General features: G+C 38.3%; 1 long non-coding RNA gene across 2 annotated transcripts; it reads left to right on the plus strand.

The window, feature by feature from the left end:
• The first annotated feature begins 51,492 nt into the window (after positions 1-51,492).
• Positions 51,493-113,351, plus strand: LOC310643185. Of its 2 annotated transcripts, none has more exons than XR_014493031.1 (4): positions 51,493-51,786; positions 107,102-107,325; positions 107,587-107,710; positions 111,629-113,351. It is a non-coding gene; the product is annotated as an uncharacterized lncRNA (long non-coding RNA). The 2 variants fall into 2 exon arrangements; XR_014493032.1 differs by lacking the exon at positions 51,493-51,786 and adding an exon at positions 99,318-99,528.
• The last annotated feature ends 25,470 nt before the right edge of the window (positions 113,352-138,821 follow it).

Here is a 138,821-nt window from a genome sequence, read left to right on the forward strand (position 1 = left end):
ACAATGTGCCATGATGATACTTACTTAGGTATTTGATTCTACCCCTGCAATAGTCAAAGTGATAACAAAAGGTAAAACCCCAATTAGTAACAACTGAAAAACACTATTCACTTATAGATACATTGATAATCAAACTTGTGGAAATCAAAACAATGTGCCTATGACTGAATTTTGCCTATTTAATTGTTTATCTCCTATTCACCTAATATTGAATATCTAGTATTTTAATATATATAAAATATATATATTGAAGATGGTCAAGTAACTAGGTCCTATGTTATATAGGGCTTTACAATGCCTTGGTAAGGCCACACTTGAGATACTGCATCCAGTTTTGGTCACCACTATGTTAAAAAAGATGTTTAGACTCTAGAAAGAGTGCAGAGAAGAGCAACAAAGATGATTAGAGGTCTGCAGGCTAAAACATATGAGGAACGGTTGCTGGAATTGGGTATGTCTAGTTTAATGAAGAGAAGGATGAGGGGAGACATGATAGCAGTGTTCCAATATCTCAGGGGTTGCCACAAGGAAGAGAGAGTCAAGCTATTCTCAAAAGCGCCTGAAGGCAGGACAAGAAGCAATGGATGGAAACTAGTCAAGGAGAGAAGCAACCTAGAACTAAGGAGAAACTTCCTGACAGTTAGAACAACTAACCAGTGGAACAACCTGCCTCCAGAAGCGGTGAATGCTCCGACACTGGAAGTTTTTAAGAAGAGAATGGCCAGCCATTTGTCTGAAATGTTATAGGGTTTCCTGACTGAACAGAGGGGTTGGACTAGATGACCTCCAAGGTCCCTTCCATTTATTATTATTATTATTATTATTATTATTATTATTATTATTATTATTATTATTATTATCATCATCATCATCATCATCATCATCATCATCATCATTATTATTACAGCAACCAGTATCTTGAGTCACATTCAGAAGCAATTGGTGACCAGTGCAAGCTTGAAAAACAGAGGTGTTACCTGGATACACTGAAGCATGCACATCATGGCATTCTGGAACAGTTGAAGCTATTGGGTGGTCTTCATTAACAGTCCTACGAATAGTGCATAATGAGTTGACCAGAACATGAGTGATTATTTGAAAGGTTCCCTAATTTAGAAGAGGATGTAATAGGCACACTAAATGAAACTGGACAAAAGCCTTCTTGGCTACAGTTACCACCTGTCCATAGAGTAAGAGGTGATCCAGAAAGAACCCCTCTCCCCAGGTTCCCAACATTCAACATCAAAGTTGGAATATTCCCTGATATTGATTGTACAAACACTCACAGAAACTTGATAGTGAAATCAAATCCACACAGCTCCAGGTACTGGGACAGAACCTCAACAGCTTCACTTGTGTGACTCAGGGTCAAAAGATATAATTGATTGCTGTATACTGATGATACTGTACTCCAAACTAGTAAATGACATCACCTAGTTGTTTCATGTAGGGTTTGAAAAGCAGGGGAGATAGAACCCTGTGGCATCTCACAAGGGAAAGATCTAGAGGATGATCTCTCCCCACTATAAATACCAACGAATTAGTCATTGCTAGTTACACTTACATATCAGAGAAGTGTGTCATGGGTTCTGCTTTCCAAGCTTTATCAATAAGCATTATAATAATGGAAGACCTAGATTGACTTGGGATGTGTCTACTATTCAGAGTATTTCCACTTTCCATTTAATTATCTTCTCTCGTCTCATATAACAAATGGACCTTAGGATAAACCTATATGGTGTTATATGTGGCAAGGTATAACTTTTTGTTGTGGATATCCCAACCTCCCAGATTCTTATGGATGTCATAAGAATCCACATTCTGCTATTTTCTTGCAGTCACCTTTATAGGCGACTTCTCTTAAATATAACTTAGAATTTGCAATTAGTAGAGAAACAGAAATACTTCTCATACCATAAAATGGAAAGGATGTGTAATGATGATGATGATGATGATGATGTAAGGGACCTTGGAGATCATATAATCCAACCCTCATGGAGGAAACAATCAGGGAACAGGGTAGAGTGTTTCTCTGTTGTGATATAACAACTTGGAATTGCCTTTCCCATGAAGGCCAGGCTGCCAACACCATAGCCGGTAGTGAAGGGACTTTTAACTCTACATCCAGGACTTACCAACTGCAGATTGGCCACATTCTATTATCATTTATCAGAATGAGATAATAGTCTGGTTTTATCTGACTTAAATGGCTTAAGTATTAATTAAGTATCAAGTATCAAACTTAAGTGAAGGACCTACAGTTCTAGATAATTATTCACTTTTTCAAGATGTACAGGCTCAAAAACCTTTTATGAAACATCACATGATGTTACCCCTTTAACTTTAGATTTTGACCATCTGGCTTCGAACTCAGAATAAAAACCAATTTACTTCATTCACAAAATATTTAGCCATATGATCACACTTTATACTAATTGATTCTTCTGCCAACATTTTTCAGATACAAATGACAGAAAAACAATTCTATTTCTCTACTTATCACTATGCTGTAATTCAGACTTAAGCTTCAGCCCATATCTGGTCAAACTACCTTCTTATTTTCCAAGTCTTCAAAAAAATCAGGATTGGGAAGATGTAGAACATCTCAGGAATAATTTTGTTAAGGAATGTCTTAGTTCCAGAGGATAAAAAGATGCTCTAGAACTGCTTTTCAGATCTGGAAAATCTTAAACTTTAGTCAGATAACCAGAAGCTTTTTGGAACCACTAGTGTAGACTAGCTTAATTGGGTCTCCTTTCTTGGCATTTTAAGGATCTAATTAACCCCATAAAAAGAAGGGAGTGAAAGGCCATTGCAAGGGATTAAATATTGCTCAGAACTAGATTATGTTTTATCTTCTGTGAGATAAAGCCAGTTCTAAAATACAATCCTCTGGTAGCCATGACAGCAATGAACTCTCAAGATGATTCTGTATTCAAAGAGGATAGCTTAAAATTACCCAGTATAAACAGTGTCGGCACTTCATAATTCTCCCTGCAATAAGAAAGTAGTTTAGTAGTTTAGTTTAGTTAAGTAGTTTAGTTAACAACATGCAGCTGGGAATATTGTATAATAGAAACAACATCAGCTTGTGTCTATGGCCTATTCTCATTAACCTGGCATGACATTTGATAACCATCAGAAGAGTGCTTCTCATATTGGCTAGGGTTTCCCAGTCTACTGTAACTATAACACATTTCCTGACCTATGGCATCTGTATATAACTTCCTGCTGACCAGTCTTGGTTATGATGCCAATCACATTTTCTATCCTGAAGTTCAAATAGATTTTTTTAAAAAAAATAATGTTCTTTTCTGCACTAATTTTACTACTACTTTTTAGTTTCCATATGTAGAATCACAAATGTACAGATCCTTACAATGTTCACCAATTATACCAGCTGATCTTATTGCATGGGAGTTGGTAGAGGTTGTGAACTTCCACTCACATCATTCCATCCAATGTAGACAATGGCAAAGAAAGCCAGAGCTGAAGAAAAAATAAATCAGGGTTGTGAATGAGACCCAAGGTTTAAGTACTTAAAAAACGGTGGCATAGGCATATGCTGTTGAAGTGGAATCTCTCATGAACAGCTTGCTGCAGTTATAATTTTAATGAATATTGAAAGCTTAAGTGCCATCGTTTCCCATATCACTTTTTTCTGTCAAATGATTTATTGACCACTTATACATGATATATTTTCCTGTCATGGATAGCACACTATATATTTGTTTTCATGAATAATGGGCACCATTTTAATTGATAGTTTCAGACAGAGGAATAGATTTATTTCTACAAAGAATAAAATGGCTCACGATATATAGTGGATATAAATTATTTCACCACTTATTCTGGTTTTCCTTTTACAACTCAAAATGCTGCTAAAGTCTTAACAAAAATCAATCAAACAACTCTAATACATTGCTATCCAGACATTTCTGTGAAGCACACAAAAACAATTTTTTTCCATAATGCTTTCAAAATGTGTGTTAAATGATCTTGCCAAGAGCCTTTGCTGAGCTGACGAACTTCTGATGGATCTCTCTGTGAAGTAGCCGTGTTCTGTTGCTTTTAGTTTATTTGTCTTTCCATGACATCCTACCTGCCTACTTCTCTAAGATTCATTTATTATAGAAGTATGTGCAAGTTACAGTCTTATCATTAAAGTACACAGGCATTTCATCTCTCAAGAAATAAATTTAAAATTCATTCATTGTCCTGATAACTTCATATCAATACTATTGTTTGTATACACCTAAGGAAGGAAATTCTTGATGCTTTTTCTAGTTATGGAAGAAGATAAGTGATAAAAGTGAATTATTCTTAGCTCAGGGCTCAGAATGAATTTTGTGACTTTTAAGTGTATCTTTTAAAAGTATTATGAATTTTATAAGAATGTATTTCTTTTCCCATTTGAATTGAAAATCTACTACTCTAGCTATGAGGCACAGATATTAAAGTTCAGAATTTTTTTTAGTCTTTTCATGTTATTCTGGAGAAATATAATCCAATCTGATGCTATGTTCTATACAAAACAAAAATAATGGAATGTTATATTCTTGTAGACTACTTCCTTGCATAGTAATAATGCAAATGGCTGTGCCTTCTTCCTCCACACCAGTCCCTGTTATTAGCATGGTTAGGTCTATTTCCTGAATTCTTATAGAGTCTTTTATTTTGCTTTTGTTTTGGTATAGCTGCATATCAGAAACCCAGGGAAATGCAAATCCTTAACGATTGCCTCAAATAAGAATGGAAAGGTTCAATCTATATGCTTCAGCTTTCATAAATGAAAATTCTCTTTCAAATTTTCCTGTTTCATCACATAACCTAGTTTTTGATACACAGCTGCAATTAAAATTAAAGCTGGAGGAGAACTTATGGTTTGTTTGGCAACCTTTTAAAATTATAATGAGCATTTTACTCTACTGCCAGGTGTGCCATCTAAACATTGTGTGATGTTACCCTGTTGTCATCTACCAGTTATAACTTCATTGCTACTGGAAAACTACATTGACCAATAAAATAATTTGAAATCACTTGGAAGCTTCAAATTGATTCAGAGTAATTTTGAATTTCAGGAAATTCATATTTCTTTGACAATACAGTGGTTCTGATATTTGTATCACCAATATGTCATCTAAGGTGTAATGTTGGGGGAGGAAGGGTATTTTATAGAAATGCCAGGAGAGAACCAATTACCTCTGGCTGTGCTGAAAAAAGGATGTATACTTTCACTACAGTGTGAAAGAACAAGCAGTTGATAATGGGGCATTTTGTGGTGACTTTCCACAATGTGATAGTAAGATAGAATTTATGTTCCATGTAGACCAGAAGAAAATACAACTTGCTAGAAGATTCATTTTCCAATTTACTTATGGACTCACTGAGACCATTTTTTCTTACCTAGGAAACTTCATGGATTCTCCAGGAGGTGCCCTAGGTAGGAAAAATTGGTTTCAGTGAGTCCATAAGTAAATTGGAAAATGAATCTTCTAGCAAGTTGTATTTTATTTCAAACTATTACTTGAATCTCTTAACTTTATAAATACTCAATTTTGCCCAGTGTTTTGTGACTAGGAAATGACTGTCTTCACAAATGCTGGCTGCTACATAGCTAAAAATTTAGATCAGGAAGCAGGTAGTACACTATGGGCAAGGATGAATGCTTTCTGGCAACATATGCAATAACCATTTTTCTTTTACCAGATGATAAAAGCCTCTACCAAATGACTCCAGTGACTTGATTTTTGATGGAATGTTGAATCCCATATTCAAAGAAGGTGGATAATATGAAGTTATTTCCACAAAGGAAGTAGAGAAGTTGTTCAGTGAAATATTTGGCATCCCAATTCCAAATGTAGCAGAATATAGCCATAGTTGCTTACCATTTGTCTTGTCCACCACTCAGTATTTACAAGGAAGTGGATACTAACAGGACAAGTTACACCTATTGCAATTCCTTGGAATCTAAACAAATAGAGCAGGAAATATTCCTGAAAATATATTTTCCACTCTTGGACTACCCTAATCAGAATCTGTATACTGGATGCTGATGGCAATAATGATGATTATCATCATAATTGTCATTTCATTGCCATTATTTGTGTCACCTTTTATGCATAAATTCAGACCTGATGATGCTTTTCTGACTATTCAGGCTTTGGGCAGCTGTCGACATCTTAAACTTATTAATTTGATTAATCAAATTTTATGTTATCTAAAAGTGATTCCTCACAGCCAGTGGATCCAGCAGCTGAGTCTGAGGAATCAGATGAGGAGGAGGGGACTGAAGTGACATTAGAGTCAGAGGAAGGCTCTGAGTTGCTCTAAGACTTACAGTCAGATGAAGAGCCTGGCCTCTCTACTCACACTCAGGGAGTGTGCTGGGAGCCTGAGTTGGACAGTGATGAAGAACAGTTGGGACGAATCCAGGATGCATGAAAGCACAGGCAAGAGAAGCAAGTAGGACAGAGGAATGCAATAGAGTGGCTCCAAAGGCAAAGAAGAAGGCATTAGGAAGCCCACCTTGGCTGAATTAAAAAAGGGAAGGTATCAGAGGTGCTGGTTGCTGAAGGCAACCATTCATGTTGAGGATCAAGTTTCTGGAGACTGTATTTGTTTGCCTTGGACATTGACTCAGGTCTGTGAGAATAAAAGGGGTTGGTCTTTTCTTGTGGTTCCTGCCTGTTTCTTGGAACAGGGGTTTCTCCTTGTAAGCATAACAAGGACTCAAATAGGCTGAGAAAGAACGAAAATATCATAGCTGCTACTGCTATCCATCCAGGTTTTTTTAGCAGTATGGAACTACTAGCACATCTTGCTGGGTCAAAGATTTTTTTTGAACTCTGTTTGCTTGAGGTTTCAATCTGAGCACTGGGTTATAGAGATATAAAACTGAACCTTATTACACCAATGTTTACTGCTTATCAGAGTTATAAGGGTTTATAAACTCTCACTCCTGCTAGTTTACCCTATAGGAAGAGAAGACAAGAGAAGAGAGTCATGAAGATGCATCATGTCTCCCTAAACATTAGTTCATGATTGTTGTAAGAGTTAGGCATATGATTAAGCATCAATATCTCCAAATGAGTATTGCATTAAAATACCAAAGTTGTAAACAGGGTTGGGGGAATGGGACCCATATTACAGTACAAAAGCTGCTTACCTTTTAAAAGTAACACCTCTGTGTTTGTGTCTCCAACTTGAGCTGTTTGGTTATCTATCTCTTTGGCCACTTGTCTGGCACCTCTCGACTCTGAATGGCATTTTCGGTGACTGCTCCTCCTGCCAGTTTTGTTCACTTCTGCAGAAATATAAGAACACCTAGAATAAGGTTGCTTAAATAAAAAATAAAAGTGTTCTCAACAGGGAAATCATATGTGTTTGTGTGTGTGTGTGTGTGTGTGCATGAGTGTGTGTGTGTGTGTCAGAATAATCATAAAATCACAAGACTACATATGATTTACTTTGGCCATGCCATGCATGTAAATTCATTGGAGAAGTCAAAGATGCTAAGAATGATTAGTGGATCAAGAAGAAGGGGTAAGCAAAGAACATGCTGGCTTGATACCATCAAAACTGATACAAAAATGAATATCCAAGAACTGAAAGATGCTATGCCTGATGGGGTAGCATGGAGAGCACTTGCCTATAAAGTCGCCAAGAGTTAGACATAGCTGAATGATTGTATCATATTGTGATACAAGTCTCTGTGGTGTACTTTAAAAATGAATAATCAAATCTTGATTCAAAACTTATTAAATCAAAATCTTTTACCTAAATTTCAAAGCATAAAGAAACATATGATACCTTGACATTTTGAATTTTCAGAATGAATTGGAGTAGGGTAAAATCTTACTGATGTAGTACAGGTGTCTTCAGAGATTGAGATAGCACTCCCTTTCCTAGGCCTTTACCTTAGCCTGATGTAATACACTGCCTTCAGCAGTCCTAATTAAAAGAGAAAAACGATACCATGCCCCTTAGGGCTATGTCCTTATGACTTGGGGCATGTAGAAACAAGTAGACATGTTCTTCTATACTGGTAGTTTCACACAGCACCCCAAAATGTTCTAATTGCCCACTTCTGGCTAATAAAAGAGGATATAAGGACCAGCAATGCAAGCAATTCTGATAGTAATCCTGAAATAACATGTAAGATTGCCAGGTTCTCTGCAGTGACATACAAAATTAGATAAAGAATTGAACTTGTTTGAGCAAAGAATGGTTCAGCTTCAGCATTATCCACTGGTCATTTTTTTAAAAATCTCAACTAATTATTGTACATTCCTCAGATTGTTCAGAATATCTATAATTCTAGATTTTTAGTTAGTTTTAACTAATAAGAATTATGCATTTTAGGATATTTTAATGTTCCTTTTTATTTATTATTGAATATTCTGGATATTAAAAAAACTATTTTCTTCCCTTTTTATTCTACTAGTTAATGACAGCATTAAAGTTATTCGATTTGACTGTCTTTCCTGCTCCACTTCAATTTTCCCTAATGCTAGCCCTAATATTCTTTCTTCTAATCCACTTTTCCTCAGAAAATCCTAAACCATACTCATCACTGATACAGAGTGATAAATGACCTTCAGAAATTTTCTCTTTTCTGAGGCTATTCCAGAAGATAGGTTTGAAAATATGGTATATTTATCCCAGAAAATAGTTTTGAAAATATAGTATATTTATAAGACACATTCATTCATTCATTCATTCATTCATTCATTCATTCATTCATTCATTCATTCATTCTGTCTCTGTGTTGGTGTTACATGATTTAAAGGTTCATTAATAAGAGCTCTTCATAGTTATAAATTGACAGTCTTTTTCATTGCAAATGATCTTACTTGGCACAAAAGCTATATGTCATTGTTAGGCTTCTGAAATGCTTCTTCTGAATAATAAAGAAATGCAATAACTCACATTTCTGTACCCTTGTCAAAAATATACATGGTTTAGTCTGATTAGATTTTAAATTTCAATGCCACAAGTAATAATGTAGAATATTGCCACTAAAACTAACAAACAGAAGTAATATTTGAACAATTCCAATGCATTGACCCAGACATTACAGCAATGTTGACTTGCTATAATATTAGGCATACTGTAAATTGTTTGATATTGAATGTAAATAATGTTGGTTCATATTCAAGAAAACTTTCTTGTCACCTTTGCATTTATTTACAGGTCATAGTACATCTATTTCCACTCATACAGTTTGAAGTGCAGTTCTATCATTTTCCATAAGTCATTTTTGAAACCTGTTTCATTTACTCAACAATACTAGATAGGTTTGTCTCTCTGAACACTGTCTCTTGTATTAGATACTTGATAGCAACTGATGAAAAGGGTATATAATCTATATTACACATTCTATAATGCCTTAAAACAGACAATTCGTATGAGTATCACAATTAATGAAAGATTTTCTGTCTTCAAATTCATCGTTTCTTTTTATATTAGCAAGTAGATTGAGACTGAGAAAGTCAATTGCTGATAATGGCTTTTTCTTCTAAAACATGATCTTTTCTTTTTCTTTTCTCTTTTCTCAGTGGATTCCTATCACAATCAAATTTTCCATTCTGCTTCTATGTCTTGTGATTTTGCGAAGTTGTGTCATTATGTTGACTTTTTCTATCAATTTCAGCTATGATATCCACATAAATGCAGCTCAGGATTGTACTAGGGAAATGGTTGTCTTGGTATATTCAAAACATTTCTGCTCCTTTCCGTTGTTCCCTATCATGCCAAACTTTCTTTCTTGCAGAAAAGTTAACTAGTTAACATTATTTTCATTATCATTACCCAATCATAACTACATATTTGAACACAACTTTGAGGATTAAAAAAAATAGAGAAACACTATAAAGCATCTATTAAAGGCTATATAAAATTACTTTAATAGAAAGATATATTCTTTGATCTTTTTTAATGAAATGAACATAAAAGCTTTGGCTTTCAAAGGCTAAAGAAATGCAATGAAGTAGAAGACATTGACATGTATGTGCTATTTCAAGTGGAAAAGTAAAGGTTTCTTTCATAGAAACTAGTCTTCAGTTTATTGAAGTATATTCCCCTTTTCTCTGTCTCTTCAAAATAAACTGAATCCTATTTTTTTAAAATAAAGCCAGAATGATCATTCTGCACAAGCTATGCAGTTTTCTAAGACATTCCAAATTAACTGAGCATAAATCATCATCATCATAATCATGTTCTGTAATGCAAAAAAAAATTCTAAGAAGAAAATGAAAATATTAATCGGATATGTATGGATATGACACGCTAGTCCCATTCGTTAGCAGTTCTTACTAATATGCATAATGCTTCACAGGCAAAGGCAACAGAAAGCAGCTTCACATTTTCTTTCTAAATGCTGATAGATTTCTCCTGATCTTGTTATTGAATTTTAGCAGAAAGTGTCACTGAAAACAGTGGTTCAGTTTTCAATTATGTTGAGATTGAAGAGAGAGAGAAAGAGAGAGAGAGAGAGAGAGAGAGAGAGAGAGGTTCTTTTCCCTCCAAAAATGTTAATTGCACTTTGGAGTAATCAAACAATAAACATACTTAGAATAAAATATTTTTTGTTTAAAACAGCTACAGATTCATCAATATTGTTATTAGGCTTTTTAAATCAAAATTGAGCTGGAAGGGACCTTGGAGGTCTTCTAGTCCAGCCCCCTGCTCAAGCAGGAGATACTATACCATTTCAGACAAGTGGCTGTCCAGTCTCTTCTTAAAAACCTCCAATGATGAAACATCCACAACGTCTGAAGGCAATGGTTAATTAATCACTGGTAAATTGTCCTCACTGTTAGGAACTTTCTCCTTAATTCTAGGTTGCTTCTCTCGATTAGTTTCCATCCATTGCTTTTCTTCATATGTTTTAGTCTCCAGGCCTTTAATCACCTTAGTTGTTCTTTGCACTTTTTCCAAAGTCTCAACATCTTTTTTTGTAATGTGATGATCAAAACTGGATGCAGTATTCTAGGTGTGGCCTTCTAAGGCTTTATAAAGTGGTACTAATACTTCACATGATTCTATGTTTCTGTTTATACAACCAAGCATTGTGTTAGCTTTTTTTGATTGCTGCTGCACACTGCTGGCTTATATTTAACTGATTGTTCACTAGGACTCCAAGATCCCCCTCACAGTTACTGTTTTTGAGCTAGGTTTTGCCTAATCTGTACTTGTACCTGTGACTTTTCCTGCCCAGATGTAAAACCTTGCTTTTTTCCACATTAAATATTTTGTTGGATAGGGCCCATTGTTATTGTTATTAGGCTTTTCAAAATAAAATACTGAGACAGAGGACTTCTTTCCTTTTATTCTTCAAACTGAAATATACAGTATAGGTATTTCTTAAAAACAACTACCGGTACTACAATAATAAACAATAGTTGATCCAACAATGGACCAATAAGACAATAAGCTTTCCTCATCTCATGTTTTCCCAACCTTCTCTGAACATGCCTCCTTTTGTTCCCAAAAATCAAAGAAAAATATTGCAATTGTGATAGGTGATTACTAGATACAGTAAAAGATACTATTCTCTATTTTTATAAATATTTTTAGTAATTAATCTTAAAGCTTTTATTACAACAAAACAACTTCTAATTATTTTGATACATTTTTCAAAGCTGCTGTTAATATACTCATTAATGTTATTCATTATAGAGTCAACATATTAAATATTATGCAATGTTCATCTATTAGGTACACCAAATCTCTATCTTTATAATTTATTAAATTATTATGATATATTTATCTTTCACTGTACAACAGTTCATTTGTTGGAAATACTATAAATTCTCAGACATCCAGGTCATAGTTATCCCAAAGATGATCTTTTTCATGAGGCAACTGGACTTTTTTGTTTTTCTTTAAAGATGTTTCACTTGACATCCAAGAAGCTTCTTCAGCTCTGACTGAATGGTGGGGAATGGGAAGATTTATACTTCTTGCAGACAGCTGGTCATTTGCATTTTTTTGGTAAGTCTTTAGTGCTACCTAAAGGCTTATCTGTGTCTTCATGGTCACCTGAGTAGTGCAAATGTGTGTGGAGCCTTCTTGGAACTGTTGAAAGGACTGTATTGTAACCTGGAGATAAATGATGTCATATCCCTCCCCCTCTGTTGAAAAAGGGCTGTTCAATTTTGACATAGATGGCCTCTTTGACCCCTCTTTCAAACCAGAGGTCCTGTCAGGCCCCGGGAAAGATTCCCGGGGTGCTGCCATTCAGTTGGGAGGGGGAAGGCTTTGCTCTCTCGAGAGGAGTGAAGTTGTGGGCTCTGGGATGTGTTTCCTCTGCTTTGTCCTTTCAAACTTTGATGTATCACTTTGAGTGTGCAAGGGGAGAGGGAAATGTGCCGGGGGCAATCTGCCTCATCTCTATTTCTCTGGGAAGAAGATGCAATGCATGGAAGTAGCACTTTATTGCTCTTTCACCTTCCAATTCCCATAACAACTTCACACTTGTGGATTGGCTGGAAATGGACTGGGGAATTGGGCACTTGGGAAGGGTTTGAAGATTGAGGTTTTAATATAATGGTTCACATGGGAAATATTCAGATCTTGCATTGCCTTTCTGCTTTCACTCTCTCTCAATAAAAGTTCCTGTTGAAACAATTCCAGTTTCAAGAGTTCTGTTTTTTTGGGAGCAGTAGCTGAGGCAGGACCTTACAGGTACTCTCTGTCCAAAATGTGGACTTTGCTGTCTTTGAAACAGTGGCCTTTGTGCAAAGTCGCGTGGTCGCACAGAGAGACGGACACTTGAGCTGGGTAGTATTTCTTTTATTCAGATCAGGAATGAATCTGGGACAAAGGGGTTTACCTGGTGTTTCTTATACCTGCCCAGGTGAATGATGGCCAATAGAATTGAACCTGGGCTTCCTGCCAGTGCATGTGGCCAATAGGTTTAAACCCTGGCTTCCCGCCAGAGCTGACCATGCCGGGGGTTGTCAAACTTGCTCCGTCCGGCTTTTCCCGCCTCAGCGGTTATCGCCTGGAGCTGTCCAGCCCCCTGCTGCGCTGGCATTTCCTGTGTATGCTAGCAGCATACACTACACCCCTTCCCCCATAGTGAGGATTTTCCTCTGTCATACCATCTCCAACTATATACACATATTTACAAAACATGGTTACAATGGATACACTTGTTGATCTGTTGCCCCCTTATGAACGTACATAGTCAGCGAGGTAGCTTGGCGCTTTGTGTGGCCTACTTGACCTTCTTGGTACATGTTCTTCCGGAGGTATGGTGTCGTGGCTATTCATTCCTTCCTGAAGCTCCTGTTGAGGAAGGTTGCTGTGTGTCTGTGTGTGTGATTTGCTGATTCCTGGTGACTGCCTGGTTTCTCTATCAGACTCCTGCCTGTACAGGGGTTGCCATTGCTCCCGCCCAACCATCCTCCTTGGTGAATGTGTTTGTTTTGGCTTTTGTGTTGGATCTTCCTCCTCACCCCCCAGTGTGTCCTCTGCCACCCTTTCAGGAGTCCTTTTCCTCAGTTGATCCAGATGCCTTTTCCACAGGAGTCCCCCTTCCACCCTTACTCTGTAGGAAAGGGGCCCTGTTTGCTCTATAATTTTCCCTGGCACCCATGGATAACCCGTACTGTAGTTCCTGGCCCAAATGAGGTCCCCTGAGGTAAAATGTGTCTTGATGTTGGGGTTCCCCGTGTCTGCGGCTACTCTGTCTGGATGGAGCCTGTCTAAAGTTGTAATGAGGCGTCTCCCCCATCTGAGTTCCGCTGGGCTTTTGCCTGTGGCAGTGCAAGGTGTTGCGTGTTGGTGAAGGAGGAATGTGGCTAGTCTTTGCTTCCAATCTCCCTGTATTATGCGCTTGAGTGCATCTTTTGTTGTTCTCACGAATCGTTCTGCCAATCAATTACTGGCAGGGTGGAATGGGGCCGAGGTGATGTGTCTAATCCCCAAGGTCCTCAGGAACACCTGGAAATCCGAGGAAGTAAATTGCGTTCCATTATCTGACACGATTACATCAGGCAACCCATGTGTGGCAAATATCCCCCTCAATGCTTGGATGGTCCCTGCTGATGTCATGCTGCTTACAGGTACCACCTCAAGCCATTTTGAATGACTATCCACAACTACCAGAAATGTGTGACCTTGGAATGGGCCAGCGTAGTCTATGTGCACCCTGGACCAGGGTGAGTGTGTTTCCTCCCACTTATGGACTGGTGCATGTGGTTGTTCTGGCCGTGTCCTCTGGCATGTGTAACACCCCGCTACCTGTGCTTCTATCTCCTTGTCCAACCCTGGCCACCACAGGTAACTCCTTGCTAGAGCCTTCATTCTTACTATCCCTGGGTGTCCTTCATGTAGTGATTGGAGAACTCTTTCCCTGAGCCTTGTGGGAATTATGACTCTGTTTCCCCACAAAAGGCACCCTTTGTGTGTGGACAGTTCAAACCTTCTTGAGAAGTAAGCAGTGAACTCTTGCCCTGGTGATTTGTCTTGCCACCCACTACTCACCCACGAATGAACCCTGCTCAGAACCTTGTCTTTTGGTGTCTCTGTGGCTATGTCCTTCGCGTTGAGGGGGCATTCTGGCAGTTCTTGGATTGCCAGGATTTGGGCAGCCGGTGCTGGGTCCGGCTCCCTGTCCATTAGGGGCAGTCTGCTGAGACCATCAGCATGCCCCATCTCCTTCCCTGGTCTGTGTATCAATTTACAAGAATATGCAGAGAGAAATATTGACCATCTTAGCATTCTAGGTGACAAAATCTGTGGTGTTTGTTTCTCTGTTGTGAATAGTCCTAATAAAGGTTTATGGTCTGTGAAGATTATGAAATCTCTGCCATACAGGTAATCATGAAATTTCTTTACTCCAGCAACCACTGCCAGTGCCTCCTTGTCTATCTGGGTGTAGTTACGCTCTGCAGCTGACAGGGTTCTGGAGTAGTAGGCGATGGGAGCCTGAGTTCCATCCTCCTTGAGATGGCTGAGCACTGCTCCAATCCCATAAGGGGATGCATCGCACGCAAGACAGATTGGCTGATCTTCCCTGAAATGGGTGACAGTGGCATCGCTTGCTAACATGTTTTTTAGTGTTTGGAATGCCTTTGCATGTTTGTCAGTCCATTCCCAAGGCGCTTGCTTGTCAAGTAGCCTATGTAGGGGTTCTGCAATTGAGGCTTTGTGAGGCAGGAATGTGTGGTAGAAATTGAGGAGTCCCAAGAACGCCGGCAATTCAGGCTTGTTTTTGGGAGCAGGGGCTTCTTGGATTGCCCTCACCTTTGATGCAGATGGGTGGATGCCTTGAGCATCTATCCTGAACCCCAGGAATTCTGTCTCTGGGACCCCAATCCTGCACTTCTCCCTTTTGAGTTTGAGACCTGCCCCCCTGAACCTCTCAAGGATCATCCTTAAACGGGTCGCCAGCACGTCCGGGGAGCTGGCTGTGATCAGGACGTCATCAAAATAAGGGCAAACCCCTGGTATTCCCTTAAGCATCCTTTCCATCACCTCCTGAAATATCCCCGGCGCTACGCTAACCCCAAACTCCAACCAGTCTACCCGGAACGCTCCCTTGTGAGTGATGATCGTCTGTGCTATAGCAGCCTCTGGGTCTACCGGCAATTGCTGATAAGCTTGGGCGAGGTCCAATTTAGCGAACACCGACCCACCTTGTAGGGACGCTAAGATGCTGCTGACTGCAGGGACCGGATAGGAATGGGCACTTAAAGCTCGGTTTATAGTCCCTTTATAATCAGCGCAGATATGAATTTCCCCATTTGCTTTAATTGGTGTTACGATGGGAGTTTCCCAATCCGCTCCATCAACTGGTGTTAACACCCCCTGGTCTACCAGCTTATCCAATTCCCGCTCTATCTTTTGCTTTAACGCGAATGGAACACGCCTCGCCTTCATCCTTATGGGTTGTACCTGGGGATCTAGTCTAAATGAGATTGGGGGACCCGTGTACTTTCCCAACTGCCCATCGAACACCTCCGCGAATTCCTCACAGACTGCTTCTAGGGACAAATGGCTCCATGTCTGATTAATCCCTGTGATTTTGATGCCCAAGGCGTTAAACCACCCTAACCCCACAAGGCTAGTCCGCTGGCCCTCGATGACCAACACACTTAATTTACCCTTGAATCCCTTGTACTGCACCCACAACAACACCTCCCCCCGGATTTTGATCGGTGAATTTTGAAAGTCAGAGAGGGTCAGTCTGGATGTCCTCAAGGGAACCCGTTGGCCGCTCCGCTTGCAAATGTCTAAAAACGTTCTGGCGGAGATGATGGATACGGCTGACCCTGAGTTCAGCTCCATCAAGCAGGGGACCCCTTGCAGCCTCACCCTCAGTTTTATTTTTCGGGCTAGCGCCGCAGGAGCCCCTGTTTTGAAAACGCCCGGCCGTCCCGACGTGTGACTCACAGTCAGACCCAGCGACCGCTTCCCAGTACCTGTGGCATACTGGAACTCGGCTTCCACCTCGTGTAGGCTGTCCCGCTGCTTGCTTCTGCAGACCGCCGCGATGTGCCCCGTTTTTCCGCACGACTGACACTTCGCCGACTTGAAACGGCAGGTAGACCGGGGATGCTGTCCTCCGCAGCTTGCACAGCGGGTAGACCGGGAGCCGCTCGCACCGCAGCCGGAGCACGGGGTAGACCGGGGCTGTCCGTAGCCGCTGTTCAGGGTAGACCGGGAGTTGCAGCCGCATTGCTGGGTAGACTGAGGGCGATTCGGGCTGTGGCCATGAGGCTGAGTAGACCGGGGTCCGCTCGCTCCGCATCTGCACTCCTGGTCTCTCTCACCTGCCGTGGCTGGTCTCGGTTCTTTTCTGTTGTCTCAGTTGGGGTTGAAGGATCGCTGAGGTCGGTTGATGGCATCCACCTCCAGCTCTGCCCCGTCTGCGTCGGTGCCTCTTCTCACCTGGTGGATGGATCCACCTTCCCTCGTCTCGGGCTCCTCGGCTGCATCCCAGGCTAGGAGTTCGTCTTGGACATCCCTCAGGGTCAGTTTCTGCTTAGCAAAAAGTTTCTGGCGCAGCTTCCTGTCCCTCACCCCACAAATGAGCCGATCCCACAGCCTAATTTCTAGATTTTCGAAATTGCAGAGGCGAGCTGCCAGCCTCAGAGCTGCCATATACTGTTTGGCAGACTCACCTGGTCGCTGATCCCGTTTTTCAAAACGATACCGCCAGGTGATCTCGGACGTCTCGGGCTTGAAATGTTCAGACAGCTTCGCCAGCAATTCATTGTAGCCGACGGAGTGGATGTCATCGGGTGCACAGAGACCGACCGCCAGCTGGTAGGTTTCTGTGCCGCAGCTGCAGAGCAGTACCGCCACTCTCTGCTGGTCTTCCTTCACCCCGTTCGCCCTCAGGTAGCATTCTATCTGCCCCACGAAGGCTTCCCACTCCTCGGGGCGGCCGCTATTGAAAAGGGGATACTGACCCAGTTGTGTCATCTCGTCGTCTCGGTTGTCCTGCGTCTGGATCCGGGGCTGCCGATTGGATTCCGTCCGCGGCTAGCGTTGTCCAATGCAGGATCCCATCCTCGTCGCCAGTGCAAAGTCTCGTGGTCGCACAGAGAGACGGACACTTGAGCTGGGTAGTATTTCTTTTATTCGGATCAGGAATGAATCTGGGACAAAGGGGTTTACCTGGTGTTTCTTATACCTGCCCAGGTGAATGATGGCCAATAGAATTGAACCTGGGCTTCCCGCCAGTGCATGTGGCCAATAGGTTTAAACCCTGGCTTCCTGCCAGAGCTGACCATGCCGGGGGTTGTCAAACTTGCTCCGTCCGGCTTTTCCCGCCTCAGCGGTTATCGCCTGGAGCTGTCCAGCCCCCTGCTGCGCTGGCATTTCCTGTGTATGCTAGCAGCATACACCACACTTTGTCTTTTAAATGCAAATGGATTGCTGAATCTTGTCCCTATGGGTTTGCTCATCTATAGTATGTTGTGCCATATGTTTATGAAGTGGTTGTTTTGTTTCCCCAATGTACAGATATGCATTGTGCTGCATATGCTACATATTTCAGTTTGTGTCTGAGTGTTTTATCCTTGGAGTCAACAAGCTTCTGCCTTAATGTTTTCTTGGGTTTGAAGTGTGCACATATGTTGTGTACATTATCATACACACACACACACACACACACACACACGAAGATTTTGGAATGGTATTAACAACCTAAAATAGTTGTTATAACTTTTATAAGGAATGCTTAGAAAATACTAAATGAAATATTCAAGCATAAAGGGAGGTGTAAAATAAGGAATAAGAATGGTTTTTATTACCTATCAAAATTGAGAACTCTGTCTGTCCAACAGTAGCAATTTATAGTAATGGAGCAGATTACATATGATGAAGATCTGCCTTAATCCAGAATGAATGTTGATTAAAATAAAGTTCTGAAAGGATGAATGCAGTAAGAATTATTGCAGTGGTAAATTTGCTGGGGGAAATTGAATTTTGTATCTTAATAATTAGAGGCTACAACTAGATATTTATTAAAGATTCAGTAGTCTGCTGAGCCTTACAGTCCATTAAGTGTATTTCTCAGGACAATTAATTCCTGTGGCTTTGCCCCGGAATATAAAATAAACTTCTTCAACTCAAGTATTTTTAAGTTTCCTCTTTCTCTAGAGCAAATATGAAATATTTGTAATAAATTATATTTGAAGCGTGTTACTGTTTTCTGAAATAGTATAGTATAGTATAGTATAGTATAGTATAGTATAGTATAGTATAGTATAGTATAGTAATAATCTGTTAACTTAATCATCCCATCTCTTTTAATATAAAAAATAAACGTAGGTAAATTATCATATTGAATTTAGCATCTTTACTCACAAGAATGCCCCTTAGATCCTTATAAATGACATCAGTATTCTTAAAAATTAAAATGGTGACTGGATTTAGATAATTATATTGTTAGTTCACTTCCACAGAACAACCCATATATAGTTTCGACGAAATCCCATCCGTCATCATCAGGCCGGAGTGTTCCTCCTGCTGCTTCCAGGAGCAATGCGTGGTCTGGCTGTTCCTTTCCTTCCAACTGCCGGTGGGGCTGTGTTCTGACTGGGTGGAGGCGTGGCTGCTTTCTGATTGGGTGGGGGTGTCCTCCGACTAGGAGGAGGCGTGGTTGTCTTCTGATTGAGTGGAGGTGTGGCTGTCTTCTGATTGGGTGGATGCGTGGTTGTCTTCTGATTGGTTGGAGGCGTGGCTGTCTTCTGATTGGGTGGGGTGTGTTCTGAATGGGTGGGGTTTTTTGTTGTATTGTAATATCCTGAGTGTTGTGATTTGGTGTCCTGAGGAGTGGGCTGTGTAGTGGCCTCCAGAGCTTTGGTTTGGCTCCGAGTTCGAGGACCTGCTATGTATCTCTGGTATGGGTCAGTCAGGTTCGTGTGTGCGTTCTTCTGCTTGGGTGATGGCACTTTTGCTTGACTTGTTCTGTCTTCTGTGTGGGAGAGTTTTTGTTCTGGGTGTGGATGAGTCTTGCTGGGGCTGGTGGCATTTGGGGTTGTTTGTTGGTTTTTTTAAATCCTTGTTTGCTGAAATTCGTTTCTCTATCAATGCTGGTTTCCAAATGGCATGTAGGCGGGAGGTGTCGTCTCGCTTGTTCATACTGTCTGGGTGTTTTTCTATTTCAATGGCTTCTCTGATTATTCTGCTATTGAGATGTTCTATTTTGGCGATTGTTTTTGTACCTTCAAAATTGATGTTGTGTCCCGTAGTGTTTATGTGTTGTACTAGTGAAGATGTGTGATCTTTCTTCTGTACTGAGTTTTTATGTTCTTCTACACGTACCTCTATTCTTCTGTTAGTCTGTCCGATGTATGTTGCTGGACAGGAGGCGCATGGGATTTGGTATATGCCCTGGTTTTCCAGTTCTATTTTGTCTTTGGGATTTCTCAGGATGGTTGATATCTTTCTGTCAGTGTTAAATGCGGTTTTAATGTTATGTTTGCGTAGTACTTTACTGATTTTGTCGGTTGTTCCTTTTATGTAGGGCAAGATGGCTCGTCCATTGTTCTGTTCTTCTTCTTGGATGTTTTTCTGTTTCGGAGTCCCCTGCTGAATCATATTGGTGATTTTGTTTTGTTTTTTGGAACTTGTTTGCTGTCAATATGTCTGTTAGCGTGTGTAGTTCTGTTTGTATATGTGTTTCATCTGCAAGGCGTCTGATTCTTGTTATTAGTGTTTTGGCTACTGAATTTATTTGTGCTGGGTGATGATGTGATTGCGCATTGAGGTAACGGTTGGTGTGTGTTTTCTTTCAGTAGACTGTGTGTCCTAGGATGCCGTTCTGTTTTTTGTATATAAGTACATCCAGGAAAGGTAACTGGTTGTTTGTTTCAATCTCCATGGTGAATTTTATTTTGGGATGTAGGCTGTTCAGGTGTGTAAGGAAGTTTTCTAGCTCCTTTCTTCCGTGGGGCCAGATCACGAAGGTGTCATCCACATATCTGAGCCACAGTTTTGGTTTGTTTGTAGTCTTTTCCAGAGCGTTAGTTTCAAATTCTTCCATGAAAAGGTTGGCGATAACTGGTGATAGAGGGGATCCCATTGGTGCGCCTTCTATTTGTTTGTATCTCTGGCCTCTGTGTATGAAGTATGTGTTTGATAAGCAGTGTTCTGCTAGTTCTATAATATGGTTTGGTGGTTGGTATTTGTGTTGTACTAGTGAAGATCACACATCTTCACTAGTACAACACATAAACACTATGGGACACAACATCAATTTTGAAGGTACAAAAACAATCACCAAAATAGAACATCTCAATAGCAGAATAATCAGAGAAGCCATTGAAATAGAAAAACACCCAGACAGTATGAACAAGCGAGACGACACCTCCCGCCTACATGCCATTTGGAAACCAGCATTGATAGAGAAACAAATTTCAGCAAACAAGGATTTAAAAAACCAACAAACAACCCCAAATGCCACCAGCCCCAGCAAGACTCATCCACACCCAGAACAAAAACTCTCCCACACAGAAGACAGAACAAGTCAAGCAAAAGTGCCATCACCCAAGCAGAAGAACGCACACACGAACCTGACTGACCCATACCAGAGATACATAGCAGGTCCTCGAACTCGGAGCCAAACCAAAGCTCTGGAGGCCACTACACAGCCCACTCCTCAGGACACCAAATCACAACACTCAGGATATTACAATACAACAAAAAACCCCACCCATTCAGAACACACCCCACCCAATCAGAAGACAGCCACGCCTCCAACCAATCAGAAGACAACCACGCATCCACCCAATCAGAAGACAGCCATGCCTCCACTCAATCAGAAGACAACCACGCCTCCTCCCAGTCGGAGGACACCCCCACCCAATCAGAAAGCAGCCACGCCTACACCCAGTCAGAACACAGCCCCACCGGCAGTTGGAAGGAAAGGAACAGCCAGACCACGCATTGCTCCTGGAAGCAGCAGGAGGAACACTCCGGCCTGATGATGACGGATGGGATTTCGTCGAAATGTCGCCACAACTTTCTGAAGATGAAAGGAACGCGGGAAGAAACCCGAGACTCTAGATCTACACATACAGACACCCGCGAAACAAAGATATATATATATATATATATATATATATATATATATATATATATATATATATATATATATATATATATATATATATATATATAAATCTGATGCATCTGGCCAAATAAAGATAATGGTCTTTGCAGTATAGCAGAACATGTGTAACCTTGCTTATAGCTTACTGCACTAAATTAAATTCACAGCATTAATTTGAAGAGTTTCTGCCTGACATTTAAATGCATAGTATAATTCCATAGTTGTCATTTTTAATTGGTTAGTCCAGATCACCTGAATGCATTGTGAATGTTCAGAAAAAGAAGTCAAAATAATTCATCAGAACCAGTGCTTTGGGAGATGAATGCATATTTTGGAAGAACCTCTTTATCCACTGTAGTTATCCATGTTTAATTATATTGAAGATCTTAGTAATTTAAAAGCACTTTTATAGCAACAAGGCTGCTATAAACTAAACAATATAAGCAATTGCAGAATGAATATGCAAAAAACTTACAGTATTTTTGTACAATGATTTACATTATGCTTGAGGCAATGAAATGGTAAGATTCACAAATATCATAAATTCGTTACAAATGTGTATATATGTATATGTGTATATATATAAATATTTAAAGCAAGAATGAAATTAGAATGGGACTTTGTGCATATTTTATTAGCTTTCATTAAACAGAAGCTTTAATAAGTACATTAAGTAAATAAGTAAAAATATAGATTTTTTATGATCAACAGCATATAAGTTTCTTGATATACAATGATACATCAATATATAACAGTAGAAATAATGGATGGAAATTCAATTTATTTGAAATTAACATGATACTAAGGATACACTATAATCTTTTATTTAGTTTGGATAATGATTTCAGTAGCAGATGGTTGGAAGTTTCAAGTTAATTGGACACAGTAGGAAGAATAAAATTACTTTAGTTTGACTTTAGTATGCTTTTCACTAGCTCTTAAATGCAGCATAAAATGAATGACTAAATAAGAAATTGGAATTTCTGATGTGAGTGAATTAAAACTACATTATTTGACTACATTACATGCCAAGGGTGGAGCTGCTTACTTGTATATGGTTAGGGAGCAAACATATCACTATCTGAGCTAATAGTGGTAGAAAATAAAGAATCTAGGCAGTCAGCAAATGATTACTTGCCTCTAGATTAATAACATTGTTTCCATTGTCAGTAGCAAGTTTGGGTAAATACTGGTAAATTTTACAGCATCATGAAAAGAGTTGACTGCATTTATATAATATTAGAAATGAGTTGTCTATTTGGGTTATATAAATAGTTGACACACTAAGTCAATTTTATAAAAGTTAGACACTTTGTTATCTCATATTGATTTGAATTTGTCAAAATTAAATCAAACTTTTCAATGAAATAAACTTGATCTATACATTCATTTTCAAATGAACAGTCAAGACATTCAAATCAACAATTCAAATCAAATCAATTTTAGATAGTACAGTACCTAAAATTTAGATAGGATTAGTCTGATTTTCAAACCAAAATAATTATCCACTCCCCATTCCCAAATATCCAAGAACTAATGGTTCATTCAGAAGCAAAGTTGGAAGGGAATTTTCTGATGAATGTATGAACGTGAGAAATGGATTCAGCATTCAGATAAAAGTTTGGGATAATCTTGACTATATGGATTAAAATGCTTAAGCTAATTGTATTACAATTTTCCTTTCCATTATTCTGAGGGGGAACATTAAATATGTTCTTCAGAGTTTGTGATTGATTTAAAAGAACCCAGTGAAGGAAGCAGCTAAGCACTATTGGGGAAAAATATATGTAAAACACAACAGCTCTCCTGATATTTGGATTCTAAATAATAGCTGAATTAATAGATTAATTTCATGGCAGGATTAATTTGTTTCCTATATTACATGACTGGGATATTAAATTTCATCATTGTGAAGTTCAGACTAATTAGTGTTATCTTTATTTCAGTTACAACTTTTATCAAGTTTTGATGACGGTTTTTTGCTGGAACTTTTCACTTTGATATGGCCCAAGGGCTAATCAATAAAGTTGTTGTTATTTCAGTTACAAACTACTTCCTCAATTCTAAATGAAACCATACACTAAACTGAAAAAGCTGTGTCTAGAATTTCCCTCCAAAATTATTGAAAACTGTCCAAAAAAGTTGAAGAAGCCAGATATTACTAATTAAAGATCAATTCTACCCAAAATCTGATATGGTGGAACCTTGTATACACTCAAGAAATGACTTGAGATTTCAAAGGTAACAAAGGCTTGGATGCATTCTAAGAAACATAGAAATTTAGATTGGATAATTTCAAGGGATTTTGAGAATGTGTAAAGTCAAACTGGGGGTCATAAAGCTAATTACTATGGGTTTTACACAATGTTATAGTAATAAATACATAATTACTGTTGCCCCAAAATGCAAGCTTTTGAAGATCTGTAGCTATAGTTGAGTATGAAAAGCATGGAAAATACAGGTAGTCCTTGACTTACAACCTAGTTGGGCCCAAAATTTATGTTGTTAAGTGAGTGTTGCTCTATTTTATGACTTCTTGACACAGTTGTTAAGTGAATCATTGTAGTTGTTAAGTTAATAACTTGGTTGTTAAGTGAATGTGGCTTCCCCATTGACTTTGTCAGAAGGTCACAAAAGTTCAGATGATCCTGGGATACTGGAACTGTCATAAGTATGAACCCGTTGCCAAGGATCTAAATTTTGATCACATGTCCATGTGGATGGTGAAATAGTCATAAGTATGAAAAATGGTCATGTCACTTTTTCAGTACCGTTGTAACTTTGAACAGTACTTAATGAACTGTTGTAAGTTGAGGACTACCTGTAATTTCCCACAGCAATTGTTATGTGTCAAACCAAATAAAACTGTTAAAAGATCAGAATACTATAAAACATTTATAGACATTTTGGTATTGTATGAATAAATGCTGTAGCAAAGAAATCTCTGAGGGGGCTAAAGCTCTTTTTTGCAGCAACAATTTCCAATATAACTTTAACACTGCCCCACTTCTCTCTTATATCAGACCTACTTAATCAATTCTTATTTTATTCAGGAGATATAGAGGATTAATATCTCCTTCAAAATTCTAGGCATAGCTTTTGTTGAAATTGTTCTGGTAATAGAAAAGCCCTTCTGGCGATATTTATCTACATAACACGTGCAATGTGTTAGCTGGAAGAATACTTTTTAAAGGGATCTAGCTACTTGTTTGAGTTATATAAGTTGTTTCAGTTTTAACCAAAATCCTTTCTTGTTTTTCTACTGTATTTCTATTGACATTATTTTGAAAGTTTTACTAGAAAAAAACTTATTTTTATTTATGCTTTCTAGGTATGAGCAGATTTGTTAAATGCTGTCTTTCTTATAATCTGAGAAACTTTAAATTAATATCTGACTATTCTTGGATCAAGCTATTTTTAAAAAAGGCACATTTTCATATTTCCCCTCATATCCTGTATCTTCAAATACATGCCATTTCCTAATATGCACATTTTTCCAAGCACTTTTTGATAATATAAAATGCTTTTGCACGATACTTTCAGCAACATGTACATTTTTCAGTCAGTTCCCCAGTATACATCTTTTGCATTGTTCTGTAAAAAAAAGGATAATCAAATTGGTAAATGTTGATTTACCAATAGTTTTATATGATGCTAAATTGGTGAGTTCTTAAAATGCAAATCAATCACATTTCTCATCCAGTTTTAAGATTCAGTTTCAGGTATCATGTTCTGCTCACTGTATCTTAAAAATTAAAACAAGTTACTATTAAATAACCACTAATAACATTAATCTGAAATAATTTTGAAATGGATATAACACTGAAGGTATTGTAATCAACTATGCAATATATAAACTGCAGATAAAATAATTAATATAAAAACAATTATATGAAAAGCAAGAGAGTAATTCAAATACAAAATCAGAAGCAATTATGATAGCCATATACTATGAGAAAACATTAAAGGCTAAATGCTAGTTTGATATTAAAAAAAATAATAATCTAAAAAGCCTGTATCTATGTTTAGTAATGAAGTTTCATAATCAAGCACAGGTCCCTGAAGATCTCACCTGGCATATTTATCCATAGGTGTTTCCAGGAGTTTAAGTCTAAGTCTAAGAATTAAGTAAAAATGTGTTCTGGATTCCATAGTAGGCAATTATTCAGGTGCTTAAATTATTCCTTTTTAAATTAACCTGCTTATGATGTAAGCATATACACACTTTTTAGTATACTTTTCTTTAAGAAAGAATGAATTATTTTATTAGTTTAGCATGGTTCCTATTGATTAGTAATTCAGGCAATGTTTTAATCTTGTTTCCTTGTCTGATACATGTATTAGATTAGTAAAACTTTCCACATTCCCAACCATGATGAGTGAGGAGATCCATATTAACAAAAAAGCATCAGGTTCATAATGTGGTTTTGCTTGTAGTGAATAATTGGTCACCACTTCTAATGAAGTTACACACAATTTCAAAAACTAATCCACAAGCCTTGTCTTCTGTCATAATCTAATAAGGCATCCTGGTGTGATGGGATAACACATCCACTAGATGATATTAACTTTCTGAACTAGCATTCTAATCAGATTAATGATTTACCTGGAATGAAAGTGTGGTCTTATACTTCCACTAAAACTTTAAATTTTGTTTCTAGTTCAATAAAATATTTTACCAATCTTTAATTTACAAATGGAAGCTAATTGCTACCCTGTAGTTGACCTGGAGTAATTTTTATTATGCACTTACTGAAATTTTCTTAAGGTAGAAAAGGAGGCTAATGAACAGCATACTAACTGCTATACATCCTGGCAAATAGCATAAATCTACAAACTGCTCAACAAATCGAGTATCACATCGAGATACTTTGGTGTTGGACCGTGCTGCAATTCCCATGCCACTTAACATCCAACTCTTCCCTTGTATATTGATTTTTGACATGGAAAGCATGTACTTGGGTCTCGTCCGAATTCTTCAAGTGCTACTATATGTTTTCCAGCTACCTCATAAAAATCATCAAAATATATTTCTATAAGAGCCAACATTTATACTTGTTTGAACAACTATGTCTATTAATATGTGTAAATATCTATAGTAACTAAAGGAATGAATATATAGGATTAAAAACAATTTTATAACTCAAAAGTAGTTTTTGTAGCTAAACTCATAGAAGCTAACTAAAACAATATGCTCTCTTAAAAGAATTGCTTTCCAGAGAATATTAAAGAAACTTAACTTTTCTAAACTCATATAAAAAGAAAAAGTGCTTCTTCATCATGTGTTAGTATTTAATAAGTGTGTCCATAATTTTGCTTGATAATCCAAACAATATAAATTTTAAAGACAATTCCTAAAGGGACAAAAATAGGATGCTGTTTCCAAAAGTAGTGACATGTTGATTGCTTAAAGATTATTGCTCCAATGCATAAAATAATCTAATAACTGAAAACTCTATTCAAATAACAAATCATTAGACAAATAGTATCATATCAAAGTAAATTAACTGCATTACTCTCTAGAATTATTTAGCTTTTGTGCTTTGATCACAGCTGAATTGGGTCATCAACTAATTAAAATAATAATAATAATAATAATAATAATAATAATAATAATAATAATAATAATAATAATAATAATAATAATAATAATAATAATAATATGTAAAGGAGTATCTGTTCTTTTTTATTCCTGGAATATACTTTAAGATGTAAGATCATAATATATCAGATAAAAAAGCCTAACTAGTCCACTATTACTGTTATTTAAATTGATAAAGACTACTTAGCTGAACTAACCAACTGAATTTTCTGAAAGACAATAAATTTTTGCCAAGATTCTTTGGACATTTTGGTATATTTTTGTGTAAGATTACTACTTTTTTCTTCTGAAAAATTCTGATAGCAATTTAAGTACAAGACCATATTAAAAGCAATTAGTATATTCTCTGAAGTCCGATATGTTTTTAAAAATAGCTTTCTATTTATATTGTAAAATGAAATAATTTAATACAAACATCATGTGATCAAATCTTAGGAGATCACAAAAAACATAAAATTAACATTAATTTTAAATCTGAACTCATCTCCTCAAAATTATCTGCCTCTAATTATTCCATTAACTTGTATTTTTATTTATTTATATGTATTTATAATCTGAATTTCAAAGCTGCTTATTCATTTATACCTCTGTGGCAGTGGTGGGATTCAAATATGTGAACAACTGTCTGTGTAGATGATGCTTCCAGAAGTCCATTTTGGGCCTGGGTAACAAAAAATTAGCTACCGGTTCTGCTGAAATGGTGCAAACTGGCTGAATCCCACCACTGCTCTGGGGTGCTTGGGCAGAATTAAAAATAAGAACAATAATAAAGGAATATAACATCGATGTTAGGTTGAACAGACACTAATTACTATAGCCTGAAATAGCATATTTGTATATCACTGTATATATAACATTGGCGATATGTTGGTGAAAAGAGTCAAATCTTTAAGTCCTTGTTAAAGGATGCTGTAGTGATATAGATCTTGGAATTCTGTTTCAAAGGACAGTGTGTGACAGAAAAGGCATATGTCCAATATCCCATAATTAATATTAATAGATGAGACCAAACCTGTTAGATCTTATAGGAGGAACAGAAACAATTGAAGAAAGGTAATCCTACACTTATCATATTGTTTGCAATGTAGGGCTTTATAATGATAACCGGCATCTTGAAATACATCAATAAGCCCATTCATAATTAGTGTATCTGATTCTGGAACACCTGTAACTTCCTAATGATCTTCAAGGACAATCCCTTGTAATGCAATAATCCACAAATGTGGATAAATGAGTAAACTGAGTGACAATAAGAAATCCTTCCTGATTAAGCAAATGATACAACTGGCACATAGGACAGAGTGGAGGATTTCCTGACCACAACTGTCATCTGCTGTTCTAGCAGGAGCAGCAAGTCTAAATAACCCCACAATTGTGCACAATTTCCATATGAGTAAATTAAAATTTCTCAGAACCTATAGTTATTGTAGGGCTGAGTTTAGACTGAACAAATCTGCCATAAAGCTGTAAAACTGTGACTGGATCTTGATAGCATCATTTGGTCAGTCAGGAGTTTGAAAACTACAACTGGATAACATCACTTTAGTTATGATGTTTGGCTTCATTCTTTTTAATGACCTTTACCCATTATGTACAGTAGATGTTAAATAAAAGCAATGAGGATATAAAGCACTATCTTTTTTATTTTTTAAAAAATGTTACTGATAGTGTCAGATGAAAATATTATATCTCTAGGGAGATTCTGTGATATTAACATGCTTTTTGAAGTTTAATGAACATCACATTGATCTGGAAAGAAGTAATTTAATTTTTAAAAAAGGACCGTTGTATGGCAAGTAACTTTCTTGTGAATCTAGCGATTTACCAGAGTAAGCTGCAAGTTCAGTTGGCACATATTTTTCTATAATTCCAAAATAATTTCCCCAGGCAACAATTTATGTTGCTTGGTTAAGATGCAACATGAATGATTAAGAGGTGACAAAGACTAACAAGACAACATGGTTTCTCATTGGGGACTTATATGATCATGTATTATGTGAAAGCCTATTTAAAGGCAAAGCTGCTCAAGAAAATTGGGTGGAAATCAATGAAGGGAAGCTCATTAATTTAAAATCTGAATTAACTATTAATTCATATGGCATTGCTCTTCAAAGCCAGAAGAGCAAAATGCTGTCTTGTTAATGAATAGTGCTAAAATGATCAGATTTAAAGCTGGCTTCCTTTGTGCACAACAAAAATAATTTAAATTGCTGTTAACCACAGATGGTTGCATTACTTTGTTGATAATTGTATCCTCTCAACTTGTTTCTAGTATTTTACTTCACATTATCAATACAGTCTGAGAATTTATAACTATGCTATTTAGGATAGTCTATGCCAATGATGGCGAACCTTTTAGAGACCAAGTGCCCAAACTGTGACCCAAAACCCACTTATGTATTGTTGGGTGCCAGGTCGGCATGGCCCATTGGGTGGGTGTGGCCAATTGGGTGGGCATGGCCCATTAGGTGGGTGTGGCTGCAGTGGTAATGGCAGACTGGGTGGGACTAAAAAGTTCAATCAATTAATTCCAACTTTGCGAGATCTTTTTTTCCCCGTGAGAAGTTGAAATTGATTGATTGATTGAACCTTTTTTTTGCACACGGTGGCGGAGGCCTAAAGGGAAAAGGTTTTATAAAAGCCAGCTGAAGGCTAGGACTGGGGCGATGGAGAGCATGCCCACAGAGAGGGCTCTGTGTACCACTTGTGGCACGCGTCCCATAGGTTCGGCACCATGGACTTAGAGTTAGGGTTATGTCACCATGAACTTGGAGAGCAAAATGGACATCACCAACAAACTCAGAGTGCTTGGGTATGGTTAGGAGGGCACTTACTTTTCTAGGTTGCCCTATCTATGTTTCCTGGTAAAACACATGGGAAAATCCCATTGGAGGAAGATTCCACTTAGGATTAGGATTAGGTCACCATGAACTCATAGAACAAAATGGACATAGCCATTTTTTTTTGCACATGGTGGCGGAGGCCAAAAGTGAAAAGGTTTTATAAAACCCAGTTGAAATCCTAGGACTGGGGCAGTGGCGCGCATGCCAACAGAGAGGGCTTTGTGTGTCACCTGTGGCACGCATGCCATAGGTTCACCACCACAGGTCTATACAGTAGATTATTTTCTTTACAAATTGTAATATTATTTAGCATTATTTATTATTTACACTTGTTCTAAGGCAATTGAAAGCAATGTAAAATGGGTCCAGTAGATTATAAAATGAATCCAATACGTCTACTGAAATAGCTTCTTCCAGAGCAATTCTAGAATAGATTTTTTCCAGAGCAATTCTAATTCCTTCTGCTAGAAAGTGCCTCTTCTACCTTCAGTATCTTTCCAAATTTGGACGACTGCCTTTCTGGTTTGGAGAATACAGAAGGAAGAAAATATTAATCTTGGATAGTTCGGCATCTTCTAGGTCTGGATAAGTAGAAGTTCCCAATACTTTAGATTTTTTTTTCTGTGAGCAGTTCAGCATCTTCTAGGTCTGGAGCAACTTTATGCAGAAACAACAATGGGGTTACATAGAGTTGTACTGTCTTTCAGTTAGTACAAAATTAAGTTTTGTAGAAAAAAAAAGGCAGTCAGCGTATTGACTATAATTGAAATCTTTGAATATATTACACCACAATTATATTGTCATGTAGGGCCAGATAGGGCTACCTACATCCCAGTAGGAATTAAACTGTAATGTAAACACTTTTGGTGGCAAATGTAATTAAAATGACACATACAAGATACACTATGAAAGATAGAGAAATATTTCTCCCTCCAACAGGAAGTCATATAAAATTGCCTGTATAAGGGCATAACATAATACAATATTTGTATTTTTCTCATCTGAGAATTGAAAGAAAAATGAACTGTTTATTCCATTCTGCTAGTGCTTCCACCACTGTAAATATTCTTCCTTGCAAATGCTGAGCACCAAATCCTGGATGCACCTACCACTAATATTCACAGGGCTTTTTTCCCTCATAGAACGCTCAAAACGGTGTTCTGGAAACTTTTTTTGCAAAAAAAAACAACAACCCAACAACAACCAGCTCCCTTATTGGTTTTCCTAAGCCTATTGCAGGGTTAGCAATCTTGGCTCTTTTTTATGACTCGTGGACTTCAACTCCCAGAAATCCTGAGCCAGCCATGCTGAGGGGAAAGGGAGAGGTTTCCAAGCTGAGCCAAGCTGGCTCAGGAATTCTGGGAGTTGAAGTCCTTGAGTCATAAAAGAGCCTGCACTAGAGGAGGACATTAAAATTATTTACAGGATTACTTCTTCAGGAACTAAACTTTTAGAATCTAAAACAGCTAATTCAGAAAAGCCAACAGGAAAGAACCTCACATTTTTCATCTGCTTCTGTCTTTTGGAAGGTAAAATTACATAACAAAATGATCTATTTCTTATGTTAACATCTCTGTAATGAAAAGGTAACAGGAAAGAAATGAGAAACATTTTTCTCAATGTAATATGTCTAATTTAGCTGATTCTAGGAAAAAAATAGTATCTTTTGTACAGTCTTGAAAACTATTTTGAATCAAACAATTCTTAAGAATGAAATATTCTTAATTTGGACTTTACTTTTACTGTTTGGACTGTTGTGTGTTTTGAAAAATAGATTATTTAGAATCTAGTTATGTTGCACTTCAGTCTTTAAATAATTAACCTAGTATATACATAACAATATATGATGTTTTCCCTGGTGAGCTTAACATTTATTAAAAAGGCTAAAATAATTTCTGGGGGTATTATCTGTATAGTAAAATTTTGGACAAGCAGTGATCATGTTACATATGTGCATAAGCGTAGTCAGTAGCATATGCCTTTTTAAAAATATCAAACATGCAAGGAAACAAAAATAAGTCCAAAATATCTGTATTACATCCAGAAATGCCAACTTTGCAACCAATATTTCTCATCCATAACTATGGCACCCTAAGGATACCTGCATACATGCAAATGTTTCTCTGGGATCAGTAACACAACAGGGATTGCTTTTTCCTTCCAGTAACAGTTTATTGCATTTGGCATTTGGCAATTGTACTAAAAAAATCTCATTCATTTAATTTGAAATCAAGTGAAAAATTGATTTAAATTATTTTATTAAAATAAATTAATGACAATTCTTTTATAAAAAGTTGCCTCAAACAAAATGAGTTTGACATGCCTGCTCTAGATAGTTGAATGCTCCAGAATAAATTCTAGACCAGGCATGTACATGCAGCCTACCAAGCACCCTTGGATAGAGCACACACTTTTTTTTTAAAAAAAAGTAATAAAATCACCACCACTGCCCTGAAAGTCATGTTGCCTAGTGCCTCCATGGCTTACCATGACCACAAGCTCCAACACTGTAGATGCTCCTCTAGTCACCAAATCATTGATTAGCCTAGCAGCATTCCTTTGCAGACCACAAAGATTTTTAATTTATCAGTGTGGGCCTTTCCTTTGTACAAGATAATAATAATAATAATAATAATAATAATAATAATAATAATAATAATAATAATAATAATAATAATAATAATAATAATAATAATAATAATAATAATAATAATAATAATAAGAAGAAGAAGAAGAAGAAGAAGAAGAAGAAGAAGAAGAAGAAGAAGAAGAAGAAGAAGAAGAAGAAGAAGAAGAAGAAGAAGAAGAAGTTGTTGGAAGGGATCTTGGAGGTCATCTAGTCCAAACCCCTGCTCAGGCAGGAAACCCTATACCATTTCAGACAAATGGCTGGCCAGTCTCTTCTTAAAAACGTCCAGTGTTGGAGCATTCACCACTTCTGGAGGCAGGTTGTTCCACTGGTTAGTTGTTCTAACTGTCAGGAAATTTCTCCTTAGTTCTAGGTTGCTTCTCTCCTTGACTAGTTTCCATCCGTTGCTTCTTGTCCTGCTTTCAGGTGCTTTGGAGAATAGCTTGACTCCCTCTTCTTTGTGGCAGCCCCTGAGATATTGGAACACTGCTATCATGTCACTCCTTACCCTTCTCTTCATTAAACTACACATACCCAATTCCAGCAACCGTTCCCTATATGTTTTAGCCTCCAGTCCCCCAATCATCTTTGTTGCTCTTCTCTGTACTGTTTCTAGAGTCTCGACATCTTTTTTACATCGTGGTGACCAAAACTGGATGCAGTATTCCAAGTATGGCCTTACCAAGGCCTTGTAAAGTGATATTAATACTTCACATGATCTTGATTCTATCCCTCTGTTAATGCAGCCTAGCACTGTGTTGGCTTTTTTGGCAGCTGCAGCACACTGCTGGCTCATATTTAAGTGATTGTCCACTAGGACTCCGAGATCTCTTTCACAGTTACTATTATTGAGCAAGGTACCACCTATACTATTCCTGTGCATTTGATTTTTCCTGCCTAAATGTAGAACCTTACTTTTTTCACAATTGAATTTCATTTTGTTAGATAGTGCCCAGTGTTCGAGTCTGTCCAGATCCTCCTGTATCTTAAGCCTATCTTCTGGACTATTGGCTATTCCTGCCAGCTTGGTGTTGTCTGCAAATTTGATGAGTTCCCCATCTATCCCCTCATCCAAATCGTTGATGAAGATGTTGAAGAGCTGCACAGATCTCTTCTAGATTTTCCTCTTGCCTTTCCGAGTTAACTCCTTGGTCTGTCATTGAGCAAGAATGGACTTTGTAGGGAAGCATATTATCATTTGATGTATATTTAACATATGTTATACCTTTATTTAGCAATTATATAATATTTGTATACAATCCACATGGCGAGGTTTGGGGAAACTTACAACAGAAAAATATATTTTTAAAATCATAAGATTAAAACATCGCCTGGCCCACACCACCTCCGCTGCCTGCATTGCGCAGCCCCACCATATAGAGTGGGCTCTGCTGCTCCCACAGCACCAGCCGCGCCAGCTCCAGCCCCAGGGATGGGAGCCTGCCACCAACACCCTTCACACCTGTGACTGCAGCAGCACTGCCCCCCACCCCCCGCCTCCTGCACCCACCAAGATGAGAGTTCTGGCACCTTTTTTTTTTAGAAAAAAAAACACTGAATATTCAGTATATAGTAATCTAAAATATGAAGTCCAAGGAATCACATCTTGCTGCCCACATCTAGCAATTCCCAATAAGGTAAAATTTGGTAATTCAGTGCTTCTGGTGGCCAGTGTAACTGCAAATCATTGGGAAAATGATGGTGGCACAGGAAAATTCTCATGTATTCCTTGGCTACTTTAGAATTAAAGAACTGCAGCACTATCCAGTTCTTCTTAAATTATATTCTGTTTATGTTGGGAACTTGCAGGAAAAATGTGTAAGAATTATTTGCCCAGTGTGACTGTGTAACATCACAAAGTATGAAGGAAAGGAGAGTCACAATCTTTAGGAGAAATATCATTTGACACTCTGCAAACTCAATGAAGTTAGTAGGCTATATTTGACCAATGGGATAGAATTTTCTCACTATTCTGGATAGCAGGGCAGAACAAAAAAATAAGATGAAATTTCATTTTCATTATACCCTATGCAGTTCTCTGTTCCTTCTTTTTATGAAGAATGCACATGTGCAGTCTATGGTTTAGTTAGCAAATTGGGTGGCAAATATTTGCAAGCCTTTCAATAGATGACTGTAGCCTTATAGCCATGGTATTTTCTGGTCTTCACTTTCAATTTTCTTTACTCAAAAATAAATTCTAAATTGGTTCGTACAATTGAATATTTTAATCTTTTAAAATCCAGGGCTTGGTTATTAAACCAATGAGCTCTATTTGCATTCTCCCCCTGAAAGATAGAGGTGAGATATAAATTATTGCATGACAGGAAGGCAAAATGTATTACTAAAAAAAAGGATTTTGGCAAAGTAATTTTTAGGTAAATTTTGCACTTCATCTGAGTTGCCTGGTCTAGGATGGATTAAATTTATGTCCAGCAATCTGAAAAGTTTATTAGTACTCCCAAACATATATGAACATAATGGCTATTTTTAGTGGAAAGAGCCATATTGCCATGAACCATGATCCACAAATCATAATTAATGTCTTTTTTATACTATTAACTAAGAAAAGCAAGCATTTCTTCAGATGTGCTTGTAAATTTGTAAATTTATCCGCTACAGACCTACTCATTTCTATTATTAATTGTTAATTTGATATTAGTGATGTTGCAGTCAATGAAAGAAATGGTTTTTTTAATGTCTATTAAATCTATGTAAAGAAATCTATACATGTGACAACTAGTATATAGTGAAAATCAAATAGCCAGATTATTACCTTCTAAATGGAAAAAACAACAACATTAAAAGCTTCTTGTCATGAAATCAGATTTCCCAGAGGTTTTTTAAAAGTAGCTTGAATATTAAATTAAAATGGGATTTAAATTTATTAATTGAGTATGTAGTTCTACATACCGATGGGCCTAAAGAGACAGTTTGTAATGACTGCATTGCTATAGGGACAGACTGGATGTGAAGAAAAGCTTAGCATGATTGCTCGCTTTCTCTCTGTTTCGCAAACAAATCCTACTGCATATAAGAAATTTATTCCTCTTGACTAAATATGCTTAAGAGTGATGTTGTAATTGCTGATTTGTAATTCTCCTCTAAATTTGTTAATTTCAAATTTATAATACATAAGTATAACTAGATTGTTTAATCCGCATACAGTAATATACATTGGAAAAGACATGAAGAAATAACTGAGAGCTTTAAAAAAGTACAACTGAGAAAACATTCTTTAATTTAGAGCTGCATTTATCCAAAAAACCTGATTAGGTATAATTCCCCTTATTAAAATATTCTAACAGAGCATTCTGCTGACACTTAATTACTTGCATTATTAATTTAGCCAATCCAATTATTTTACTTTAATATTGTTTCTCCTGTTGAGCTATAAGGTAAAGGGAAGAGACAGATAACAACTTTGACAATTCCTCTGTTCAGTCTTGTTTACTTATTGAGCAATATAAAAATAATTTATATTTTATTTTATTTATTTATTTATTTATTTATTATTAAATTTCTATGCTGCCCTTCTCATCAAGGCAAATCTAGGCACAGATAAAAATAAAAAAATCATATAAAATATTAAAACAATAAATAAAGACCATACTTTTAAAATCAATTAATGTTCAATTGATCAAGATGGAGAGAAAAGGAACAAAGGAATTGGGGCCTATCTAACCAATTAATCACTTCCAAGATACCGCTTCACCATTGGCATGGTCCTATGGCCAGCTGGCAGAGCCAGGTCTTCAAGCCCTTTCAGAAGGCCAAATCACTGGGTATGGATCTCACCTCATAGGCACAATGTTCTAGAGGGCAGGGTCTGTAATGTATTGGTCATTTCTCTTTAAAATCACTTACTTAATGTCTGATCACTTGCTTAATGTCTGACCTACTTTTCTGTGTTATGTAACAGTCGCCAGAGGGATTGCCAGCAGGAAGACTCCTTCAAGAGAGGTACTGGCCCTCTGGGGCAACACCGAGTAGGGTTCTGCTCTAGCCAGAGAAGCATGTTCTGCACTGGTGCCCACCGCCCACTTAAACAGAAGCTTCAACTTGGGTCTATTCCCCTGATGATGTGGACAGGATCATGGGGAGGCTGAGCTCCACCACCTGTTTGTTGGATCCGTGCCCCTCCTGGCTGGTTTATGCGGCCCGGGAGGGGACACGAGGCTGGTTCCAGGCAGTAATAACTGCTTCTTTGAAGGAGGGTGTCTTCCCCGCCGCCTTGAAGGAGGCGGTGGTGAGACCCCTCCTCAAAAAGCCTGCCCTGGACCTGGCTGTTTTAAATAACTATCATCCAGTCTCCAACCTTCGCTTTCTGGCGAAGGTTGTTGAGAGTGTGGTGGCGCATCAGCTTCCTCTGTTCCTGGAGGAAACTGATTATCTGGACCCGTACCAATCGGAATTCAGGCCCGGACACAGCACGGAGACAGCATTGGTCATGCTGGTGAATGATCTCTGGCGGGCTTGGGACAGGGGTTGCTCCTCTGTCCTAGTCCTATTAGATCTCTCAGCGGCTTTCGATACCATCGACCATGGTATCCTACTGTGGCGTCTCAGGGGGTTGGGAGTGGGAGGCACCGTTTTACGGTGGTTCTCCTCCTATCTCCTGGGCTGCTCACAGCCGGTGTTGACGGGAGGACAGAGGTCCACCCTGAGGCCTCTCGTTTGTGGAGTCCCTCAGGGGTCGGTTCTCTCGCCCCTCCTGTTCAAAATCTACATGAAGCCGCTTGGTGAGGTCATTCGTGGGTTCAGGGTAGGGTATCATCAGTACGCTGATGATACCCAACTTTTTCTTTCCACCCCGAACCAACCCAGCGATGCCCTCGCCGTGATGTCCCATTGCCTGGAGGCAGTCCAGGTCTGGATGGGGAGAAACAGGCTTCATCTCAATCCTGCCAAGACTGAGTGGCTGTGCATATTGGCATCTCGGGCTAACCAAACTATTCCACCTTTAACGATGGGGGGTGAGATGTTACCCCCCATTGATAGGGCTCGCAACTTGGGTGTCCTCCTGGATTCACGGCTCAATTTTGAAGACCATATAGGTGCCGTGACCAGGGGGGCTTTTGCCCAGGTTCACCTGGTGCACCAGTTGCGACCCTACCTGGACCGAGATCCCCTACACACAGTCACTCATGCGCTTGTGACCTCCTGTTTAGACTACTGCAACGGTCTCTACATGGGGCTGCCCTTGAGGACCACTCGGAGGCTTCAACTGGTGCAGAATGCGGCCGTGCAAGTTGTGATGGGGGCTTTCCGATACTCCCATGTAACACCTCTACTCCGCGAGCTGCATTGGCTTCCGGTTGCCCTCCGGTGAGATTCAAGGTGCTGGTGATGACCTATAAAGCCCTAAATGACTTGTGTCTGGGATATTTGAGGGAACACCTCCTGCCAGCATCAAGTTCCCTTTGTCCAGTGCGCTCACACAGGGAGGGTCTTCTCAGGGTGCCGCCAGTAAAAGATTGCCAGCGGATAACACCCAGGGGGAGGGCCTTCTCTGTGGGTGCGCCTGCCCTCTGAAACCAGCTGCCCGTGGAGCTTAGGACTGCCCCTGACCTTCATTCATTCTGCCAGGACTTGAAGACCTGGCTCTTTGAGCTCTCCGGCCCAGGCTGAGAATTTTTAACTGGGGTTTTTATTTTAAGGGATAATTTAATCTTTTTCAATTGTTTTTAACTTTTGTATTTTGTATTGCTTGATTTTAAATACCCTGTAAACTGCCCTGAGTCCTTCGGGAAAGGGCGGTATATAAATCTAATTAAATTAAATTAAATTAAATTAAACTTCAGGTCAAGCTTCAGGAAGTTCCAAGAGCCTTGGTGGAGCTGTGGGCTAATGCCTCCTTAAGTAACACCAGCTGCCTGCAATTAGTGCAGGTTCGCATCCCACCAGGCTCAAGGTTGACTCAGCCTTCCATCCTTCCGAGGTAGGTAAAATGAGGACCCAGATTGTTGGGGGCAATTAAGCTGACTTTGTAATAATGCCACTTGGGTGTGTGTGTGAAAGCCCTAATAAGCAGGCATATACATAGAATGAAGGCTACTGCTAAGCTTGTAAGCTGCCCTGAGTCTTCGGAGAAGGGCGGGATATAAATGGAATTAAAATAAATAAAAAATAAATAAATATGGAACTGGACACAGGTTCAGCTATGTCCATCATCTCCATTGGAACCTTTCGGCACATATGCAACCACAGCATCAGATGGCTCAAACTTTGGCCATCTAACCTTCTGCTCACAGACTTCCAAAACTCCCGAGTGGTGGTCAAGGGAGAAGCCACACTTCTGGTGAATTTCAAGGGCTTTACAGTCCCACTAGATGTTGTAGTGGTGGATGGCCAACACACAAGCCTCATAGGGCTTGATTGGTTTGATGCATTGGGCATCCAAGTAACCGGCATTCACCGAACACAGGCGGTAAACTTGTCTTCAGTCTGCCAAGAGTTCGTGGATGTTTTCAGTTCAACCCTAGGAGAGTACAAGGGCCCTCCAATAGCTTTCAAGCTTGATCCCCTGGTAACACCAATCCAGGTCAAGCCTCGTTGAGTGCCTTTTGCTTTAAAGCCAAAAATTGATTCAGAGATGGACAAGCTGGTAGTCAGGGGTATTGCAGCTCGTAGACAGTGGGGTGTGGGAGACCCCCATAGTAATGTCACTTAAGGCCAATAGAGAAGTACGCATATGTACTGACTATAAGTGCACCATTAACCAGGTACTTCACCAGCATGCGTACCCAGTGCCAGTTGTCAGTCACCTTTTGGCATCATTGTAAGGAGGCCGCATGTTCGCCAAATTAGATTTGGTGCAGGTCTATCAACAGCTGATGGTGGATGAGGCCATGGCAGCCACCCAAACCATTGTCACCCATTGGGGGGCCTTCAAGGTCAAGCGCCTACAGTTTGGGGTGAGTGTAGATCCAGGGATTTTCCAGGAAGTAATGGAGAGCATAGTCAAGGGCATTCTGGAGGTCTGCCCCTACTTCAATGATGTACTCATTGCCAGGGAGTCTACAGAGGTTCTGGCTGAACGGCTTAGAGCCATCCTTCAGCAGTTCTGCACAGCAGGACTTAAATTAAAAAAAGTAAAGTGCAAGATTGGGGTAGAGTCAACTGAATTCCTTGGGTTCTGCATCGATGCCAAAGGCGGATTCAAAGCTGAAAGCGATTCAGCAGGCCCCAAGCCCAACATCCAAGGGGGAGCTTTAGGCCTTCTTGGGCCTTCTTAACTTTCACCATGCATTCCTCCTACATAAGGTGGAGAGCATATGCAGAGCCTTGGTGGAGCAGTGGGCTAATGCCTCCTTAAGTAACACCAGCTGCCTGCAATTAGTGCAGGTTCGCATCCCACAAGGCTCAAGGTTGACTCAGCCTTCCATCCTTCCGAGGTAAGTAAAATGAGGACCCAGATTGTTGGGGGCAGTTAAGCTGACTTTGTAATAATGCTGCTTGGGGTGTGTGTGAAAGCCCTAATAAGCAGGCATATACATAGAATGAAGGCTACTGCTAAGCTTGTAAGCCACCCTGAGTCTTCGGAGAAGGGCGGGATATAAATGGAATTAAAATAATAATAAAAAATAAGGCTGCAGTGGCAGAGGTGTTACACTGGTCTTAGACAAAAATGCTGTGGACTAATGTCCACAAAAGAAGTTTCCAGGTAGTCAAATCACTGCTGTCCTCGAACTTGGTGCTCACTCATTTTAACGAAAAACTGCCAGTCTGCATCATGTGTGATGCATCTCTATATGGGGTCAGGGCTGTGTAGAGCCATTTGTTGGCTGATGGGAAACAGTCTCCCATTGCTTATTATTCAAGGACTCTGTCATCTGCTGAGTGCAATTATGCTAAGATTGACAAGGAGGCCTTGGCCATTGTGGCTGGGGTTAAAATATTCCATCACTATATGTAGGGCTACCACTTCACGGTCTTTATGAACCACAAGCCACTTCTAGGGTTGTTCACTATGAACAGGCAGACACTTCAGATTCTGTCTCCTCGAATGCTGAGGTGGTCTATATTTCTTTCAGCCTACAGCTACAGGCCGATTCACAAACTGGACAAAGAAATGGGCCATGCAGACAGCCTTAGCAGATTGCCCCTGCCACACATGGAGCCAGATCTGGCTCCGGCTGCATGCATCATAGCTACAGGATTTGCCAGAGTCTCCTCTCCATGCTGGAGATGTAGCTGCTGAGACAGCAGCTGACAAAACAGCCATGTGCTAACTTGGTTTCACAAAGGATGAGGGGACAAATGTCCAGGGCCGGAATTTCAGAGTTTCTTCATGAGGAAAGATGAGCTTTAAGCTCATAAAGGGTGCATTCTTTGGGGAAGTAGAGTCATAGTCCCCAGCTCATTGAGACCCAGAGTCCTTGAGTCTGTGCATAAAGGCCATGCGGGAATAGTCTGGATGAAGGCACTGGCGAGTAGCTACCTTTGGTGGCCAAGGCAAGATAAAGCTATTGAGGCCCAAGTACATGGTTGCTACATGTGCCAACAATCCAGATCGGAGTTGCCACAGGCCCCTGTGCAGTGATGGGAGGACACTCACACACTGTGATCAAGAATCCACATCAACTTTTTCAGGGACAGCTATTTTTAATAGTGGTTGACAGCCACTCTAAATAGTTAGAGGTTGTGCCAATTCCCACTATGACTACTGCCAGGACCATCCAGGTACTGCGCAGAATATTTGCAACACATGGGCTTCCAGACATCTTAGTCTCCAACAATAGGGTTCAGTTCACCGCTTCGGAATTCCAGGCCTTCCTCAGGGCAAATCTCATAAGGCACGCCACGTCAGCTCCCTTTCACCTGTGTTTGAATGGTCAAGTGGAACGCATGGCTTGCACAACCAAGGAATCCCTGAAATGAATTGTCACGGGATTGGCACCACAGACTGGCCAATTTTCTACTCTGCCAACACACAACACCCTGCACCACCACAGGCAGGAGCCTAGCCAATCTTCATTGGGGCAGGCGTTTGATCACCAAACTGGACAGGCTGCACCCCGACAGAGTCACCTCAGACACTGCACAGCCAAAGGGACCAAGAAGTTTACAAGTAGGTGACCGGGTTTGGACCTGGAAATATGGGCAAGGGGCTTTGTGGGTGGCAGCAAAGGTTGTTAAGGTGTCAAGACCACTCTCCTACGAGGTGGTCCTGGAAGATGGGCTAGTCATTCGCCGGCACATTGACCAGCTGCATCGGCAGCTAGCAGATCAGTTGCTGGCTCAGGCCTGCCAAGAGGGCTGAACACAGGGCCTGCATGACAGTGGTCCAACAGAGCAGCTTGCATGCTCTGAAAGAACTCTTGCTCATGGAGACGGGGAGTTGACCATAGAAGAGTCTTCTCCAGACACACAGACTGTATCAGCTGATCAGGACAGGCAAACTGCACTGAGAGTCAGCCCTGCTGACTTTGCTGCACAATTGGACTTTGATTTGGGCTGACCGGGACTGGCCAGCCAAAGGGACGTGAGTCATTCCGACTCCACTGAACCTCAGAGCCCTGGTCTACCCAGCCTGGCAGGCAAGCATGTAGAGCGGAAGACTCCTGTAACCCCTAGACATTCTTAACAGTCAAGAAGGCCACCTAAATATCTGCAAGATTATGTCAAACAGTTGAGAGTTTGAGCTATCTAGGGGGAAGGCGTGTAATGTATTGGCCATTTCTGTTTCAAATCACTTAGTTAATGTCTGATCACTTGCTTAATGTCTGACCTATTTTTCTGTGTTATGTAATGGTTGCTGTTAATGAAGCCAGACTTGCTGTCTCCAGGCTGATAATTAGGTTTGGGGGAGGAAACTGTTACTTTAAACCTATTGGTAGCTTCATAGAAGCCAACAGTATAAATAGTTGCGCAGCAGCCATTAGCTTGCTTCTGTTCTGAGTTATTAACTTGTTTGCTGTTTCAACACTTTGTCTCACTCAATGCCTAACGAACCGAAGATATAACAGGGTCTATTACAGAAAAAGGTCTTATCTTGTATCCTGCTGGCCAAAATTACTTAACAGTCTCTTCAGCTGATTAGATTAGGCAGGCTAATCTAATCAGAGATATATGCCTAAATTCTAGAAATGTGCTGTTTTTCTTTTCAAGAAGCATTCTTAAAATGTCTACAATTAAGATGACCATATCTGAACTTTGAAATTCAGAGCAACCTTTAAATAGCATTAGAAAAGTGAAATAATTAATTCTTTGTGGCTACCTAGTGGACATCTGGATTTTTACTACTGCTATGGTATTCCTTTTTAACAGAGACAGAGAGGCAGAGACAGAGAGATAAAGAAGAACAAATAATAATATCAACAACAAAATGTAAAATAATATATAATTCCAAATCTGTTAATCTTCACTCTATTCCTAAATTGTCTACCTGTAGAGCATGCTAATATATGCTAATTTATTTCTCGCTTCTTTACTTCAACCTAAATTCATCCAAACCTGGAAAATGAATTCATTTTACTTTTAAAGTTGGCATTTTAATTCTGATATTGTAATAGTAACAATAAAAAATGTTAAAGAAATGATGAGCAATCTATCAGACCAAAACTATATGAACTATTCTGCAAATTTTCCAAAGGCAGTAAATTTTCCATTTGAAAACCTATGAGTAGAGAATGTGATTTGGCCATATTGTTGAACTCATGGCAGTCTGCCAATGGGACAGAGAGATGGGAGATTTTTTTTTGATGGGAGTAGGCCTGAATTTGATATCCCTTTAACACATACCTTTCTTCCTTGTGGCCAGGGAAGATTGCCATCAACATCATTGGAACTGAATGATATTGGGAGCAATAGAATTACTCATTCAAAAACTGAGGGTTGACAAATTTCATGCAAGTTTTTTTTTTCCATCCTGCTTGTTATCTAGTATTTATTTACAGAGTCTCAGGTTATTTTCATATTTAAATCTCTCCATATTCTAAATCAAAATTAACTTGTAAATTTTATGCTTTAGGGCATATGCAGAGACTTTGCATGTTTTCAGCAAGGGATTAGCAGACATTTGCAATTCTTTTACTACATCAGATTGCAGTTCCCTTTTATGTTGTTATCTTGATAAATTATATTTTTGAATTTGCCCTCTTGGTTTCACTGAATTTAAGATCAACACAGCTATACATACAGCATAGGTCACTACCCATGGAAATTTAATCTCCTGGAAGGAAAGAAAAGATTGGCAAAAGCATGTTTTCAGTGTACATGAGGGACTAAAAAATTGCTGATATTTTCACTTAGGTAATTTAGTAAACAGGTTAAACTGGACATACAAAGGATATGCTAATGTGCTGTGCTAAGCCCCTCAGATCCTAGGGGCTTAAAATATATTTTAATGGTTGAGATTCAAAACTTCAGCAGTCCCATTAATGAAATTATTATAGTGGGTAATTCAACTTTAATAAGAAACATTTCTCATGGCTGATACTTTCTCAAACTTCCTTGAACAACTATTCAGTTTGAATCAAAAAGCTGAGGTCCTGAAAACAGATTTATCAAACAATATGGGATACATCCAGGAAGATTTTTAGAAATTAATAAAATGATTGAAAAAAGAATAAGTATATTTAGGAAGACAAGTATTAATGACACTCCAACAACACTTGCTGCATTCTGGGGCATCATCTTATAAACAGAAGGAGATTATAAATTGGAAAAAAAATACCCTCCATCTAGGAAAACTTTACTGTAAGTGCAATAACTGGAGTAGCAAAAATTAAGCTAATTATTATTCTGCAGGAATAATGTTACCTAGAATGGGAAGCATTATTTACCATTTATCCTTAGCTTCTCTATCTAGGATGCCATCCTATTAAAGTTGTTAAGATTAATCAAATTCAATCAATTTACCAAGGAAATTCTTCCCCTTTTAGCACAAACTAAATTGCAAGAAGCCAACAGATTGGAAGAGATCAATCTATATTACCATACCAAAAAAGGAGATTTAACAGATTGAGCAAACTATTATACAGTACCCTTAATTTCAGATGCTTCAGATTGTCTAACACAGATTACAACCTTTATGGAAAAATAGATGCCAGATGTTCAAATTGATTTTACAAAAGCTGAGAAACATGCACGATGATACACACTGAATAAATAAGAAAGTCCAAGAATACAAAAATTGGTTGATCAACCTGTGGTATGTGCTTAGAAAAATGGGAATCAAGAACATATCATTGTCTTCATGAGACAGCTATACACAGAAGCCACAGTATGATGAAAATGGAGAAACAGACTGGCTCCAGGATGGAAACAGACTACACTCTATTTTTATTTATTGAAGTTACATATTAAATGTATATTCCAGAAAGCTGGATTGTAAGAGTAAGAGTCAAGAAATATGGCACAGGCTAGTTCTTGAGAGAACAGCCATGAAAGCCTTGGAAAAGGTATTCAGATTCTGTGAAAAAAGTTGCAATACTTTTGTATGATATAAAGAGAGAGAAAAATTATACACATGGGAAGTATTTTGCAAACTGTAACACATGTCAGACTTCAAGAGGCTACATTTTAAATGGTCGTTAACACTGAACTTAATGCTACAGTTAAAACTATTATTACTGTGGACATCAATGGCTTTGAATTCTGCACAATGAATCCTAAATGTAAATGTGTCAATCACCATGGATACAGTTGTACACTACCCTGCTCAGAAAAATTGATTAATTTAATGTATAGGATACACATTGAACTAGGCCTGCACAACTTGGGCCACACTGATAAATTAATATTCAAATTAAAAAATAAATATTGGCACACTGAGCAGCTATTTGGAAGCTAATGGAGTGCCTTTTAAGATAGCTACAAATTTATCAACTTTGTAAAAAGTGCTTGAAGTCATGGGCCATATGTTATGTATGCCTGCATTAAACTATTAAATAGTTTCTCAAACCTTCTTAATGATTGAAACATTCTACTATTAAAAAAATAATAAAACTGAAACTCACCAATACACCGAAAATGCCTATAGATATTAACATCTTTTTTTAACCAAACTGCATACTACTTTAGGGTAATATTTAATTTCTGGGATGAAAATAGTGTATAAGCAGAAAACATTTAGTGAAAGTAAAATACCCAGTTCTTCCCCACAGGAGCTGGGATTTGAACAGATTTTCTGGTTTGTTATAGAATGGCTATGGTTACTGTAGAATGCTATAATCCATAACAAACCGTATCTTGTTTAGAACACAACCTACATCATCACAACAATGTGAATCCCAGGAAGTTTTTGGTCAGATTTTAAAAAGTGAACTTTTCAGGATATTCTTGTGCTAGGCCACATTTTCTTCCTTTTTTTAAAAAAAAAACTATGCTTTTGTTAAATAATTTACAGTGAGCTTTATTCATATAAGGTGTTATGTAATTATGGTTTCAAAGCAAAGCAAAGTTTATTTCTTCTTGCATAGCTTGAATTCATGCGAAATATTTCATCGACCTCTAGCTGGATTTGTCCTCTGTCTGCCTTTAAAACCTCCTCCAGGATGTCAATAATCACCTCTGCTATGTTTTCTTCTCTATCCTCAGGAATATATTGAAACCTTAAATAATGTTCCGCTTTTTCCATCTCTAAAATCTTTATTGCGTTCTCTAATTTTTCATTTTCTTGTAATAACATTTCTATCTTTTTATCATTCTCATCTGTTTTTTCTTCAATTTTGTGTATTTTCTGTTCATTTTTAATTATCATTTGATTTTGAGCTTCTAATTTTCCCTATATATTCAAGATTTCTTCACTTACTTTCTCAAGTTTACTTTGTATTTCTTTATGATTTTCCTGTATTTCCAGATGATTTCTTTCCAATGCCTCTTGATTATGTACGTAGCATCATTTCTTGAAGCAGTTTTAATGTGTTTCACTTTGAGCAGTGCTTATTTTTTCATGTTGCAACATTGCTTCAATATATCCCTGTGTTGTTGGACTGGATTGTCCTACTGAGGGTGGAGAAGAGGTTTTCTTCATAAGTCTGGTAATATTCGATGAAGTCATTTTACAGCTTACAGTCTAAAGCCAAAACAACATCTGTTTAGATTTAGCCAAATTCAATAAAAGTAACTTTGAAGAGTCTTTTCTCTCACAATCTCACAACAAGGCACTTTTGTTCTTTGCAGTTGTCTTTTTTTCAAGGTTACTTTAATCAAAAACAATTTTTCCAGTTCTCACTATATATCAGAAGTGTCATTCTTCTTTTGCCAGTAGATGTCCTCCTGGGCTTATTTATCAATGTCCAATATTCTTAACAAAGAGTATTTCCCCTTCTTTGTAATTGCTCACCATTTTTAACTTTAATCCTTCTGGGGGGTCTTTACTTTTCAGCCCTTTCCCATCAGGGGCACAACATTTATAATCCTCAAGGAGAAGGAAAGAAAAATTCTGGCTCACTCAGCTTCAGCACATAGTTGAGAATCAGCTGTTTTGCATTATTTCTCTTCCTGTTGGAGATAACTAGGGCTGCTGTGGCTCTCCCAGGAACCTTTTTCTTCGCTTTTCCAGAGGGCTCTACAGTCTGCTCTGATCAGGTGCCCCCTGATCTGAGCTCCTGAAGTATCCCTCCTCCTTCATTGCCCCTCCAAGACAACTTTACAACCCTTTAAGGGTCGCTAGATGAAGAAAAATGAAACTGGAAAGCCAAGGTTTTCCCAGTTGTCCCAATGGATGCCAAACAGGAAGTCCCAAAATGATATACTTCTGTCATCTCTTTTTGCTGCAACTAATTATATGTACCATTAAATTTTGGCCTATATTTATTTTGTCATTATAAATGTGTTCATTATGTAAGGAACTGACTGAAATGCTGGTCATAGCAAACACTCTTTTCCAACAACCCAAGAGATGGCTCTACACATGGACATCACCAGATAGAAATCAGATTGACTGTGTGCTGTGCAGCCAAAGATGGAGAAGCTCTATACAGTCAGTAAAAACAAGACCAGGAGCTGATTTTGGCTCAGACCATGAGCTTCTTGTTGCAAAATTTAGGCTTAAACTGAAGAAAGTAGGGAAAAGCACTAGGCCACTCAGGTATGAACTAAATCATATCCCTGATGAATATACAGTAGAGGTGACAAATAGATTTAAGGAATTAGATCTGATAGACAGAGTGCCTGAAGAACTATGGACAGAGGTTCACAACATTGTACAAAAAGTAGCAACTAAAACCATCCCAAAGAAAAATAAATGCAAGAAAGCAAAGTGGCTGTCTGAGGAAGCTTTGAAAATAGCTGAGGAAAGGAGGGAAGTGAAAGGCAAGGGAGAAAAAGAAAGATATACACAATTGAATGCAGAATTTAAGAGAATAGCTAGAAGAGATAAGAATGCCTTCTTAAATGAACAGTGCAAAGAAACAGGAGAAAACAATAGAATAGGGAAGACCAGAGATCTCTGCAAGAAAATTGGAGAGATGAAGGAAACGTTTCATGCAAAAATGGGCATGATAAAGGACCAAAATGGCAGGGACCTAACAGAGGCAAAAGAGATTAAGAAGAGGTGGCAAAATTACACAGAAGAACTATACAAGAAAGAGTTTAACATCCCTGATAACTACAATGTGGTGGTCACTGACCTCGAGCCAGAGATCCTAGCATATGAAGTGAAATGGGCCTTAGGAAAGCTGAGCAACAACAAAGCTAGTGGAGGTGACAGTATTCCAGCTGAGCTATTAAAAATCTTAAAAGATGATGCAATAAAAGTGCTACACTCAATTTGCCAGCAAATTTGGAAAACTCAACAGTGGCCACAGGATTGGAAAATTATCAGTTTACATCCCAATTCCAAAGAAAGGCAGTGCCAAAGAATGTTCAACCTATTGCACCATTGCACTCATTTCTAATGCTAGTAAAGTTATGCTTAAAATCCTACAAGCTAGACTCCAGCAGTATGTGGATCGAGAACTACCAGAAGTACAGGCAGGATTTCGAAGAGGCAGAGGAACTAGAGATCAAATTGCCAACATATGCTGGATCATGGAGAAAGCTAGAGAGTTCCAGAAAAACATCTACGTCTGCTTCATTGACTATGCTAAAGCCTTTGATTGTGTGGATCACAACAAACTGTGGCAAGTTCTTAAAGAGATGGGCGTACCAGACCATCTTATTTGTCTCTTGAGAAACCTATATGTGGGCCAAGAAGCAACAGTGAAAACTGGCCACGGAACCACTGATTGGTTCAAAATTGTTAAAGGAGTCCGGCAAGGCTGTATACTGTCACCCTGCCTGTTTCACTTATATGCAGAGCACATCATGAGAAAGGCAGGGCTAGATGAATCAAAAGTTGGAATTAAAATTGCTGGGAGAAATATCAACAACCTAAGATATGCAGATGATACCACTGTAATGGCAGAAAGTGAAGAGGAACTAAGGAGTCTCCTGTTACTAGTGAAGAAGGAGAGTGCAAAAGTTGGGTTGATCATAAACATTAAGAAAACCAAGATCATGACATCTGGCCCTCTCAATTCCTGGCAAATAGATGGGGAAGAAATGGAGGTAGTGATAGATTTTATTTTCCTGGGCTCCAAGATCACTGCAGATGGGGACTGTAGCCAAGAAATTAAAAGACGCTTGCTCCTGAGGAGGAAAGCCATGACAAATCTAGACACAACACTGAAAAACAGAGACATCACCCTGTCAACAAAAGTGCATATAGTCAAGACTATGGTCTTCCCAGTTTCAATGTATGGCTGTGAAAGTTGGACCATAAGAAAGGCTGAGTGCCAAAGAATTGAGGCCTTTGAACTATGGTGTTGGAGAAGACTCCTGAGAGTCCCTTGGACTGCAAGGCGATCAAACCGGTCAGTCCTAGAGGAGATCAACCCTGACTGCTCTTTAGAAGGCCAGATCCTGAAGTTGAAACTCAAATACTTTGGCCACCTAATGAGAAGGAAGGACTCACTGGAGAAGAGCCTAATGCTGGGAAAGATTGAGGGCAAGAGAAGAAGGGGACAACAGAGAATGAGGTGGCTGGAAGGAGTCACCGGAGCAGTAGGCGTGAGCTTAAATGGACTCCAGAAAATGGTAGAGGACAGGAAGGCCTGGAGGAATGTTGTCCATGGGGTTGAGTCTGAAACAACTTTGCAACTAACAACAACAACAACATTTATTTCGTCATTATAAATGTGTTCATTATGTAAGGAACTAACTGAAATGCTGAATCAGGACAAGAAAGTTCTGTATTTCTGTTTATATAAAATTAATCATGTTAATGTAATTTCAGGCTTCTTTTTATTAGCTTCTTTTATTAATTTAGTTATATCTATTGCAGTTTCTTAATGGATATAGGACATTAATTTATATCTGAGCATCTGTGTGTGTTTTAGTTTTTCTATACAGCAAGATCCTCTATATTGATGGAGAAATCTCAGTATGAATTGGGATTGAGGAGAGTTGGAAAGGTAGTACATTGATGTAAATATGGCATGATGTGAATTGGAAAGTAGTAAAAAAAATTTCCAGCCATGTGCATTTTGGAGATGTTTTGTTGACACCTGTAAAATTTAGATTGAAGGGTTTGGGTGGGTTTTTTTCTAGTTCTAAGAGCCAAGAAACTCTTTGTGACAAAATTCAGCAATATAATCAGAATTTGTATTTAATCTGGAGCTTTCAGGTTGATGACACTTGCAACTGTATAGATTTTTATAGATTCAACACACTTTTTCTGATACTGCTTGTGGATTTGATCACAATTATACCTTTTGGAGAAGATTCATAAATCCCTATTTTAGCCTAGAATAATCATACGAATCAACTATGAATTAGTATTCAATTGAATACTAAACATATATTTTTCCTATTTTCTCTATTCACTTTTTACTTCATTGATGATAGGACAAATGTTTCCATGGGCTTTCCCACAGGATAGAGCAATATTGTAATCCTTCTTATAGTTAAGAAGAATGGTGACTATTTCCTAAACTGCAGCTAATGTCATTCTACATGAAATCTGAATCATACCAAAGCACACAATTAATAGAGCAACTATTCCAAAACTTTTACAAAGAAGGAAGATACATTTTAGTTCTAAGCCTGAAGCCATTATTTTGAATATAAATGTTAAATGCAGCTATAATTCAAACTCTCTACTATCAAGAAAAAATTCTCATACTATTTAGTTATTTCTCTCATTTGCATTTAGAAGTACTGCAGTTTAGTATCTTCAGGTTTAAAATTGCTCTTGGCTAGTCTGTGATTTAAAGCATCAGGCACCATATTAAACACTACATTAGAAATTTCTTAGCAACTATACAAGTTATCATTCATCTTAAACTAACTGGTCTAATACCATTTTAACATTTGTTTAACCATGATTTCAGCAGAGTAACCACTAACTTGGTAATATGGCCTACCTAAGAAAGGAATTTTCTTCAGACAAAATCTCTCATAATGGAACCCATCAGCCCCCATTACATTAATAAATATAAAACTAACATGCAGAACAATTAGGCTGTTATGCTTAGATCTTGAAACACTCCAGTTTAAACAAAAGGTATGTTGACCCAGAATTAGGGGGCAGTATAGGAAATATCAATTGTGAATGTGCAGATGGCCCTACTGTCTTTGGGCTCTTGCAAAATCCTGGATGCAGGGTCATGAAAGGCCAGCAAGAAAAATACCCAGTGTCCTAAGAACATACAATATCTTTAGGGAAACACCCAAAAGAGAACATGTTTGTTACTTCTGCTCTCTTATCTACAGTATGACAGACTTACTGGGTGAAATCCTTATCGTATGCATGTCAGCTTTGCTGGATGGCTTGCTTATGTAACCAGAAAGAATAAATACAAGGATTTCTTGTCTTTCAGGGCTGCTCTCTTTAGAGGAGCCCATCTTTTGTTCATCTGAATAAAAACATAAAGTTTGAAGGCAACTTCTGGTTTCCTGTATTTTTTTACCAGCAAAACATCAGAACCTGCATATCATTTTTGGCGAGCCTGGTTTCCAGGACAGGTGCTTGGTTGGTCCTAGTGAGGCTCAGGAAAGGGAAAGGCACCAAGCGCGCTCCAGGATTTCCTGGAGGTGACCCGCTTCTTGACTCTTCATTGTGGTTTTAACAGGAACCAGTTTTCTTCTTCTTTTTGGTTGCCTTTTACTTGGTTCCTGCATACTCAGGAGGGCTGAAGACAAGGTAGGACACACAGATATACATTACTTAGTTGCACCGGCTTGCCTGGGGGAGCATGTGTGTATGTGTAAACGTGTGTCTGTTTTCTTGAATCATTTGCCACCATTGATCAGAGCTGGGTGGAAGGGTTTATGCCAGCCGCACCTAGCCCCCCTTTTTTGGGGGTGCTGGGGGCAATTAGAAAGCAAGAGGCATTAATGTTGTACTCCTATGCTCCAACGGCTTGTGAGTGATGTGTGGTTTGAGGTTTGTGGTTGCTCCTTATATATATATATATATTTCCCACTGTTGACCAGGCCTAGGCGTGATACTGATCTTAGCTGAAGGTCAGTGGATCTCTTGTGGCCCAACAGGCTGTGCAAGTGGTATGAGTGACTTGAACACATGGGCTCAGCCCAGAAAGACCAGTTAGACTGAATAAAAGGATATTTAGAATGAATAAAAGGAAGGGATGTGTCCTCAGCCCCCTTGACTGTGTCATAAGGAACTTTGGTAAGCTTAAAACCTGTCAGGATATGAAAATGCAACTCTGATTAAGTACAATGCCCTCTGTCACCAGGACATACCCACTGTTTGGCCCACAGGGGAATCCATAAATTTAGGAGTTTTTGAAACCATGGAGACTGTGCTCAAAGAGGCATGAATCATGATCAGCACACTTAATATGCTCTTTTTTTCCTGGACCTTACATGTGAATAAGCAGATGTTTAAAGACTGTGGGCTGTGGTGACCTTCCACGGCACTGTCTTTTTCTGCTTTAGCTTCTGCTCCACCACCCTATGAGGGGATCTACTCCCTAACGGGGTGGGTAGCTGTTGGGAGGGGGGACACTGATGAGGTCCTGGTTCATACCCCCTTCTCCACATGATCTTTTTGCATGGGAGGACCAATTGGGTTCTTACACTGAAACGCCACACAAATATTCTGAATTGTTTCTGTCCACTAACTGGGACATCCATGCTGGATGTCTTTTTAACAACAGAGGAGGGGCATCTGGTAGGCAATACTATTAAAAGGAAGGAAGGTCCTTGGTCTGCAACTTAAAGATTTCCAAGATATTTTTGTCACTGCATTGCAGATTGTCCTCCCTAAGCAGGAAATGTGGGCATAATTTATGATGTTCATCAGTTGCCAGCTGAAAGTCCCAGTGACTTCTTTGAGCACTCCAGATATTAAGTGTGAATTACAGAAGGTGAAGGGGACTTCAGGTGATGATAGAAAAATTGTTGGAAGGAGCATATAAAGCCTACATGACATGACCAGAAGTGATAACCGGCGGCACGGAAGAGGTTGAAAAAGAACACAGTATTGTTTTGCTGGCTTAAGCTCTGTAACAGGTACCCTGGTGCGGGGCTTTTCAACCTTTTCCCCCATTGTACTGCTTTTTGGATACAATATCAGTTACAATATTTAAGAATACACTCCCCAAACCTCTTCTGCATCATGTCAGTTGTGGGACAAAACACGAGCAAGAAAATAGAGAATATACATTTCATTGATGTAGAACAAAGGAACAGTGAGTAACTCGGACTTAAGAGGAAAAAGTAGGCTAAGGATAGATAAGAATAAAAATAGTTGACACTAAGCAAAGCAAGCTGCCAGAAAGTGGATTTTATTCTAGAAGCTGGACAGAGAACTAATTCGGCAATGACTTCTGGACTAGCTGGTCAGAATCACCTACATGAGTGGTACACTTTATACTCTTTCCTGTTTTAAGTTTTAATGAGATTTGTAAGAAGTTTGTTCTTCTTAATTTCCTAGCTTGGTTTCCCCCCCCCCCTTTCAGTAGGATTGATTACTCCTATCACCCAGGGATAGGAATAACTTGTTGATATAGTTTTTGTCTTGTCTTCGTCTTTGACTTGTCATAGGTGCTTGTGTGTTTGGGGTTAATACTGTTGTTGGTTTTTATGTGTGTGTGTGGCAGACCTTTCAGCTTTCTGTTGATTTGTTCATGGTTAATACTTATCTTTTCCTTCCTGTTTCTTGGCTGTCTGCCCGGGGCTGTTAACTGTGCTGGGTGGGGGGGAGGAAGAGAGAGGGGGAGAGAGAGAGAAAAAAAAAACCTCTTCCCTGGTGCTTTTATTTTTTTGGCTTGACTTTCCTGAGGGAAAGGGGGAGGGGGGTTGCAATGGCCTTTTGTATTGTAATAGTTGGTTTCTGGGGCTGAATTTTCTACTTTTTCATCCATGCTGGTTCAGGGATTCTGGGAGCTGAGGTCCACAAGTCACAAGAGGGCCAAGGTTCCCTACCCACCAAGCCCTGCCCTAGTGGAAGGGGAAAGAAGTGGGAGTTGCAGAAGAGGATGGTGAGGAGTGGTAGGGCCCCCTCAAGAGAGAAATGGGATGATGTCACCCAGATTCCAAGCACCCCCAGGCCCCCCACTGCAGTTTTTTTGCCCCAAGAGAGGACCGGTGTTGTATATGCATGACATTTGGCCACTGGAGTTGGGAATGTCTTTTATGTTCCCTTCTTAACTGTCCTATAGGGTGCTGTTCCGCAACCATGCTGTGGATAGAAAGGGGGAGGTGAGGGGCTGGGGCCTTTATCTGCCTGCCCTTATGGATGATTCTTCTTCTTCACCCCTGATACAAGAGGAGGACAATACCCTTTTTGGTTGGTATGGACCATCACATTCAGTATTAAATAAGCCCCTTGGAGACCCTTCCTCGCAAACTTTTTGGGTCTTTGGGGACAATGGCCCTTCTGTGTCAGTTGCAATACTCAACCCTTTGGAATGCTTTATGGGTGGTATTGGCCTTACTCATCTTTCTTTACTTTTCAGACTGCCCTATGCCCTTTTAGGATGTATTTGCTTGCTACGTTACAGGCCACAATCTTTGCTCTAATGGCTAAGCCCCTATATCAGGCCACTACAGGTATGGATAAAGAACACTTTGCATGGACCAAGGATTATCAGGTGGCATTTGATAACATTCAAACTACTTTAGTCAATGCTCCAGGCATTGGCATTTCTGACGTCACTGAACCATTCCCCTTGTATGTGGCTGAAAGTAAAGGGGTGGCTGCTGGGGTCCTTACTCAAACCCTTGGTTCTTGGTCTTACCCTGTAGCCTATTTTTCCAAACAACTGGATCCTGTTGCTCAAGGATGGCCAGCGTGCCTTCGGGTGGCTGCAGTGCCATTCTTCTTTTGGGACTGCTGAACAATTAACCTTTGGGGCTCCTATCACAGTGGAATCACCCCATTCCATCCAGAATTTGTTAGCATCCAAGAGGGGTCATTGGCTTACAGCCTCCTGACTGGAACAGTATCAGATAGCACTCCTTGACAACTCACAAGTTCATATAGAGCACAGTAGCAGGTTCAATCCAGTGACCCTTCTTCCCCAACTGGATACTGATCATAATTGTGTATAAACTATTACAGAAGTATTTTCTGGCCGGCTGGATCTACTTGACCCACCATTGGAGAAAGTGGACAGGGACCTGTATACAAACAGCAGCAGTTTTATGAGACAGGGAGAAAGGCTAGCTGGCTATGCTGTAGTCACATTGGACCAGATAGTGGAAGCAGCGGCTATCCCTGCAGTTACTTCAGCTCAGGAAGCTAACCTCATGGCCTTGATGAGGGCCTTGAAAAGTCAAACGGTGCAGTTAATATATTTATAGACAGTAAATTTGTGGGAAGGTTTGTGTTATACATGCACGTGGGGCATTATAGACGGAGTGTGGTTCAATCACTGCTCCTATTCAATATGGACGGGACATTTTAAGGCTATTGGATGCTGTTTTGCTCCTGCATAAGGTAGCTGTCATGCATGACAGGGTTGGTACTGTACATGGATGAGGAAGTGCCTTGGCTGGCCACACCTTAAAGTCTGCTGCATAAGGTCCGCTGTCCCCTTGGTATATGGGTGCACTTGTACCCTCACATTTGCATTTGATGGCTCCAATATATGTGCACTGAATGGGCACAGAGCTTCTGAACTAGGTGCTGTTTATCATGGATGTAGGCTGGAGAAGGATGGGAAGTGCCTTCTCCCAAAACATGTATTATGGGTTACGTGTCATCGACATACCTACCCCAAAACATGGGGCAGTAGTCAGACATCACCTTAGATTCCAGGCACTGTAGGACCGCCTCTGTGATGACCCCAGAGATGGGGAACTCCATTGGCGTGCCCTTGATTTGTTCATAAATTATGCCCTGGAATACAAAATGCGTTCTGAGACATAGGCACAGTAGTTGGATTACGTCTTCTATCCTGAGTGAGCCCTGATTCTGTAGTCTCTCTAGCTGTAATAGCTGTAATACCCAACTGATTTCAAAATGATTTAGAGACAACAACTTGGACAATGATACCCTACATCAATGGGGTATCAGAAGCAACAGCACAAACACTGGTCCTATATAAGGTCAGTGTGGCCCACTGGCCCAACCAGACACTGCAGACCAAGATGATGTGTCCCAAGGAGCCATTATTAGAAGAAGAAAAATCATCTGTGGTCTATAGGGTACAATGTAAGGACTGCCAATGCAATTATCTCGGAGAGACGGCCAAATGGATTAAGACCAGAATCCACAAGCATAGGTTGGCTGTCAAAAGGCAGGAACAGTACTCACAAATATGGACACACATGGCCAGCAATGGCCACTCATTTGACTTCATGGGGATGGAAGCTATTGCCCAGGACACCTCCAAATGAGGCTGGCTGCTGAGGGAAGCCTGGTTCTCAGATGCACACTCGATCAACTGGCACATAGAGCTACCACCAGCTTATCAAGCATTGAAAGTGTATGAAGAGCAATCTAAAATGCTGATTACACTTAGAAGGAGAGGGGCCAAATAGGATGGCAGCCACACTACCCATGTGTGGGGGAGGAGGTCAGACACACAACAACTCATCAAGACCAGGGAAAGGGAACAGATGAGGAGTGAGTCTGCAATAACTCCTGACAGCCGAATGCAGAAGAGGTTGGGAAAGAGCAGACTGCATCCAGTGCATTCATGTGTGAACAGAGATTGACTGAAAAGAGTGGAATTGATCAGATGAAGAGAGGTGAAACAGGAACAACTGGGAGGCGAGGCAGGCATACAGGCATGCCCAATCCGAAGTCCGGAAGGGATTTGACAGATCGGTGAGGGCGGAGCGATGCAGGGACCCCTGGAGGAAGAACAACAAATAGAAGATGATGGTGTGACCTGCAGAAAGGAGAAGCAAGATAAACAACAGCTGATTGAATGTGGATGGTGGAACAAAATCATGACCCCACAAACACTCCAATCAACAGAACACAGATGAGACAGGGAGGGAGGATGCCACAATGCACATGCATGCCTATGTGCGAGGAGCAACCTGCTGAAAGCAGACAGCGCAACAAGACGGAGAATGATCCAGCAGCCACTCTGACCCACTGCATGCTTGTTTGAGGATATCAATTAACTCTTTTCACAAATACTTTCTGGATGCATTATGCTTCATTTGTTATAAGCATTTTGTTGGAAAGATTTCTATTGTTTTTAATATCTTATTTTCTTAATTAAGTCTGCTGATGCAAGTTATCAAAATGTATTTGAGATAATGTTAATTCTAGAAAGCTGTAAGAATAAAAAGTTGTTATTGGATTAGGTTTAAAATTTATGACTGCACTAATATCCTAATGGCCCATGCTATTTTGATGTCTTTTTAAAGTTCTTTGGCTAAATTATTGTGGAAATATCTGTATGAAAAAAAATGATGGCACTCTGTACTATTGACCATTAAAATGTAAATATTTACTGACTTTGTATTTAAATGCTGCTCATATGATTACCGTATTTTTCGGACCTTAAGACGCACTTTCCCCCCCCAAAAGTGAGGGGGAAAACGAGGGTGCATCTTATGGTCCGAAGGTGATCCGTATGGCCAGCCCCAACCTCCGCAAGTGGAAAGCAAGGGAGATTGCCAGGAGCACAAATCGGCACGTGCTGAAAAACACCGATCTCGCACTCCTGCAATCTCCCTCGCTTGGTTTCAACTTCCCTTGCTACAAGAGAAAGCAGGCTGAAATGGAGTGAGGGAGATTGCCAGGAACGCAATCTCGCACTGCTGCAATCTCCCTCGCTCTGTTTCAGCCTGCTTTCTCTTGTAGCAAGGGAAACTGAAACCACGCGAGATTGCGTTCCTGGCAATCTCCCTCACTCTGTTTCAGCTTGCTTTCTGCAAGAGAAAGCCGGGCTGCAAGGCTGCCTCCGTGGGTACTGCTCTAACACAGAGAGGGAAGGACAAAGAGGGAGGGAAGGAAGGAAGGAAGGAAGGAAGGAAGGAAGGAAGGAAGGGAGGAAGGGAGGGAGGGACAATGGTAGAGGGAGGGAGAGAGAGAAATAGAGAGAGAGAGAGAAAGAGAGAGAGAGAGAGAGAAAGATAGGGAGAGAGAGAAGGACTACTTCTCGTCTGGACTACTGCAACGCTCTCTACATGGGGCTGCCCTTGAGGACCACCCGGAGGCTTCAACTGGTACAGAATGCGGCCGCGAGAGTGGTGTTGGGAGTCTCCCGATACTCCCACGTTACACCTCTGCTCCGTGAGCTGCATTGGTTGCCAGTTGTCTTCCGGGTGAGATTCAAGGTACTGGTAACGGTGTTTAAAGCCCTCCATGGCATGGGGCCGGAGTACCTCAGGGAACATCTGCTGCCGGCATCAAGCTCCCTGCACCCTGTGCGTTCCCACAGAGAGGGCCTCCTCAGGGTGCCACCGATCAGAGAATGTCGATTGGTGGCCCCCAGGGGGAGATCCTTCTCTGTGGGCGCTCCGGAGCTGTGGAATCAGCTACCGGTAGAGCTCCGGATGGCGCCCGATCTTCGCTCCTTTTGTCGCGATCTCAAGACATTTTTGTTTGTACAAGCTGGCCTAGCCTGATGGGGATCGGTGGGGTTGTTTTATCTTTGGTCTTTTAATGTTATCTTGGGGTTTTTAGAATTGTACTTCTATTGTTTTTAACTAGGGCAATTGTTTAATCTCTTTTTAATGTTTGTATTTGCTATTTTATTCTGCCCTGTGAACCGCCCTGAGTCCTCAGGGAGAAGGGCGGTATATAAATGTTATTAAATTAAATTAAATTAAATTAAATAGGGAGGGAGAGAAAGGAGAAAGATAGGGAGGAAGAGAAAGAGGGAGAGAGAGAGAAGGAGAAAGAAAGGGAGAGAAATAGAGGGAGAGAGAGAAAGAGGGAGAGGGAAAGAGAGGGAGGGAAATAGAGGGAGAGAGAGGGAGAAATAGAGGGAAAGAGAAAAATAGAGAAAGAAGGAGAGGGAGAGAAAGGGAGAGAGAAACAAAGAGGGAGGGGGAGAGGGAGAGAAAGAGAAGGAGAGAGAGAAATTAAATTAGTAACATGATTGTTAAGTGAATCTGGTTTCCCCACTAACTTTGCTTGTCAGAAGGTTGCAAAAGGCAATCACATGACCCTGGAACAATGTGACCATCATAAATATGAATCGATTGCCAAGCATCCGAATGTAAATCACATGATCCTGGGGATGCTGCAATGGTCATAAGTGTGAAAAATAAGTCGCTTTTTTCAGTGCCATCGTAACTTTGAACAGTCACTAAGTAAATCGTAAGGCAAGGCCTACCTGTACTTTATCATTTTTTCCCTTTTTTTGGGGGGGTGTCAAGTTTTTGACACCTTGCTGGGCGACTGGTGGTACTCGGACATTGCCTTGTCCTAAAAGTGGTACAATGGATGAAAAGGTTGAAAAGCCCTGTTTTAGTATACTGATACTATTTGGTTCAGAATATTTTTTTTCTTGTTTTCCTGCTCTAAAAACTTGGTGCATCTTATGGTCAGGTGCATCTTATGGTCCAAAAAATATGGTAATTTCTTTCTATAAATTTTAATGAGGCTGTGTAGAGACATGACAAAAATAAGGCTTGTAAAATGGCTCAGGTTTGGCTTAGGCAAAAATAAGTTTCAGGGTCTTGTGAATCATTACTCCTGCTACGTGCAGACGGGATAATCCGTTGGAACACGTACAAGGAAGGAGGCAAGAACAATGAGCTTCCATATAGGGCAATAACTAAAATGTAACCATTTAACTGCTTGTTGCTTGTGTTGTAACTTTGTAACCGATGTTAATTTGCTGACTTTGTAACCTATGTTTCCAATAAAAGAGAGCTTAGGACTTCAGTCTGTGCCCTCATCCCGAGAACACTCAGAGAGACGTGTCCTCATTTATTGGCAAGTTCATGAGGAGCCCGCCGGGTGCGAAAAACCCGCAAGGCTGATAATATAATACTTGTACATGTAGTTTTCATGACTAAAGTTAAAAATCCCAAATGTATAAGAATGAACATGTCTGGAAATGTATATTCTTCTTTTGCTCCTTACTCTTGGCAGCATGAAGCATTCTGATAACACCACAAACCTATCAATATTGTTTCCAGCTGATCAATAGAATTGTTCTTGTATCATAGTTTTAGAGAATATTCCATACTCCATACATCAAACAAAAGAAAATAAATTTCTTCCCCATTTCAGTGTTGTTATGATGGGAAGCTACTTGACAAATGGTGGTTTGTAATAAAGAAAACAGTCAGACATCATTGCTATAAACATTGATATAAAGGCATCTGGAAATATAATGATGCCCAATGGACATCAAGTACTTTCTTAATTTTTTTAACTATGATTACAAGGTGTTATAACAGCTGGAGATGTAGATTATAAATCCTAAATAATGCCAAAGGATTTCAGGAGTGTGCTGTGTGCTGACTGATCTTTTAATACTAGTGGTTTTTTAGAGTACAGAATATCTTTTAAGGTACCTTGGATATTGATAGATATACTGTATAGAATTTCAGTATGTTCATCATTAGCTGATCTTCTTGGAATGAATTTCTGTCTAAATGTGATAAAATCACCTTTAAAAATATGGCATACATATCTCAGGAACAAATGGGATGAGGTAACTGGCAGTAGTCCTTTTACACCTAATTAATTAGTGGTACCTTGCTCAATAGTAGTAACTGTGAGAGGGATCTCGGAGTCTTAGTAGACAATCACTTCAATATGAGCCAGCAGTGTGCTGCAGCTGCCAAAAATGCCAACACAGTGCTAGGCTGCATTAACAGAGGGATAGAATCAAGATCAAGTGAAGTACTAATACCACTTTACAATGCTTTGGTAAGGCCACACCTGGAATACTGCATCCAGTTTTGGTCACCACGATGTAAAAAAGATGTTGAGACTCTAGAAAGGGTACAGAGAAGAGCAACCAAGATGATTAGGGGGCTGGGGGCTAAAACATATAGGGAACGGTTGCTGGAATTGGGTATGTGTAGTTTAATGAAGAGAAGGGTGAGGGGTGACATGATAGCAGTGTTCCAATATCTCAGGGGCTACCACAAAGAAGAGGGAGTCAAGCTATTCTCCAAAGCACCTGAAAGCAGGACAAGAAGCAACGGATGGAAACTAGTCAAGGAGAGAAGCAACCTAGAACTAAGGAGAAACTTCCTGACAGTTAGAACAATTAACCGGTGGAACAACCTGCCTCCAGAGGTGGTGAATGCTCCAACACTGGAGGTTTTTAAGAAGAGACTGGCCAGCCATTTGCCTGAAATGGTATAGGGTTTCCTCCCTGAGCAGGGGGTTGGACTAGATGACCTCCAAGGTCCCTTCCAACTTTATATTATTATTATTATTATTATTATTATTATTATTATTATTATTATTATTATTATTATTATTATTATTATTATTATTATTATTGTATATTATTAATTAATTTATTAAAAAATAAAGCTTCCTTTACCTGAAAGTTATTAGAGAAAACATTGCAAAATTGATATATTGTAGTTATTATACATTACCCTTGAGGTTTAGAATGTTCTTTCTCGATTAATATATGATGTCAATTAAAAACAATCCTCTTTGATTTATAAACACATACAAAATATTTAAGATGATGATCTTTTTATTAATATCTGGAGATTTCAGTTAAGAAAAGAAAAAGGCATAATCAAGCATTCTTTGTTGTTCCTCTAATTTCATGTTGCTTTCTTTCTATTATGTGCTAGTTTGTTTATAAACAGGAGATGAAATATAGCCAAAAGCTGTGTAGAGATTAAAGGATGGATGTAATTATATTTCAAGTTCTAATGTGAGATTTGAAAAAAAGGAACAAACTTAATGCCAAGTATATTAAAAAAACCAGAATATTGCAAGGTAGTAAGAAAGTCAGTTTCAAAGTCATATTTAAAAGTATTTTTAATTGTAAAATTTGCAGGTAAATATAAAGATCTGACTTTGCTTTTCATTACATGGAATGCAAACTTATTATTGTGTATATGTGGGAAAGCATACATATATAATGTGTCAAGCATCTTCTACAAATCATGTATGTTCATTTAAATTCAGTTCACTAATTTATACATGCTATTAGAGGAATATCATAAATGCAAAGGATACAACATAAGTACATAACAGAATTCTACTATGTCAAGTCATATACTGTATTATTCTGTATTTTACCATAGATTCATTCAGTGCATTATCAGTGCATTATCATGATTATAAATCAGTTTAAGATTGTTTTCTGCTCAATTGAACAGCTGTTATTTTGAAAGCAAGTGCTCAACATTATAGCTTTCCAAAAGCACACACTCTTGAAAACACATTTTAATATTTCTCTCCTGAGAGAAGTGATTAGCAATTGAACATTTTTGGGAATGTAAAAACTGTAATGTATTGATCATGGAGTTTTCTCAAATAAAATCTTGATACTTTAAATCTCAAATCAACTTCAAATCAAATCTTAAAGTTGATTTAAATCAACCTTAAATCTAAAATTGACTGCAAATCTAAAATTAGCTGCAAATCTAAACTCAACTAGTAATCTAAATAGGCCATTTCTGAATCTCAAATTTAAATTGCACTTTGACTGAATGTTACTCTAACAATGGCACCTTTGTTTACTCATGGACTAAAATCTGTAACTGTTTTGGAATAAATAAGGAATTTTATCAAATGGCTTCACAATTAGATTTGTTTTTAGAACAATACTGTCTTACAGAAAGAGTTTAGTATGTTTAGAGCTTTGCAAATATTTTGAGCTTTGCAAATTAAGAACCTAATAAGAGATCAATGTACAAAATGTGATGAGATTATGGATACTAAAATGTTCTAATATAAAATTCTAGGAAAAAAGGACTATCAGATACTATCATTCAGTAATCTTTCTCAGAGATGTCACAATACTATCCCAATGCCATGGCTTGATTTATTAAATTAGTTCATTAGAGTAGAGTTTGTATCCTATGGTTAGATTTACTGCTGGAAAAACAAAATCAGATTGGTCATATAATACTGAATGGACTAGTTAAGGCCCCGGATTTCCAAAATTCATCTATGGGATGAAAAGTGTGCAGGTTACATGTAAAATATAAGAAAAGGATACAAAATAAAAGAGAAAAGCAATATGTGAGAATTTCTTAAATTCAGCAAAATAGGCCACTCATTTCTAAAAGTTACCTCTATCCTACATTTCTTTGAAAATGCAAACCACCCACACTGATTATTCTCTGACTGCAAATTACTGTGGGCTATTTATTTAATGTGCTCAGTCAGCTATATGTGAGTCTCACATCTTCTGTGAGTTGAAAAATGAAGAGATGCACTTTCACATAATTAAGTGGCTTAGTAGAAATATCTGAATTCTAAGGGTGCTGATTGTATGTCCTGCTCTTCAGAAATTTGGAAATATTAATCGCAAAATATACAGCTGTTTGCCAGTGAGCATCTTGGCTTTTCAAATGAATATCACATGAAATATGCACATATTACACTGCAGTTGTATTTTCCAATTTAATAATATTGTATTTTTTTTTATAACATGGTAAGAAAACATGGCATGCCTGTATCCAAATATAGTCGTTTTGTATAATCAATAGCTGTGTTCTTACCATTGCACAAATGAAAAAAAAAAACATTTAGAATATGTAAAATATTGCATTCATTTCAAATATACCGGTATGCAAATATACTGTTATGTTATGTGGGAAAACATGAATAAACAAAGTGTGTCAAACATTCTTTATCAATGATGTATGTTTCCTTAAATATAGTTCACTAGTTTATTTTATATATGAGGAATATAATACATGCAAAGGATGTAACACAAATTCATAGGAGAACTCTACTATTTCAATCTTCCTTTATGCCTCCATGTTCAGAGGTTCAACAATATTCTAAGGAAAACTTGATCGACTTTCTAAAGAAGATCTTAGTACTCTTGGTTAGTAAATAGTACTTTGTGTTCTTAACCCACTTCTCCTGAATTAATAATGATGACTGTTCTACATAATACACAAATAAAGACTTTTTCAAAGCAGCTCATGACCCTCAGGCATGCAAGACTATAAAGTTGTAGTTTATATTTTGCAATATAAACATAGAGAGACTACAGAGACACACATTTCCCTGGAGCCAATAAATGCAGATTGTAAATACACTTATTTTTGGCATGGTATGATGGCAGTGGTGGGATTCAGCCAGTTTGCACCACTTTGGCAGAACTGGTAGCTAACCTTTTGTTGTCCAGGCCCAGAATGGACTTCCGGAAGCAGCATCCATACAGAGAACTGGTTGTTCACATATTTGAATCTCACCACTATATGATGGGCAAACTTACAAGCTAGAGTGAAACTACATATCATGCTATATCAAAAACATTAGAGCAGTACTTATCAAAATGGGGTTGTTATTCTCAAGGAGAGATTGCATGACAGTGAATGGGGAGTTACAAAAGAGTGCTTTTCTGGAAAAGTGTATTAAGCAGCATTATCAGTTCAATTCTGAAAGTATGTAGAATTCCATTCAGGGCAACATGTATGTTACTGGAATGTTCATTTTGTTATTGTTTTAGACATTATATTTGCTGTTGAAAGGAATAATCTTGCTCCTATGCAAACCTTTGTCCACATGACCTGACCTTCCTCTGCAAGGAGAATTAGTGCAGAGGGAAAAGGAAGGAGGAGATATGGAATTTTAGAAGACAGATGTCTATGGAGATTCTCAGTCATTCAGGTCATACTTATCCCATATATGATTTTTCATGAGGCAACTGGGCTTTCATGTTTTTCTTTAAAGATGTTTCACTTTTCTGTCCACATTTTGGACAGAGAGGACCACTGGTTTGAAAGAGGGAGGGTATGATGTAAAAGAAATCCATGTCAGTTTCTTCAGTTTCATTTGACAGTGATAGAAGTAAATGAAAGGTCTTCAAAAATTTTAATATTGAAAGAGAAATTTAAAACTGAATATGCTCCAGTGGAAATTTACTAGGTGAATAGAGAACATGAGAACCAGGAAAGGAGCGCACAAAGAAAGAATGTTAAGTGAAACACGTAGGCAAAAATTAACTGGGTTTTAAGAGTGGGAAAGGAAGAAGACAAGCTATCAATACATTTGTAAGAGAAGATAAGTAGCAAAACAGGAAATAACCTATTTTTTTCTAAAAGATCGTAAAAAGGGGGCTAGAACTCAAGCAACTGCACATGTGCAATAAGTTGATTAATATTAACTGACACACCTTGCATAAATTATCTCTTAATTTTAATGTACATGGGATGTATGATTTAGTATGTAGCAGGAAATATGTAGGAGGCGGTTGGAACGTGTGTAACCTCATAGTACCTCAGCCAATGGGGAAAGAGGAAGGATGTGTGTCCGGGGCCAGAGATCTATAAAAATGAGAATATTTTGGGTTGAAACTTTGGAGAGAACCAAATTTTGATAGCTTCTCTCCCCGCTTATTGCAATAAATGAAACAAAAGGCCTTCACTGTGTCTTGGCTGGTTGTTGGTCAGACGAGCTTGTTTCTGGTCATGAAGGAAATTGGCCAGGAGTGCATAACAACAGCATTTACTCATTAGATGTAAAAACTGCTATTAATAGTAGAACAAAGATGGAAGACCATCTTACTCTATCCTAGTTCACATCTATCCTTTTTATTTGCTCCTATATTCATTTAGCTTGTGCTGATCTGCAAATGACAATGGCATGATTCTATAACTAGTTATAGGTGAAAATAATGACTGTCAGGAAATGAAACAGTTGTTTACAAAGGCAGTGAAGTTAAAGTTTATGCTTAATTATTTGTGGGCATTTGAAATTGAGCTCTTAGGTATTTGCTACCTGAGCACTATTCTTAATGACTTACCCTATTTTTCACATTCTGAATGTGAAATAACTTTGAAAACTGCTTTCACAGTTAAAAAGGATTCAACATTTTAAAGAGTCATATTTTTACATGTTCTCAGTGAATGCTTGGCAACCTAACCCTCTTGATTTAGATAAACCAGAAGTTTAGGATTACCAGAAGTTTCAAAGCCCAAATGTTTATGCAAATATTTTAAAAAGTTGTTTTTTATTTATTTAGAAAACACATGTGTGTAATTGTGCTGAAAATATGACCACAGGTTTACCAGATTAAATGATAGTGCTGAGACCAAGTCTTCATTGTACTTGCCTCTTCACAATGGAAAAGGAGCTTGCATAAGGGACAACTCAAGGAGGATTTGAAGGTTGCTTCAGTAACATTTCAAGTGTTACATTATCTTGAAAAACAAATAATTTCCCCTTTTTTGGTTATCTGTCCCACAAGAAATTTAACATTGAAGAACTCTGAAAATTTTATTGCAATCAGAACAACTGCCAAACAAGTGAAAGGTAACAATTCCTTGCCTTATTTTGAAAAATGTACCGTTTTTTCCGGCGTATAAGATGACTGGGCGTATAAGTTGACCCCCTACATTTCCTGTTAAATTATAGGGTTTGGGCTATACTCACCGTATAAGACTACCCCTCTTCCAACGCACACCAAATAAAAATTAAAAAACATCAGATTTGATTTTAATATGGTAATTTTAATTCAAATGCTTATGACATGCAGGTGCTTAGTAGGAAAACTATCACTTATAAACATAAGGCTGTTTGTCATCAAACATGTAAACATAAAACAGTGCAAGTGGATTAAATAATAATAATAATAATAATAATAATAATAATAATAATAATAATAATAATAATAATAATAATAAGAAGAAGAAGAAGAAGAAGAAGAAGAAGAAGAAGAAGAAAAAGAAAAAGAAGAAGAAGAAGAAGAAGAAGAAGAAGAAGAAGAAGAAGAAGAAGAAGAAGAGGAAGAAGAAGAAGAAGAAGAAGAAGAAGAAGAAGAAGAAGAAGAAGAAGAAGAAGAAGAAGAAGAAGAAGAAGAAGAAGAAGAAGAAGAAAGTTGGAAGGGACCTTGGAGGTCATCTAGTCCAACCCCCTGCTAAGGCAGGAAACCCTATACCATTTCAGACAAATGGCTGTCCAGTCTCTTCTTAAAAACGTCCAGTGTTGGAGCATTCACCACTTCTGGAGGCAGGTTGTTCCACTGGTTAATTGTTCTAACTGTCAGGAAGTTTCTCCTTAGTTCTAGGTTGCTTCTCTCCTTGATTAGTTTCCATCCATTACTTCTTGTCCTGCTTTCAGGTGCTTTGGAGAATAGTTTGACTCCCTCTTCTTTGTGGCAGCCCCTGATTCCAGCAACCATTCCCTATTTTCCTAATTCACTTTTTCACTTTTCCTAATTCACTCTAAAGCTTTCCCTGTGGAGAGCCTTAAGTAACACAAGCTGCCTGCAATTAGTGCAGGTTCGCATCCCACCAGGCTCAAGGTTGACTCAGCTTTCCATCCTTCCAAGGTAGGTAAAATGAGGACCCAGATTGTTGGGGGCAATAAGCTGACTTTGTAATAATGCTGCTTGGGGGGGGGGTGAAAGCCCTAATGAATAAGCATATACACAGAATGAAGGCTATTGCTAAGCACATTGATTTGTGCTTTAAATTGTAAGCCACCCTGAGTCTTCGGAGAAGGGCAGGATATAAATGGGATTTTTTTTAAAAAAGACCAAATGGGAGATCCGCTCCAGGTTTTCCAGCCAGCCCGCCTAGTTTCTGAGTCAAATGTGTCCTTAGAGCTAAGCCGCTGCTCTGGCTGCTGCCTTCCCCACCTGCCTTTCAAGTTGGGATATACTACAGCTGCTCTTCAACTTTAGAAGGAAAGACGCCCAGACCCCAGCCTGTAAAAAATCACAGACTGCAGCTTCTTCTCCAATTGGTCCCGCTTTCCCTGCGCACACTAAATAGGAGATCCGCTCCAGGTTTTCCAGCCAGCCCTGTCCCTAAATTTTCAGCACCCGGCATATAAGACGACCCCTGACTTTTGAGAAGATTTTCATGGGTTAAAAAGTAGTCTTATATGCCGGAAACTACGGTAATGCTTAATGCATAACTAGCCTCTGAATTTGAATTTCAAGGCATCACGATAGTTTTTTATGATGAAAGATTTAAGTTCAAAATCAAACATGGTAAAAATAAAAATAAGATTAAAATTTACAACATGTGAGGGATTCATTGGATGGACATCAAGATATGTCTGGTTTTATAGATAGTATAACAGAACTGGCTACATTAAAGGAAGCTAATGATACTTATCTGAAAACTACAACTTTACATAAAAAGATGAAAATTTCCTGAAGTGTTTATCTTATAAAGAGTTATGATACAGATTCTAAGATCCCTAAAAAGGGTAGAGTGTAACAGGACATGAGCTATATTTTCAATAGCCTCTTGTGCAGAGGCAAAATGTTAGCTCATAGGAATTTTTTATATTAGCACAGTTTTCTAGAAATAAAGAAAAAGAAATATGAATTAACTGCTGTAATATCAGATATACTGGGAGAATGACAAAAGACTCATAAGAACTTGGCTAATTACTTCAAACAAAAGAAAGACAGCAATGATTCCAATAATTAGAAGTCAAGGAGATGAAATCTATAAAACTAAAATGGATATAAATTGTCAATTTTATAGTTTTATCTAGAATTATATAATAAACCAGAGAAAGTATTAAATAAAGATACATTTACTTTTATTTATTTCATTATCTACAGCATAGATTAAATAATTTTAAAAATGGCAGGTGGTAAAATACCAAGTTTAAATGGGTTTCCTATCAATGGGATAAAACATTTGTAGATATTTTGGTGCCAGAACTGGTTGAGTATCTGAAGGAATATTTAATAAAAGAATTTTATCACTGACATTTAATCATTATATTACAGTTATACCAAAAGCAGGTAAAAATAATTCAGAGTTAATTATCATCCAATCTCATTGATTGGTGTTGATAAAAAGATTTTAACAGCAATATTAGCAAATAGATTACAGCAGGTGATATTTATTATTAACAATGATAAAGCATTTTTATAAAAATAGGCAAGCAGCAGATTTAGGTTAGTTGTACACTTGAATAAAAATAAATATCATTTTTAAATATTGTCTTTAGAGAAAAAGACTTTTGACAAAATACATAATACATGTTTGCTATACTAAATAATTTGAATTTCCTTTGGAATTAATAAAATGGATTAAAATATTATGTGAGGTATCCATATCTAAAATAAAAGTAATGGCATGTTTTCTGTTACTTTTCCACTATTCAGGAGAACTAGACAAGGTTGTCCACTTTCACCTTTTGTATACATAGGTATACTGAAATACAGGACTCATTTATTTAGAATCCATAGGTTAAATAGGTAGTCTTGTAAATATATTAGAATATAATATTCACATTAAGCAAGTATAAAGTATATGGAATTATAATTATTTATTGTTATAATGATATGTTTTTCCTTGTCACATTTCTTTCACTTTTATGTGTTTTGTCTTCTTTCATTGTACAACTCTATCACTATTATCTTTATGTTTTGCTCCTTTTTTTCTCTTTTTGGTATTAATTAAAAAGAAAATCTATCTATCTATCTATCTATCTATCTATCTATCTATCTATCTATCTATCTATCTATCTATCTATCTATCTATCTATCTATCTGTCATCCACCTCCAAAACTGTGCTGGCACAGTGTTGAACTGTTAAGTTAATGTGGGTTTTTTTTGGAATTTGGAGATGTTTGTAGGGTGTAAATGTCTTTTTAATATGAAAAAGTGGGCTTGACTGCTCAGAAAAACATCCTTGGGTAGTGAACACTTGCCTGTTTGCCTTTTAGGTCTTTAATATGTCATTTAAATACACTAAGTGTGCATATCCATGGCAGCTATTTCAGACTTCAGCAATATCACTGTCTGGTTAACAAGAATTGTCCATAACAAAGTATAAGATCTCTTTCTTTAATTTTGTCTATGGTTTACTTATTTTCTTTTTACATGTTTTTCACACACAAATACATACATATGTTTGTTTCAGATAACAATGAAATTCAGCTGTAGAATATCAGATAATATCAAACTTTCATAATATGTAAGTATAGTCTGCCCACTATCTGCCTAGATTTAATTTTCATGCAGTTATTTTATAGCACACAATATCTTTAATAAGAGTGAGTCAATTTACTTCATTTGCCTTTTATAAAACATGGCATAGGCAACATAAAGTTATATCTTGCAGTGAAATTAACCTACAGATATGAAGGTGTTTATTTATTAAATAGGATAGCTGGAGCTCTTGCTTATTTTTCCCCCTACTGGGAGAGTTTTGATCATTTGTTTCTTTTCTTTTTCTGCTTCATGCAAAATTTAAGCTATAGATTTTCCTTTGGGAACAACATTTGATTGGAGAACAGACTGTATCACCAGGCACTATTCTGTTCAATCCTCACCTTTTCCATTCTTCTTCCTGAACTATCATAAGGATTGGTGTAGAGATTTTAGCTCAAGAGGTTTAATCTATAGTAAGTGTTAGGCCATTAAATAAGTAAAAAGGATCTTGTCTGGTTTGATATTTATTTTAGTTAATACTAAAATCTAAATAAAAATGATAGTTTTGTACCTGCAAAGTTTTTGTCATACTAATTTATTTTACAGATGCATGACAATCAAATAAAGTTCCTATGTAATTGGTTTAGCTATTGGCTGATGTAAATTTTTTCTGTACAATTATTTTACCTTTTGGTTTATTGAGTCTTCAGGTCCTAAATACTAAAGTAGTGCAGAATCTGGACATTTAAATAATTGAACATAAAAAAGAAATGAGCAAAAAGATAAAAATATACTAGAAATGATAGAAATAACCCTGTGTATAATATATAGTTAATTACCTTCTAGAATATAGGAAAATTTCTCTGCTTCAACGAGAAATCTTATTAAAATAATTTCATAGATCTTATGCATAGTTTATTGGGCCCTCAAAGTATGTTAAAAAATCTAATTTGCAGTTATCTGTTCTTAAACTATAACCCCAAAATCTGTACTCTCTCAATACAGAAAGATCTTTGGATATGATATGTTTGACAGCTGCAAAAATGGGGCTTATAGACTCTTGGAAGGTATAATTGACTATGAGAATTATCATCAGGAAAAGGAAAAGAGCTGAATCCAAGATAATAGTCTGCTAAGAGAAATCTGAGCCCAAAGCAGGAATGTCAGCCTTAATTCTTTGGATTAGTTTAATAACAACAAAGGTGCAAGATCAGACAATATGATTCCATATGGTCTTTTGTAATATTTATTTGAATTAATTTAAAGCTAAACACTTGAAATTGTAGAATAGTAGTATAAGTTTGAAATTTGAGTAACTTTGTCATTTTATTAATAATAACAATAATAACCATCAAGAAATATCTCCTTAGTTCTAGGTTGCTTCTCTCTTTGATTAGTTTCCATACTATTTTTCCCTTTCTTCTCTCTTTTTATTTTTGTGATGTTTTGTTTCAATTTTTTGGGATTTGGGGTACATGTGGGAAGGGGATAATCAGTTTAGGTTTTCTTTTTTAAACATAAAGTCTATTAGTAGCGAAAGCCAAAACTCAACTCCCCCTCCACACACACCTTAGTGCCTGAATATTGTTGACACAAGTTTTTACAGCTTCCAGGAGTTCCAGCAAGAAATATAGTAAAGGAGCAAATAAACCCAACAAATAAACTATACCATTATCTATTCTCCACCATTTTTAAAAAATAAGTTCATATTAACTGTAATTTCCAGAAAAACAATGGCTGTTATCAGTAAACTGAATATTTTTTATAAAACTCACTCTCATTCAGCCTGCATCAATAAAGTTTTTCCTTGTTTGTCTTGCTTGATGATAATACAAGAATTTCAGAGACACTGGAAGTCCTTTGAGCTTTGTCCCAATTGTGAATGTTTTATGCCACCACAGATGTAATGATGTTAGTTCATCAGTTTATACACATAGGAACTTGAAGATATTACAGCTAATTCTTGATTTATGACCCAATCGGGACTGGAATTTCCATCATAAGTTAGTATGGTTTTAAAGTGAGATGGCATGTGTCTGCACTGATTATAACAGTAATCCTATTGCAGTTATTAACTGACAATCACAGGTCATTTAGCAAGCACTCATTCTAAGCCAAGTCAGGCTGGGCTTTGTCCCTTTCATCTCCAAGTTTCAGTAAGGTAATGACTCCAATTCCCCCACCTGCCTATCCTTCCCCCATCCTTTTGCTTCTTCTGGATCCTGTGAGGTGGCAAGCAAGGTGGCAAGTAACCTTAGAATTGAAGGGTTCTGTGACTGTTTTTCTCTCTACCTAAGCACCCAAATCTTCCCTATGCACATATAATTTTGTTATGTGACTGTTGAATTAAGCTGTTGAAATGTATTTAAGTGGCAAGTAGGAACAATTGTTATTTAATTATTGTTGAAATTTTTTGGATCACCAAGGATTACAAAGAAAGGGACATTAGCTCAAAATCTTTCCATTTTTTTTTCATCAAAGAATTCCAGTATGGGAACAGGGAACGAATCACCACCATTTCATTTTTAGAAATCCCCAAATTGTATAAGCTGAAGCCCACATTCCATTCTTTAACTTGTTCTGTGCTCATAAAGGCAAAGAAGGAAGCTGGTGCATAAAAAAAGTGATCAGTTCTTTGCAAATTTAAATGGTAGGCGAGTAAACAACAGCTGAGTTGGCATCCCAGGATTGATTCTAAGCTTTTCTTTTTGATGTGGATTTTCTTTTTATTTCTCCTGACTTTTGGAGTGGAAAGAATAAAAAGCAAAAATTACAGGGTTAAGTTAAGGCCTGTGTTTTCACCCTATGGTGAATACTTATGAGCCTGCTCATTCTAGCAATTTTAAAAATACTTTTTCCTATTGCTATTTCAGCTGCCTTGTGGAAAGCAGAGGGGATGAACAGGTAGATGTTGTAGTTTTTATAAACATTTGCATACTTGTGTGTTTGGGAAACTAGACAGGAAGAAAACTGCAAACATCAGATGGTATGTTATAACAGATTTAAATGGCAGCCAAATGTGCTGCTTCTGCTCAGAAAAAGAATAATTACTTCTTCAGCAGCAGCACTTGTTATTCATAGTATGATACACCAAGAAGAGAAATTTCAGGATATTATCTGGTCTTAATTTTAAGCAGATGCACTTTTTTCTTTTCAATTTTCATAAAGATCTTGGTCTAAAATATATCAGTACATTAAAGCATATCTACTTTATGATAAAATGCATATCAAAAACTTTACTTTCACAATGAACTACAACATTTAAGCCCTTATTCAAGCTGCTTATTTTAAATATTGCAGATTGATTGGAATGAATATATCTAGACTTAATCTGGACATAAATTTTACTTTATTAAGTTTTTTTTAAAAAAAGAGGAAATTGATAATTGCCAATTGTTGGTAGTAATCAGCATTATGGTAGGAGTAATGTGTGACATTTGTCAACACTGTAAACATTGGATGTTCCCACTCTGACAACTCATGAGAATTGTAGCCATTTTTACTTTTCTTTTAACATGCTTTTTCTAGTATTTAGAAATCAGGTGCAGAATGGGGGTTGGGGTGATTATGGCTCAGCTAGCCATAATAATAACATTGCTTTGTGGGAACCCAAGGACGAGCTGATAACATTTTGGTGGGCTGAGGAGCTGGGAAGAAAGCCTGCATTTCAGGCTAATTGGAGAATGTGATTTATGACAGCTTATTGTGGGTAGGAATTGCACTTTGTTACTTTGTATCTGGGGGAAAGGAATTTAGTTTTTACGTTCAACTATGTAGTGCCGATATTTTGTTACCTGAATAAAACGTTCTTTAAGGAAGAATTTTTGCCTTGAAGTTCTTTTGATGGGTTTCATCTATTGGAATCATGACAGCATTCATGCTAACTTTGTAGGTATTGTGCTTCCCAGCACTGGGTCATATCAAGTTTAGGCCTGATTTCTAGTGGTATAAGAGTAACACCATAATCACAATCATTGCACTGAGATGATTCGCACATACCATTAGAATCTTGGGGAGGTCTGAACAGAATGGAATTATACTGTTTCTTTTCTTAGCTGCTTTTTGTTTCCATCTTTTGTGGGAAATAATTTCTTAGGACTCTGATAATTCTAGTATTCTGATTAGCATAAAAAACTCCTGTTTCACGACCTGTAATCACTTAATTTGGGGTAAAGTTGGGGTGACTGAATAAAGCTGACTGTTTACTTACTGACTCCATGTGGATTTTGAATCCTAGGAGAGAAACATCTGCCACTACCTAGGATTAAACTCTCAACCTTTTGAATGGGAGATGAGTGTTTTCACCAGTAGGTTTTCACCATGTCACTCAGTATTTTGAATAGCATAAATGTCTTAAATTCAAAATGCAAGATCTACACTCAAGTGCTCCTCCTCTTCAAAAGCAGATGGTTGATAAAGAGTAGAATTGGGAATTTTCCTTTGATTCTCGTTTTTACAAAATTGTGGTTTTTATGAAAAGATAGACAAACTGATTTGTTGTTGTTGTTGCTAACTTATGTCTTCTCTACTCTCTGAGTCTGCCCAAACTCATGCTCATTGTGATGATGACGCTATCTGACCATCTCATCCTTTTGCCCTCAGTAATGCTGATTTTACTAGAATTCTTTTCAAGATTATATTTGAACATTCCTGAGAGAACCAAGTAAAAGTTAACCAAGGAGGAAGACATGAAGAGTTAATACTTTATTTTGTGAAAATAAAATTGAAATAGAGGATGGACAAGTGTAGAAGCTTTACATTCTACCGTAAAAAGCCTGGGAAAAGCCATGGATTTGCTATTGCTGTGACTTGATCAAGAAGTACTTTATCTTGACCTTTATGAAGTATCAAGAGAAACCAAAAATGATAGTTAAAGCTGCCTCAGTGGAAGTTCAAAAGCTCCTTAACCTTTAAAAAGTGAACAAAATACTGCTAAAGTTTCCATGGACCCAGTAGCTTCTGATTTTACTGCTTTCTAATTTGTTTTTATTTTACCATAGGGTTACAGGGGACATTGGTGTTAAAATTATGCTTAAAAATGTAGTCAATTTGAAGAAATATTTCTTGTTCAACATTGACAAAAAATATATGCTTCTAGTCTTACCAAGCATATAGCAGTAACAAGAATATTTAACAATATTTGACCATTTGTTATTGCTGGATTATATACTGTAATACAATCTCTTTTTTTGAACCCAGTTTGTAATAAAAACTTATTACAACAGTTTTAAAAATACTGTTATATACTTCAAAATTTAATTAGGATTGAAAACAGTTGCTCATGTTTAAGAATGCCTACGGATTCATTAAATCTCATTTCACAAACAAAAACAAATAAAATGGTTTTTTTACACATTTTAATATCTATATATTATTCCGTGAGGTAAAATCAGATAAGACAGTAATCCTACGTGCAAATATAGTAAATACAATTTATGTGAACAATTAAATGCCAAGAATCGTAATATTCATTTTCTCAGTAAGTTTCTTACTTAATTTCTCAGATAGCTTTAAAGAAGTCCAAAATTTATGAAACTCATACTTAATTACTATTAGCAACTAGTTAGCCTTACACTGTGCCCAGTAAAACAGTTATTAAAATGGGAAGAATTTCTGAAAAAAACACTGGGTAGAAAAACTAAAATTGTGAAATAAACTCATCGCATCTATCAGTCACCATAAATTACTCAGTTAAAACTGAAGAATAGACTTTTTCCCCCTGCTGTTTCTATAAAAGTGCCTTTCTCGGATTGATGGAGACTTTTACTTTATTGATTGAACACTTTCATACTAAGTTTTCACAAAAGAATTACTGATCAGCAAACCTCATTGGCCCATCCTCAGGTTAATACTTACTTCGTCTAAAGAGTTTCAAGGTTAGTTTCATAACATCCCTATCTACAAATATGAAATTTTGAAGAACATTATGAACCATTCTTAGAATATAAATATTCAGTTAAACAGCTGTATATATACTCCATATAGTTTTAGCATATGAAATATTTTAGTATGAAAGTTTCTTTTTAATATAGTCAAATATCAGGATAAAAATATGATTATTTACAAAAGTTGGTAGAGTGGAGAACAGAAACCATTATGTACAAATATTTATATATTTGATGAGAATTTTGAGTTTCAGTGAACTGAAGATTTTCTTAAAAAAAAAAGATGGTCCAAAGAGGATTATCTTTACATTTGAGATTCTATGTATAATCAAAGAGTGAAAATCTGGGACTGTAACTATTTATAAAGGTGTTTTTTTTAAAACAAAACAAAACAAAAAACAAACAAACACCTGATAACCTCCATTTTGAGACTTACAATATCTGTTTATAAAATTGTGTAAAGTTTGCTTTCACCACTTCAAAGATTCCGTACTTATACAATGATTAATTAGCTTAGGACTGATCAGTTACTATGAAAAACAGTTTGTAATAGAGAAATACAGAAAATGTATTTGGGAATGAAACTTAGAAATCTATGTACTTATTGCAGACCCTTGGGGGCATTCTGATCAGATTATAATATAAGACCCGTTGCACTATTGAATCCACTGATTGCTCATTCAGTGTAGGAGAAAGAACTGAAACACAATGTAGATATTCAATTTCTCCAAATTATATGTTAAAGTACCCAATATACACATTACAAAATGTTGTTATCCAATGAATTGTAATCCTATGAAGCTGTAGTGCAGGTAGCCGGTAAATCTAATCTAGGAATAATAAATAAAATAAAAATGTGTTTGGAACAAAATAGAACAGGATGAATTGGCTTTATTCCACAGAACAGAAACAGAACAGTTAACGTTTTTGTGTTGTCTTCAAAACAAAATTCTAGAAATATAAATTATTTGTTTCAAGCATGTAATACTTAAGTGTTACATGAGTGTTTGTGTGTGAGAGAAAGAGACCTTATAATCTATCAGTATTGTACTCAGGTTGTTTGTTGTGTCATTCATCAAAATATGAAGGAGGAGGAAAGGGTAGTGGGCCTAATTATTTTGGTTAGGTTCTCAGCCACATCTTTGATTTTTGCTCCAGGGAGACAACATACCTCCCTAGATTGTACATCTGGTCTACAGATCACTGGTTCTGTTCTTTTGAGAATAGAATCTCCTATTACCAACACCCACCTTTCTTTTTTTGGTGTGTGTGTGTGTGTGTGTGCAATCTGAGGTGCTTTTCTGTATTTGTTGATATGACTTTTTAAGGGATATTTGGTGATGTTTCTTTGCTAGGTGTCTGCATGTTTTCTTTGAGGGGGGAGATTGTGGGTCTGCATATTTCCATCTGGGGGGGGAGATATCGATTCTCACTTTTAATGGGGCTGCTTCTGGTTGAGTTAAATGGGCAGTAGGGGTTTGTTAGATCTATACTGCTTCTTTCTTTGATTATTGTGATTCCTTCTATGTGTGACATACCTCCATTTGTCTACCTCCAAGAGTTTACCCATAGGGTCAAATTCTCTGGGCATTATTTGTTCTTTATTGGGTTGGTTTGGGGATAGCTTTCTTGCCTAGGTTGGAATTTGGCTAGAGTTGTCTCTAGGTCCCTAACTTTTTCCTCTAATAGTTGAGATAGTTTACATTTAATGCATGTATAATTTGAGTGTTCTTTGGTCATAAGCACATACATGGAACACGTATTACATACCACAATAGTATCAGTTGCCTGTTCCATGAGTTTGTTTGAAAATCTCTCCTTTTTGGTTGGTGGATGTTTGCTGTTAGCCTTGTTTCTACCTTCTCTGTAGGTAATTACAGTATGCCTATTTTTTTTTCTTATCCTTTATTCTGCCTGTTTGTGTTCATTTTTATACCTTGTTATTTATTTAACCTTCTAATATGTTAGTTTTATTTATCCTATTCTTCCCTCTATTTTTTAGTTTTTGAGCTCCAATTTCTCCCTAGCTTATTATTTATTCTGTTGCTTTCTCTGCCAGCTCGGTTCTGTCTGAGCTCTTTTTGGTCTCATTTCTGCTCTGGTCAGGCCTGCTGTTCAGCTTTCCGGTCAGCTGCACCGTCTAGTCTGCTCTGCTTAGTTGACCACTCAGCTTTAGAGATCAGATCTCTCTAACTCAATGCACCTCTGTTGCTACTGCTGTGCTGCCCATCTCTGTTGCTGCTGCATTTCTCCCCTGCGTTGATTCTGCTGTTGTATTTCTCCTCTCCACAGATATTGTCACAACCAATTTCTCACAGACGACGACGCTCCAGGCCCTTTGTCCTCCACCAGACCAGATGGGTTGCCAGGCTAGCAGGAGGTGGAGGGGCTACTGATCTTGGCTTGGGAGGGAATGTTGATCAAGTCTTCCATAAGTCCTCCACCTGGGGCAAGTCATTGGGGAGGGTTGAGGGGCTGGAAAAATGCAGGGGAAGGGCTGTGGTAGTCAGGATGCCTCTAGTTTCCTGGGCCCTGGATGGGGATACCTGTCTGCCCCCTCGAGCTGGGCTGCCTAGATTGGAGTATGGGACTAGGCTATTCATGAATATACTGTGACCCACTGGTTTGCTGCCTCCAACAGCTTTCCTTCTTTTCTGCTGTTCAGCTGGCCGTTTGCTGCTCTCAGTTGGCTATTTTCCAGCATTGGGTTGCTTAGTTGAGCTCCTGAGCTGGATTTGTTGTTCTCTGTTGCTGGCTGCCTCCAACCCCACATGCAGCCATTCATTCGCTGCACTGCTCTTTTGCTGGTGTTTTCCACCTTACCCCAATTTCTTCTTTTCTTTATCCTTTCTATATTCCTTATCTAACTTTCTATTCCCTTTTCCTTCCTTCCCCTCCTCTCCTTGTACCTTCCTACTTAGTTTAATAACTTCTTTCCCTGTGATCTGATACTGCTTCTGCTTCCTATGCTGCCACCATCTTGGCTATATCAAAATTCCTCTCTTCTTTCTTCTCCTCCTCTTCCTCTTCCCTGTAGCTGGAAAGTTCTTATTTTTGTTAAAAGTTTTTTATTCATTGTTTCCATACAAACAATAATAATTTTTCAACCAACATGCTGTCTGAATTTACATATGCTAATACATATTTAATTCCTAATCCTTTATTCTTTCCTCTAGCCAATAGTAAAATAAATTCCAGGTTTGATAATAGTCCGTTTCTTCCCTTTTTTTCAATCTCATAGTCAATCTGTCCATCTCTTTGCATTCTAGTATTTTTTTTAAATTATTTCTTCATCTGGTGGTATTCCTTCATTCTTCCAGTATTGCACAAATGTAATTCTTGCTGCTGTTGTAGCATGCAAAGTAAAATGTAAGCTTTGTTTATTGGTCTTTTCTGGCATTATACCTAATAAAAAAAGTTCAGGTTTAAAATCAACATGTTCTCCTAGCATCTTTTCTAACCAAGTATGTATTTTTTTCCAATAGTTCTTTGCTTTATCACATGTCCACCAAACATGATAATATGTGGCTGGCTTGTGTTTACATTTCAAACATCTATCTGACATATTTTTTTTAACATTTTTACTAGTTTTGCTGGTGGCAAGTGCCATCTGTAAAACATTTGTAAGAAGTTGACATTGTCAGTTTATAATTTCTTTGCCATAAGTTTTGCCATCTTTCTAGTTCTATATTATATCCAAAAATTTTCACCCATCTTATCATTGTTTCTTTAACTTGTTCACTTTTCTTTCCAAAGTTAATAAAAATTATACATTTTCTTAATTAGCTTTTCATCTAAAGTTAACAAAGTCTTATCCAATACAGTTTGTTCCTTATAAAACCCATACATTTTAACATCTTTATCGTTTAACATCTTTATCTAGTTTATATTTGTAAATGTGTCCACCATGATAAGTTGATGCCCTGATTTTCCATTTCTTGTTTAGATTTTAAGTGTCCTTAAAATCTAAACAAGATTTTGTCCAGATTTTTTCAAAGTCCACTAAATTTGGGTGTACAAATACTTCCATTGTTGACAACCACCATGGAATTTTCAAATATATTTTGCTTTTTATTTTTTCCCATGTTGTTAACAATGCATTTCTTATATAGTGATTTTGGAAATATTTATGAACTTTATTTTTTCCCATACCATAAAAAGGTGGTGCCACCCCAATTGTAACTCATGCCGCTCCAGTTATAACAAACTTTTATTGTTAAGAATTATCCATTCTTTTACCCATTCTACTACAGGTGCTTGATAGTATAGAACCCACTCTGGTAGGCTAAATCCCCCATTTCCTTTAGCATCTTGTAACATTTTCATCTTAATTCTAGCTTTCTTTCCTTGTCAAATGAATTTCAAAATTAGTGAATTCAAATCATCAAAAAATTTTTTCCCAATTTTATAGGTATTGTTTGAAATAGAAATAAGATTTTCAATAGTAAATTCATTTTCACTGTAGCAATTCTTCATAGTATTGAAGTCCAGTTTTATTTGATTTAATAATTTTATATAATAATTATTATATAATAATTTTATATAATTATCTTCTTTTTATTGTTGAACATCTTGTTGTCAACTGTATTCCCAGATATTTAACCTTTTTAACTAATTGTAATTCTGCTTTTTCTGATATTTGTTTTTCTGTTTATATGTAAGATTTTTAACTACTACTTTAGTTTTTTCTTTATTCATTTTCAGTCCTGCCATTTCTCCATACTGTTCTATCTTTCCCAAAAGTTTAGAAATCATCTCCAAAGGTTCTTCTAAGATGAACACCAAATCATCAGCAAATGCTTGCAATTTATATGTTTCGCCTTTTATTTCTAGTCCTTTGATTCCTATACCTTGTTTAAGATTTCTGTTTAAGATTTCCAAAGTAAAATAAATAACAATGGAGATAATGGACATCCTTCCCTTGTTTCTATCCTTATCTCAAAGTTCTCAGTGTAATCTCCATTCACAATAACTTTCGCTGTTTGTTATATATCATTTTTATCATATTTATAAAATTCTGTCCAAAGTCCATTATTTGTAATTGCTGAATCATAAATTTCCAGGAAACATTATCAAATGCCTTTTGAGCATCTAGAAATATTAGTGCCATTTGTTTCCCTGGATGTAATTCATAGTATTCTAGTACATCCATTATCACTCTTAGATTGTTTTAAATCTGTCTCTTTGGTAAGAAACCATTCTGGTCTGAATGTATGAACTCAGTTAAGTATCTTTTCAATCTCTCAGCCATTATTGAAGTAAAAAAAAATTATAGTCCACATTCAATAATGATATTGGTCTGTAGTTTTTTTTTATCTGTGTCAAATCTGAGTCTTCTTTTGGTATTACAGTAATATTTGCTTCTGTCCATATCTTTGGAAGTTTAGCCTCCAACAAAAGTTCATTGCAAATGTCTTTCAACAGTTCACTTAATATGTAAAGTTTTATACAGCTCCGCCAGTAATCCATCTAGACCCAGTATTTTTTTCATCTTTTTGGTCTTCTTATGGCCTCTGTTATTTCCATCATTGTTATTTTTTCCTCTAACATAGTCTTACAAGTTTCTGGAATTTTTGGAAGATTATTTTCTTCCAAATATTGAATCATTATCTCTCTTGGAATTTCTTCTATGTCGTAAAGTTTCTTGTAATATTCTTTATCTTTTTTATTTCCTCATTTTTAAATTGTACACCACCTTTTTCGTGTACTAATTTATTTATCATTTTCTTCTTCTGTTTTTTAAGTTTATAGGCTAACCATCTGCCTGGTTTATTTGCATTTTCAAAAAAGTTTTGTTTTGATCTTTTTATTTGCTGTGCCAATTTTTCTGAGTCCAACAAATTTTATTTATGTTTTATTATGTAGATTTCTCCTTTTAAAGTCTTCTTTTGTGGGTTCATTTGCAGTTCTAATTCTATTTTTTTAAATTTTTCTTTTAGTAAAACATACTGCTGTATTTTCTGTTTATTTTTCTTTGACACATATGTTATAGCTATGCCTCTAAAATATGCTTTGGCTGTATCCCATACATTTTGTAATGTTGTATCTTCTTTTTTATTTTCTTTGAAGAAAATCTCCATTTCTTTTGTTGCTAATTCTATAAATTTTATTTCTTTTAATATAGATTGGTTCAAAGTCCATCTTAGTTTTTTTTGTGTGTTCCTCTCCACATCTCCACATAACTTTTAAAGGGTTGTGATCTGTCCATGTACCTGGTTCTATCTCAATTTCCTGCATATTCATCCTCAGTTCCAATGTCATCCAAATCATATCGATTCTAGACCAGGATTTTTTACTATTTGAATAAAACGTATACTGTAATTTTCCTGAATTAATTTCCCTCCAAATGTCTTGTACACCAATCTCTGCTATCATATTTTAAAAAGTCTTAGGCTTCCAGTTTTTCCTGTTTTACTACTTGTATAGTCTATTGCCCCATCCATGATTGCATTAAAATCTCCTACTAAACAAATATTTTGATACTCCAATTCTATTATTTTTATGTGTAGATTTTGATAGAATTATTCCTGGTTATTATTTGGTGCATAAATTACTACCACCAATATTTGTTTTTGACGTAAATATATTTCTACCATCACAATTCTTCTGTCTTCATCTGAATAGATAATTTTAGAGTCTATTGTCTCTTTAATATATACAGAAACACCTGCATGATAAAGTTTCCCAATTTTTGGGTATTCCAAAAGCTTATGAAATTGTTTTTTATATGTGTCTCTTGTAAGCAAATTATGTCTATATTTAATTCCTGCAGTTTCCTAAAAAATACTTCTTTTTGATGGAGAGTTCAGTCCATTTAGGTTCACTGAAAAAATTCCATTTTCTTTCTCCATTTCAGTTATTTATATTTAGGTCTAGTGGATCTCATGATCCTCTGTTCTCTAGCCGCTCCTTCACTCTCTTCCTCAAATTTCTCTTTCTGTTCTTCTGAGTGTATAGTTGCTTCTTCAGATGTCTCTTCCATTTGTTTCTGTTCCTTTCTCTCCTCTTGTCGATATTGTGCTCCTTTTTCTAGGAATGCTGTTTTTTCCCTCAAAATCTTCTGCTTTCCAGATTGAATCCAATCAGTATCTTGTACTATTCCAGTTGATTAAAATCCCTTCTGGCATTAACCATCTAAAGCCTTTTGCAATCAGCTTTGTTGTTAAAAAGTGGTAATGTCTTCAAGTATCTCTTACTCTCTTAGGTATCTGCTTTTAAACCACAGTTTCTTTATTCTTATGTTGTAATGGTTCCTCTCAAACTTTCCTCAATATTTCATTTCGTGTTTTTTTTCTTTATGAATCTCACATAACTTGAGTCTCCTTGCATAGCTTGAATTCATTTGGAATACTTCATCTATCTCCATTTGCATCTCTGCTCTATCAGCTTTCAAAGCCTCTGTCAAGAGTTCGATAATCACAACTGCTATATTTTCTTCTCTATTTTCAGGGATATTTTGAAATCTTAAGTAATGTTCTGCTTTTTCCATTTCTAGAATTGCCACAGCTCCTTCAAGGTTGTGGTTTGCTTGTTCTAATTTCTCATTTTCTTGCAGTAGTATTTCCATTTTTTATCAATATCTCTTGATTTATTTTCCATTTTCTGAATTCTTTGTTCATTTTTAAGCAACATTTGATGATGAACTTCAAATTGTGTCTTTACATCCAAAATTTCTTCAGTTTATCAAATTTACTTTTTGTCTCTTCATGATTTTTTTGCGTAATTCCTGAATCGATTTTAATGTACTTTGCATCTCATTTTGAGTGATGCTTATTTTTTCACGCAGCAACATTGTTTCAATAGATCCCTGGGTTGTTGGACTAGGTCAGGGGTCAGCAACCTGAAACAGTGAAAGAGCCACTCGGAACTGGTTCCCTCACAAAAGGAAAAACTGGGAGCCGCAAAAAATGTGTGTGCATGTGCGTACATGTGCTCATGCACAGAACAGGGTTTGACTGAAGAGTGGAGCCAAGGCGAGATATCCACCTACCCTGCATATTTGAATTGATTGGTTGAACTTTTTTAGTCCCACTTTTTTTTTTCTTTTTTGGACTGCACATGGCCGAGGACTGGGAGCCACAGGAGACAGCTGAAAGAGCAGCATTGGGCTCTGGAGCCATGGGTTGCAGACCTGTGGACTAGGTGTTCCCACAGATGGTGCAGAGGAGGTCTTTTTCATAAGACTAGTAAGGTTTGGTGCACTCATTCTTCCAGCCAACTATCTTAGGCTTAAATCCAAACTGTAAAAGGAGCCAACTACTTTAGGCTAAATCCAGTATCTCAAGGAGAGAAGACAGAATAATGCAGGCAACAAGAAAAAAAGAAAAAAAAGAAAAAGAGAAAAAAAATGAAAACAGCCAACTATGATTAAAATCCAGCTGAGAGGGGGGGAAAAGAACAAGCCAACTACTTTAGGCCAAATCTAACTCCTCTGGTCAGGTCTCAGATGTAAAACCTTCACTGTCTCCAAATAATATCTGTTTAGTTATATCCAGAGTCACCAAATCTAGTTGTGGAAAGTCTTCTCATTTAAAAACTCACACTAAGGCACTTTGTTTAGACCAGGTGTTGTTTCAAGGTCACAGTCTTTCAAAAATATTTTTTGTTATTTTATATTACTGTATTATCTTCTTTCACCAGTAGATGTCCTCTTTTGCTATTCAGTCAATGTCTGGTTTTTAAAAAGTTGTTGTAAAGTTTTTCTTTTAAAATTTTATTTACTTATTTACTCTTAGGATTATAGCTAAGAAAAAATTTCCACCTCTTATAGAACAAGTAACCTTTTTAAAAAAAATCAATCTGAGTCCAATTTTAAAAGATTTTTTTGTATTCCTTAAAGACCTTCTCCCTTGTAATTGCTCACCACTTTTAACTTCTCCACTAGTCCTTCTGGGATCTTTGCTTTTTAGCTCTGCCCAGTCAGGGGATCAACGTTTTAATTGTAGTTCCAAAAGGAAAATGAAAAAAGGCTGGTTCACCCAGTTTCAGCATGCTGTTCACAGTCAGCTCTTTGCCGGAGCACCACAGCTCCTGGCTTTCCTTCCAGCTGGTGCCGACTTTGGCTGCTTGGTCAAGTCCGGCAGCCTTTCCTCCGGCCTTTCACATGTTTTCTTCAGTCCACCTGGATTGACCGCCATCTGGTCCTGGCTCCTGGAGTATCCCTCCCTCTTCATTGCCCCTCCAGGGCAACTTTCTGACCCCTTAGGGTCCCTGGGCAGACCAAAATTGGGCTGGGAAGGCAGAGCCCCAGCTTCTTACACCCATCTTGTTGCGCTCCAAACCGGAAGTCTAGCTGGAAAGTTCTTGCTGACACCAGTATAATTATAAGTAGTATCTCATCTAGCAATCTCTCTTCTTCAACTTGGTGTGTCTGAGACAAATAGTGTTTCCATTTTCTGGCCATTAATATGTAAAAGAGGAATAATGTTAGATCATCCTAGCTATAAACTGAAGTATGTGACTAATCCAATGTTATAGGGAACAGTAAAATAAAAGTTTATTAAAAAGAAAAAAACTCCATTTAGTTTTAATATATAGCAGGTAATTAATGATAGAAAAGATACATGACTGTATTGCTCAGTTTCAGAATCCAGACATGGAATGCTGGATAAATGGTAAAGTAGGGAGTTAACAGAATTTATAAAAGTAAACAGTGGTGGGATTCAGCTGGTTCGCACCACTTCAGCAGAAACGGTTGTTCACATATTTGAATTCCACCACTGAAAGTAAATATACAAATTCTGGCAGACAAGATGACACTGTTCTGCTGCCAATAAGAATGTTTTTTGCTTTTAAGAAGCCAGTAGCATGATATCTCTGATATTTTGATTCAAAGTAATAGAAAAGACAATATGTTTAATTATGCAGAAACACAAATAGTTGCAGCACACATGAAACAAAGATTGAACTTAGACATTTATTTCCTTGCATTCCACTAATTGTGTTGTGATGTTGAGATGCTGGTTTGTCATTCTTATAAAAGCATGAGAATCTGAAAATGCTTCTTCTTCTTTCTTCTACCCCAGGATGCCATTTCTTGCTTTCCTCTCTAGATATTCCTACAGCCTTCCAAAACTTCGTCTTCCTAAAGAGATAGAGTTGTCTTTTGCTTACATGCCAAAATTAACATCTTAAAGAAAGAAATTGTATGCACTCCTTGTTAATTGCTCCATGGCTATTTCTGGGGCTGATGCCACTTAGCTTAGATATGTCCACCCAAAGATTGCCCCAAAGAGTATACCCAGAAAAAAAAATCTGTTCCCTCATATAGAGATCCAACATCTCTCAGAGGAAATTGTACCATATTGAAATCCCTGAGCACTAATTAAAATTATCTGTGTCCCATCTCCTCTCATCTTGACCATACCACTTCAGCAACTTAGAATTTCTCTGGGAACATTAGTTATGACCAAACTATTTGTGATAGTTTCTATTCCTTAAGAATTTGTAGATTTGTAGAAAGGGAGATTAAATATGTCTTAATTGACATTATGTTTCATCATCAAAATGTCCTTCATTTTTTCTCCTTAATTCTCTTTTGAAACTATGACCTTAGGATTTAATATTTTAAAATGTGACACAACATTCTTCAGGTATAAAAAAATCCAAGTTTTAAATCTTTCGCATTTTCTGTTTCTTCCCCAAGTTTAAGTGCCTTAACGTGCCACTTTGATCTTAGATATTGATGTTTGGTTTGCTGCTTTCCTGGAGAGGTTTGTGTAAATGGCTGTCTGGGATATGAATCACTACATCTGAAGACAGCATGTTTTATAGTTTAATGGGAAACTGTGTTTTCTTTCATCAGCTTTGAATTTTCCACAGTTAATTTTAATGGGAAACACTGCATATTACGAAAGAATTTTGCTTACAATAGAAAACATTGTTCAAGTAATTGATATTTCACCTGGATATATTCCAAGGATAAGCAGGTAAATACGTAGGTAGGGACACACACATATTAACAAATATCACAGTAATTCATCAAAAGGGTCTATAGGAGCAATGAGTATAAATATGGTTATGGTAATTGATGTTTGTGTTCTTTGTCAATAATAATTTCAGTGGCTTAGCTCAGAGGTAATTTTGTTGCCAACAACACTGTCTTAATTAATTCATTTTGTCTAAATAACATGTTTTGAAATAAGGCTTACCTCCCTTCTGGAAAAAATGAATTTAGAAGCAGGTTCCATATTCATGTTTTATTTAAAATTGTAAATGCACATTTTTCATCAATATTTTCTGACAGGTATGTATTGAATTTAAGCCCAGAAGGCTTTTACAATTGCAAGGTTTCCAAAACCTATTGTTTTAGTGATTTTTTTCACAGTATATTAAAAATGGCTTGTTTTTATACTGATTTCTCTTCATTTCTTTCCATCTGAAGACATGCTTTGCAGATTAATATATTCCAATTGGGTTAGTCTGAGTTAGCTTAGGCTTTCCTAAAGTGTTCTTATTTTTAATGGTTTGCTGACTATGGTTGTGCAAACCTTCAGTCTGGTAGTTAAAATTTATAACCAACTTTGTCTTTCCTCACTGTCTGGATATAAAAACATACCATGCTTTCTTTTGCAATAAATAACTTTTAGGTGAAAGCATTTCATTTCAATCTTCTCTCAGCAGTTTCCTACCAGTAATATTTAAGCACTAATTTTTAACTGATCACTTTAATTATTTTAAGAGGTATGGGTATTAGCTATGTTCTTAATCTGATACATTCCTGACTTATTTTATAAACGTATAAATAGCTGATTAATGTTGTGAAGGTATCACAATTCACTTTGTCCATGCAGAGAAATAATTTAATTATTATTGCCTTGCAGTTGCCTCTCAATTTGCAAAAACTGAGAAATATTTTTGTGCATGTGCAGGACTTGTACCAAAGTCTCTTTTCACTCCACTTTTGTAAGAGCATGTAGTCACAAAAAGTGATGGTGGAGGAGGCCCTGGACTCACCGTTTTTTCTTAGACCTTCTGGCAATTGCTGGAAGAGGCTTTACCAAGCAATTCTGAGAACATACTTATACAAAGTGAATACCCCTTTGAAGCTTTAAACCACCCTAGTTTGAAATGTCTGGCATGTTAATTTTAAAACTTATTGATCCATTTAAAATTGCTTGGTATTTTAATGATGAACTGAAATTTTAAGGAAAAGAATGATGCGTCATTTCTTAATTCCTGCTCTGTAACTGCAAAATCTCCTGAAGGCACAAATTTGGTTTAATGTGCTAGGTAAGTCAGTTTGGGGACTGAAGTTTTGCAACCATTAAAAGTGCCAGCAGAATAACACTAAGTTCAAAATTAAATCAGTAGCTTTGAAAGTGGTCTGAGATATCTCTGTTAAATGGCCTCTATGGTTTGCCTAACTGTACTGGTCATACTAATATCAGATCTCATTTAACCAGGGCTTTTTTTCTCATAGAACGCTCAGAACGGCGTTCCGGCACCTTTTTACACACACACACACACACACACACACACACACACACACACACAAGCTTTTGCACAAGCTATGCTACTCCCTCCAAACTCGTGCGTCCTACTTTCCTCGCTCATCTTCCAAAACTCCAAACTAGGACACGCGAGTTTGGAGTTGGAGAAGGCGAGCGAGAAAAGTAGGACACGTGAATTTGGAGTTTGGGAAGGCGAGGAGATTTGGAATTTCTCTCAGGCTAGTTTAGCTGTTGGAATTGCTCACAAGATTGGAAGCTCTCTCTCTCTCTCTCTCTTTGTGTTTGTGTGTGTGCGTGTGTGTGTTTCCTTTCTGTGTTTCACAGCCTCATGAGTTTAATGAGATTTATTCCTAGATATACAGTAGATGTGCAGGACTGGCGTCTTAAAAATAGCTATCCTCTCAGTGCACAGATATTTGAAATGTTGGGTAGCGTTGGATAGATTAGATTTTTCCTTGTTGTTAAGGATGGCTTCAAGCGGGAATGAGACAAGGAGCCCAATAATCGTCCCTCCTTTCTCTATTTTTGAAAGCAGAACCAGCCTTTTATGTTAAGGCCTGCTCACTTTCCCAAACTCCAAACTCGCATTTTCTAGGGCTGCAGAGTGATTTCACTTTCCTGCCCCCGCCCCCGCTGATCTGAGCAGCAGAAGCATTTTTGAAACTCACATCCATGGCCATGAGGTGATTTTATGATGCTCCAGCAGCCCAATCTGGGCATTGGAGGTCTGCAAAATGCCTCTGCTGCCCAGACCTAGGGCTGCAGAGCAATTTCGCTTCCCCCCCCCACACACACACATGGCTGATTTGGGCAGCAGAAGCATTTTGCAGGCCTCCGAATCCTGGATCGGGCTGCTGGAGCATCGCCAAATCGCCCCACGGCCATCGATGCGAGCTCCAGAGGCTTCAAAAATGCTTCTGCTGCCCAGATCAGCTGTGGTGGGGGGAGCGAAATTGCTCTGCAGCTGTAGATCTGGGTGGCAGAGAGAAAGAGAGATTGAGCCAGCAGGGAAGCAAAAGTGTGGGGAAAGGAAAGCATTGCAAAGTAAGCAAACTTACAAAAAGGGAATCTGTCTGTCTCTCTCACACACTGTCTTCCCCCACCCCCTTTAACATCATGTCTTCCCCCACCCCCTTTAACATCATGTCTTCCCCCACCCCCTTTAATATCATGTATTCCCCCACCCACTTTAATATCATGTCTTCCCCCACCCCCTTTAATATTATGTCTTCCCCCCCACTTTAATATCAGTGAGGCTCCTCCAATGGACCATGACCTAGCGTTTGCCCCGGTCCCATCTCCCCTCTACCGGAAACCCTCAGATTTGCCCCAGTCCTGACCAGCTCCGAACAAGTGCCCCTGACGCAAGTGATGTTGAGCTGGCCATGCCCACACAGTAGGCCACGCCCATGCCAGATTAACAAGATGAGAGTTCCGGCACCATTTTGTTTTTAGAAAAAAGCACTTCATTTAACCATATAAAACTGGACTGTGCGACCGGAGGAGAGAGACAGCATATATTTATAGAGACTGAACATTCTCAAATGAATGAAGTCTCAGCAGGATCAGGCATTATAATCTTTTTTTTTGTCATTTAAGGACTTTACATATTAAACCATCTGTGTACTGTGTACTGAATCAGATGAATTAAAAATTAAAATTAAGAAACAGGAAAGATGTGAATTAGCGAAGTCCAGATTCAGAGTATTTTGAAGAAAAACAGTATAAAACAACAACATTTACAACAAACAATTTCCCATTATTTGAACAAAAATGCAACAAGAAAGAAAGAAAGAAAGAAAGAAAGAAAGAAAGAAAGAAAGAAAGAAAGAAAGAAAGAAAGACTAAGTTTCACTATATGTGTATAGGGACTATTATTTCAATGATACCAAACTGCTTCATGTATGTATGAATGCATGTCAGCCTTTCTAGGCATATCAGGGAGGAAGCATGACCAGATGAACTAATTCTATGTTATTGTAAGGCTAAATTAACACAGTATTAGAAGTCTAAAAGTACAAATCCCTTTCTGAGTTGCTTTCATTGCCTGTTATGTAGCTGTGAGCTATGCTATTTCTTTATTACTTAGATAGCATTTCTTCTCCCAATCTCCTAAGGCCATTTCCAAAAACCATTGCATCACTCTCCCTCTCAGGTTCATCCTCCTCTTGAATTGGAAATTGGTTGGTCAATCCCCTCCACATTAATCCTGATATGGAATGAGCTGCTTTGCCAATGATGGTTTTGTTAGGGTATTGTTCATGGCAGGGGCACACCAATTGGAGCCATGCACATCCATTGTGGAAGACTTTTCTAACTCTGAGTATTCTTTCCAGCATTATGAAGTCTTTAACCTGCTTCCCTTTACATCTAGAATCAAGAACCATTTCCATTTCATACTCTTCCTCCTCATCTACTAGAATGGCAGGGAATAGTACTCTCTGTGAGTGTAGAATGTAGGGGAGGGCTTCTTTCACAAGTGATGGAAAATCATTTTTTTGATGCTGGCAACTGCAAAAAAAAATACTGTTGGTTGATTTGCTTAATAACTGGGAAAAGGCCATCAAATTTCAAGTCTATTTCCTTGGCAGGTCTCACAGATGTCAGAAATGTTCTATAAAACAACCAAATCCCCTACACTTTGTAACTCCCTCCTGCCTGTGTGCCTTTGCTGCTTTTTTCTATGTGGTTTTTGAACATTCAAGCTGTTTCTTTAAGATGAATTATATTTTAAAAATCTGCAGCACAAGGAATGATGCTTTCTTGCTTGATTGTTCATAAGACACATGGGTAGAATCCATAAGTTGCCTGGAACAGAGACATGCTGATAGAAGAGTATGTCACACTCATGAAAATTCAGCAGGAGGAATGAGATCTGTCCAGTTGTCTTGCTGGTATGAAATATAGTATCTTAAATATTGGTGTTACAGTTGGTAAACTTCTCAGCTTCTCTGATGGAAGCCAGAGGATGCAAGGGATCATGAATTTTAATATTTAAGAAATGCAAGAGGATCTTTCAAAATTTGGTAGTGAACTTACTCCCTTTCTCTGTGGTCACATGATTAACCAATTGTCTATATCTAAAGATGTCCAAAAATAATTAAGCTATTTCCCAGGTCTTTGCAAGGAATAAAATGAGCTAACTTGGATACTAAATCCTGAACTGGAGAAAGATTTGTGATAATATTTAAAGAAACAGTGTCTCAGGCTGCAATGGGGTCTCTGGCAGTTACAATAACCCAGCCAGTTTACCAGTAATTGGTTTTGCTTTACAACAAACATGACAAGAGGAAACATAATCCTTAATGTCACTATGGGACCTCAACCACCAAAATTCTTTAACAATTCCATTTTGGGATTTAAATATCTCCAGGACCCCAATGTTTTGTTGTTATGTCACAACTGTTTTTTCCTTAGGGAAAGAGGTAGATATAAATGTTCATTGTACTACAGCTGCCCTTCTTCCACAGTGAAAGGCATAACAGGACATTGTTGGTCACCCTGGAGGTTATCCATCAATATTGAAAGAAAAATCTTCATCAGGGTCCAGACAAGGCCGGGAATAAACAAAATGGAGACTGCTTTAGAAAGAAGGTTGTAGTTTATTGAAGAGCAGAGCATTCCCCAACATGTCCACTGCGACGGGGCAAAAACCGAGGCTGATGTCTGGGCCTAACAGCCACCGCCGTCATCCGGAAGGAGAGGGAGGGCTCCGCGCCACTAAAAATGGCGCCTGCCGGCTGACAACAATCCCATCTCCCGATTGAGTTTCCAGCCGGTGAAATCGGTGAAATCGTCGCCGCCGCCCCTCTGTACAAGTGGAGGGTATCCACAGCAAGAAAACAGAGGAAGGAAGCCTGCAGCAGCACAGTATTGTTCTCTGGGCCAGTAGGCCAGCGTCATCCGAAGTGCCGCTATCCGAAGGGGGGGGCTCAGTGCCGCCAAAAACAGCGCCTAGCAGACGTCTCTGCGTCCACCACCACCCGGAATCACCCCACCATACTGTGCCACGGCTGGGCCTCCCTAAATTGACCCATTTAGAGCCCTTGTGGAGCGCACGTAGCTCAAACTGCAGCTGCCGCCATCTTGGGCAAAAAAACAACAACACCCTAATATGATGAAAGAGGTAAAACAGCTTCTTTTCCTGCTTCCATCTTTTTGTATTGGTCTTTTTGCATGGACTCAAAATTTCATGTTTGAGGTACTATTGGAGTATTATTGCTGACTAGAGAACTTTGTGCTCTGGCTTATCTGAAAGGGTATATGGAAAGTTTGATCTTGGAGGTGGGATGTATTTCTTGCAAATATTCATATTTTTGATCACAAGGTGATCATCTTTGAAATTAAATAATATGTTTTTCAGGGTATTATAGTATGTATTTGCTGGACTACCTCTTTCTGAACATAGAAAAATAATATCATTTACTCTAATGATCATGCTTATAATATCTCAATAAATTTCAGAAATATTAGCTATTAGTATTAGTATTCCATAGTCTAGGAATGCATCATTTCTAATAGTATTGTGATTTCTACATTGTTTGTAGTACAGTATTGTTGTACAGTATGTCACAAGCTGCTCGCTAAAAGAGAGAGAGAACAGGACCCCTAATGGGCAATATATTGTTTTAATTGATTTTCATACCTATTACTTTTTTTTTAATTTTCATTCTCAAACCCATATTTAATAGCTTAGTTTCCTCAAACACACGCCACTTCTCTATATACATCAATAGCCAAAAGAAAAATGAAAAATGCAGTATAATTTATAGTATATCCTGACATAGCAGTCAGGTCCCAGATTCTCAGTGGTAATAATATAATTTTAGTCTCTAAACCCAGGAGGAAGTGATAGAACCTCTCCTCTAGTTTTTCCTTTTTCCTTTTCTCTCTATCTCTTTGAACAAATAAAGATATTTTCTTTGTTAAAAAAAGAAATGCAGTTTCTTTCTTTCCACTGGGCTGGGGTATAGATGGAATTACTACCGATAGTAAGGGAATAGCCATGACAGGAAGAGAAAGTGCAGTTTTGTGACTGGTTTTCTGGCCCCAGACCAATATGGCTTTAAAGCTGCATTATGTGCTTGTCAGCCCCAGATCAGGAAGAAGCCAAATTTATTATCTTCTTAAACATATTTTTGGAAAAATCAGTAATAGGTATAAATAACTTGTGCCAGTTCCTTTATTCCCAGGACCAGGTTACAAAGGTAATCTCTATCTCATCCTTTCATCAATTGGTGCTACTAACTTTAATATGAATTTATACCTATATTATAATTAATATAGGCAGATGTTCATATTAAAGCTAGTAGCCTCAAATGATAATTGACAGTGAGAAAACAAGATTGTTTAGCCAAAATAACAATGGGATAATAAATTGCTTTTCTTTATGTCCACACATTTTGCACAATAGAGGCAGTATAGGAAATTTAAGTTATTCACTGTACTTTGACATTGATGTTTTTTCTCATGTAATTTATCAAGAGAAAAATGGTTTGTAGTAATGGAAAACTGCAAGTGGATGTATAATCTATTATTTATATTATTATATTATTTATATTATATCAGGTGTGTCATACTCAATTTCATTGAGGGCCGCATCAGCATTGCGGTTGCCCTCAGGGGGCCGGGTGGGTATGGCCAGGGTGGGCGTGGCCTACTGGGTGGGCATGGCTAGAGTGCGTATGGCCTCCTGGGTGGGCGTGGCCAGGTCTACATCGTTCACATCAAGGGTGCCTATGGGGGCCTGCGCAGGAGTGGGACAGGTCTGAGGGTCTCTGGGCCAGGGCCAAGGCAGCGGGGGCCGTTCCCTCACTGTTTCCGGGATGGCTTCGCCGGCCACATGAAACCACTTTGCAGGCCGCATCCGGCCCCCAGGCCTTGTGTTTGACATGTCTGTATTATATTATTATATTAGTTATATTATATTATTTATATTAAAGAATATTTTTGAACAATTGTTTGAACTCCTGAAAGACAAATCAAATTTCCCTGAACGTTCTGAATATTGAGATGAGGGCTAAGTCATCTCTAGTTTATATATATAAATATATATACATACTATCATCAAAGGAAGATCCGAGTTATCAAATTGTAGACATAGCATTTTAATAGTAGGCATTAAATATGATTTTAACTGATAGCTGATAGCATGTTTCAGACTTCTTTTAATTAAATAGTCAATACATATTTGTAATAAATGACTAAATCTGTAATAGGAAAAAATGGTGGAAAATAAATAGTAGAGAGACATAATAAACCCCTTCATTTTTGCTATGGATCGTTGCAAATAATAGGTCTGTTATAGTTAAAATAATTCACCCAGGTTTTATAAAAAATTTGGTTCCTGTCCCTGATGTTTCATTATTCTCACTTCATCTGTAAGCTTTTATAGCATGGCAGTTGAAGAAGACTTATTTGCAACTCAACTGTTAAGACAATTTAAGATTTTCCATTATTCCAATTATTTCCACAGTTGAACAATTATTATTTCAGCTGCTAAAATTAAGTAAATAATAAGTTACTTATTTTAAGCTTAAAGGCTGATGTCTAAATAAATAGATAGTGCTAATTATCACTATTCTTTAATTAGATTCTTATTTATTCTTTATTTAGAAATTATGTGTACCTCACTGAAAATTTTATGCTGGAAACATATAACTGTCTTTATTACATTACCACCATATAAAGTATTAAAATATCATTGTAATGTATCCTAATTTAACCAATATCAAATGACAGCTGTGTACAATCTTTCATTGAATGTCTTGTGTAGAAGCTGAAGTGCATCCACCTACTTGCCTGACATTTTGTCTCCTTTTTACCTTCACTAAAATTAGTACCCAAAGCTTCTTTATCCTTGCCAGGTTCTCCTCTGTTGCCTTGCTTAGTGGTGAGGTGTTCCTGGCAGTCTAACCAAAAATATTTTCAGCAATGTTATGTAACTAGTTCCAAAGGATAAACTTCTCAGAAGTTTCATTTTATTTATTTATTTGTTGTTTTTCATTATTTATTATTAATGTGAGAGAAGCTATGCACAGACTATTCTGCTCTATGTAAGTCATAAATGTGTCTTTTATCAAGGATATATTTATGTTTTCAAATGTGAAGTAATGTTTTAATAAAGCAGTAAATAAAGCAATTTAATAAAACTATTAATTTATTTTACAAAAATATTTTAATGTGTTAATTTATAAAAATATCTGATATTTCTGTTTAAATCTAATATGGATTCTGTTTAAATCCATACATTTTCCAAAATAAATGCAATAATATGCCTAATTTTATTATCTGCTACAAATTTGTCATTGACTCTTAGCAACTATATAGATTTTTTCTATGATTATCTATTCCTAATTTAGGATGTCCAGAATAGAATAGAATAGAATAGAATAGAATAGAATAGAATAGAATAGAATAGAATAGAATAGAATAGAATAGAATAGAATAGAATAGAATAACAGAGTTGGAAGGGACCTTGTAGGTCATCTAGTCCAACCCCCTGCTCAGGCAGGAAACCCTATACCATTTCAGACAAATGGTTGTCCAATATCTTCTTAAAAACTATCAGTGTTGGAGCATTCACAACTTATGGAGACAAGTTGTTCCACTGATTAATTGTTCTAACTGTCAGGAAATTTCTTCTTAGTTCTAGGTTGCTTCTCTCCTTGATTAGTTTCCATCCATTGCTTCTTGTCTTACCCTCAGGTGCTTTGGAGAATAGCTTGACTCCCTCTTCTTTGTGACAATCCCTTAGATATTGGAACACTGCAATCATGTCACATCTAGTCCTTCTTTTCATTAAACTAGACATACCCAATTCCAGCAACCATTCTTTATATATTTTAGCCACCAGTTCCCTAATCATCTTTGTTGTTCTTCTCTGTACTCAACATCTTTTTTACACTATGGTGAACAAAACTGGATGTAGTATTCCACATGTGGCCTTACCAAGGTATTATAAAGTGGTATTAACACTTCATGTGATCTTGATTCTATTCCTCTGTTAATACAGCCTAGAACTGTGTTGGCTTTTTTGGCAGCTGCAGCACACTGCTGCTCATATTTAAGTGATTGTCCACTAGGACTCTGAGATCCCTATCACAGTTACTGTTTTTCATCCAGGTCTCACCTAATATGTACTATAACTTTTATTTTTCCTGCCTAAACTTTGGTTTTATCCACATTAAAATTCATTTTGTTAGATAGGGCTCATTATTCAAGTTTGTCAAAATCTTTTTGGATCCTGAGCTTGTTTTCTGGAGTGTTGACTATTCCTGACAATTTAGTGTCATCTGCAAATTTGATGAGTTGCCCATCTATTTCCTCATCTAAGTCATCTATGAAGATATTGAAGAGTTTTGGGCCTAAGACGGACCCTTGTGGTACCTCACTGGTTACTTCTCTCCATGTGGATATAGTACCATTGAGGACTACTCATTGAGTAAATTTTGTCACCCAGGTACAAATCCATTCGGTGATGATGTTGTCTATCCTACCTTTTTCTAGCTTACTAAACAGCAGATTGTGGTCTACTTTGTCAAATCCTTACTGAAATCTAAGTATACTATGTCTACAGCATTTCACTTGTCTACTAATTTAATCACTTTATCAAAGAATGAAATAAAATTGGTTTGACATGATCTACTGAGCAAGGTACCACCTATACTGTACCTGTGCATTTGTTTTTTTTACCTAAATGTAGAACCTTACTTTTTTACCATTGAATTTCATTTGTTAGATAGCCCCCAGTGTTCACGTCTGTCAAGATCCTTTTGTATTATTATGTGTGTGTGTGTGTGTGTTTGTGTAATATTTGCATGAAAATTGTCAAGTTTTATTTTGTTTCATTATCATTATCAATGCCTTGATACATATTCTGAAATTGCAATGTTAGGATTTTCATTTTAACCAATAATTCTAAAATATTAAGATATTTTTAGACCAGCTTTTCATTTTCTTGTTTTTCCCCCATGTTGAATCATAGTTAATTAAAAGTTTATTTAATGTTTAGATCTTTAAATATTATAAATGTTTATATACTATAGGCATACCAATAATTCTAGATATATCCTTTTGAATTTTAGAGGGCAGTATAGAACAAAATGATATGTGACTTGTAAAAGATGACTGATATTCCAGACACCTTTGTAAATACCTCCATTTAAGAGAAAACTTTTCTAACCTGCACCAAATAGTCTGTTGTTGTTGTTAGCTGCGAAGTCATGTCTGACCCATCGCAACCCCATGGACAATGTTCCTCCAGGTCTTCCTGTCCTCTACCATCTTCTGGAGTCCATTTAAGCTCACACCTACTGCTTCAGTGACTCCATCCAGCCACCTCATTCTCTGTTGTCCCTTTCTTCTCTTGCCCTCAATCTTTCCCAGCATTAGGCTCTTCTCCAGTGAGTCCTTCCTTCTCATTAGGTGGCCAAAGTATTTGAGTTTCAACTTTAGGATCTGGCCTTCTAAAGAGCAGTCAGAGTAGATCTCCTCTAGGACTGAACAATTTGATCGCCTTGCAGTCCAAGGGACTCATGGCAGTCTTCTCCAGCACCAAAGGCCTCAATTCTTTGGCACTCAGCCTTTTTTATCGTCCAACTTTCACAGCCATAGTCTGTAACTAGATTAATTAGAAGAACAATTTATAAAAAAGACCCCTTGAATTTTTATTGCTGTTTTGCTATATCAAATATTTGATACAGAAAAATGCCTAATTTCAAAACCATAATTAAAATTATTTGAAGCCATTTATATACCTAATGGAACAAAGTAAAGTATTAAAATTGATCAAATGCAAGCATGGGCATTTCAAGCAACAATAAATCCACAAATCTTGAAAATTTAATTTTGGGAGATGGTAGCTCCATCTAATATGATTATTCTCTGAAACACTTGGTTCAAAAGGACATCTAATTGTAAAGGTGCAAGAAAATGTAAAAATAGGCTTTAATATAAGTCTGAACATTGAAACACAAGAGCAAAGTTTACTGAATGATTAAAGTAGTTATCAGTCACAGTCAATAGATATAATTAAAGTCAAACTTAGGTGAAGCCAAATGGAACATTTCTGTCAACAAATCTAGTTAAACAATGCCATTTAATGCATGTAATTTTGCTTTAAAATAATAAATACAAGGCGGTTAAATGGGTGAGTACTTAAATATGCCTTATTTAAAAACAGAATTTTAAATAACGTCTATTAGACATACACAAGAAACAATAAATAGTAGCATGTTCATTACATTATATAGAAAAGCCCAACATTATTTTACTATATTAGCACATTTTCAACTAAATACTGAAACACAGAAAAAGAAAAAGAAGGCAGTAGTTTGAAATATACGAACTAGTGATTCTATAACACTACATGTTGTTGATAGACTTGTATTCCATTCTCAAGAAACATCGACACCATCAAATAGAAACTAACAAAAGATACTAACCAAATTAAACACTTTCCTCTCTGGTTATCAATTAAATAAACTTCCAGATTGTCAACTTGGGAGAATTTAACATAGTAACCAGTTATATAATTACATGTATTTATAGTTTTCTACTATTATAAGTTAAATTTTCACATTCCATGAATCAACACTTAGCATATTTAAGGCCATTTAGCACCTTCTCTGCCTTCTGTGGAGAGTAATATAACTGTAAGAATGATGTGAGTTCTTTCTCTGGAGACTGTTCCTTTCACTGTGCTACGGCTCATTAACTTTTAGGAGATGCTGTCACTGATTACGATAGTACAAGGTGACAACTATTAGTGCTTATGATGTTGAGATAAAGGGATTTCAACAAGATAGCATGCATTTTCTGTTAACTGAAACTATTTAAAGAAACTCTAACTATGCTATTAATTGTTTCCAATATCACACATATGTTAAATAAGCTATAAAAATCACTTCTGAGTTACTAAAGACACTGAAAAGCACTGATTTGTGTTTTCTTCTTGCTTCAAACAACAACGCAACTGAAGATTTTATTTTGGTCTCACTGCTAGCAAACAAACACTTCCAAGTTTGGCAGTTATATAAAACTATGAGATCTGGACTGCAAAAACCCACTAGTGGCTTCTATTGGTCAATTGTTTTTATTTTGAAAGAAGAGAATATTTAGATCAAGTGGACAGTAAAAGAATAGGTGAAAGGTTTATTTATTAAATATGAGCATCTGCTGCTTTTGACAAAATAAAAATAAAAATTATTGCCATAATTCTGCTTTCATTAGACTGATCTGTTCAATCTCCACTGCAGATCTTGCTCTTGTGAAAAGCTAAATGTTTGTGGATTAATAGATATTGAAAATGTGCACTTTTAGCAAATGCTGTCCTAAAATCTGTGTAATTTGCATAAATTTTGGAACATGCATGTTTTTAGCATATATATCTTAGCTGAAAATGTTGCACTAATATTCAAATTTAGAACTTTTTAATTCTAAAATTTGCCTAATAATGTCAGGATAAAATGATGACAAATCCTAATATATCATCAAATACAGTGGGATTCCTATGGTATCCTGTATTACATATAAGACATTGTGGAGTCAAACTGGTAATGTTTTGTAATACAATAGTGGTTTGTTTCCAGTAAATATAAACACATATTGAAATAAAGAACAATTTTTATTAATATAAAACTTAATTCTATTTTTTACCTTAGAGACCTATATTTCTTCAAAACAAAGATTCAGACATAGAAATAATAAAGAATTTTCTATATTTTTACCTAAGTCTCTTTCTTCAGGTTTCTTGAGGAAAGGAAAGCACTGGATCATATTATTCATTAAAATTCACAAATTATCTATATGTTAACATGGCCAACTTTCATTCCAAAGTAGTGAGTTGTTACAAATTGCTTGAATATTTTTCTAAGTAAGTCTTTAATACACTTACTCTGACTCCCTAAGTAAGGACAAATTCCTTACTTAGGGAGTCAGATAAGAGTATTAAAGACACAAATTACTCAAATCTTGGTAAAGTTGTGACAGTGGCTAAATAAATAGGAAAGCCTATGCAAAAGCAATTTACAGAGAGGTCTATAGAGAAAATGTAAATAGAAGAAAATAGCTTTCTTCACTGAATTCTAGTTCTATCTGTGACTGAAGTTAGGATTAAAATAATTGTTTACAACACCAAATACAAGTCAAAATATTCAAATGGCATCAACACATGTTATGGATTGTAACTAAATAGTAGGACTCTACAGATTTCAAATAGTATTTGGGAAAAGTGTTCATACCTTGCACCAGTAGAAACAGAACATTCCTGTGATATTCCCTAAAGCAGCCAATTTTTTTAATGTTTTCATTTTGGAGAGCTCACCAATTAAAGTTAATGCAATTCTGAAAGCATCCACACTGTTTTTTTTTTCAGGCTGGCATGGACTGCTGAAAATATAGAGGCTGTTTTAATTAACATCAGACAAGATCTATGCTCACACTGGCATGAAGTCTAAAGGACATTTTCTGAATAATTTTCAAAGTCTGCACAGCCTTTCTAAATAGTGATTAGTGTGAATCAAAATAGTGTCCCAATATTGAAAATGAACAGAAATTTTTAATTCTTCTCTGGTACTACTGATAAATCATTGTCCATTATGAATATGATATACAGGTGATTCACCATGAATGACTTTGCTTTATCTGTGCTTCTGAATACTAAGTTAATTTCCTACAATTAGAGTTAACTTCTTAGATATTTACAAAAACTTTCACACATAGAGCTAAACCCTCTTTTTTCTTACAATAGGTTGAAGGGAAGTGACTGCTAAATTTATTTCAATATACATTTTTGAACGCTTAATAGAATTCAAATAATAGCCCTTTAGGATCATTATTCTGCTTTTCACATTTTTTTAGCATTGTTGAGGAAGGGATAACAAGAACTGTTGGAACATTGTTGGTTCTTTCTAGAAATTCATCCTTATTTGTTAAATCTTGAACGTGTTCTGTTTTATACAATGTCTTCTAAATGCACAAATCAACCAATGTAGTTGGAGAAACAATCTATAGAAAGAAGTTTTGGTGAACAAATTCGTGTCCAGGCATTCCAAGATGAGCTCAGTGAAAGCATGTTTGGATACAAATATATTCTTATAGTAATAATAGTGGCAGTTTGACCTAAAACAGAGAAAAGAGCACTGAGAGTCATGAATAGGTGCAATAACATAATCTGAGGCATGTGTAGAAGGAAAGGATATTCAGTCCCATTGGAACTTTCCTACCATTTTTTTCAGTCTAGGGAGAAGGGATATTTATTTATTTTTTATTTATTTTAATTCCATTTATATCCCGCCCTTCTCCGAAGACTCAGGGCGGCTTACAAGCTTAGCAGTAGCCTTCATTCTATGTATATGCCTGCTTATTAGGGCTTTCACACACACCCCAAGCGGCATTATTACAAAGTCAGCTTAATTGCCCCCAACAATCTGGGTCCTCATTTTACCTACCTCGGAAGGATGGAAGGCTGAGTCAACCTTGAGCCTGGTGGGATGCGAACCTGCACTAATTGCAGGCAGCTGGTGTTACTTAAGGAGGCATTAGCCCACTGCTCCACCAAGGATATATTTATGTTTCAGTGTAATATTAATGATAGTAAATAAAAATGACACATTTTTTATTTTTTATTTTGACTAGCAGGAATATGGATAGTCTAGAGGAAAAGACAACCTTTTCATCAGTAACCTCCTTTTTCTGCATAAAAGCACAGCTGGGGTTCAGCTGAGGTGACTATCCACAAGTCAATAAAACTTGGATAGAGCAACTGAACATTTGCCTTCCTGGCAAATGTGGAAAGGCTTACCAGCCACTGATTGCTTAGCTTTTGGGCAGCAGCTGATGCCTCTTTCTTTATGCTTACATTTCACTTCTAAATATGTATCCTTTGCCTTTAAAAATATAGTAGAATTTATTATCAGCAGAATGGCAAGGCTCTACTGCCTTCAAGGCTCATTAACCTGGTATGATGGTTAGTCATTGTGCAGCTTGGTATCATCTCTAGTAACAGCACACATTGCCATTTGGAATTTCAAGACAACTGAACACTTCTGACAGTGGTTTATCTTAATGTGCAGTTCGGTTACTGTCATTTTTATATAGTGGCCAGTGTGCTTGTCAGTTCTGTAGTTCTTTAAAAAAACCTTTATGACTCCCTAATTCTATGATTCCACTTTATTCAGTTTTGTGCAGGATGATAAATGTCAGCTTTGGATGAAATTGCCTGTGTCGTGTTACTACAATAAAACTGTTAGTGTAAGAAAATGTCTTATGGGAGATGAAGTTAACTAATCTGGGGGATATAGTGATCACTTTTTCAGTTGAAAAGAGATGTTAAAAATAATGTGGCCCAGAAAATTTTACTCAAGGTAAATTAAATGCTTAGCAAAGCTGGGAAGGTTTTTCCCCACCACTCATGAAAAAATATATAAAAAAATGCTATAGGCAACTATAATTGAAAGTGACTTCCATTTTATATACAATACACATACACCTACAAACATGCATCCAAGATAAATTATTCCAAATTACCATAAAGAATCTGCAAAAACCTGGATAGGATTTATTAATCAGATAGAAGAGACATACAAAAAGAAAGAATCTCAGAAAGACGTGAAGAGTAGGGAAATTTAAGCACCACATGTTTTGTGCAAATAAGGATATGATTCGCCTCATGAGAAACAAATATACAGGTCAGAAAGCCACAGTATGGAAAGAATGTAGTAAAACAGACTAGCTTCATTCTGGCAAAGGAGAATAATGAGACTTCATATATTCCCTTTATTTATTCAACTTATATGCAGAGCTGGACTGGAAGAAGATGAGTATGGTTTTAAAATTGGAGGAATAAACATCTGTAACCTCTGCTATGTTGATATACTATCCTGATAAAAAAAAATGTAAAGAAACTGCAACCCAGCTACTAAAAGTGAAGGAGCACAAGGAAAAACATGAGATTAAAATTAAATATAAAGATGACCAAAATAATGACAATAGGTAGAACAATCAACCTTAGAAATGACAATAAAGATAACAAAGTGGTGGATAGATTCTGATTTTTAGGATGAATTATCAACAATAAACAAACAAGCAGTAAAGAGACAGTGCTTAACTAGAGCAGCCATAAAGGCCTTGGAGAAGACATTTAAACATGGCATCCATATTTAGAAAGATCAGGTTTGTACAAGCCATGGCATTCCCTGTGACACAATGGAAGTGATAGCTGAATTTTAAAATGCAGGATAAAAAGAGAATTGATGAATGAAAACAAATATACATGTCCTAAGATAATGATGAGAGATTGAATTTGGGTCTGTCACCAGGACCAGAGATTTATCCTCATGCTGGAGCTCATCTTCAGGCCCTTCTTTCTACAGGAATATGTGCTTTGAGCTGTTCTATGAGTCCTGTTTAATGTGGTGCCTTCCTATTGACTAATTGGTGTGTTGATGGCTGGTGATTGGCTGTCATTTCCTTGTGCTGCCTAGCCTTCAGGTCCTAAGTATTTGATAAGCTGGTGGTAAATCATTACTTCTGTTAATTGACAAGGGGCCTGTTTCCCAGGCTTCAATTATTTCTTTGGCTATCTTTGTACATGTTTTGCCAATGATCTTAGTAACTGTGAAATTAAATGTGTGTCCTTCTTCATTTCAATGTGAGGCTACCAATGAGTTCAGGCAGTGGTGGTATTCAAATATGTGAACAACCGGTTCTCTGTGTTCATTCTGGGCCTGGGCAACAAAAAACTAGCTACCGGTTCTGCTGAAGTAGTGTGAACCAGCTGAATCCCACCAGAGTTCAGGTCTCCAGAGAACTGGCATTGGAGAAAACATTAAGAATAGAATGGATAGCATAAAAAACAAATCAGTTTATCATGGAACAACTTCATTCACAATTCTCACTCGAGGCACAAATGACTAGGTTCAAATTATCCTACTTTGGACACATTATATGAAGATCCAGTTCTCTAGAAAAGGCTATAGTGCTTAGAAAGGTGGAAGTCAATAACAAGGCTAGTAGCAAGGTGGACAGACTGAGTTAAAATGTCAATGAAAGCACCATTGGGTGACTTGAAACAGCAGGTTAGGGATAGATTGCCATGGAGAAGAGAGAGAGAAAGGGAGAGAGAGAGAGAGATATCTTACTGGAGAAATTAACTTTTGAATATGTATTAAGGCTAAAGGAAAGGCTGATAGCAAAGGAAAGAATGCAAGGAAACAGTACAAAATCTTATAGCTCTTAGAAAATCTTGAGTACAGTATATATAGTAATAAAAGCAATGGCTTTTAAAATACTACTAGACTAATGTTTTCTCATATTAACATAGCCTTCAGTCTTGAAAATAAGAAACTACCCCTTACAATACTTTCCTAGATATGTCAGAATTGTTTAGCCCAGATAGCTGCTGAAGCTTCTGGTTGACAAATCAACATATGTATATGTATGAGTATCTGTAGCAACTGTTATATAAGACATCTTTGAATGCAATTAACCACATAGCAATAATGAATGTCAACCAGTCATTCTGCTCAAAATAGTAAAGTTGTTAATTTAAATATTTCTAGATAAGTTTCTATGATGAACTCCTTTAGGCACAGGAGATGTTACAATGCTCTAATCCTTTTCTTTTGTACTTATAAGCAGTAATCATGGCATTGAATATGACTATCTATTCCTTTGCTGAGGTTACAATATAGTAGCTGGCATTGTGCAATGACACAGGCATAGTTCCTATTTGGCAAAGAAGCTTAGAAATTAAATGTTCATTTGAACTGAATATGATGCAGTCCATATGGTAATTTCAAAAATATGAGCTATATCAGTTCATTTCATGAGGCTTATAACAGAAGCTGCAGATGATAATGAGTTCTAGCTGCTGCAAACTTATGGATTTTCAGTGTTGACCCGAGGTGAAAGGTTTTTGCCTCTAATTACTAATCTCTTATGGCTTTGGCTTCCCATCCCTCCCCAATGACCTCTGTTCCATTCAGTAACTTCAGCTGTTGTGAAATGGCATATGACAAGAATTACTTACCTGAACGGTCACCTTTTAAACTCAACTGATTTCCCCATATGTTCCAGCATTGATAGTATCATATCACCCTATACAGCTTTATGCATTTTTATTCTGTCATAGATAAATTAAGAATGGCTTAAATTAAGTCAGATCAGCCCTCTGAGTATAAAAAAATGTAGATAAGCAATCCCAAAACTGAATCAAGAAATGTTCAAAAGATACTATTTTTTAAAAAGAAATTTAATCAAACTATTACTTTATCTTATATTTTCTTCAAGTAAATGATATTGAAATAGAGGAGGTTTTTTTCCTGTGGATACTTTCTCCTCTAAGAATACTATATACTTCTGTTTTTTTCTCCCATCTGCAATCCTTCTGATGTGAATGGATGTTATACTGGAGTGAGACTGTAGAGTTTATACTATGAGAAACAAGATTACATGGTTATTTTACTGTCCTTTCTTTGAGATGCAGAAAACAAAGAGAACAATTACAGATGGGTAAAAAAAATGGAATACATCTTTCCTGAGATTTTGTTTTAGTTTGTAGGGAGAAGTTCCCTGAAAAATGGGCTCCAGCATGAGTCTGAAAGCTCAGAAAAATAAATCTCTGGTCCTGGGGACTGACCCAGATTTAATCTTGCAACATTATTCTGGGACACATATACGTATTTGCCTTTATTCCTGAACTGACTTTGGTTTAAACCTAGATATTTTTATCTAACATTCATGATTTACATTCATAAGTATATACTTTGTTCAATTTTGTATGGTTGTGAATAGTGTTTAGTTCTGTATAATACTAAATCTGCATTATTTTTCTTTTAACCGATTATATTCAATCTGATGAAATAGAATTTGCTTTTAACTTTTCTTTCAATAAGAGAATTTTAATGAAACTTTTAGGGGGGGTTGGTTTTACATTTATTTAGTTAGAAGTTGCCAAGGTATGTATATGATTATTCCATCTTTCATTGTACAACTTTCTCTGGTGCAGAATGCAGCCGCGCAAGTGGTGGTGGGGGCTTCCCGATACTGCCATGTAACACCTCTACTCCGTGAGCTGCATTGGCTTCCGGTTGTCCTCCGGGTAAGATTCAAGGTGCTGGTTACGACCTATAAAGCCCTAAATGGCATGGGTCCGGGTTACTTACGGGAGCATCTGCTGCCGGCATCAACTTCCCTTCGTCCAGTGTGCTCCCACAGAGAGGGCCTCCTTAGGGTGCCGTTGGTCAAAGAGTGTCAACTGGTGGCCCCCAGGGGGAGGGCGTTCTCTGTAGGCACGCCCGACCTTTGGAACCGTTTACCGGTGGAGCTCCGGATGGCTCCCGACTTTCGCTCCTTCTGACGTGACCTAAAAACATATTTATTTGAACAAGCCGGCCTGGTCTGATGGGTTTAGGGGTATTTTAACATTTTGTATTAATTTTTAAATTGGGCTACTGTATTTTAATTTTAATTTTTATATATTGTATTTTATTGTATTGCCCTGTACACTGCCCTGGGTCCTTTGGGAGAAGGGCGGTATAAAAATTAAATTATTATTATTATTATTATTATTATTATTATTATTATTATTATTATTATTATTATTATTATTATTATTATTCTTCAGTGATTTGCAACATCTCTTCTTTTCCTACTTCAGTGACACCAAGGAAAGTCAGACAGACAGAAAGAAACTGTTTCCATTTGGCTCTTTCAGATTTGAGATATGGATGGATACTGTAAGGAGGCTTCACAATGAAGAAAGACTACAAGAAAATAATAGTATCAGCCATAAGCACCCTCTCCTACATCCAGCAGTAAGGTTATCTCAAATATACCTTTAGGAGAGTTTGAAAAAAAAAAAGAAGTCAAACATCCTGAGGCTATGATAGAAAGGGAGAAGCTTTTCACGCAGTGAAATAATTTTAAAAAAAATGGCAAGTAGATTTAAATACGGGTTTAACTTCTTTTCATTATGACTAGTTCTTAATATTTCGGCTAAGATTATATAAAACGGAAATCCTTTGTTTTCCTATTACAAACAGCATTCCAACAGGACTAATCTGTTGGAGGCTATATTGTTTGTCAATGGATTATAGAGATACTTATTCTCTCTTTCTCATTCACTCTCTGATAGCATGTTTGATTTTCTCACCCTTTCATGACATTCATTTTTTTCTCTCCCTCTTCCTTTTCATAAAGCATGTTGGAAAGGAAAAAGCAGATTGCTTTTACCAGCAGTCTACATTTGACAAAGGGCTTTTGACCAAAGGCTGCAAAAAATTACACCTAGGGCTTTGTGTGGTGCTCTGTAGCTCATCCTGAGGTATATTAACAAAAGTATACTTTGATTTATGTTTTTCTTTCCTATCCTTAATGAAAAAAAACAGAGATTAAAACAAAATAGTTAAAGCAAACCCAAAATAAGAGATATTTTAGCAACAAAACATGATTTGTAGTCCTTATTTAAATTGCATCTAGTGAAGAATTTAGCCTAAATAAAACCAGACTCAGACATGTTTATTACTGCCCCAGAAGTCCAGAAATCAGTTCTGTTAATCTAGTTTTTCTCATTTCAGAAAAAGCCAGAAAGTATTTTTTTTCAGAATGTCTTTTTATTCTTCCATTGCTATATTAGTTTTTGCTGAGAATGATTGATGCTGTTACAAAATAGAAAACAAAGTAATAGCAATAGCTAGAAATACTAGAAAATAACAACATCTAGAAAGTAATAAGTGATTGCTTCTGTAATGTATTGGACTTAGTCTTACTTAAGTATATCACGTGGGGTTAATTGCTGGAAGGTTGCTTAAGCAGGGAAGCTGGCTAACGGCTCCCAGCTCCTCAGACAACCCATCTCCAGTACCTGCTTCTAGGGTGGCAATAAGTTACTTTAAACCTATTGGCTGCCACCTAGAAGCCAGGGTATAAATTGCTGCATTTGCAGTCCTGTTTCTCAGTTCAGTTCCTGCACCCGAATAAAGAATTATTCTTGCTGAACTCATTCACCTCGTCTCGTCAATCAAGCAATGAACCCAGTATCTAACAGCTTCCCCCTAATATTATACTATAACTATATAAACTAAATAGCTATATCAGTAAATTTAAAATAATGATTTTAAAAATGCATTAAGGTTATTTGGAAATAACTGGTCATTTTGAGAGAAAAGTTAAAGAAAAAAAGTAGATACCCCCTGTGTAGACAGAAGATATTTTTAGCCTTAGAAATTTGCTGAACTTCAAACTGGAGGTAGTAGCTGAGATCAATAATATGTACTTGTGATAAAATCCCAAGCTCAACAGAATATCTTGCAATACAATATTTCATGCCAAGTGTATTTGTACATTGACATATCTTCAAATATATTTAAATATCTGAAATCCTAGAAATGAAGACTAGTTAGAGAAGTTTGCAGAAAAAGACTGGTATAATATTTGTATTATTCTGTCCCATTCTGTTCCCCTCTAGTCCTTTCTTTCAATCAGACTAGCCTCCCCCATTGATGTTAGTGGAAGAGGGCTGCAAGGATTCCATTTGCTATGGAATTCCAGCAGGCTGGATCAAGGAGAAGAGTCATTTCCACTGTGGCCCCATTCCTGTGGAATACTCTACTATTAGAAGTGACAATGTTCCCTGTATTTTGGCCTTCTGGAAGGGTATTAAAACTTAGTTCAGCCAGTTGGCTTGGGGACCCCAGGGAGGCACTAAGTGCTGGATGCAGTAAGAAGACCTCATCTCTTTGTTGTCTCTTAGATCTGATTTTTTTGTATAGTCTTCAAATTTTAATTTGTATAGTTTAAATATTTTTATTATTTTTATATTTCTTTTTTAATTATCTGTAAACCATCCAGAGTTGTTTTGTAGTAGAGATGACATAAAAATTAATACATAAATAAAATAAACATTCTTGCAAGGAAACAGTTAAGGAATGAAGTTAAGAAAATTTGATCTAGCAGAAAAGTGTTAAAGGTTTATGTAACAATGAGGGTTTTTTTTAATATATTACAAACTCTAAAAATGGTCAACATACTATAAGGTGTTGTGCATTTTCCCTTTGGGGATCATTACTTTTCATATATACTTTTATATGCTACCCAAAGTCACTTGATGGTGAGATAGGTTAATCTGTATATATCATCATGAGGTACAAGAGACATTCCCTTGTAGAAATTAAAATATTGGACTAGGGTCAGAACAACTGAGGTTGAACTCTCTTTTCAGCCATGAAAGCTCATGATCACTTTTGTGTAAGCCATTATCTCTCAAAACAATTCTTAAGTCTTGTTCTTATTCATGATAATTAGAGGAGTGCTAGATATACTACTTCAATATCCAGGAGAAAAGTTGGGGAATAAGCCTATCCTGTGTGTATGTGGGTGACTTTCTATAGACTTTCTATAATATATATGAGACTTATTTGTAACAGTAGTTGAAAAATTTATAATTTATTTATATTTATTTTTATTTTAATTCCATTTATATCCCGCCCTTCTCCAAAGACTCAGGGCGGCTTACAAGCTTAGCAGTAGCCTTCATTCTATGTATATGCCTGCTTATTAGAGCTTCATTCATGTACCATTTATACTCCTGAGAACTGTCTCAGAACTTTTTTAAAATAAGGCAGTGTCTTTCATAAGCTCAGCCCTTTTTTAAATGTTTTTAATTTTATTGAATATAGTCTGCGATTGTTCAATAAAGTAATTACATATGCAATAAATCTCAGTTTATCATACTAGTATAGTATTTCAATTTGTAGGGATTTCTTTTAGTATATTTTGGCCATAGAGATGTGTAAAACTAATAACCTAATCATACTAAAATAGAAATAAAGATAAAAGTCATACTGAATAAAACAAAGTAAAAATAAAATTATTAACATCTATATACTTTATTACTAATACTTCCAGACTACTTAGCCATCTAAAAAGAACATTTTAAAAAAATCTTCAGTGATAAATAATGTGTATGGAAAAATTCCACTTTACAAAATAATATGGATATATCATATAGCTACTAACAGAAGCTTAAATATGTACACAGTGGGGAACTAAAGCAAGCAGAATGGCATTGTAAAATAAGGATTTTAAAGCTATTCTCTAAAGACTTGCCAACGTGTAATTATGATGAATTCTTTTTAGCACAGTAGGACCTGGCACTGACATTGTATAGAAGGCCATTATCATAATGCTTTTTCTTTTTCTCTTTCACCAAAGAACATACTAGAATAGATACTGGTAAGTTTATGAAAGGCTGAAACTATCACACATAATATACTAAAATCTGGACAGAAATTTAATTTGAATTTCATAGTCTTTTCAATTTTTTTTACCTCAGAACATTTGACCATATTTTGTTTAGATTCATATCTTTGAGACTACCTATTATGATAATGTCATAACTAATCTTAATTTTTGCAACTGAATATTAAATGTCTACATTTTCAATTTCAAAATGTTTTTTCCCATTTGACAAAAATAAATCTCTCTAAACTAGTTTATATACTCAAAAGTATATTGACACATTACAATCTGAATCTAATAAGTTTGTCTTCCTAAAATGTCATTAATTACTGTGAGTAGTCATATATATATATATATATATATATATATATATATATATATATATATATATATATATATATATATATATATATATATATATATATATATATATATATATATAATGTTTAAAGAAAAGTCTTACAAAATTAATAGAAATTCTACCATCATTTTCTGTCTGAAGAGGTGACAAGTGACTTGCTGGTTATCCTAAGACAGGAAGATCAATCTTCTGACCTATGGCCTTCACAAAGATTGTCTCTCAAAGCACTTTTCCTTTTCAGAACTTTATTTCCATGCATTGCGATCTTAAACATTTTGAAAAGTTTTGCCCTGATTAGAATCAACCTTATATAAGTTCACTTTAGGTTTAGCAGACAACCATATTGTAAGTCAATAGAATTACATTTTATATGATATTGACTGCAAATTATAATATTCTGCATACAGTGAAAAAACAAATCCCTTATTACTTTTTTTAACCTTTGTCAGGGATTGGATAAATCCTGCATTACAGTATATTTCTCCTAGCATTCTTACCCCAAGATTGGAATGTTATGATGTTAAATATGTAGATTTTAAACCGGAATTATTTTTATTAGGTATAATATCAGAAAAATATGATAAAGAAAATATATGTTTGCTGTTGAATGTATTAACAGCAGCAACAATTGTATTTGCCCAGCACTGGAAAAATGAAGAAATACCATTTGAAGAAGAGATAATCAAGAAAATACTGAACTGTGCAGAAATGGACAGACTGACATTGAACATTAAAGAAAAAGAAGACTCAGAATATTTTCAAATATGGGATGTATTTTATCAATGGCTGGAAAAATGAGGTAGAGATTAGGATTTTAATGTGTACTATTAAGCAAATTGGACCCAGACAACACGTTGTTTACTAACCACTTATGAATTATAAATAGGTAAAGGTAAAGGTAAAGGTTCCCCCGCACATGCGTGCTAGTTGTTTCTGACTCTAGGGGCCGGTGCTCATCTCCGTTTCAAAGCCAAAGAGCCAGCGCTTGTCCAAGGACGTCTCCATGGTCATGTGGCTGGCATGACTAGACGCCAAAGGCGCATGAAACGCTGTTAACTTCCCACCGTAGTGGTCCCTATTTTTCTACTTGCATTTTTACATGCTTTCCAACTGCTAGGTTGGCAGAAGTTGAGACGAGTAACAGGCGCTCACTCTGTTACGCGGCACTCGGGATTCGACCCGCCAAACTGCCGACCTTCTGATAAAAAAATATAAGTAGGTAAATGACTGTGAGGAAACTAGCTGGAAAGATTTTAATTTTATTAATATGGGCCAGGCAAAGCAAAGCGGGCAAGAAGTCAAACCTGCCTCAGTGCACACATGGAAGGCAGCAAGGGGTCTGGTGTCCCAATGAAAGAGAAGTGATCAGAACATGATCAGCCTGTGGGGCAAAATGGGCACCTGGGATGCCAGGCCCTTCACTAACCACCTCTCCTGCATGTGCCCAGGTAGCTTCGGCTTCTCGCTAGCTTCGCTTCACCCAACCCAGTCTCTCTGTGTTGTGAAGAGAGTGTGCCATTGCCTGCCGAAACAGGGCAGGCTTTGGGGGTTGGGCAGCATCGTGCAGGTAATGTGGACTCTTACTCTGCTCACTGTGTCCCCATCTTTTTTTCTCTCCCTCTCCTGCCAAAACTGGCTCTTTTTATAGTCTCTCCTCCCACACTTCCTTTCTCTTCTGGGTGTGCAGGAAGTGCCAATCTTGGGGCATTTTGTCTCACCCCAGAAGCCCTGCAGCTCCTGAGGACTCTCTCATGGCAAGTCCTGTGCTGTGCCACTTTAGCTCATTTCCACCACCCACTATGCTTGTCTAGGTTAGGCAGGCTCACATACCACCTGCCAGGTGCCAATATACTATTGGTGGTACATGTACCACTGGTTTAAAAGCCCTGATATAGACTGCAGGAAGCTGGAGGGATTGACAAGTTTGAAGCAGAAGAAAATAACACTGATTGGTTTGCAACCTCTGCATCTGCACTCAGCTGATGGGTACTTTGTGTAAAAATGTGATTGGTTGAAAATGCTGCCAACAGACTACAGACTTACAAGCAGTTAGACAACACTATAAAAGCAAGACTAGGACTAGAGTGAAGCATTCAATAATGTAAACCTATGCTATATTCTCTGTTTGTACACATGGATTTGTCTGTGAAGAAAGTGAAGAAGAACTAAAGAGCCTCTTGTTGCGGGTGAAGAAGGAGAGTGCAAAACCTGGGTTGAAACTTAACATTAAGAAAACCAAGATCATGGCATCTGGCCCTCTCAATTCCTGGCAAATAGATGGGGAAGAAATGGAGGTAGTGACAGATTTTATTTTCTTGGGCTCCAAGATCACTGCAGATGGGGACTGTAGCCAAGAAATTAAAAGATGCTTGCTCCTTGGGAGGAAAGCCATGGCAAATCTAGACAGCACACTAAAAAGCAGAGACATCACCCTGTCAACAAAAGTGCATATAGTCAAGGCTATGGTCTTCCCAGTTGCAATGTATGGCAGTGAAAGCTGGATCAGAAGAAAGGCTGAGTGCCAAAGAATTGAAGCCTTTGAACTATGGTGCTGGAGAAGACTCCTGCGAGTCCCTTGGACTGCAAGGCGATCAAACCGGTCAGTCCTAGAGGAAATCAACCCTGACTGCTCTTTAGAAGGCCAGATCCTGAAGCTAAAACTCAAATACTTTGGCCACCTAATGAGAAGGAAGGACTCACTGGAGAAGAGCCTAATGCTGGGAAAGATTGAGGGCAAGAGAAGAAGGGGACGACAGAGAATGAGGTGGCTGGATGGAGTCACCGAAGCAGTAGGCGTGAGCCTAGATGGACTCCAGAAGATGGTAGTGGACAGGAAGGCCTGGAGGAACATTGTCCATAGGGTCGCGATGGGTCGGACACGACTTCGCAACTAACAACAACAACAACAATTTGTCTGTGACGTGTTACATCTTAAAACTGTTATTTGATTAAGGCAATTATTTAAGAAACTGACACATATACAGTATTCTTTTTACAAATGTCCAATATCCTTAAATGGAAAGAACTCTATTTTCTCAAGAAATATATTTATGGACATTTGAGAAATTGCTGTTTCAACCTGAGATACAAACCACTGATCTTCTTTTATATGTATCTACAAAGTAAGTGCTCCACTGGTACATGATTTTGTACAATAATATAATAATTCATACAAGCAACATTTTACACAATGTTGTGTTTCCTTTTGTGAAATCTTTAATCCCTATAGATCAAGAATTACCTATAAGCTAATTTAGATAACATCCCTATCTCCATTGATTCAAGTCAACAGGTCTAAGATTACTTAACTTCTGTGCAGAAGCAAGCACACTACCATAGAGAAACGGGGTCATATGAAACCTAGGAGGGATCTCTTTTCTGGGCATGTTTGTGGGGGTTTCTTTTTGGATGGGGGGGGGAAAGGATCTCATTTGCTGCTTTTAGATATATACTATGATCTATACTATAGTTTGAATGGTTTCCTGACTTGAAAATATGTGGAAACTATTCTTAAAAATAAGGAGGGTTGCCCTTGATTTAAATTATCTATTGCAGTCCCCTGAAATTTTATACATATCAAGTAAGCAATAAATGACCTTAGTATAGCTGCAGACTAGATCTAGATAAAAATAAGATGAAACATTGTTGTTTTAAAATATATTTCAAAGTATATTCTTGATAAACCTACATTCCACAAAAAGAAGGGGGAAAAACTCTTGCAAAGAATATTTTCCTTCAAAGTATATTGATTATTACAACTTCCTTGTTAGGGTGTGGGGGTGGTAATATTTTGTTTTTCTGTAAGAGTCCCTTTAAATGCTTTTAAAAGGTAGCTTTATAAATGGCTAAATAAATTCCATGTTTCCTCAACTTATGAGCTTTTGACATTCCCATTTTAAGAAATGTACAGTGATGACAAGACTTCATAATACAAGTACTAATTTTAAGTCAGAAATCAAATTTACTTTTGTCTGATTTTATATTTGAAAAGGAGAAAATGGTGGGTTAATCTCTCCTAATCCACTGTAAAAGAAAGAAAAGGTCACTGATGACCAATAGCTGATAACAGACAAGAAGTCCCCTGTGTCCCAAGCTTTTAAAAAAAATTCATTGCATAGTGTCATTACAGAATTGCAGAGAGAATTGCATAATTAATATATAGATCTATCATATAAAATTCATTATACTGTTTCCTAATGCAAGAAAAAGAGATATTATGCACAAAAGAGGTATGTTTTACTCTGCCAATGTAACAAAATAAGTCTGATCCAGATGTAATGGATGCATTTTTTTAAAGGAAGAATCCATTGAGGATTTCAGCATTTGTATTTCCCAATTGTATTTTAAAGTGGTACTTAAAGAATAAAGTATTACAGAAAATTTCAAGTAAAAGTCTAAGTGTTTTAAATGATATTGAAGATGTCAAGTTTGGAGAAAAATGTTGACTTATACTAACTGAGCTTTCCACATTTTCAAGAGAAAACATGAATGTGTCTCAAAGGTTTTCCAGTTTTGTTGAGTAATCACATTCAGGAGTAAATGATCTGTAAGAAAAATTTCTGAACAGATTGAATTTATCAGGTAAACTGTCCTTGTTGAATGTCATTATTTCCCCTTTTCTTCATTCAATGTTAAGCTAAAAAAATGTTAAGCTAAAAAATGTTAAGCTCAAAAAAATCCCAAGACAAACTATGAGTTAGTAGTGCTTAGTTTGTAGAACTAGCTGTACATCAGATCAAATATTTCTGACCAGTTTACAAACCATGAATTTGGACAGAAACAATATTAGTATCTTTTTGTGAGTATGTTCAGTTCATAAAAGAAAAAGTGCAAATTATTATGTGTGTGTTTAAATTATTGTACATTGAGAAAGATATCCTTTGTTTATAAATGATAATTCACAATGACTTCAAATTGTAATTACAAATATGATAAACCTAAGGTGGAAAGGTATAAATTAAACAGTTAAAAATTAATAATTCCTAATGATCCAGACAGAAATTAATTTTTCTACCATAATTTGGGTAAGGTTGTACACTAATGGACAATATAACAAAGATAATTAAAAGAACCTACCACTGACATCTGACATTGCAAGAAGCTTGAGTGACTGTCTACTCTTAAATATGCTGTAGTCTCCAGGCAGCAAAGCTAATAGGAACTTTGGATGAGGAAAACTTCTTGCTTGGGTCTCCTGATAGATTGATGAGAGTATTGCTTCTGACAGAAGATTCAGCTGAGAGTAACAGACAATAACATGGCTGATTACAAAGCAGAAAATGCAAATTCAACCACATTTCTATGCATTAAAGAGGTTAGAATTTCCTGAAATTTAATATAAAATACAATGAAGTGTTTCAAATAAGATTCTCCTATCTTGCTGCGTATTAACAAATCACAATATTAGAAGGAGAAGAGGAAAAAATCACATCAAAGAAAAACTTGCCTTGGATATTATGCAGTTGTTAAAATCCACAAAAGTATGCATCTCACATCTTTTGCCTATGTAGTAAGGTCACTTGTCATTTCACTTATCTATATTTCCATATGCAAATAGTACTTGCAATGTACTTTAGCAGTTGAATGAGTATTTATTTTCACAAGCAAGTGAAGCCATTGCTTTATTTATTTTATTGTTTTATTTCAATACAATTTCATTTTCATATCCAGGTTGTCACAGTCCTCTCCTTTTCAATAAAAAATGTTTGACTATGATGACAACTTTACAAGTTGTGTTATTTTTTTCTGTTGGTTTTATACGGCACAGTCCTAAAATACATGTTCCAATGTACTTCAATAATGTATAACCTAGTAAAAACATCAGTACATGACTATTTGAGCTGTATCCTTATTTATTTTACTTTTTAATCAAATTCTTCCTTCAAAGAACTCAATTTATTTAATCTAGACAAGACACATAGTAGACTTCTTGAAATAAAGGTGAATCAAAGCTTGTTATTTGTTGATTCTGGTTTAGGAGCTTTCTTAACACAGTCTACCTATGATTACCCAATTTCTATTTGTATAAATAAATCAATGGATGGAAGTAGAATTGTATTTTATTAGCAGTTTAGAAAGGGGAAGAATGACAATTTTCACCAGTTCTTCAACTTGTGGCGACTACTGTCCTCTAAAGGATTGGGTGACCCTTGTGATTAGCATAAGTCATAATATGAAGTGCTTCCATACTACCTAGAAAAAATAGCTACCTTGAAAGCCATTCGGTGGAAGGATTCTTCTGCCAGGACTTTACATTTTAAAAAGAGTCTGACCAACCTTGCTGTTCCAAATTTTTATGCAAACCAGTTTACTATTGGATTGCAAAATATAAATGATTTCTATATTGTGTGTTAATCTATGAAGAGTATTTATGGAATTAGTGATATTCCAAAGTTAGTGACTGAACTACAAACATTGTTCTGAGTACATTCTAATTTTGTTTTCAAAAATCAGATGGGGGAAAAATAGGACCTTTTTAGCTTAACAAATTTTATTAAAAGGCATAAGCTTTCTTGAGCTTCAGCTAACATCATGAGATGCATATAAGTAACATTTAAATTGGGGTGAAGCAAAGTGAAGACTAGATAGTTATGTAGACACTGATTACATAAGATACTAATTACAAGTACCTCATAAAATATTAATTGTATTGTGTTAAAAACATAGCATTTGTTTGCCATTTATTATTTATTTAATTAGTTTTATATACCACCGTATTCCCGAAGGACTCAGGGCAGTTTACAGGGCAAAGTTTAAAAACAATATAACAGTTAAAATAGAAATAGAATTAAATTAAATTAAATTAAATTAATTACTAGCCCAACAAATTAAAACAATGTTTAAAACTTAAAACCCCTCAGTCCAGGCCAGATAGATCGAAGAGCCAAGTTTTCAGGTCCCGACGAAATGAACAAAGGTTGGGGGTGGTCTGGAGTTCCACAGGTAGGTCATTCCATAGGGAAGACGGGCCCACAGAGAACGCCCTCCCTCTGGGGATCATCCGCTGGCTCTCCCTGACCGGCAGCACCCTAAGGAGGCCCTCCCTATGGGAGCGCACAGGACGATGGGAAGTTGACGCTGGCAGCAGGTGCTCCCTAAGATAATCCGGGCCCATGCCATTTAGGGCTTTATAGGTCGTCACCAGCACCTTGAATCTCACCCGGAGGGCAACTGGAAGCCAATGCAGCTCGTGGAGAAGAGGCGTTACACGGGAGTATCAGGAGACTCCCATCACAACTTGTGCGGCTGCATTCTGCACCAGCTGAAGCCTCTGAGTGGTCCTCAAGGGCAGCCCCATGTAGAGAGCGTTGCAGTAGTCTAACTGGGAGGTCACGAGCGCATGAGTGACTGTGTGTAGGGCATCTCGGTCCAGATGTGGCCGCAACTGGCACACCAGGCGAACCTGGGCAAAAGCCCCCCTGGTCACGGCTCCTATATGGTCTTCCAAACTGAGCCGTGAATCCAGGAAGAAGCCCAAGTTGCAAGCCCTATCAACCATTGCCATTGCCTCACTTGAAGTATAAGTTGATATTTTTAGAGATAGTGTGAAACCTTCTGATATATATGAGTTCAGAAATATCTCACTCAGTAAATTTCATTTCAAAGACGGGCAATCTGTGATCTGGAATGGGATTCCCTGGAAAAGTGAAGTGATATGATATTACTTTGTCCTAGCTTTGAGGGAAAGCCTAAACAGTTTCTTTCATATATTTTTTTGCCCCAAACGTGGTATGTTTGCCATGAATAGATTCACAGACATATTACTGCAAATGGTGCACATGTACACTTGAATATAGTGCATTCAGTTGCTAGGACCAGAAAACTATTGTTGGTGTAACAACACATATGTGTATGAAATGGTACCATTTGTCTGAAATGGTATAGGGTCTCCTGCTTGTGCATGAGATTGGACTAGAAGACCTCCAAGGTCCCTCCCAACAATAGTTTCAATGACCGTGGTGATCTTGAGAAGATGAACAAGCAACATTTGAATTCTTCCTGCAGTTGAAATACACTAGCATTTTTAAACATTATATTTTCTTTCTAAAAATAAAATCATCCCTATTGGTGCAAGTAGTGTGTTTCACTTTCAGTGGGAACATTTGATACATATGCAGAAGTAAATTATATTGAATTCAATTCCTAGAATTGCATCTTTAATACCAATAGTTATTCTCTCTGTGTTTGATATTCTATATATCAAATAGAGAATACTAAATTACACACTACATGTCTGTATTGTGGATGACTAGGTAGACAGACATGCAACAGTTCCATTCAATCTTTTTTCAAAAGAATAAAAACTAGAACACAGCTCCGAAGCCAATAGATGGCAGTATAGCTCTTCTCATTAGCTCCTCAAATTATTTGCAGGTGGAAGTTGGCAGAAGTTATTATCAGAATAAATACTACTAAGCTAGATTTTCTTGAGTTCTCAATTTATTTGTCTGTCTTATTCTTTTGATTTGATTTATTATTTTTACTCCCATTTTTCTTTCGGGGACACTCAAAGCAGTTTACAAGATTAAAACAGTAAAAGATTAAAGCATAGATAACAAACAGCCATCATACAAACAAATAGTTCAAGACAGCAGCAGTTAAAGGTAACCCAAACCAGATTAAAAACAGCCAAGCACAAGAAATCACAAGAAACTACACTAAAATGGCTAAAGCTAAATAGTTCTGAGTAAATGTCTTAATGTTAAAAGATACTTTTGTTGTAGTATATGAAAAGACATGCATCAAAGAGACAGTAACAACACAGATTAATTTCCAGAATAAAAATAGGAACTGAAACCTGTGTGAAAACAAGTCTTTGATGTAGATACCCTTTCCTAATGTTTGATGTGAGTTGACAATTTACTCAATGATCATGGGTGGATTTTGAATCCATTAGGAACATTATTATCTGCTCTTATGTCATATATTCAAGAATAAAACCATATTTTAATCCAATTGAGTTTTGATACAAATTAGAGCTATAAAATAAATCTGTTATAGTAAGAGAAGAGGACTATTCTCTTTATAGTAAGAGAATAAAGAGTACTTTATTCAGTAAGTCTGAATAAAACATCCAACATACATGTCAAGTTTAAGAATTCATAATTTTGTGAATGCATGAATATTGTCATTCCATAAAAATTAATGAGATTAATTTTGACCATAATTAGCAACATTCACTATTGTACCTGAACTTAGAACATAGAAATATTGAGATATTTTCTTTCTCTGTTGCCTTATAAATTTATTTATTTATAATGTGACTTGTATGCTGCCCTATCTCCCGAAGGACTCAGGGCAGCTAACAACAATAAAATACAAATAAATGCAAATATTAAAAAAGAATTAAATTGTGTCAAAGTCCCACTAAAACCAATAAAAACATTTAAAATAATAATTAAAAACCCCATTATCATCAGTCCAGGTCAGCCTGTTGGAAAAGGTATGTCTTAAGGTCACGGCAAAAGCACCGAAGGTCTGGGACCATCTGGAGCTCCCGGGGGAGTTGATTCCACCAAGCAGGTGCCCCAACAGAGAAGGCCCTCCCCCTGGGGGTCGCCAGCCGACATTGTCTGGCTGACGGCACCCTGAGGAGGTCCTCTCTGTGTGAGCGCACAGGGTGATGGGAAAATGTTCCTGGCAGCAGCCGGTCCTGCAAATATCCCGAGCCTAAGCCATGTAGGGCTTTATAGGTAAGAACCAGAACTTTGAATCTCACCTGGAGGGCAACCAGTAGCCAATGCAGCTCATGCAGGAGGGGTGTAATATGGGAGTATTGGGATGCTCCCATCACAACCCACGCGGCCACATTCTGCACCAGCTGAAGCCTCCGGGTGGTCTTCAAGGGCAACCCCATGTAGAGAGCATTGCAGTAATCTACCCGGGAGGTGACAACTGCATGAGTGACCATACGTAAAGCATCTCGGTCCAGATAGGGTTGCAACTGGTGCACCAGGTGAACCTGTGCAAATGCCCCCCCCTGGAAGAAGATACATTTATCTCTTGCAATAAGTGCATATTTCCACTGACTGGAATAACCTGCTCATTAATTGAGGATACATAAATTTAACTAGGGTCAGATTTCTCATGAGAATGTTAAGTAGCAATGATAGTACAAAGAATCATTGCTTCTTCAGATGGATATTGGTGTCTGAACAGAACTTGTATGAAACTTCAACAAAACTTAAAACAAAGCAAATGATAGCAAGTGGGAACACTTAGATTACTGTGGCTATCTTAGGGGTAAACAACTAAACAATGTTTTCATCTGCAAGTAACTGGGAAATCTAGGATTAAACTAGATTATGAGGTTTTTTAAGAATACCAGAAGAAAGGAATGACAAACTATTTCTATATTTTTGCAATAATTTTGTTGACATACCTACCAGAGTCAAACTATGTAATATGTTGCTTTTTTACATTCCTGTCTCTACTGTCTCCAAATATGCAAAATAGTAACAGAGGACACACAATTCATTTAGATTTCCTTTACTGCTCAACAATATGTAAAACTATTTGTAGATAAGCAGGGAAACAAAAAGTTTCTTCTTTTCTTTATTTGGCTTCTACATTATTTATTTGAAAACATATCTGTTCTAGGCAAAAGTATGAATAGAAGTCCAGTGACAAAAGTTTGTTCAAATATAAAAACATACAATAACAGATTTTAGTGTTATTTGACATATTTTGTATTCTCTTACTACATCAGATTAGCAGTGGATGTTAAAAATGAACTTAAAGTCTGTCAGATCCAAATCAAATTCTGCATCTTTATTTCACCTAGCTATCACGATGATTAAAGGCCTAGAGCAGGGGTGTCAAACTCAATTTCATTGAGGGCCGCATCAGCATTGCGGTTGCCCTCAGGGGGCCGGTTGGTTATGGCCAGGGTGGCGTGGCCTACTGGGTGGGCGTGGCTAGAGTGCGTATGGCCTACTGGGTGGGCGTGGCCAGCTCTACATCGTTCGCATCAAGGGTGCCTATGGGGGCCTGGGCAGGAGTGGGACAGATCTGGGGGTATCTGGCAGAAGGAGGGTCTCTGGGCCAGGGCCAAGGCAGTGGGGGCTGTTCCCTCACTGTGTCCAGGATGGCTTTGCGGGCCGCATGAAACCACTTTGCAGGCCGCATCCAGCCCCTGGGCCTTGTGTTTGACATGTCTGGCCTAGAGACTAAAACATATGAAGAATGGTTGCAGGATTTGTGAATGGCCAGTTTAGAGAAAAGGAGGACTGGGGGGGCGCCACAAAGAGGAGGAGGCAATTTATTTTCAAAAGCACCAGAGGGCAGGACAAGAAACAATGGATAGAAACTAATCAAAGAGGGAAGCAAAATGGTATTAAGGAGAAACTTCCTAACGGTGAGGACAATCAACCAGTGGAACAACTTGCCTTTAGAAGTTGTAGATGCTTTATCACTGGAGGTTTTTAAGAAGAGACTGGACAGTCACTTGTCTAAAATGATATAGGATTTCCTGCTTGAACAGGGGGCTGGACTAGAAGACTTCCAAGGTCCCTTCCAGCTCTATTCTGATTATGATTCATTAATTTTAGTTATTTATTAAACAAATTTACATAATTGCTCAACTCACACCTAGGTGTCTTCACATAGCTTACAAAATTTAACTCTTGTCACATTGTTCTGTTCTTATTCTTTCCTTCCAATTGCCACTTCCCTTACCTTTGGATTGAAGACACTGGGAAACAGGAAGTTTCTTAATATATGCTCTACTATGCTGTACCAAAAGGTGGATGAAGTATACAGTGGTCTCTTCTGATTAACTTTTTTTTTAAAAAAAGAAACTAAACAAATAGCAATACATTGTTTTTGTTTGATTTGTTTGGTTTTTATCAACAGGTCAAATCTAGACCATTAAATATGTCCTATTTTTTAAAAAAAACAAATTGATCTTATAGCAATACTTCTGCTTTCTCCTATCTTGCTTTATTTCTTTATTTCTTTTTTATTTCTTTATTTTGATTGCTTCATTGCCCACAACAACTAAAATACAACAACATCTAAGAAACAATTTGGACTCCTGTTGATGTGGAAAGTATATAGGAACAATCAGGTCAACTATTCAGGGTAGTTTTCTAACTGAAGGCTTCTGTAAGATAGCTAATAACTTATTTAGAGACAGCCTCAGGAAAGCCTGTGAACCATCTAATCAATCAATCATTCAAAGGGGAGCCTATTTAATTCATCAAACCTCTGAAGGCTATGAAATCTCATTTTAATTCATCATATAATTATTTGTCCATGACTTGAAAGTTATAATAAGTTATTCATTCAATTATTCTTATTAAACTGTTCCATACCAGTCAAATGCAATATAGGCTTATTATGTATATTAAACTTAATACATATTGGGATAATTTTATGGTTGTCATAGAAGTCAGGAATCCTGAGCCATGTGTGACAGCCTCAATATGCTTTTTCCAATTTTAACTGAATAAAAGAAAAATTGTTAGAAAGAAAATTGTTCAGTTCGGGGTTTTCTCTTTGGGTCCATATATGTCCCACAGTAATTAATGGGACAGCAGTTTCTTTCCAAATAATTTTTGCTTTTGGGTACATTATGATTTTTTTTTAATTTCAAAGAATTAATTTAGTATCATTCCAATTTATGAAATTATTTTGCCATCCAGACTGAATCATAATATATTTCTAAATATATTATTTTTTAAGAAACATCTTTAATATTTGCTTTGTTTCTCAGAATATTTTTTTGAAGAGGCAACATTACAATGTTCTGCTAAACCTGCAGTTAAATTAGTTAAGTTTTACTTATGTTTGTTAAAGCTAATGTAAAAGCACCACTTCAAAAAATAACACAAATTTAAAAACACTGTAAGGATGTAAGAAAATTGATTAATCTTGCTAGTGACGTTAGAGGATTAAATAACTAAGAAGACATTAATAATTTAAGCTTCAATAATGAAAAAGTCTACACTATTAAGTCCCAATAACAATCACAATTATACAAAATTTGTCTACTTTTCTAAATATATTAACAGGCATATTAGCCAATAGCATATGAGTTCTTCCACATGAAACTTTCTTGGACAGTTTAGCTGTGGAAACTATTTTCTGGCCAGACCACCCTGATGCTAGGGAGGTATTGTGCTTCAACAACTTTGAAGATTGGTGTCAAGGACACATCATTTCTATTCTGAATTGGCTCCCTTGAACCTGAATGAAACTAAATCCTAGGTTATGAAACCAGAGTTCCTAAGATTCAAATCAATACACTTTTTCAAAAACGACTTTAAACCACCCCAAAGTCTCAAAGAGGCCACTGTAAAATTCAGAATCCATTTAACTAAAATTTCAGATGACAAAGCTTCGTGCTGCATAGTCTAAAGCAGGGGTTCCCAACCTCTAGTCCATGGACCAGCAATGGTCTGCGGCATGCCAGCAACTGGGCAGTGCAAACAAACAAAGCCCCATCTATGGGATGCAATAGCATGAAAAACCACGCCCCCTCTGGTCCACAGAAAAATCTCCCTCCATGGAACTTGTCCTTGGGGCACAAAAGGTTGAGGGCTGCTAGTCTAAAGAAGCTAGTCAAAACTCTAAATATGACAAGGAGTTGAAAATATTCTAAAAATCATGAAGTACAGATCTTAAGCATTGGAATCTTTCAGGAGTCTTGAAACTTCATAAATTTAAATCAGTGAATCACAACACTAACCATTTAAACTTGATAGAATCTTATAAATTAGGATCAGGCACTGTGCTATTCAGAAAATGCAGACATTCATTTGAGGCTATATATTAATAATTGTGAGAGGGATCTTGGAATGCTAATGAAAAACCAGTTAAATATGAGCCAATAATGTGCTGCAGCCACACAAAAAAAGTCAAATGAATCCTAGGCAGCATTAACAGATGGATAGAATCAAGATCACATGAAATGTTAGTACCACTTTATAATGCCTTGGTAAGACCACTCTTGGAATATTGCATCCAGTGTTGGTCACCATAATATAAAAAAGATGTTGAGACCCTAGAAAGAGTCAGAGAAAAGCAACAAAGATGGACTGAAGATTAAAACATATGAAGAATGGTGGAAGGAATTGGTTATGTCTCGTTTAATCAAAATGACTATGGGTGACATGATAACAGTGTTACAATATCTAAGGGGTCAACCTATTCTCCAAACACCCAAAGACAGAACAAGAACTAATGGATGAAAGTTAATAAATGAGAGAACTAACCTAGAAATAAGGAGAAATATCCTGACAGAACAATTTATTCAGTGGAACAACTTGCCTTCAAAAGTTGTAGGTGCTCCATCGCAGGAAGATTTTAAAAAGAGATTGAACAGCCATTTGTCTGAAATAGTATAGGGTCTACTGCTAAGCAAGGGACTGGACTAAAGTCCCTTCTAACTCTGTTATTCTGTTCTGTTGGCTCAGTTTTTGACAGCTTTTCTTTGCTCCCTCATTGCAGGAAATCATTTAAAAAATCTTGATATTGAAAATTTTTGATTTGCTCTATAAAGATATTAATTATTTTCCAATTAGAGCTTTTTGGTAAAGACCACTATATTTATACAAGAATAATAAATGCAAGTTTCTTTTTTTAGTCTGAATACTTCATTTTAAATAAACTTGCTTTCTAGAGAGGATACAGTAAGTCTGTCACAAGTATAAAGGAGAAATGAAATGTATTAATTAGCTAATTTAGAGGATGAAATTCAATATTGCTCAGAGTTTAGGTTTAGGATAAAGCTAGCTCCTTGAATTTGACCTGGAAGCAAACAGGCAGCCTATGTAACTTGTGTAATATGGGTTCTTCTGGAGTATAAATATTTGAATAGTTTTCAAGGATAGCCCTTAAGCATTACAGTAGTCTAATACGGAGGTGACTAGGGCATACAGTAAGTATATGTACATGCTTATTCAGACCAATATAGAAATATTTATGTTGTTTATATTTAATGGCTATTGTTCAAATTCAAATATCCAAATGAATTGGAAATTAATTCAGTTTTTCAGATTTACTCAGAAAAAATTACTTAATTTTAGTGACAGTTACTTAAAACTGACAAGAGTTTTCCCACTCTTTTTTCTTTGAGCTGAGGACAGGGAGCTTAATGGAAATACACTTACTACATACCACACAGTTCTATCTCTAAAGATCCATTTCATCTATAGCACTTAGCAATAGCACTTATATACCACTTCACAGTGCTTTACAGCCTTCTCTAAGCAGTTTACAGAGTTAGCATATTACCCCTGACCATCTCGGTCCTCATTTTTTATCCCCCCCACCCGTCTGCTAGGTGGTTGCAGCAAGTTTTGGTCACTTCACATGACCCTGGGAGTCCTCCTAGATTCACAGCTTTCCTTGGAAGACCACATAACAGCTGTGACTAGGGGAGCCTTTGCCCAGGTTTGCCTGGTGCGCCAATTACGGCCCTATCTGACCGAGATGCCCTACATACGGTCACTCATGCACTCGTGACCTCTCGTTTAGACTACTGCAATGCTCTTTACATGGGGCTGCCCTTGAGGACCACTTGGAGGCTCCAACTGGTACAGAATGCAGCCGCGAGAGTTGTGTTGGGAGTCTCCCGATACTCCCATGTTACACCTCTACTCCGTGAGCTGCATTGGCTCCCAGTTGCCCTCCAGGTAAGATTCAAGGTGCTGGTAATGGTTTTCAAAGCCCTACATGGCATGGGTCCGGAGTACCTTAGGAATCACCTGCTTCCAGCGTCAACATCCCTCTGTCCAGTGCGCTCCCACAGGGAGGGCCTCCTAAGGGTTCCGCCATTTGGAGAATGCCGTCTGGTGGCTCCCAGAGGGAGGGCATTCTCTGTGGGCGCGCCTGACCTATGGAACCGTTTACCGGTTGAGCTCCGGATGGCTCCTGACCTTCGCTCCTTCCGACGCGACCTAAAAACATATCTGTTTGAGCAATCCGGTCTGGTCTGACGGGTTCTGTTGTAATCATTGTTTTAAGGTAACTATCTTCTGCATTTGGGCAAAATTGGGGTTTAATTTGTTTTCAATATCTGTATTGTCCATTCTGTTATTTATGTCACTGTTCACCGCCCTGAGTCCTTAGGGAGAAGGGCGGTATACAAATCAAATTAATAAATAAAATAAATAAATAAGACCCTAGAGATGCTGCAACATTCCAGATGATTAGTGCTTCTGGCCTCAGAAACACCAAGATCAGCGCCAAGCTCCAGCTGGAGCCTGGTGCTGATCCTGGTGCTTCCACTGAGCCTTGACAGCCCCAAAGAAGCACTCATCCTGGCGCTTCCACTGAGCCCTGACAGCCGTACAGCTCCAGCCATCTCTCACTCAGGGTTGTGTGGTGCTGCCACCGGTTCAGCTCATATCCCTCCCCCGCTACCACTTTTCTAGGATGGTCACGTACCAGCTGCCAGGTGCAAATGTACCACAGGTGGTACTCGCACCACTGTTTGAAAAGCCCTCCTTTAAAGCTCCTCTTCTCATGGAACTAGGTTGTCTGACAGACTGCCTCTCTCTGTTTACATCAGCCAATCCCATTAGATCTGGCAAAGAAAGTGGTACCATCTGCCAAAGAGCCACTTTTAATGAGTCTTAGCAGAAAGGTCTCCTCTGTCATGGTGCCTGCCCTCTCCTGAAGTCAGATTAGCTCTATTCCTGCTATCATTCCAGAAGCCCTTCAAGACTTCATTGGCATGGGGACTCCAGGAAACCAGAGACATTCTTAGATGACTCCATTGTGGTTATGTTTTATTTTCTCCGTGTGCATTTTATATTTTAATTTTTTAGTATTTTTCGATAATGACATTCTATATTTTTAGGATTGTTTTATACTGTCCAGTATACTTTTTATACTTTGTTTTATACTGTCCAGAATTGGTACTTGTTAGATGGGTGGCTATATAAATGTGATTAATAAATTTAAAATATCTATCTATCATCTATCTATCATCTATACACACAACTCCTTTAAAATACATTTTGGTAAGGCTGATTAACACAAGGTGAAGTTATGATGAAAAATTGAATTCAGGCAAATTAAAGTGAGTTCAAACTCCCATTTCATATGTATCATTCTGTTACAAATCTAAGTAGAGATATGGTAAATGTAATTAAGTAGGAAGGGAAGATATAGAAACATAGGCATAGAGAGCTACCAAAATAAAATTACTTACAATAGATGGGCAAGCATTTCTTCATATTTTTCAGTTTATTTTTTGTTGGTTGATTTATACAATCAGCAAGGTTGATTATCTCTGATTATTGGGTATGTTTTGAGAATTATAAATCTAAATGAACGTTTATACTTCAATTAAAAATATCTTCTAGTAAATGATGGTAAATTACACTGATATTTGTTAGCAGTTTACCACTGAAATTCAGAGTCTTCAGAAGGTTTGGTTCCAAACAGCCAGGGAACTGTAATTTATGAGAACAACTGTGTTTGGGCTTTGCTCTTTTTCAGAAGACTCCAACTCTGAGTGGTAACACCTCCAAATACCCATCTGCCCTTTATGAATTACTTATGTAAAGCTAGATCATTGGCAGAAATTCCCACCCTGCCTGGGCAATCCTAACCACCCAGAAAACTAGAGGCCCAATATAGTAACTGTCACTGCGTTGTTGTTTTTTTCTGTTTTGTCTTGTAGCTTGTAGCTCAGGGTTTCTCTGAATGTTATCCTGAGGACTATACAAATACTTATTCACCCACAGTGCAGACTGAGAGTGTGAAAATCGCCTTAGCCACTGCAACTATCCTTGGTTTAGAGGTTTTCCAGTTTGATGTTGAAACGGTTTATCTACACACTGATCTAGATGAAGAAATCTATGTGAAAGGTCCTCCAGGTTTCCAACAACAGGAAGGGGATACTTGGTTTCTACACAAAAGTCTTCATGATCTGAAACAGTCTGGTTTAATGTGGTACTTATGTCTTTCTGACAAACTAAATTCAATTTATTTTATTTATTTATTAATTTAATTTATATACCGCCCTTCTCTCAAGAGACTCAGGGCGGTGAACAGGGCAATACATAAAAGTTAAATACAAAAATTAAAATTAAGATTATTAAAACATGATTAAACAATGCCCATAAATAATACAAATTTAAAATTGAAGTTATTAATAAAAATCCCAACCCGTCCCATCAGGCCAGGCCCGCTTGTTTAAAGAGATGGGTTTTAAGGTCGCGCCGGAAGGAGCGGAGATCGGGCGCCATCCGGAGCTCAACCGGAAGATGGTTCCATAAATCCGGTGCACCCACAGAGAACGCTCTCCCCCTGGGGGCCACCAGTCGACACTCTTTGACCGGCGGCACCCTGAGGAGGCCCTCTCTGTGGAAGCGTACTGGGCGGAGGGAAGTTGACGCCGGCTGCAGGTGCTCCCCAAGGTATTCTGGACCCATGCCATGAAGGGCTTTGTAGGTCATTACCAACACCTTGAACCTCACCCGGAAGACAACTGGTAACCAATGCAGCTCACGGAGCAAAGGTGTGACACGGGAGTATCGGGAAACTCCCAATACAACTCTCGCGGCTGCATTCTGTACCAGTTGGAGCCTCCGAGTGGTCTTCAAGGGTAGCCCCATGTAGAGAGCGTTGCAGTAATCAAGACGAGAGGTCACGAGCGCATGAGTGACCGTGCGCAAGGCATCCCGGTCTAGATAGGGCCGCAACTGGCGCACCAGGCGAACCTGGGCGAACGCCCCCCTAGTCACAGCTACAACATGATCTTCTAAAGAGAGTTGTGAATCTAGGAGGACTCCCAAGTTGCGAGCCCTATCTACAGGAGATAATGACTCACCCCCCATAATGAGGGGTGGGATATCCTGAATGTCCCGAGATGCCGGTATGCACAGCCACTCCGTCTTGTCAGGGTTGAGACGAAGCCTGTTCCTCCCCATCCAGACCCAGACCGCCTCCAGGCACCGGGACATCACGTCGAGGGCATCACTGGGGTGGTTTGGGGTCGAAATGAAAAGTTGGGTATCATCAGCATACTGATGATACCCAACTCCAAAACCACGAATGATCTCACCCAGCGGTTTCATGTAGATGTTAAACAGAAGGGGCGAGAGGACCGACCCCTGAGGGACTCCACAAGCGAGAGGCCTCGCGGTCGACCTCTGCCCCCCTGCCAACACCGACTGCGAGCGTCCCAGGAGATAGGAGGAGAACCACTGAAAAACCGTGCCTCCCACTCCCAATCCCCTGAGACGCCGCAGCAAGGTACCATGGTCGATGGTATCGAAAGCCGCTGAGAGGTCTAATAGGACTAGAACAGAGGAGTATACTCTGTCCCGAGCCCTCCAGAGATCATTCACCAGAGCGACCAATGCCGTCTCCGTGCTGTACCCGGGTCTGAAGCCCGATTGGTACGGGTCTAGATAATCCGCTTCATCCAGGACCAGAGGGAGCTGATGCGCCACCACACTCTCAACAACCTTCGCAAGAAAGCGAAGGTTGGAGACTGGACGAAAGTTATTCAAAACAGCCGGGTCCAAGGCAGGCTTCTTGAGGAGAGGTCTCACCACCGCCTCTTTCAAGGCGGCGGGAAAACTACCCTCACTCAAAGAAGCAGATATAACCGCCTGGAACCAGCCTCGTGTCCCCTCCCAGGCTGCATAAACCAGCCAGGAAGGGCACGGGTCCAATAAACATGTGGTGGAGCTCAGCCTCCCCATGATCCTGTCCACTTCCTCCGGAGTCACAGGATCGAACTCCTCCCAGGTGACATTGACAAGATCGCTCGTGTCCTGATCGTCCGATACTGCCCAGTCGGAGTCCAAACCGGTCCGAATCTGAGCGATTTTGTCCGACAGATGTTGACTAAATTCCTCGGCACGCCCCTGTAAGGGTTCCCCACTAACCTCCTGGTTAAGGAGGGAGCGGGTCACCCTAAACAGGGCGGCCGGGCGATTATCTGCGGACGCGATGAGGGCAGCGTAGTAGTTAGATCTCGCTGCCCTCATCGCTGCGAGATAAGACCTAATCTGGGTTCTTAGTCGCAATCGGTCGGATTCAGATCGGCTGGACCTCCAAACGCTCTCTAGGCTCCGTCTCCGACGCTTCATCTCCCGGAGCTCCGCGGAGAACCATGGAGCCCATTGGGATCTGCGCCGGGTCAGGGGCCGCAAGGGTACAACTCGGTCAAGTGCCTCCGTGGCCGTCCTTTCCCAGGCTTCCACTAAGGCATCTGCCGAGCTGTGAGCTGAGGAGGCAGGTGGGGACCCCAGCGCTGCCTGAAACCTCTCAGGGTCCATTAAGCGCCTGGGGCGGAACCATCTAGTTGGCTCAGCAACCCCACGGTGGGGAGTGGCAAAACGGAAGACCAGCCGCAGGAGATGATGATCGGTCCATGACAGGGGCATAACAATTGGGGAGCCCCCACCAAGATCATCTAACCACCGACCAGATAAGAAAACCAAGTCAAGGGTGTGGCCTCCCTCATGGGTCGGTCCATGAATTACCTGCGTCAGGTCCATGGCCGTCATGGAAGCCATGAACTCCCGAGCTAACTCAGATGCTCCTCCCAGGGATGGTAGATTGAAGTCTCCCAGAACCATAAGTTTGGGAAACTCAATCACCAGCCCTGAGAGGATATCGAGAAGCTCAGGCAGGGCTGCTGCTACGCGACTAGGCGAAAGGTACGCGAGCAGCAAGCCCAACTGCGCCCTAGGACCAAACCTCAATAAGAGAGATTCACACCCGACTATCTGAGGAACGGTGGCCTCCTGCGGACATAAGGTCTCCCTCATAACCACAGCCACTCCCCCACCCCTACCCTGAGTCCGAGACCGGTGTAGCACCCGGAAGCCTGGTGGGCAAAGATCAACCAGGGGGATACCACCCTCTGGGCCCAACCAGGTTTCCGTGATGCAAGCCAGGTCCGCTTGCTCACCCTCGACTAGATCCCGGACGAGGGGAGCCTTATTAGCAACGGACCTGGCATTCAAGTACACCAGTCGGAGCTCAGGTGGCTGCACATCCCCGCTCCCAGAACCTTGGGTCGAAGGCAGAGGGTCGGAGCGCCTCACTGCTTGTAGGTAGCGGAGAGGCCCTCCCAGAGACCGATACGGCCCTCTGATCTTACACCTGCTGCCATTCCCTATCGTCGTGGGAATTGGCAATCCCACGACCCGCTCCGGAGCTCCAGAGATGACCGACCCCGGCTCCCCCTCAACGCGATCTATCCTAGGCCTGGTCTGAACAGCAGTTGGCGGATTGCCCCCCTCTCCAACCAAACACAACCCTCCCCCCTCCCTAACCCTACAAAAAATTTGGCTAAAAAAGTAATCAGGGGCCTCTTATTAAATTTATATCTTAGGCCCCTGTTTCTGCCCGGCCATCTCTCAGGGTCCCAACAGTCGGACCCGTCATCAAAAGGTAGATTAAAAGGTAAGGCGGGTCGCTCCCAGGATGGGGGGGCACCCCTGAGAGCGAGTAAAACCGTGCTGGAGTACCTCAAAGCCATGGTAAAATTGGGTAATACAGCAAAAACAGACCCAGATCGAATAAATAAAAAGGGAGGATCTTAAAAATGGAAGGAGAGTATCCAGACTGCAAACCCAGCTCTTCTGCCACTAGAGCTGGGTAACCCCGGGACAATCCCCGTTCTCTCACAACGGTCAGAACCGGGGAGCAGCCTGAGATATACAGCCGGGGAGAGAGATACCGCCTAGAGCTCTCACCTCTAAGACGGAATAGATGGAACTCTTAACTCTTAACCACTCTCTCACAGTGGTTATACACCAGGCGCCTTCCACAGCCCAGGGGGAAAGGAAAAAGGGAGGACAATAGGGGAAACCAGTCAGCGAGATGGATTAGGGTAAAAAACCCGTAAAGTCACGGAGTGGGGCTCAAGGATATGGTCCAGTGAACTATAATAGTCCATGCCTCCAGATGTCCAGGCATAAAAGTCCATACTCCACCCAGCCATAGTCACCGTACCAAGACGGTCGCGGCACTCCAACCCCCTCACCGCCAACCGTCTCAGATGCCAACCAGGGCCGTCTCCACCACTCCAGCTTAAAATGCTGACGCTGCTCCAAACCGTAGTTCATAATGGCAGTTGTAACTCAACCAGCATCCGGCTCCTGAGCAACTGGAAGGTTCTCCTCAAGGTCACCGGCTCCGTCAAGTTGTTCCAGGCTCCGACAACAGCTGATCGGCACCGCGGGGCACAGACAGCTGGTCGGAGCCAAAAAAAGCACAGCACAAGGCTCTGCCAGTACTTCCGGGCCTGCACGGCTCTCCCCAAAGTCCTCCAAACAGCCGGGACCCTCCGGAAAGCCGACAGACAGCTGGTCGGCACCACGGAGCACAGTCAGCTGGTCGGCGCCGAGAAATTCAACACAGGGCTCAATCAGATCTTCCGGGCCCACACGGCTCTCCCAAACTTCCTCCGAGCAGCCGGGGCCCTCCAAAAAGCCGACAAATACTTCAACATTTCCACGCCAACGCTGCTCCAAGCCACGATTCATAGTTAATCGGTCAACACGCGGCTCCCCCAAGCAGCTGAAGGGTGCTCCAGAACACCGCCAAGCTCTAAAAAGATGTCCCGGGCTCCACAGGCTTCGAGAATGCCTCCCGGATCCGCAAACTCTATCAGGGCCGACAATCAGCTGGTCGGCGTAACGCAGGCCTCCAAAATCCTCCGCCCGGCTCCAACAAGTTCTTGATCAAGCTCTCAAAACTCTCAGAAAAAACTCCCGGCCCCAACAGTCAGCTGGTCGGCGCCGCGTAGAGTAGAGCTCTGCAGAATATCTGGGTCTTCCAGGCACTCCAGCAGCCTCCATTAGAGTTCGCCAAGTCCGCAAGCCTCCTGACAAACAGCTGGTCCGACGAACAGCTGATCATGCAGCACAGAGCCTCTTCCGCATCCTCTAAGGCCTCTAAAACTCTTCCGGGCTCAGATGGAAAAACCTCGGAGAGTTCAGGGCTCACGGGGCCAAAAGACAGCAGTACAGAGGCTCACCTCGTCCTCGTCCCCCATCCAAGTCCTTCACAGAAAAGAATGTTCCTGTGAGGCTCCCAGGGTCGTCGCATTGCTGGAGCTCCAAACGGAGCTTAGCCGAGCACGTCCGCCATCTTGGGCATGCTCAGAACAGAAAAAGCAAAAAAAAAAAAAAAGGGCTTTATTAAGTCCAAAACAGACGAATGCGTGTTTACTAAAAGATCTGATAATAGGTACGAGATAGTTCGTGTTTATGTTGATGATATTGTTTATATTGGTCCAAATAAGCAGATGAGTGAGTTTTTTGCTAAAGGTTTACAAAAGTTTTTCACATTGAAGTCTTTAGGATATATTAACACTTATTTGGGTGTTCAAGTTGTCAAAACTCAGAAGGGGTTTAGTCTCACACAAGAAGATAAAATTGAACAACTATTGCATCACTGCAACATGAAGGATGCTAAGACAGTGAGTATACCCATGCAAACCGATTTTCACAACTTGGCACATGAACCAAGTCCTGAGTTCGAAGGTCAAACACTTTATCGCTCAGTCATTGGGTCACTGCTGTATATTAGTAGTTGGACTAGACCCGACATTGCACTTAGTGTTGATCTCCTATCACGACACGTAGGCAAGGCAAAACAGTTTCATTGGACATGTGTTAAAAATTATTGAGATACCTAAAACACACTAAAAACATGAAGTTATTATTAGAACCGACACACACTGCTTATGCAGAGTTATGTTGTTATGCAGATTCCAGTTGGGCGAGCGATAAGAAATCACATAAAAGTACTTCAGGTTACATAATGTTTTTAAATGGATGTCCTGTGTACTGGCATGTGCGCAAACAGAATTTTGTTTCTTGTTCATCTACTGAAGCTGAATATGCTTGTGTGTCAGATGCATGTAATTCTCTAACGTGGTTTGATGCTTTAGTCACAGATATCTGGACACAGCCAATTTGACCGATCACTGTGATGGAAGACAACGAATCTGTGGTTTGCATATCTGAAACATGATTTACAGGTTCTAGGTCTAGACACATTGACATCCGTTATCAAAATATAAGACAAGTAGTCAAACAAGGTTTTGTAAAATTGCAGTATGTGCCTACACATTATCAGATTGCTGATATGCTGAACAAGCCACTTCCTGCAGCCCAGCATGAGTATCTGCGTAAGAAAATGTGTCTTATTTGAGTTCTGCTTTACTGACAAAAGAAGGGGGTGTCACTGCGTTTTTTCTGTTTTGTCAGCTCAGCACGTCTCACTCTGTTTTTCTGCCAGCTGTATTGTACTCTTATCATTGTAACCAAGGTGATTGTCACATGTCCAGCCATGTTTTGGTTTCATGTCTGGATCTACTATGATGTGCGCATGTCCAGACAAAAAGTTTACTTCTTTCCTTTTCTTTGTGCTGTCTAGTGAGATAGACATGTAGTCATGAGTCTTTCTTTGCTTTTACAAGTTTTTTTGTAATTAAAAGTTTTATAGTAGAATATATGCTTCAGGGTTTCTTTATTTTTACCTGATGTTCATCATGAATCAAATGAACCACAGTTCATCGCCCTCTGATAGGGAGTTTTTGATTTACTCCCTGACAGTAACAACTCAACAACTATGCAGCACACTTTCATTGCTTTGACAAAAGAGCAAGATTCTGTGGAAATATTGGTAGCCTAATGCTGCTGAGGAGAAATTCATTTGTTTTATTATGTGGTGGACACTCCATTGAATTAGTATAAATCATATTATTTATAAAAGTAAAAATGTTGTGAGATAAAGAAAATCCACAAATTATATCGTATATTTAAGATGAACATTTGTTGAGAAGCCATCTTGGAAATAGCTAAAGTAGATTAGGATTCTACATTTATAGCAGTAGTTATTGTTAATAGTGTCTTGTTATCATTTTATATATAAGTAATAATAAAAATTGCAACTTAGCATATAGTTTAAACCCATGAAGATTCCTTTCTTCCTTAAAAGGATAAAATTATTTATGTCTTCAGCCTAAAGTAGTATGTTGGAAAATGTGACATTAAAACTATCTGTTTACATCCTTACCTTTCATACTGGGTTCAGTAGTTTAGTTTTAGTTTTAGTTTTATTAAATTTTTATACCGCCCTTCTCCCGAGGGACTCAGGGTGGTGAACAGGGCATATGATAAAAATACAAAACTACAAAAGTTAAAATAGAATTAAATTAATGCCCAAGATAAAACAATAAAATATACAAATATTTAAAACCCAAATTAACTCCCCATCAGGCCAGGCCAGCTTGTTCAAACAGGTGGGTCTTTAACCCGTGCCGGAAGGAGCGGAGATCCGGTGCCATCCGGAGCTCCACCGGCAGTTGATTCCACAAAGCCGGGGCGCCCACAGAGAAGGCCCTCCCCCTGGGGGCCACCAGCCGGCATTCTCTGACTGGAGGCACCCTGAGGAGGCCCTCTCTGTGGGAACGCACAGGGCGGAGGGGAGTTGACGCCGGCAGCAGGTGGTCCCCGAGGTATTCCGGACCCATGCCATGTAGGGACTTAAAAACCATCACTAAGACCTTGAACCTCACCCGGAAGACAACTGGTAACCAATGTAGCTCGCGGAGCAAAGGTGTAACATGGGAGTACCGGGAAATTCCCAAGACAACTCTCGCGGCCGCATTCTGTACCAGTTGGAGCCTCCGAGTGGTCTTCAAGGGAAGCCCCATGTAGAGAGCATTACAGTAGTCAAGGCGAGAGGTCACGAGCGCATGAGTGACCGTACACAGGGCATCCCGGTCCAGATAGGGCCGCAACTGGCGCACCAGGCGAACCTGGGCGAAAGCCCCCCTAGTCACAGCTGCTACATGATCTTCCAAGGTAAGTCGTGAATCTAGGAGGACTCCCAAGTTGCGAGCCCTATCCACGGGGGGTAACAGCTCACCCCCCATAGAAAGGGATGGAACATTTTGAATGTCCTGGGATGCCGGAATGTACAGCCACTCAGTCTTGTCCGGGTTGAGTTGAAGTCTGTTCCTCCCCATCCAGACCCGAACCGCCTCCAGGCAACGGGATATCACAGCGAGGGCATCACTGGGGTGGTTTGGGGTAGAAATAAAAAGTTGGGTATCATCAGCATATTGATGATACCCAACTCCAAAACCACGAATGATCTCACCCAGCGGTTTCATGTAGATGTTGAACAGGAGAGGCGAGAGAACCGACCCCTGAGGAACTCCACAAACGAGAGACCTAGGGGCCGATCTCTGCCCCCCTGCCAACACCGACTGCGAACGTCCCAGGAGATAGGAGGAGAACCACCGAAGAACTGTGCCTCCCACTCCCAATCCCCTGAGACGCCGCAGCAGGATACCATGGTCGATGGTATCGAAAGCCGCCGAGAGGTCTAATAGGACTAGGACAGAGGAACATCCCCTATCCCGAACCCTCCAGAGATCATTCACCAGAGCGACCAATGCCGTCTCCGTGCTGTACCCGGGCCTGAAACCCGATTGGTACGGATCCAGATAATCCGCTTCATCCAGGACCAGAGGGAGCTGATGCGCCACCATACTCTCAACAACCTTCGCAAGAAAGCGAAGGTTGGAGACTGGACGAAAGTTGTTCAACACAGCTGGGTCCAAGGCAGGCTTCTTGAGGAGGGGTCTCACCACCGCCTCCTTCAAGACGGTGGGGAAATTACCCTCACTCAAAGAAGCAGATATCACCGCCTGGAACCAGCCTCGTGTCCTCTCCCTAGCTGCATAAACCAGCCAGGAAGGGCACGGGTCCAATAAACATGTGGTGGAGCTCAGCCTCCCCATAATCCTGTCCACTTCATCAGGGGTCACCGAATCAAACTCCTCCCAGATAACATTGACAAGACCGCCCGTGTCCTGATCGTCAGACTCTGCCCAGCTGGAGTCCAAACCGGTCCGAATCCGAGCGATTTTATCCGACAGATGCTGACCAAACTCCTCGGCACGACCCTGTAAGGGATCCCCCCTCACCTCCTGATTAAGAAGTGAGCGAGTCACCCTAAACAGGGCGGCCGGGCGATTATCTGCGGACGCGATGAGGGTGGAGATGTAATTACACCTCGTCACCCTCATCGCAGCGAGGTAAGACCTAATATAGGTTCTTAACCGCAATCGGTCGGATTCGGATCGGCTGGACCTCCAGCAGCTCTCTAGGCCCCGTTTCCGACGCTTCATCTCCCGGAGCTCCGCGGAGAACCATGGAGCTCGTTGGGATCTGCACCGGGTCAGGGGCCGCAAGGGTACAACTCGGTCCAGTGCCTCAGTGGCTGCCCTTTCCCAGGCTTCCACTAAGGCATCCGCCGAGTTGTGAGCGACAGAGGCAGGTGGGGATCCCAGCGCTGCCTGGAACCCATCGGGGTTCATTAAGCGCCTGGGGTGGTACCATCTAATTGGTTCCGTATCCCCATGGCGGGGGGTGGTAAAACGGAAGACCAGCCGCAGGAGGTGATGATCCGTCCATGACAGGGGCATGATAAATGGAGAGCCCCCACCGAGATCATCCAACCATCGTCCAGATAAAAAAACTAGGTCCAGGGTGTGGCCTCCCTCATGAGTTGGTTCAGAAATTACCTGCATCAGGTCCATGGCCGTCATGGAAGCCATGAACTCCCGAGCCAACTCAGATGACCCTCCCAGGGATGGTAGATTGAAGTCACCCAAAACTAAAAGTTTGGGGAACTCAATCACCAAACCGGAGAGGACATTGAGTAGCTCAGGCAGGGCTGCCGCTGTGTGACTAGGCGAAACGTACACCAGCAGCAAGCCCAACTGCGCCCCCGAACCAAACCTCAAAAAGAGAGACTCACACCCGACTATCTGAGGGACGGTGGTCTCCCGCGGACATAAGGTCTCCCTGATAACTACCGCCACTCCCCC

The sequence above is a fragment of the Vipera ursinii genome (assembly GCF_947247035.1).
Source record: "Vipera ursinii genome assembly, chromosome: 7".
Taxonomy (NCBI): Eukaryota; Metazoa; Chordata; class Lepidosauria; order Squamata; family Viperidae; genus Vipera; species Vipera ursinii.